The following is a 144,179-nucleotide window of genomic DNA, read 5'->3' on the forward strand; positions in this document are numbered from 1 at the left end:
GGGAAGTCTATAGTAATGGAGCACCACTGACTCACTAGCTTGAATTGATCCCTGCAATCCAGTTCTCAACTGCAATCTGTGTATATGTAAGTAGCACATATAAAGTGCCAGGGTATTTTAACAATACAACCCTATTAGAATGCCCATATAACCTTTGCCATGTCATGAAAACTCTGTTATCGTGAGATTCACTCCTGTATTTGGTGCAATGTGCAATTTGTAAAATTAAGCATATGAACCATAGGTCACGGTTATATTTGTACCTAATTTTCTCTGGTGCACCCTAGTGGATGGCTTGACATCTAGGAGGCTAATAATATATAAAAAATGTGAGATGGCTTTACAAAATAATACAAAACGGCACTAACCGAAAAGCATATCCTGTGCCATATGCAAGCAGCAAAATCACGAGGAGCATCTTTTTCTTTTGACAACACCCACAGGTATGGTGATTTTACACCAGCACATCGATCTTTGCGCTAGTGACATGAGCTTACTTATAATACCTAAAACAAAGGGGGGTCTGGGAATCTCTCTACCAGCACGAACACAGCCCAATGACCTGATCTTTGGTAAATAACCCCTGGGAGAGACTCTATCAAGTCTTTAGCTCACTGTCCCTTTCACAAAGAAGACATTTCCCTGCATATCAGTCTTTGTCCTGCCCAGGGGGAGTCCAGCACCGAAATGCTAAGCAATTCTCCTCTGAACAAGAGTACCAACAGCAACCCCATACACGTGTTTCAGCCTTCTTGGGCATCATCAGTGAGGTGAAGCTGTGCCTCTCTAAGAAAAGTGAGCAAGGGGTCCAGGTCTGGATCGCCCTGGTAAGTTAGGGTGAGACCCAAAGTTAATGTATGCAAAACAAAGGGGGGGTCTGGGAATCTCTCTACCAGCAAAACAACCTGTTCTTGGGTGAATAACCTCTGGGAGAGACTCTATCAAGTCTTTAGCTCACTGTCCCTTTCACAAAGAAGACATTTCCCTGCATATCAGTCTTTGTCCTGCCCAGGGGCAGTCCAGCACCGAAATGCTAAGCAATTCTCCTCTGAACAAGAGTACCAACAGCAACCCCATACATGTGTTTCAGCCTTGTTGGGCATCATCAGTGAGGTGAAGCTGTGCGTCTCTAAGAACAGTGAGCAAGGGGTCCACATCTGGATCGCCCTGTTAACTTAGGGTGAGACCCAAAGTTAATTTATGCAAAACAAAGGGGGGGTCTGGGAATCTCTCTACCAACACGAAGACAGCCCAATGACCTGTTCCTGGGTGAATAATCCCTGGGAGAGACTCTAGCAAGTCTTTAGCTCACTGTCCCTTTCACAGAGAAGAAATGTGCCTGCATATCAGTCTTTGTCCTGCCCAGGGGCAGTCCAGCACCGAAATGCTAGGCAATTCTCCGCTGAACAAGAGTACCAACAGCAACCCCATACACGTGTTTCAGCCTTCTTGGGCATCATCAGTGAGGTGAAGCTGTGCCTCTCTAAGAAAAGTGAGCAAGGGGTCTATGTCTGGATCGCCCTGGTAACTTAGGGTGACACCCAAAGTTAATGTATGCAAAACAAAGGGGGGTCTGGGAATCTCTCTACCAGCAAGAACACAGCCAAACAACCTGTTCTTGGGTGAATAACCTTTGGGAGAGACTCTACCAAGTCTTTAGCTCACTGTCCCTTTCACAGAGAAGACGTGTCCATGCATATCAGTCTTTGTCCTGCCCAGGGGCAGTCCAGCACCGAAATGCTAAGCAATTCTCCTCTGAACAAGAGTACGAACAGCAACCCCATAAATGTGTTTCAGCCTTGTTGGGCATCATCAGTGAGGTGAAGCTGTGCCTCTCTAAGAGCAGTGAGCAAGGGGTCCACATCTGGATTCCCCTGGTAACTTGTAATAATATTGTATTAATCATTGTTATGTCTGGTTATATGTATTGGGATTATCACAATTGCACACTAGGGTGGCAATGTACATTCATAGTCCAGTTCTGAAAAAGGCCAATGGCTGAAACATGTGTTGTGTACTGGATACTTTTTATGACTGAACATCAATGAACTAGACCAGTGAATAACACCATATATGCAAACTGGAAACTTTACCGGCGCAGACAGCATGGTTGCATCTTCTTACGCTAAATTGAATGAGGGTATAATGGGTTAACTCTCATGCTTGCAGCCGCTGTGACAGGTAGTTCTAACTAGACCACTTAATCTCACTCAAATTACAGATTGTGTCTCGCTAAGGTCCTCCTTAACCTTCCCTGAAACCTTTCTCAACTAATAATAATAATAATAATAATAATAATAATAATAATAATAATAATACATTATAGTTAGTAGAGTCATGCACTTTAATAACCTTCCCTTAAATATTACTGTTTTGCAAGATCGTGTAGTTATGTCCATGACATTTTACAACTCTGCAGTCTCCTTTGAAAACAAATCATGTGCTACTCGTTGTCACAGTGCATCAGGTGTTGTGCCTTATGGTCGCCTACAGACCACATTTGATTGATTTGTGTTGTGCCTTATGGTCTCCTACAGACCACATTTGACTGATTTGTGTTGTGCCTTATGGTCGCCTACAAACTACATTTGATTGATTAGTGTTGTGCCTTATGGTCGCCTACAGACCACATTTGATTGATTTGTGTTGTGCCTTATGGTCGCCTACAAGACCACATTTGATTGATTTGTGTTGTGCCTTATGGTCGCCTACAGACTACATTTGATTGATTAGTGTTGTGCCTTATGGTCGCCTACAGACCACATTTGATTGATTTGTGTTGTGCCTTATGGTCGCCTACAAGACCACATTTGATTGATTTGTGTTGTGCCTTATGGTCGCCTACAGACCACATTTGATTGATTTGTGTTGTGACTTATGGTCGCCTACAGACCACATTTGATTGATTTGTGTTGTGCCTATGGTCGCCTACAAGACCACATTTGATTGATTTGTGTTGTGCCTTATGGTCGCCTACAGACCACATTTGATTGATTTGTGTTGTGCCTTATGGTCGCCTACAGACCACATTTGATTGATTTGTGTTGTGCCTATGGTCGCCAATAGACCACATTTGCAACCCCTGCTTACTAGCAACACTGCCCACATCATGTATTGGTGCCTATCTACTCTCATCCACCTACTGTATATCTACACTAGACGTTGGACTAGTCAACCTAATCCATTTCCTAGTCAAGACACTTACACCTGCACACGCATGTTAACCACCACCCTCACCTCGTGGCCTAGCACCATGACACCTGCTAACCCGTATTTGGATGATCCAGCACTCTGGATACGCCACTTTGCTACCAGACCAACACCTAACCAACCTTGTACTACGGCTATTAGAAACACTAGATTGAATTCTAGAACAAGCCCACCTACCTTTCCATGCTCTTCCCACCCTAGCATCTTAACCAGAAACTTTAGATTAAGAGCCCGCAGCATGAAACATTTGCATACTGACCACAACCTTGCCAATTCGACCACTGACTCAGTCAAGTTAGCCCATACCCATTTGCACGACCTACCTATACCACCTGAAAAATCTTCCCAAAAAGACAAACTCATTAAAGCAGCCTTGGTGAATGCTAGGTCTCTTCCTGCCCATGCTCTCGACATCGCTGACTTTATATCTCACGAAAAGCTCGATCTCCTCGCAGTCAGGGAAACTTGGCTTAATGCTGCCTCCGGTCCATCTCTGGCCCTTGCTATACCTAATGATTATGCTATTTTTAGATGCGACAGAAACACCACTCAAACGAAGGGAGGTGGACTCGCCATCATATTCAGAAATACATTCGACATCAAAATCATCCAGGACGCTCAAATCCCCTCTGCTGAATCCTTGTCTATTAAGCTACCTCTATCACCTAACCACACGGCAACTTTACACCTTATTTACCGACCACCGGGTCCCATCTCCTCCTTTATAGAGGACATTGCATCACTCATAACCACAGATACCAAACCCAACTCTCAAACGATCTTATTTGGGGACTTTAATCTTGGTTTTAACAACCCTAAGAACACTAACGCCCATGACCTAGCTAACACCTTATCGGATTTGGGTCACACGCACATTATTCACGAGCCCACTCATATCAAAGGCAGAACACTGGACTGGATCACTCTCCTCAATTGCTCTATTGACCTTCTATCCAATGACCCATGCATTTGGTCGGATCATCACATAATAACCTTCTCTATCAAAGCCAATACACCTCACCTGGCGCCTATCATCGCCCCAGCCACCAGCACGAGAAATAAGAAAGATATTACACCTGACAAACTCTTACCCATACTACTCCCCATCCTGAACAATATCGACTCAGAGGCTGATCCCACAGTCTCAGTGGATATCTACAACCAGGCTATACTTAAAGCACTGAACACCATTGCCCCCCTAAAATTGCGGAAACCTAAACCACAGCGTCACCTTAACACTTGGTTCACGCCGCAGCTAAGAGAATTACGCAAAGCTAAGAGAACCGCAGAGTCACATTGGAAAAAACATCCCACAGCATCCAATAAGACTGAGCTAACCCTAGCCTCCTCTAGTTACAAAGAAGCCATCTTTATTGCTAAAAAGGACACATATAACAAAAGGATTACACAAGCGGAATCCAACACAAAGGAACTCTTTAAGATTTTGAAAGAACTAGAATCCCCCATTGCCCCCATAGATAAATGTGTTACAGATGCACTATGGTGTAGTAATATTCAGAAGGCTTTATTAGATAAAATAGCTCGCCTACAATCTAAAATCAACGCAAAAAAATCCCTGCTACTTGCTGACCCGGACTACAAACAATTACCTAACAAATCACCTACCTTTAAGTCAACTTGTAAACCTTTCAGCTTCTCACCCCTCTCAATCTGGGAAGTAGAAAACATCATCAGGAAACTTAAACCTTCAAATTGCCAAGGTGATGCCTGCCCTGCCCCGATCATCAAAGCTGCTGCGCACGACCTGGCACCATTCATAACCAACCTCATCAATGCCTCCTTCAAAACTGGAGTAGTGCCTGATAACCTAAAAGATGCGTGGGTCATCCCACTCCTTAAAAAACCTACTCTTGATCCAGCCAACCCGTCTAACTATAGACCGATAACAACTGTACCTTTCTTATTAAAAATACTGGATAGAGCAGCCTATTTACAAATACAGGCCTACTTAGAGTCAAACAACCTCCTAGGATTTAGGCAGTCAGGTTTCCGACCGAGACACGGTACGGAAACTGCATTAATAGATCTCACTACCCAGATCCAAATCCTGAAAGACAATGGTAAACTTGCACTCCTCTTATTGCTTGATCTGTCAGCAGCTTTTGACCTGGTCAACCATCAAACACTCTGTCACCACTTGAAAACTACAGCACACTTTTAAGACGCAGCCACGGCCTGGATCAGTTCCTTCTTGGCGAACAGAACCATGAGGGTCTTCTCTCCCACTGATTCTGCTGAACCTTCACCAGTACCCTGTGGAGTCCCGCAAGGCTCTTGCGTGTCCCCGACACTCTATAATATATTCACAAAGCCCCTCTTTGATATCCTTGACTATCTGGGTGTCACGTATACCAATTACGCGGACGACACCCAGATACTCATTCCTATCTCGGGGAACTATGAAACAGACAGCAAAACCCTTAATGAAATCTACTCAGTAATTCAAGCATGGATGGCACATCATGGACTCTGTCTGAATGACGAAAAAACCGAGTTGATCATCCTTGGCACTCACGCCAAACTCAAAAATCTCAATCCCGCATTTAAATCCTTCACCATAGATGGCAATCTCATCCCCGTGTCAAATAACACTAAAACCCTTGGGGTTTACATCGATGCCACCTTAGTATCATCATCAGCCGCTTACACCTGCAAGCTGATCACTGCATGTAGGCCGTTCATCTCCTCACCCAATTGCATTACTCTTGCTAGAGCATTAGTCCTATCCAAGATAGACTATTGTAATGCCCTTTACTTAGGCACTAGCTACAAAAATATCAACAAACTGCAAGTAATTTAAAATAATGCCATCAGAGCTGCCCTCAACATCCCCAAAAAGATGCACATCTCGGAGACCAGACGCAAACTACGTTGGCTTCCAGTCAAGCACAGAATATCCCTTAAAACTCTGGCCCTTACACATAAAGCCAGGGCCAACCTTGCACCAGCCTACCTCACCAACCAACTTACACCTCACACTTCTTCAAGACCTCTTAGAGCAGCACAAGCTAACACTATGTCCATACCGAGATTTAAACTTCATAACTCGGGTGGTGCTAGCTTCCCTGTACAAGCCTCCAAATTATGGAACACAATACCTGCGCTTTTGCGAGCAGAACCTTCATTTAACCTATTTAAACATAACACAAAGTGTTGGCTTCACAACATGGACTCTATGACAGCCTAACCGCCTGATCCCAGCATGATCGACTGTCACTGGCACACTTTTGTAATTAATGTACTTATACTAGACTATGTATATATGCATTTGCATGACTAAGTTTGTACCCACCTGTAACTGCAATGTAACGTAACCCTTATTGACTGCTTTCAATTGCAACTGTAACCAGATCTAACTTATGCGCCCGTATGCCCCTGGGCCTGGCTGCGCTTCATAAATAAAATAAATACAAATACAAATACAGTATTGCACTGATCTAGTTCTAAAAAAATACAAAAATTGTTTTGAACATCTTCATTTTCACAACACTGTCCATTCACTTCCAAAAACCCTTTGTAATTACTCTGCGCGGATATGACATGATTTACAATAAGGCAACAGTGTTGACTTCAAAGAAGATCGCTTCAAGATTATGCAAAGATACCTGGCTGAATTCGGAAGCATACATGAGAGGTGCTAATCAGAGAAATTAAAACACGAATAAGGCTCACTGCTAAGCGATCTTGTATGACGGTTACGCTTTAGGAACTCCCTTCAGCGGCACAGATATGATAGCAAGCATTGGCAAAGCTAATATGGTAGGCTTTGCAAATGTAGAACTTAAACTAATTTTATGCTTTGGGGGCTTTAGAACAGTATGAACCCTCTACATTCACAGGCCCGACCTATAAGCTTTGGCATTGCTTCTTTTATTTTGGTTTTGGTTGAATTATTTTACATAACTGTTGATGATTTACGAATTTCAATGATTTTTAAAGACTTTTACAAAATGTGAGTCCGAATTCATGCACATGTCATGTTTTTGGAAAGGACCACTTCTTCTGTGGCATTTCTAAATTAACAACAATAGACAATTCACAATACAATGTTTTGGTTTACATTATGTTCATGTTGTATGGAGATCACGAGGAAAGGGTCACATCAAGAGGATGTCTTACCTGCCCCCTCTTGGCCTAAATCTAAGAAGCAGGAGTTGTGAACCTGTTAGTCACCTCTCCTTAAGCACACACGTATCTGGTACCCCAGGAATTAATACAAGTGAACCAGTCTCAAAAACAAAGATGTAGAAAGCAATTTAAGTATTTGGTCGTTGTGATATAGGAAGGGACGCCGCGGGCCTAATTTCAGTATAGACTTCTTCTCTTCTAGGATTAATCAAATAGAAACCAATATGCCTGTCCATGTGGTAACAGTGACTATAAATAAACGTCCTTCTACAGTTCTCTTTGCTTTTATCATTATTCACGAGTGCAATGTTTCCCTGGTGTTAGTACTGTGCAAATTGCTCTTGTTGCATAACGTTTCAGAAACTAAGCTCCTGGTGTCTATTCTGTGTAAAAGTCGTGGTAGTGGCAATTTAAATCCAGATTGTCCTTGTTGTTTCTCCTATACAAGTTATGTTACCAGAGGCGTATACACGAGTGTCTAACAGATGGGGTCTGAATCTTGTGTGTTGGGCCCACAGCAGTGACATTAACATCTATAAATGCCCACACAGCGCCGCTAAGTGGGCATTTACAGATGTTGGGTATGCAGCTGTATGTTACATGGACATTTGAGAAGGTAGATTGAAAAGGTTTTCAACTATGTGTCCTGTGACTGTCATAACTTACTGCAGTTGTGCAACTATTTCTCAGTGTCAGAAGCTTACGAGTGATATGACCTTGAGTGGACTCCACAAGAGGTGAGGAGTATGAAAGACCAATGCGCCATAGGTATGTAGTTTACACATACATTTACCAAACTTTCTCTATACACCTGAAACATTTGACATCGGCATGCGCCAATATTTGTAGGTTATAGTAACTCACTATATAGACCACGCTGTCAGAGAGAGTTTTGGAGCCTAGACTGCCAGTAGAATCTGCAGCCATGGACTTTAGTTCTTCAGTATTTATTATGTATGTTTCGCATTTTATAACACAATTTAGATTTGATGGGGCAGAGGTGTAATAAATAAAATAATAATAATTTAGCATTTATATAATGCTACGAACCCTCAGGTATATGAGTGCTGCTTATTATTACCCACGGTGTGTAGGGTGGTCATTTATCGATCTCGGAAGGATGAGTTTGGCCCTGACGTCATTCGAACCTGCGTCGTCATTCGAACCTGCGTCGGAAGGTTCTGCACAGATGTCAAAGGGAGCGCTCTACTCGCTGTGCTATCGGACCGGCTACTGTACTTGAGCAAAGTTGGTATTACCCACGGTGTGTGGGGTGGTCATTTATCGATCTCGGAAGGATGAGTTTGGCCCTGACGTCATTCGAACCTGCGTCGTCATTCGAACCTGCGTCGGAAGGTTCTGCACAGATGTCAAAGGGAGCGCTCTACTCGCTGTGCTATCGGACCGGCTACTGTACTTGAGCAAAGTTGGTAAGCCAGTTGGTATTACCCACGGTGTGTGGGGTGGTCATTTATCGATCTCGGAAGGATGAGTTTGGCCCTGACGTCATTCGAACCTGCGTCGTCATTCGAACCTGCGTCGGAAGGTTCTGCACAGATGTCAAAGGGAGCGCTCTACTCGCTGTGCTATCGGACCGGCTACTGTACTTGAGCAAAGTTGGTAAGCCAGTTGGATATTCCCTGCTTCAAAGTTTGTGTTTATAGCATTGGCAAGCTGTGTTAGTATCACACAGAACCCAAAATGAAATGTTTTGTGTTTTTTAGTTCATTTAAACATTTCAGATGTTAGTATTTTTCTCTGTCACCTCATTATACGGATTTAAGTGATATACTGATTGGCCGGTGCAGTACCTTGATTAGCTTGTGCATATTTCTATGGATCAGGGACACCAGAGTGAAAAGGTAAGCTCTGGACATGACCCAGAGGAGGGCAAACAGCAAAACATTACAATTGTGGAATATCAAGTCATTCATGAAATGTGCATAGGAGCATTTGGAAGACAAAACTTTGCAGGCCGAAAATTCATTAGTAAATCATCCGCAGAACAAAACAATAGCACATTGATTTTCTGATTCTGATAAGGCCACTGTTGCTACAAAATAAGTAAAGATGAAGAGTAGGATTGGTAGAAACAATGTAGGATAACAAGATTATAAATGAAAATGGTGGAAATTTGAGGATTATTAAGGAACCTGCTGAATGGGGATGGGGTGACCTAGTTAAGGAAAGCAATTTTGACAGAACATTATGAGTATTCCTTACACAAAAGACACACCATTATGGAAAACATAATGTTTTACATCAGGAATACTTGGATGGATTGTAGTTCAGAATGAATGTTCTTTTGAGTGAACTGGGGAAAGTTTGCACTGAGGAGTGTAACATCTATGATGAATATAAAAGGTAATGGCCCTCATTACGACCCTGGCGGAAATCGTGGCGCAATATGCACCATGGAGCACGGCGGAAAGCTGCCGATAGCGCCATGGGGGTTGGCGGATTTACCGCCCCATTCCGACCTTGGCGGGGCGGTAAATCCCCATTCCCCATTTTACCCTTCCCCATTCCCATTTTTGCCCCATAGGGTATAATGGGAGTGGGGAAGGCGTTAATTGCGCCACCGTAAAATACGGTGGCGTAATTAACAACAAGGTCCCGTAGCGCCATGGATTTCTCCGCCCGGAAAAACCAGGCGGAAAACGCTCCATGGCGCTACGGGAACTCGTAGTAGGGCGGACGGGTCCGCCGCGAATAACGCTGGCGTAAACCCACTCCGCCAGGGTCGTAATGAGGCCCAATGACTTTTTGGGCTCTTAGGGGATAGGATCGCATTGGGGTGGAATCAATAAACACATTAGTCATGGTGCACAGAGTACATCAGCTAAAATGCAGTAGTGTGCTCACCTGCCTCAATTGAAGACCCAATTTTAAGTAAGGGGAAAGATCCACAGCAAGAGCAGTGTCATACCCTTAATGTGAAGGACGAAATTGCTTTAGCTGCCACCATAAGGAAAACCACTAACATTAGTCGTGGGTAAAGTTTCCCCATTAAATTAGTTGCAAAATGAAACAAACTACTATGGACACTAATGGCCAAACATATTTTAATTGCAAAACGCTGTAAATAGATTGGTAGGTGAATAAGATTGTGAGGGGAGTCACACTGCTTTACCATTTAGGATACAAGAGTTGCATGTACAATTCTCAATTGTAATTGGTTACTTATAACGTGCTTAATACCCAGAGCGACGTCTTGATTCCGAGGTGAGCGTGTTGCCCCTGAGCTATCCTCCCGAGACCTACCTCAATGAGGTAGGTAAAGGAAATTGACATACAATGATAGTAGCATTACCCGTTATTCTTATGAATCTGCTTCTGATTGTGCCCTTTAATTGCAGAGTGACAGGTTGGCCAGTTGTGGGTAAAATGAAATGAATGTCATGTGTTAATGTTAATAGTGATGAAGGAGATTAAAGGATGCTGTACTGCTAATACAATAATTCCTGGCATTCTTGACCTTTGTAATATATATTCTGTGTTTGGTGGATTAGAGGAAGCAGATTGACTAATTAAGATCTAGGTTAGCCTTTAAAGATTGCCCGAATTCAGTCCATCTTGTTACAAGTGATGAGTTTAAGCCTACCCTATTTGTGAATACTGCTGAGCACATTGTACATTGAATGGGTGTCAGTGTGGGTTTCTCTACTGACACATGATACATTCAATTTCTTTTGGGGAATATAGGAGATTTTGCCTCGAGGGTAGACGTTAAAGGGATTTTCTTGGTAGCTATGATATCCCGTTATTACAAGAGTAATGGTAGGTTAATCCGATTTATCTCTAGGGGTATACAACATATTGGGTACCGTTCTTAAAAAAAAAAGACAGGTGGAACCGATGCAGAGGTCTAAGTACATTTAATTTACTTTAATTATATTTACAAATGTTAAGTCAGATGTTAAGCTGATCATGTGAAGTTGATTCTTCTGTCATTCTGTCAGTGGTCTGCTACCTTTGGCTCGGCAGATATTTTGGACTACAACTTCCACCAGCCCAGCCAAGGATAATCAATGATGAGGGAGTAGTAGTCCAAAACATGTGGAAAGCAACAGGTTGCAGACCTCCTTTGCAGTTAAAAGACAAGTGCTTCCTTTTACCTTCCATAATATAGAAAGAAGGTGTGAATAACAGTAATGATATTGGCACTTAAAGGGGGCAATTAAGCTTTTAATAACTTTGGAGAAAAAGTAAATATTATATGAGTTGTTTCCAAATTTTTGGTGGTAGGCATTTGCCAGTCTGAATCAATATGCTTCATCTTTTGGGAATGTTTCTATGCATACTCAGGACATCTAATGTCATTTGGATGACTTGTCATTAATATTTGGCTGAATTATCCAATTAATTGATCAAATCCATTACACTCTTGATGAAATGCATGCCCTAAATCATTAATCGTTGTAGAGAATGGGCTGTGAATCTGGAAGAGGACTCACACACACTATTAAATGAGATTCAATAAACTGCACTGGTAGATTCTGTGCATTGTTATCAGGTCTGTAAGTAGTTTCAACCAAGCCTCCACCTAAGTCAATGCCTAGCATGTCATGCACAGTTGGAACCCTTAATTATATATTTGTATGCCTAAGTTCTTTTATTTCTGAACGATGTACCCTTATATCACGCCCCTCTCTTTGAATCCCCCTGTCTCACTGAACCAAGAAGTAGGTTGTTTTGCAAAGTTAAAAGATTTATTGGATGGATTTGAACAATATATATATCACACTTTTATGAATCTGCACAATATATATATATCACACTATTAATATTGATACAATGATCGGTATTGGGTGATATTACCATCAACAATCTCTTTAATCAGTAGGAGTATGGATGAGAAGAATAATGTATCATAGAATAAAACTTAGTGTGGGTTCAGTCAAATGCAGTGATCGGAATTTAATGCAGCTCAGAAATAATACTTTTGTGTGTTCAATCAAATGCAATGTAATCACTCTTTCCCCCTGATACTACTCAATCCCCCCTAATATGCAATATAGAGAGGAAAGGAGAGAAAACAGCTTTCAGGAATAAACACTCAACAAATGCAGTTTCAATCCCAATTGCCGCAGCAAGCAGAGAGAAACAGGAATGATTTTAAACAGGTCCTATTGCTTTTGAATGTGATTTTAAATGAATGGGAAAAACACTAAAAATGGATTTAATTCTCTAAATTGATTCAAAACTAGTGGGAGCCGCTTTGGATAGCTTCAGGTATACACTAGCAATGAGGTTGGATGAATAGCAGATGGGAAACTGAATTCAGTGGTCGAATGCAAGAAATAACTATTTTACATGTGTTGAAATTGAGCCAAATGCAGAATTGCGGCAAACTTTTCAGCGCGCGAGAAATGCGATTACAGAAAAACTATAAGGAATCTCATTTCTAGCACGCATGGTTCAAAAGTTACAGAGGTTTTAGGAAAGTTCGATTTTTCTCAAAAAGAGACAAGATTTTCAAATGAAAGATGTGCTTTTGAATTACAAACGAGAATTTTCTTTACACTAAGGGAGGCTATCAAGATGCAAGATACTCAACGGACAGCCACCAGAACAGCGGCGCCTCCACTCTGACTTTTGCCCGCCAAGACACTTGTCTTTCGTCAGCAAAAATATTAGCGCAAAGATGATATTATCACTACAATTAACAACGGACTGTATGGATGATGGAAAGATTCAGAAAAGACAAAAGAGATTCTACAATGCAGTCTGGATATGATAGAATGGTTTTGGATTGGATTACTTAAGGATAGGAGATTGGATATGGACAATTCTATGCTAGATAGTCAAAACTATGTTTTTGGAATAGACCCGTCAGAGATCTGGTAAATGGTTTTGGACTGGAATCTGCTAGCCACCGCACATGATTCAGGCGCTTGGTTCTGTACTCAGCACGACGCTCTAGTCTCTGCACGGAACTCTGGACTGGATCTGACGGGTTGGTTCTAGAGTTTACAGTTATCTGGTTTCAGCTCTGCTCTACTGGTTTGGATCTCTGGGTTCTGGCAAAAGTTCTTGGTAAGAAGCAGAAAACAGCGCAGCCAAGCTGTTCAATTTTTGATGTGCCCCTTGGAAGTCTGGGGTTAAAATCAGGTTGCAAGATTTTTAAAGGCCAGCTGAGAAGGATTCAGCTTTGAAATGGGCCTTCTGCTTTCAGAGTTCGGGAGTCTTAGATCTGGGTTCTCCTGCAGAGCGCTTCGCCATGGGTGAATGTCTGTCTAGGTCCTCAACACTCCCTATTTATCTATTTCCCAAAGGGGTGGGTAGGCTGATTATACTAAGCCCACCCTCTAGGGATCCGATTGGTCAGAGCATTTCTCCTATCCTGATTTGAGAAGGAGATCTAGTGTCATAGTGATGCTGCAATTTACAATCCTGGGAAATACCTCCCCTTTGTTTCTACACAGAAAACCTATTTTTTATAGAAAGCATATTTACAATATCACCAACTTGCTAATAATACATATCCACATCACATATTTAATAAAGCATGTCTCCGTCCGAGTCCCATCTTCTTGAGAGTTTTGGTTCAAAACTGACAGTTTTTCGCACTTATGGTTCGTTACCCAGTGTCAGATCTGTACACATTTTTCCACATACATGCGCAAGACATCTGGGCATAATCCTGTAAACTTTCATATTCCTAGCATGATCACAATTGCTACAATGTCAACATTTTAGTAGTCCGGTCTCTGAATATCGCACAGGGTTCAGAGTAGTTTCAAATTATGAGCGGCATTTTTATATTAACAACCTATAAAACACAGATTTTTCCAAATTTTACACAGTTTTCTATGAGTCTTTTTCCAAAAAGATATTTCCTTGAAATTTCAGATACACCTATCAGTCTAGCTCCGCCTCCAAGGTTTGGCTGGGCCAGAGCAACCTGAGCCTCTCTTCCTTAGCAGTTGGTTTCTATTGACGCCTGAATTTGCATTTCCTTTCAGTCAAGGGAGACTTTTCTCCCTACTCAGAGCAACAGGCCAAAATCTCCTCCCACTTCCCTTAACAACTAAATGCCAGTTCCTGAGCAGAGAGCAGGAGGAACATTCTTTTGTTTGGGGAGAAGCTGTGGAACGTCTTTGAAGTCCAGTGTAGCTGCCATTAATTCACTTTAAAACACTGTTTAAAAATGGGCTTTCTAAAATACTATTTACATTTTCTACAAATATCCACACAAATCTCTTCATTCCAGTCTTATCAAAACATAGAAAATGAATTGTAGCTACCCATATTGCTTTTTATGGCAGTCTCTTCTTTTCTACAATCTGATTTAAGACACAAGTTTTAAACTGACAGTATAAGTAATGAGAGCTTCTGACACAGGAGAGCGGTGGTTCTGCCATTTCTGACATATTTTTCCCATGCAAGCACCTTTTGAATGTGGATTTTTTTATGATGAGAGGTGTTTCTCCTGACATTGTGCTTATAGGGATTCCTTAAATAAGGTGATGGTGAACACCCCACAAGGATGTTGGATCCTCTCTGCTGTTTGGGAACCATGATTTTGCACTTTCAACAGCCAAGGAAAAACGGATTTTAGGCACTTCTGGGTTTTCCTTGGGATTTAGCACTGCCTTTTCAAGCAGTTCTATTGAACTCTGTGGGCAGCCCAATGATAGGTTTTGGCAGTGTGGTCTCCTGTTTTACCACTGACATAGGCAAAATGGATTGGCAGCCTATTTTTCAAGTTTCCTGCGCACTTCTCACAGATTATTAGTGCGCATAAGGCTTTCCGGCAGCCATTCTGTTGTTTTTGATGAAAACAGTGCACAGTGATGTTGCAGGGCATAGACTAGTGGGTCAGAACATCCCACAAGCCGCCCCCCTGGCGATTTGGCGTTGATCGTCCATGAATGGGAAGTCACAAGACTGGGATGATCTGTCTCTATTCCTTTGGTTCCAAAAATGACAAAGTTGATCATCTTTTCTTCCATCAGGGGTGGATCGACCAGTTCTCCTCGCCCAGTCCTGATGTGGGTATGGAGCGATACCCCGTCCCCTTGGATCTTTGCTTCCGGTCCCTGGGTAGTCCTCCTTGATTTGAGTCTCCATGGTTTCCAATTAACTAGGATGACAAAGCAAAAACATTTTTGTAGACATTCACCCACCACTATTAATGTAGTGGGGCAGACAAATATATTTTGACAAATCAGGACACATTTTACTATTGTAATTTATGGACTATATATGGAATATTTTATAGTTGGAATTCTATGGAGCTGAGTGACCCCCGCAGGGGTTCCAGAAGATTCCTCCAGTTGCTGCAGAGTGTGCCTAGGATGGCAACACTTTAGTTGGTTAATATGGACCCACTTATCTTCCCCCTCTGCCAAACTGCCTTTGGGGAGGCAGATTTTGTAGGCGACTGGTGAGATTTTGTCTACAATTTCAAAAGGTCCCCTCCAGCTAGGCAAAATTTTGCGCTGTTTGGCTGGGTTCCTTTGGAAATTGAATAAGTAGACCCGGTCTCCTACATTGTATTATTTTCTAGTAGTCTTTAAGTCATAGTGGGTCTCCATGCTGTCTGCAGATCTTTCTAGATTTCGCTGAGCATAGGCAAAAGCATGTTGAAGGTGTTTCCTTAGATTTTCAACATACTCATGAGTTGTGGAGGCATTGGTCAGTGTCTGCTCTTGGGTTCTGTAGAGCAGATGCTGGGGAAGTAACATCCTGTGTCCAGTCATCAGCTCAAACGGTGACATTTTAGTTGCAGATGAAGGGGTAGATCTGATGGCCATTAGGACAAGAGGTAATCTAATATCCCAACTTGGCCCAGAATCTGCCACAAACTTTTTTAATATGCTCACAATTGTCTAGTTGTATCTCCCCACTGCACCACTAGAGGCTGGCCGGTAGGCAATGTGTAGCTTCCTTTTGAACCCAAGCATCTCCCACATCTTTGTCATTACTTCGCTAGTGAAATGGCTACCTCGGTCTGACTCGATCCTTTGGGGTAGTCCGAAACGCGAAAAGATGTGGTTGATCATCAGGGAAGCTGCTGTTTCTGCCTTGCAGTTTAGGGCCATTGGGAGACATTCCACCCATTTAGTAAACAAGCATGTCACGGTCAACATGTACTTGTTCCCCCCAGAGGAGCGAATCACGGGCCCGATACAATCTACTTGTAAATCTGACCAAGGCAGTGTCATCCCCCTCTTTTGGAGAGGCACACGGTGTGATGGATGTTGGCTGAAATTGTGCACACACAAGACACCCCTTCAAGTATTGGTCGAGGTCGTGCCCCATGTGTGGCCAGTATGCAACCTCTCTTAAGATTTCAAGTGTTGTATGAAACCCCCTATGACCGGCTGTGGCCGCATCATGGGCATGAATTAACATCAGGCTTCGGAATGAGGTAGGGACCACCCACTGATCATGGCCAGGTAGGGATCTCCTTACTAACAAACAATCTTGGATCTGGAACATTTTTGGACATTTCATCAACACTCTGAGGTCCTCTTTCCCTATGTAATCGGTATCCGTCAGGGGAAAGTTCTCAGGGTCTTCGATGTGTTGATAAAACTTACCAATTATTGGATCCCCTTTTTGAGCTGTACTCAAATCAGCATCTGGGGTCTCCTTACTCCATTGTGCAGTTGAGAGTTCATTGTGAGCATTTGTCTCGGCCTAGTGATAGCAGTGACCTGGATTTCCCCCAACAGGGACTCAATCTCAAGTAAATCCCCTTGGATGGCTCTGGTTTTGGCCACCTGATCAGCTAGGTCATTTCCAGTTTTGTCTGGTCCCTCTACCTTAGAATGACCCTTGAACCTTTTCCAGTAGATGGTCATCCCATTCGAGGTGACGAGATCATCAATGTTTTGAATTAATTTCCCATTTTTCAATGGTTTGTTATTAGCACATAAAATGCCTCTGGTTTTCCAGTTAACCAGGTGCTCCACAAACCCGTTCCATACATAATCTGAATCTGTGATTATGACCAGTTTGTGGAGTTGATGTCGGACAGCAGTGAGGATGGCTTGATGCACAGCCACCCACTCTGCCACTTGACTACTTTGGGGACCAATCTTGTACCCAGCAGGGTTCTGGGGTCTCATTCACCCATGCATTCCCTACGCTGGCCACAAGTTCTTTTTCACCGTTGTTGTCAACATGGGAAGAACATCCATCCACATAGACAGTGAGCATTCCCTCACACTTGTCTTCTTCAAAGACTTTGTGTGGGGAATTGAGGTGTGCCTCCATGTCATCCTTGATTTTTAGACTTTCGTCCTCGAGACAGTTTTCTCTGGCACAATCATGCAAGTCAGCCAGACCTTGAGCTAGGGGACTCTTCTTGTTTTGGCCATATCTGATCTCCACAGGAAAGTCTTGCATTGACAGAATCCAGGAAGTAATTTGGGAATTACTCACATTTCCGGCCTGGATTCTGTCACTTTGGAGATATTGCAGAGGCTGGTGTGGAGTCTCCACTATGATTTATGCCCCTGGATAAAGGGGCGGTAATTCTTCAACGCCCACAGCGTTGCCAGGAGTGCCTTCTCACAATCGTTGAATTTTTTCTCCACAGAGGATAAAGTTTTACTCGCATGGGAGATTACTTTATTGGCCTTGTCATGCTTTTGGTGTAATACTGCAGTCAAGCATGTATTAGAGAACCCTATCTCCAAGAAGAACTCCTTGTTTTTGACAAGGTAAGCTAGGCAAGGTGCTTGTGAGAGGCTTCTTTTGAGTTGTCTTACTGCCTCAGCTTGTTCTGGACCCCACTCCCACTTGACCCCCCTTCAAAAGATGAATAAGGGGTCTTGTGATCTCTGCGTAGTCCTCAATGAACTTTCTACTATAATTAGTCAGTCCAAGGAGGCTCCTTAGATCCCGCAGAGTTGTGGGGTCTTTCAATTTCTGGAGTGCTTCCAATTTCTTTTCCTGGGGACAGAGACCCTGATGAGTTGTCTAATGCTCCAAGAAATTGACACGGGTTCTCTACCACTGTGCCTTTTGAAAGGAATGTTTTACTCCGACTGCCCTCAACTGTGTCAGAACATAACGGATCTCCGCTATGTGTTCCTCCACAGTTGAGCTTTTGATTAAAACATCATCTACATAAGCCAGGTTACCCCTTTCACTCAGGTTGGGCATGGCCTCATGTAGAAAAATGTTGAATTCATTGCCAGAGTTGACGTATCCGAAGGGAGTCCGGGTCCATGTATACTGCTGCCCCCTAAAGGTGAAGGCCCGCTTGTATTGGTCCTCCCTACTGACAGGTACGGCCAGTATCCATTGGTCAGGTCTATTGCAGTGAATACCTGTGACCCCTGGATCTGGGCCAGTCCTTGGTCAATGTAGGGAAGAGGCCATCGGGAAGTATGGACCCGTTTGTTGAGCTCCCTAAGGTCGGCGCAGAGTCTCCACTGGCCGTTTGGCTTCAATATCCCCAGCACCAGATTATTGAAGGTACTGTGGACTGGACGGATTATCCCACGGGACTCAAGGTTCTTAATTATTCCAGTAAGGGACTCCATTGATGTGAGAGGCTAGTGATATTGCTTCACAAACACTGGAGTCATGCCAGGGTCTGTGGGAATTGTTGCTGTGTGGATGTCGGTGCGACCACAGTCATATGAGTCCACCGCAAAGAGATCTTGAAAATCCAAGAAAACTTGTTTCAATTTTTGCTTCTGCTCCAGAGTCTCACAGGCATCAGCTAGGTTGACTCTCTCTTCAACCATCTGCCTGAAGCATGGAAAGACTTCTGGTTTTCCAATCTCAGTGGCCTCCTCCAGCTGGGTGGAGAAGTCCCTGGTCAAAGTGCTGATTTGGACTGGTGGCTTCAGGTGGGGAAGGCAGCCCTCATGGACCTGGAAAATCACCTCATCCCTCCTGAAGTCACAGGTCACATCTTCCTTACCATAAGGGCAGGAAGTGTACACCAGGAAGTTCCCCCCATGCCGGGTAAAGATCCTTTCTGGTGTTGTGTTATCATCACTATCACTGTCAAAACAGTCCTTGGGGATTAGTCCTAACAGTTCATTGCCTAAATCTATGGAAAAATGTTGGTCATCAACCGCCATTCCAATAATGGTGCCTGCTGCTAGAGTGATACTCTTTAAGTCGCTGTTATCCACCTCTATTGGAATGGTGTCATGTTCTATATTGACTAGTAGTGTTGGGTTTACCCCCAACCCTTGCTGTAGGAGAGAAGCATTTAGATGAATATAGGCATCAGGGGTTTTCAATTTCTGTCCTCTTTTAACTTTCACTTCCAGGGAGAATTGTCGGGTCCTTTCTGGGATGGTGACTTCCTCTCCAATCTGAATTTCAACTGCATAAGGCAGTAGTTGAGCTGACCTAAATGCTTTCTCTGGGTCATCAAAGCCCATGGGATTATCCGCTAATCGGGATCAAGCTTTGAAGTTTATTAGGTCCAAACTAATGGCAAAGCGATTGAGAATGTCACTGCCTAAGTAAAAGGTGGCAGTGATGTCTCGCCCCGACCCAACAATTATGGACTATGCTCTTGTTGCCTATGGAGATTTTGAGCATACACCTGCTTGGCAGGAGATGTTTGGAATTGGGTGTTTCCAGATCCATTTCCCATTTGTCTATGAGTCTAAATGTGGAAATGGCTGGATCTTTTGGGAGTTGGCGGAACATGGCTTCGCTGATGAAGCTCTTACCGTTGTTCACAAACACTTGGGCGAGAGCAGAGTCCTTCCCTTCATTTAACTGAACAGGGATGAACAACTGCTCTCCAATTTGCCGAATATCAGCCAGGCTCTGAGCTGATTTCTCATCTTTCTGTACTATAGAAGTGGGAATGTCTGATTGTGGATTGGTAAAGAATTTAAGAGTGTTTCCTTCCCATGTGGAATGGCACCTTACACTGGAATGAAGGTTGATTTTCAAAAATAGAGAGGACCCCCCATCACCAATTTGTTGTCCTACTGATATTACTGTCACGTCTGGAATTTGGTTGTTCTGGAAGTAAAATTCTACTTGGTCAGATTTTTGTTCAACCATGTGGCAGGTGCCGTTTAAACTAACATGGTTGACACTTTGTTTTAATTTTGATGGTCGGCTAGTCTGGGTCCAGAGGACCTAATTTACGCAATCTATTAGGGGTGACACCCTTCGCAGGAGGTCATTCCCTAGTAAACAAGGGGTGCCCTCTGGAGTTACAATGATGACCGGGTGCTTCACCTTGTGCGCCCAATTTTAATATCCAAATCCGCAGTCCCCTCGACGGGAATTTCCTTCCCGTCAAAGTTCTGAAGTTGTCCAGGAAGAAGGGTGAGAGGAATTTGGTAATTCTCCCCCCTTCCTGAGTTCAGTTTATCAAAGGCTTTTTTGGACAGAAGGGTAGCTTGTGATCCAGTGTCAACAAGTGCCAAAATTTTACCCAGCCCCTGTGTTTGGACCGGGGCATAGAATCTTCTCTCCTTCTCCGCAAGGGGGCACAGATAATGTACATTTTTGGACAACTGGTGGTTTTTTTTTCTAGTTTTGGACACTGATGAGAAGAGATTTTTGCAGAATTCTGTTTGGAGTCTAGGGAATCTGAAAAGAAAAGGTGGCAACTAGATATGGGAGATGTTTTGAGTTCCCCTAGTTCTGGTTCTGGGCCACCACCCCCTTTTGGAGGCAGTCACCAGGATGGGTTTGAACCAGGGGATTTTCATGCTGTTGGTTCTGGGGTTGGATGATGGGCGGCGCTAGCTCAGTACCCCCATCTCCCCAGTCTGGATTTGAATCCTTTGGGACCCATTTTTCTTTGGGAGGAGTTCCCCTATCTCTGAAGGAGACAATCCTTTTCCCAGGATCCTCTGAGGATCCCTCTCCTTCAAATTGGAAGATTTGTACCTCCTCCACAAAATGAGTCTGTTTGGGTTCTTTGTTTCTCCTACCTCCCCCCCCCTGCTCCTTGTGTGGCAGACTTTCAAGGGCAGGAGATTTTGGTTCCGGTTCCTTAGTTTCTAGGGGCTTTCTACAAGTGGGGAAAGAAGTTTCCTCCATGGATTTACACCCCTCCTTCCCCTTGTGCCTCCTCCCTGGGAACCGGTGGGTTGTCGAGGTTCTGCCCCCGCCATTGCTCTGGAGCACCAGGTCCAGAGTTTGGGGCATTCTGCACCGGCATGCTCATCAGAGGGTTCTGTTGAGCCCTCAGCATGCGACCCAGATCCTGTGCCATGTTTTGGACCTGGCGCTCTAGCTGTGACACCCGCTCAGGCTGATACAGGGTTCTGTTGTCTCCCCTGGGCTAATCCCGGGAAGGGTAGCTATCCCTTCTCTGAAAACACCTGGGGTTTGGAAAATGTGGGTACCCCTCCACCCTTGGCCTCCCCTCTCCCGGATTGGGTTGTCTGGGCTCAGGAAAGTGGGGAAAGAAGGGTGGATTGTTCTGGGGTTGCAGGTTTTGTGGGTACCTGGGGAAGACGTTCTGTCCAGGATTTGGGGAATTTCTGCCCTCCTGGGGGAAGTGAGGAGGGAAGTTCCTTGGGTTAGCTGGTGCCTGGTTGGATCCCCCCCTTGGGCTGGAGGAGTCCACACATAACCCAGGATGGGTCTGTTCCCCTTTTAGCGTGGACTTATTTAGTCAGGGGAGTGAGGGATCCCATTTGTGGGACTACCTCCTTGGCTCCCTGTCTGTGACTGGCCCGAGGGCCTTCTGAGCTTGGGATTATTCTGCTGTGCAGGCAGGTTTTTAGACCCCCATCTCCAAATCTAAAATGGGGGCAACTTTAACCTCTGCCACCTTAGCAGCAGAAGGGGTGTTGGTTGGTTTGGGGCTTTTTGCATCATTTTGGTTTTCTATGGGCTTTTGCACCTCATAAATTCGTGTGGCCTGTTCAATGACCCAGTCTAGTGATCTTTTTCATGAAAATCTCTCACTAGCTGAGTCATGATGTACTTTGGTAGAGCGTGGAAAAAAGTATTGACAAATTCTTTGCTGTCCGTGCACACCCTTTTAGTGGTCTGCGCAAAGGCATGCTTTAATTCCTGAACAAATTCTGGTGGGGCCTGATCCTCCCCACATTGCAAGTTGTAGGCTGCCTTGCGAGCCTCCTGAGGATTTCTGTGCACGGAAAAATGCTTCAAGATGGCTGCCCTATAGGTGGACCATCTAGAATAATTTTGGTCCTCCAGCCCCGCAAAGAAACTGGAGTATTCTGGGGAGAAGGTCAATTTCACATATTGAATACAGCTGTGGATGTCCTTCAAATGGAAAGTTTCCATCATCTGCTCAAAGAGCTCTAAGAGCTCCCAAACAGAACACTTAGCGTTCTTATGATAGGGCGTGATGACGCTCCTTATCGCCTTGATTTGTTTTAATGGGTCCTTAAGCAAGGCCCTTTTTGCCTAATTGGCCTTCTTGGTTCGGGTAACCCTGGTCCATTCCTCCTCTGACTCAGAGGCACTGCTCCCAGAGGTGCCCGTCTGGTCTTCTAGGTTTTCCTGGATTGTGCGAGCCTGAGAATAGCTGGCAGAATGTGGGGACCTAGTCTCCTGTGTCCTGGGGCGCTCAGAGGAGTCTTCTGATTCCTCCTTGCTCCCAGGATTTGATGGATACCCCCACTGTCCTAGCTGGGCAGAGGTTTTCAGGATGCCCTTAGTGGGCCTACTCTCATGGAGTTCCCCACAAAATTTCACAGTACTGTTGGGTGTCCTGACCCACGTTTGAGCTATCATGCTGCAACATTTGGTGCTGTGGGCTTAGAAAATCCAAGATGACCAAAAAGCCCACATGTGCGCCAGAATCCAGGAGAACCATGCAGTTTGTGCGCACACCAAAATGGTTACCTAACTTGCCACCCACCAGTGTAAAGAAAGATCTTTGTTAACAAAATCCACTGTTACTGATGTCAAAAAGTTGCTGAAATCGTGGCTCATCGGACCACTTTAAAGATTCAGCCATTTTGTGGGGTTCCACATAACCATTTTACTGTAAGGAGCCCCATCAAAACAATGTTAAGCAAGGATTATTTACTACCATGTAAGAACCATTCCTGTTTGGAATGCATTAATGCAAGAAAGATCCCAAAAATGGATGCAGTACCAACAAAATCCTCAAGGCGGCGCTAGCGGTCTAAACTCTGACAGGAGAACTGAGTGCAGTTGCTGACAAAGGAATTTGACTCAGCTGACTTCAAAGGCTGCATTTTAATCAAAAATTAGCCACCTGCTGTTCCCAGAGGCCAGAAGCCTGGGAAACCCTCTCACCTCAAGAGATTCACACCACAGCCCAGGATATCACATGGTCATAATAACCAAATGCAAAGTGACCCCCTGGTCTGCTGACCTAAACCTCCCAGAGACCACACAATAGGCTCTTGCACTTGAATAGAATATGTTGATTTTGACTGTTTCCTGTCAACAAAGGCCTGCCTGCCAGCAGAGGCATGGTTTCTGACCCACCCAAGTCTTGGAGGCGGACTCCAACACTCTGAGAACTGAATTGAAAGCAAAAAATACAGTTTATAAAAATACTGATAACTCTTTGTAATCAAATGACAGGAATGTATAACTTTGATAGCCTTAATTTAAAAAATGTACCTTCGATTCAAACCCAAACTCCAATTTGTGTGATGTTCTGGGGCAAAACCCTGCTATTTATTGACACCACAGACACTGTATTTAAGCTAGAGATATGGGAATTTACTGGAGTAGGTATGGACAGCCTCTGTATATGTGTATAACTTTTAGTGAAGAACCAAGGTTGAATAACCCACTAAAATCGAAAATAAGTTGCCATTTTTGAATGCAAGCCCTCAGGAAGAGCAGATTTGGGACAGAGACTACCTCATGTGATAGGTAATATGTACATGCAATGACAAACCACTATGTATTTGAGAAATGTGTATTTTGATCAAATATAGATTTGTGTGCAATTTGACAGGGGAGTGTCCTTTCTGCAGGCCATATAATGATATCGCTCTGACACTCCACTTCTTTCCCCCAATCAAGAGAGAAAGGAAAGCTTGACCAATGATAAATTGAGAGAGGGGCTGGCTTAGTGATGCTGCGCACACACCCACTTTCAAAACATATAAAAAGAGACTGCTGGGACAGGTAGAGACATTCAATTCCATTTGCTGCGGAGCATGCTGACCGACGACTTCACATCCAGAGATCCTACACTTAGACTTCCAAGCTAAATAGAGACTACAGAATTTTGAACCAAGAAGGCCCACTGCAAGCAAAAGTATTTGTCAGCAAGCCCAAAAATCATTTGCAGACTATTCACAGCCGGACCCAGCTGTTGATTCTGGCCTGAAACCCTGTGCCAGAAATATCCAAAAGCAGTGCTGTACCCAGAGAAAGCAGAGAAGTATCCAGAACCAGAGGCCAGAGATCCAGAGTGACCCAGACCGCTGTTAGCAGAACCAGAGAGCTGACCCAGATCACTGTGAAGTGCCGAGACCAGAACTGGAGTCCAGTCCAAAACCTGACCAGATCCGTGGCGAGGCCTATTTCAAAAATATATTGTGAGTACCTAGCAGAACTGTGCAGAACCAATCTCTTAGTTAAAATAATCTAATCCAAACTATTTTAATCTAACCAGAACTGCCTCCTAACTGTCACCTGTCATTTGTAAAGCTGCACCACTGTCATTTGTCAATTCTGCAGCTGCAAAGCTGTAACCTGTCGCTTTGAACTTTTAAAATTTCAAATCCGAAAAACAACCTTCACAAAATCGTTCATAACTCCGTAACCGATTGTGCTAGGAACTTGATTCAACTTTCCTCTGAAAGCTTAGAATCTCAGCTTTTCAAGCTTAGAAACGACTTGCTACTCGGTATACTTTTGCCGTAATCACGATTCACGCACTCGCGAATTTTGACGCGATTTGCGATTTGGTTAAAAATCCAGCCACGTGTAATCATCAGCAGTCATTTCTTTCCTTGCTAAAAATTCGTCTGCCTCTTAATCACCATTTCTGAATCATTGCTAAAGTGAGCCTGAACTCATCCCAAGTAGCTACTACTCACCCTGAACCTCCTAAAGGGAATTAAAAGCATTTTCAGCATATTTCTCACTTCATTGCCACCACATTCAAAGCACTTGGGTCTGTGTTTCAAAACTCCTATCTGTTGTATAAGCTGCTGGGGGGGGAATTGAACTGAATTCTATTTGATTGCATTCCTAAGAACTGAGTGCTCTCCTCTTCATCTCCTTACATTGCATAAAGGGGGGGGGGGGTGAATTGTCCAAGAAAGTGATTACATTGTCTTTTGCTGAAATCCTATCAAGTTATTTTCTGTACTGCATTTTCATTCCACATTGCATCTATTATGATGAGAGGTGTTTCTCCTGACATTGTGCTTATAGGGATTCCTTAAATAAGGTGATGGTGAACACCCCACAAGGATGTTGGATCCTCTCTGCTGTTTGGGAACCATGATTTTGCACTTTCAACAGCCAAGGAAAAACGGATTTTAGGCACTTCTGGGTTTTCCTTGGGATTTAGCACTGCCTTTTCAAGCAGTTCTATTGAACTCTGTGGGCAGCCCAATGATAGGTTTTGGCAGTGTGGTCTCCTGTTTTACCACTGACATAGGCAAAATGGATTGGCAGCCTATTTTTCAAGTTTCCTGCGCACTTCTCACAGATTATTAGTGCGCATAAGGCTTTCCGGCAGCCATTCTGTTGTTTTTGATGAAAACAGTGCACAGTGATGTTGCAGGGCATAGACTAGTGGGTCAGAACATCCCACAAGCCGCCCCCCTGGCGATTTGGCGTTGATCGTCCATGAATGGGAAGTCACAAGACTGGGATGATCTGTCTCTATTCCTTTGGTTCCAAAAATGGCAAAGTTGATCATCTTTTCTTCCATCAGGGGTGGATCGACCAGTTCTCCTCGCCCAGTCCTGATGTGGGTATGGAGCGATACCCCGTCCCCTTGGATCTTTGCTTCCGGTCCCTGGGTAGTCCTCCTTGATTTGAGTCTCCATGGTTTCCAATTAACTAGGATGACAAAGCAAAAACATTTTTGTAGACATTCACCCACCACTATTAATGTAGTGGGGCAGACAAATATATTTTGACAAATCAGGACACATTTTACTATTGTAATTTATGGACTATATATGGAATATTTTATAGTTGGAATTCTATGGAGCTGAGTGACCCCCTCAGGGGTTCCAGAAGATTCCTCCAGTTGCTGCAGAGTGTGCCTAGGATGGCAACACTTTAGTTGGTTAATATGGACCCACTTATCTTCCCCCTCTGCCAAACTGCCTTTGGGGATGCGGATTTTGTAGGCGACTGGTGAGATTTTGTCTACAATTTCAAAAGGTCCCCTCCAGCTAGGCAAAATTTTGCGCTGTTTGGCTGGGTTCCTTTGGAAATTGAATAAGTAGACCCGGTCTCCTACATTGTATTATTTTCTAGTAGTCTTTAAGTCATAGTGGGTCTCCATGCTGTCTGCAGATCTTTCTAGATTTCGCTGAGCATAGGCAAAAGCATGTTGAAGGTGTTTCCTTAGATTTTCAACATACTCATGAGTTGTGGAGGCATTGGTCAGTGTCTGCCCTTGGGTTCTGTAGAGCAGATGCTGGGGAAGTAACATCCTGTTTCCAGTCATCAGCTCAAACGGTGACATTTTAGTTGCAGATGAAGGGGTAGATCTGATGGCCATTAGGACAAGAGGTAATCTAATATCCCAACTTGGCCCAGAATCTGCCACAAACTTTTTTAATATGCTCACAATTGTCTAGTTGTATCTCCCCACTGCACCACTAGAGGCTGGCCGGTAAGCAATGTGTAGCTTCCTTTTGAACCCAAGCATCTCCCACATCTTTGTCATTACTTCGCTAGTGAAATGGCTACCTCGGTCTGACTCAATCCTTTGGGGTAGTCCGAAACGCGAAAAGATGTGGTTGATCATCAGGGAAGCTGCTGTTTCTGCCTTGCAGTTTAGGGCCATTGGGAGACATTCCACCCATTTAGTAAACAAGCATGTCACGGTCAACATGTACTTGTTCCCCCCAGAGGAGCGAATCACGGGCCCGATACAATCGACTTGTAAATCTGACCAAGGCAGTGTCATCCCCCTCTTTTGGAGAGGCACACGGTGTGATGGATGTTGGCTGAAATTGTGCACACACAAGACACCCCTTCAAGTATTGGTCGAGGTCGTGCCCCATGTGTGGCCAGTATGCAACCTCTCTTAAGATTTCAAGTGTTGTATGAAACCCCCTATGACCGGCTGTGGCCGCATCATGGGCATGAATTAACATCAGGCTTCGGAATGAGGTAGGGACCACCCACTGATCATGGCCAGGTAGGGATCTCCTTACCAACAAACAATCTTGGATCTGGAACATTTTTGGACATTTCATCAACACTCTGAGGTCCTCTTTCCCTATGTAATCGGTATCCGTCAGGGGAAAGTTCTCAGGGTCTTCGATGTGTTGATAAAACTTACCAATTATTGGATCCCCTTTTTGAGCTGTACTCAAATCAGCATCTGGGGTCTCCTTACTCCATTGTGCAGTTGAGAGTTCATTGTGAGCATTTGTCTCGGCCTAGTGATAGCAGTGACCTGGATTTCCCCCAACAGGGACTCAATCTCAAGTAAATCCCCTTGGATGGCTCTGGTTTTGGCCACCTGATCAGCTAGGTCATTTCCAGTTTTGTCTGGTCCCTCTACCTTAGAATGACCCTTGAACCTTTTCCAGTAGATGGTCATCCCATTCGAGGTGACGAGATCATCAATGTTTTGAATTAATTTCCCATTTTTCAATGGTTTGTTATTAGCACATAAAATGCCTCTGGTTTTCCAGTTAACCAGGTGCTCCACAAACCCGTTCCATACATAATCTGAATCTGTGATTATGACCAGTTTGTGGAGTTGATGTCGGACAGCAGTGAGGATGGCTTGATGCACAGCCACCCACTCTGCCACTTGACTACTTTGGGGACCAATCTTGTACCCAGCAGGGTTCTGGGGTCTCATTCACCCATGCATTCCCTACGCTGGCCACAAGTTCTTTTTCACCGTTGTTGTCAACATGGGAAGAACATCCATCCACATAGACAGTGAGCATTCCCTCACACTTGTCTTCTTCAAAGACTTTGTGTGGGGAATTGAGGTGTGCCTCCATGTCATCCTTGATTTTTAGACTTTCGTCCTCGAGACAGTTTTCTCTGGCACAATCATGCAAGTCAGCCAGACCTTGAGCTAGGGGACTCTTCTTGTTTTGGCCATATCTGATCTCCACAGGAAAGTCTTGCATTGACAGAATCCAGGAAGTAATTTGGGAATTACTCACATTTCCGGCCTGGATTCTGTCACTTTGGAGATATTGCAGAGGCTGGTGTGGAGTCTCCACTATGATTTATGCCCCTGGATAAAGGGGCGGTAATTCTTCAACGCCCACAGCGTTGCCAGGAGTGCCTTCTCACAATCGTTGAATTTTTTCTCCACAGAGGATAAAGTTTTACTCGCATGGGAGATTACTTTATTGGCCTTGTCATGCTTTTGGTGTAATACTGCAGTCAAGCATGTATTAGAGAACCCTATCTCCAAGAAGAACTCCTTGTTTTTGACAAGGTAAGCTAGGCAAGGTGCTTGTGAGAGGCTTCTTTTGAGTTGTCTTACTGCCTCAGCTTGTTCTGGACCCCACTCCCACTTGACCCCCCTTCAAAAGATGAATAAGGGGTCTTGTGATCTCTGCGTAGTCCTCAATGAACTTTCTACTATAATTAGTCAGTCCAAGGAGGCTCCTTAGATCCCGCAGAGTTGTGGGGTCTTTCAATTTCTGGAGTGCTTCCAATTTCTTTTCCTGGGGACAGAGACCCTGATGAGTTGTCTAATGCTCCAAGAAATTGACACGGGTTCTCTACCACTGTGCCTTTTGAAAGGAATGTTTTACTCCGACTGCCCTCAACTGTGTCAGAACATAACGGATCTCCGCTATGTGTTCCTCCACAGTTGAGCTTTTGATTAAAACATCATCTACATAAGCCAGGTTACCCCTTTCACTCAGGTTGGGCATGGCCTCATGTAGAAAAATGTTGAATTCATTGCCAGAGTTGACGTATCCGAAGGGAGTCCGGGTCCATGTATACTGCTGCCCCCTAAAGGTGAAGGCCCGCTTGTATTGGTCCTCCCTACTGACAGGTACGGCCAGTATCCATTGGTCAGGTCTATTGCAGTGAATACCTGTGACCCCTGGATCTGGGCCAGTCCTTGGTCAATGTAGGGAAGAGGCCATCGGGAAGTATGGACCCGTTTGTTGAGCTCCCTAAGGTCGGCGCAGAGTCTCCACTGGCCGTTTGGCTTCAATATCCCCAGCACCAGATTATTGAAGGTACTGTGGACTGGACGGATTATCCCACGGGACTCAAGGTTCTTAATTATTCCAGTAAGGGACTCCATTGATGTGAGAGGCTAGTGATATTGCTTCACAAACACTGGAGTCATGCCAGGGTCTGTGGGAATTGTTGCTGTGTGGATGTCGGTGCGACCACAGTCATATGAGTCCACCGCAAAGAGATCTTGAAAATCCAAGAAAACTTGTTTCAATTTTTGCTTCTGCTCCAGAGTCTCACAGGCATCAGCTAGGTTGACTCTCTCTTCAACCATCTGCCTGAAGCATGGAAAGACTTCTGGTTTTCCAATCTCAGTGGCCTCCTCCAGCTGGGTGGAGAAGTCCCTGGTCAAAGTGCTGATTTGGACTGGTGGCTTCAGGTGGGGAAGGCAGCCCTCATGGACCTGGAAAATCACCTCATCCCTCCTGAAGTCACAGGTCACATCTTCCTTACCATAAGGGCAGGAAGTGTACACCAGGAAGTTCCCCCCATGCCGGGTAAAGATCCTTTCTGGTGTTGTGTTATCATCACTATCACTGTCAAAACAGTCCTTGGGGATTAGTCCTAACAGTTCATTGCCTAAATCTATGGAAAAATGTTGGTCATCAACCGCCATTCCAATAATGGTGCCTGCTGCTAGAGTGATACTCTTTAAGTCGCTGTTATCCACCTCTATTGGAATGGTGTCATGTTCTATATTGACTAGTAGTGTTGGGTTTACCCCCAACCCTTGCTGTAGGAGAGAAGCATTTAGATGAATATAGGCATCAGGGCTTTTCAATTTCTGTCCTCTTTTAACTTTCACTTCCAGGGAGAATTGTCGGGTCCTTTCTGGGATGGTGACTTCCTCTCCAATCTGAATTTCAACTGCATAAGGCAGTAGTTGAGCTGACCTAAATGCTTTCTCTGGGTCATCAAAGCCCATGGGATTATCCGCTAATCGGGATCAAGCTTTGAAGTTTATTAGGTCCAAACTAATGGCAAAGCGATTGAGAATGTCACTGCCTAAGTAAAAGGTGGCAGTGATGTCTCGCCCCGACCCAACAATTATGGACTATGCTCTTGTTGCCTATGGAGATTTTGAGCATACACCTGCTTGGCAGGAGATGTTTGGAATTGGGTGTTTCCAGATCCATTTCCCATTTGTCTATGAGTCTAAATGTGGAAATGGCTGGATCTTTTGGGAGTTGGCGGAACATGGCTTCGCTGATGAAGCTCTTACCGTTGTTCACAAACACTTGGGCGAGAGCAGAGTCCTTCCCTTCATTTAACTGAACAGGGATGAACAACTGCTCTCCAATTTGCCGAATATCAGCCAGGCTCTGAGCTGATTTCTCATCTTTCTGTACTATAGAAGTGGGAATGTCTGATTGTGGATTGGTAAAGAATTTAAGAGTGTTTCCTTCCCATGTGGAATGGCACCTTACACTGGAATGAAGGTTGATTTTCAAAAATAGAGAGGACCCCCCATCACCAATTTGTTGTCCTACTGATATTACTGTCACGTCTGGAATGTGGTTGTTCTGGAAGTGAAATTCTACTTGGTCAGATTTTTGTTCAACCATGTGGCAGGTGCCGTTTAAACTAACATGGTTGACACTTTGTTTTAATTTTGATGGTCGGCTAGTCTGGGTCCAGAGGACCTAATTTACGCAATCTATTGGGGGTGACACCCTTCGCAGGAGGTCATTCCCTAGTAAACAAGGGGTGCCCTCTGGAGTTACAATGATGACCGGGTGCTTCACCTTGTGCGCCCAATTTTAATATCCAAATCTGCAGTCCCCTCGACGGGAATTTCCTTCCCGTCAAAGTTCTGAAGTTGTCCAGGAAGAAGGGTGAGAGGAATTTGGTAATTCTCCCCCCTTCCTGAGTTCAGTTTATCAAAGGCTTTTTTGGACAGAAGGGTAGCTTGTGATCCAGTGTCAACAAGTGCCAAAATTTTACCCAGCCCCTGTGTTTGGACCGGGGCATAGAATCTTCTCTCCTTCTCCGCAAGGGGGCACAGATAATGTACATTTTTGGACAACTGGTGGTTTTTTTTTCTAGTTTTGGACACTGATGAGAAGAGATTTTTGCAGAATTCTGTTTGGAGTCTAGGGAATCTGAAAAGAAAAGGTGGCAACTAGATATGGGAGATGTTTTGAGTTCCCCTAGTTCTGGTTCTGGGCCACCACCCCCTTTTGGAGGCAGTCACCAGGATGGGTTTGAACCAGGGGATTTTCATGCTGTTGGTTCTGGGGTTGGATGATGGGCGGCGCTAGCTCAGTACCCCCATCTCCCCAGTCTGGATTTGAATCCTTTGGGACCCATTTTTCTTTGGGAGGAGTTCCCCTATCTCTGAAGGAGACAATCCTTTTCCCAGGATCCTCTGAGGATCCCTCTCCTTCAAATTGGAAGATTTGTACCTCCTCCACAAAATGAGTCTGTTTGGGTTCTTTGTTTCTCCTACCTCCCCCCCCCTGCTCCTTGTGTGGCAGACTTTCAAAGGCAGGAGATTTTGGTTCCGGTTCCTTAGTTTCTAGGGGCTTTCTACAAGTGGGGAAAGAAGTTTCCTCCATGGATTTACACCCCTCCTTCCCCTTGTGCCTCCTCCCTGGGAACCGGTGGGTTGTCGAGGTTCTGCCCCCGCCATTGCTCTGGAGCACCAGGTCCAGAGTTTGGGGCATTCTGCACCGGCATGCTCATCAGAGGGTTCTGTTGAGCCCTCAGCATGCGACCCAGATCCTGTGCCATGTTTTGGACCTGGCGCTCTAGCTGTGACACCCGCTCAGGCTGATACAGGGTTCTGTTGTCTCCCCATGGCTAATCCCGGGAAGGGTAGCTATCCCTTCTCTGAAAACACCTGGGGTTTGGAAAATGTGGGTACCCCTCCACCCTTGGCCTCCCCTCTCCTGGATTGGGTTGTCTGGGCTCAGGAAAGTGGGGAAAGAAGGGTGGATTGTTCTGGGGTTGCAGGTTTTGTGGGTACCTGGGGAAGACGTTCTGTCCAGGATTTGGGGAATTTCTGCCCTCCTGGGGGAAGTGAGGAGGGAAGTTCCTTGGGTTAGCTGGTGCCTGGTTGGATCCCCCCCTTGGGCTGGAGGAGTCCACACATAACCCAGGATGGGTCTGTTCCCCTTTTAGCGTGGACTTATTTAGTCAGGGGAGTGAGGGATCCCATTTGTGGGACTACCTCCTTGGCTCCCTGTCTGTGACTGGCCCGAGGGCCTTCTGAGCTTGGGATTATTCTGCTGTGCAGGCAGGTTTTTAGACCCCCATCTCCAAATCTAAAATGGGGGCAACTTTCACCTCTGCCACCTTAGCAGCAGAAGGGGTGTTGGTTGGTTTGGGGCTTTTTGCATCATTTTGGTTTTCTATGGGCTTTTGCACCTCATAAATTCGTGTGGCCTGTTCAATGACCCAGTCTAGTGATCTTTTTCATGAAAATCTCTCACTAGCTGAGTCATGATGTACTTTGGTAGAGCGTGGAAAAAAGTATTGACAAATTCTTTGCTGTCCGTGCACACCCTTTTAGTGGTCTGCGCAAAGGCATGCTTTAATTCCTGAACAAATTCTGGTGGGGCCTGATCCTCCCCACATTGCAAGTTGTAGGCTGCCTTGCGAGCCTCCTGAGGATTTCTGTGCACGGAACAATGCTTCAAGATGGCTGCCCTATAGGTGGACCATCTAGAATGATTTTGGTCCTCCAGCCCCGCAAAGAAACTGGAGTATTCTGGGGAGAAGGTCAATTTCACATATTGAATACAGCTGTGGATGTCCTTCAAATGGAAAGTTTCCATCATCTGCTCAAAGAGCTCTAAGAGCTCCCAAACAGAACACTTAGCGTTCTTATGATAGGGCGTGATGACGCTCCTTATCGCCTTGATTTGTTTTAATGGGTCCTTAAGCAAGGCCCTTTTTGCCTAATTGGCCTTCTTGGTTCGGGTAACCCTGGTCCATTCCTCCTCTGACTCAGAGGCACTGCTCCCAGAGGTGCCCGTCTGGTCTTCTAGGTTTTCCTGGATTGTGCGAGCCTGAGAATAGCTGGCAGAATGTGGGGACCTAGTCTCCTGTGTCCTGGGGCGCTCAGAGGAGTCTTCTGATTCCTCCTTGCTCCCAGGATTTGATGGATACCCCCACTGTCCTAGCTGGGCAGAGGTTTTCAGGATGCCCTTAGTGGGCCTACTCTCATGGAGTTCCCCACAAAATTTCACAGTACTGTTGGGTGTCCTGACCCACGTTTGAGCTATCATGCTGCAACATTTGGTGCTGTGGGCTTAGAAAATCCAAGATGACCAAAAAGCCCACATGTGCGCCAGAATCCAGGAGAACCATGCAGTTTGTGCGCACACCAAAATGGTTACCTAACTTGCCACCCACCAGTGTAAAGAAAGATCTTTGTTAACAAAATCCACTGTTACTGATGTCAAAAAGTTGCTGAAATCGTGGCTCATCGGACCACTTTAAAGATTCAGCCATTTTGTGGGGTTCCACATAACCATTTTACTGTAAGGAGCCCCATCAAAACAATGTTAAGCAAGGATTATTTACTACCATGTAAGAACCATTCCTGTTTGGAATGCATTAATGCAAGAAAGATCCCAAAAATGGATGCAGTACCAACAAAATCCTCAAGGCGGCGCTAGCGGTCTAAACTCTGACAGGAGAATTGAGTGCAGTTGCTGACAAAGGAATTTGACTCAGCTGACTTCAAAGGCTGCATTTTAATCAAAAATTAGCCACCTGCTGTTCCCAGAGGCCAGAAGCCTGGGAAACCCTCTCACCTCAAGAGATTCACACCACAGCCCAGGATATCACATGGTCATAATAACCAAATGCAAAGTGACCCCCTGGTCTGCTGACCTAAACCTCCCAGAGACCACACAATAGGCTCTTGCACTTGAATAGAATATGTTGATTTTGACTGTTTCCTGTCAACAAAGGCCTGCCTGCCAGCAGAGGCATGGTTTCTGACCCACCCAAGTCTTGGAGGCGGACTCCAACACTCTGAGAACTGAATTGAAAGCAAAAAATACAGTTTATAAAAATACTGATAACTCTTTGTAATCAAATGACAGGAATGTATAACTTTGAGAGCCTTAATTTAAAAAATGTACCTTCGATTCAAGCCCAAACTCCAATTTGTGTGATGTTCTGGGGCAAAACCCTGCTATTTATTGACACCACAGACACTGTATTTAAGCTAGAGATATGGGAATTTACTGGAGTAGGTATGGACAGCCTCTGTATATGTGTATAACTTTTAGTGAAGAACCAAGGTTGAATAACCCACTAAAATCGAAAATAAGTTGCCATTTTTGAATGCAAGCCCTCAGGAAGAGCAGATTTGGGACAGAGACTACCTCATGTGATAGGTAATATGTACATGCAATGACAAACCACTATGTATTTGAGAAATGTGTATTTTGATCAAATATAGATTTGTGTGCAATTTGACAGGGGAGTGTCCTTTCTGCAGGCCATATAATGATATCGCTCTGACACTCCACTTCTTTCCCCCAATCAAGAGAGAAAGGAAAGCTTGACCAATGATAAATTGAGAGAGGGGCTGGCTTAGTGATGCTGCGCACACACCCACTTTCAAAACATATAAAAAGAGACTGCTGGGACAGGTAGAGACATTCAATTCCATTTGCTGCGGAGCATGCTGACCGACGACTTCACATCCAGAGATCCTACACTTAGACTTCCAAGCTAAATAGAGACTACAGAATTTTGAACCAAGAAGGCCCACTGCAAGCAAAAGTATTTGTCAGCAAGCCCAAAAATCATTTGCAGACTATTCACAGCCGGACCCAGCTGTTGATTCTGGCCTGAAACCCTGTGCCAGAAATATCCAAAAGCAGTGCTGTACCCAGAGAAAGCAGAGAAGTATCCAGAACCAGAGGCCAGAGATCCAGAGTGACCCAGACCGCTGTTAGCAGAACCAGAGAGCTGACCCAGATCACTGTGAAGTGCCGAGACCAGAACTGGAGTCCAGTCCAAAACCTGACCAGATCCGTGGCGAGGCCTATTTCAAAAATATATTGTGAGTACCTAGCAGAACTGTGCAGAACCAATCTCTTAGTTAAAATAATCTAATCCAAACTATTTTAATCTAACCAGAACTGCCTCCTAACTGTCACCTGTCATTTGTAAAGCTGCACCACTGTCATTTGTCAATTCTGCAGCTGCAAAGCTGTAACCTGTCGCTTTGAACTTTTAAAATTTCAAATCCGAAAAACAACCTTCACAAAATCGTTCATAACTCCGTAACCGATTGTGCTAGGAACTTGATTCAACTTTCCTCTGAAAGCTTAGAATCTCAGCTTTTCAAGCTTAGAAACGACTTGCTACTCGGTATACTTTTGCCGTAATCACGATTCACGCACTCGCGAATTTTGCCGCGATTTGCGATTTGGTTAAAAATCCAGCCACGTGTAATCATCAGCAGTCATTTCTTTCCTTGCTAAAAATTCGTCTGCCTCTTAATCACCATTTCTGAATCATTGCTAAAGTGAGCCTGAACTCATCCCAAGTAGCTACTACTCACCCTGAACCTCCTAAAGGGAATTAAAAGCATTTTCAGCATATTTCTCACTTCATTGCCACCACATTCAAAGCACTTGGGTCTGTGTTTCAAAACTCCTATCTGTTGTATAAGCTGCTGGGGGGGGAATTGAACTGAATTCTATTTGATTGCATTCCTAAGAACTGAGTGCTCTCCTCTTCATCTCCTTACATTGCATAAAGGGGGGGGGTGAATTGTCCAAGAAAGTGATTACATTGTCTTTTGCAGAAATCCTATCAAGTTATTTTCTGTACTGCATTTTCATTCCACATTGCATCTATTTGAAACCATAAAAGTATTGTTGCTATCTTATCCATCCTATAACCACTCATCATTGATTATAAAGAAGTGTGCTAGTGCCAGACTTTCCATTATTGATTACTGCTCAGATTTAGTGTGATATTCAATTATTAATTTATTATAAAGTGTGATATATATATATATATATATATATATATATATATATATATATATATATATATATATATATATATATATATAGTTTAAATTCTCAAATAAACCTTTTAAACTTGCAAAACAGAACTACTTCTTGGCTCAGTGGGGTCAGGGGGATTCCAAGAGAGGGGTGTTATATAGGGGTAGTCATCCAGAACTCATGAACTGGACACACAAAGATATATCAATAAGGGTTTCCATTCAGTATCCCAGACTAGGCATTGACTTAGCTGTAGTGTTGAATTGAATCCTCTTACAGTACTTGGGTACCCATACCCAGATGCCCACCCATCCATTCCTGGGAGGTGCTGGTCTATGAGCCCCATATTTCTGATTGGATTGAAATCTGCCATCGCCGTTGCTCTTGGCTCATGTGCACCTGTGGCAGAGACCAGGGATTGTAAGAGGTGAAGGTCTCTGTTACTAGGGTTCCTGAGGTTATGCTCAGGTGTTTCCCTTTCCCAGCGAACCTCATCTCTATCAGCCCCTGCTCCCTGTTGCCATGCAAGGACCTGAGTTTTCTGTTTCTCAATCAAGGCCTTTCTAGGCTCTATCAATCTCTCTTGCATGTCTACCTGTCTGTGGAGCCCGTCATTGTTCTCACAGAGAGCCTCATTTTCTCTCTGTGCTTCCTGGGTTGTTTTCGAGAACTGGGCCAGTCTTTGCTGCAGGAGGGTTACCTCCTGTGTCCTGGCCATACTGGCCTGGTCCTTCCTTGCCAGAGCCTCTTCCACCCTCCTGGTGTGCTCTAACAATCTTTCATTCTCTTTTTGAAGGTCACCCAGTCCCTGAAGGGCCAGGTGGTTTTCTTCTACTTTCTCTTTTAGGTGACAGACTTCCTGGCCTAAGGTGTCCCTTTCCTGAGTAAGAGCCTGCCTCTGTGCCGCCAGGTCGTCCCTTTGTCTTTGAAGCACACCAGCTTTATGGCGCTCTTCATCAAATTCTGCCTGGGTGTCCAGGTCTTTCAGGAAGGCCAGAATTCTGGTATCCTGTTCTGCCTTTTCCTGCTGCAGGATACCCATGTCCTCTTTTATTTTGACTATATACTGCCTACTTTCAGTTTCTGACTCCTGGCTCCTCTGCAGCCTCTGCTCAGAGGAGTCCAGGTCAGTCTGGGCCTTTCCTAATGCCTGCAGTTGCTTACTTGCTAGATCTTGGCCTTCAGCATATTTATCCTGTATGGCTCCAATATATAGGTATAGATATGCCGCTATTTTGGCAATCTTGTTTTGTTCTTCCTTTGCCTTAGGGCCATATATAGTTCACTCAGGGCCATGTGTAATGGACCCTGATCATGCCATATTTCTAAACGTGTTGCAGTGATCTGTTCTGTGATTGCCTGCAACCACACATTCTGATCCTGCTCTGTCCATTCACCTCTCACAAATAACTTATGCAAAAGGTGTTTTCTAGCCATATTGATCTCTACCAATGTCGCCATTCTGGAAATATAGATTTCCTTGCTGATTTACAGAATTTTTCTTTTCTTTTTGCAAAACAGACCGTTTCCTTAGAGCGTTCCCTTTTTAGGGATGCTTTTCACAGTGTAACACAGCATGGTAGCCCAACAGGATTTATGTACCCTGTCAGTTATCACACTGTGTTAGACTGTCACAAGTAGTATATCTAATTCAGAAATCCCGGACAAGCCCCAATCTGTAAGTGGTTTCAACCCAGCCTCCACCTAAGTCAATGCCTAGCGTGTGATGCACAGTTGGAACCCTTAATTATATATTTTTATGTCTAAGTTCTTTTATTTCTTAACGATGTACCCTTATATCACGCCCCTCTCTTTGAATCCCCCCCGGTCTCACTGAACCAAGAAGTAGGTTGTTTTGCAAAGTTAAAAGATTTATTGGATGGATTTGAACAAAATATTGTTCAGACTTGATGGTCGTGCAGATTATGGAACCTCCGTCCCCAAGTACCACACAGGAAGGTAACAAACAACTGCCCATGCAGTCTTTGGGGCCACAGGTGTAGAGTGCCGTCAGACTGGAACCAGGAATGCCGGAAGGATCCTCCGCGACCACTGCAAGGCAAGCAATGAGTTTAGACAATGGCAAGGCAGTCCAATCAGGGCAGTAGAGAAGACACAAAAACAGCTTACCCAATCGGGGTGGTCAGGAACCCTAGGTGGAATACTGAGGGCAGGGATCAGCAGGTAACCGGCGGCAGCAGAAGAAAGGCAGGATTTAAGGAGCACTCTGGATGAAAAGCACACACCTGAACCAGCAGAGAACAAAGTCATAAGCAGGAATATCCACAGGCAATCCAATAAACAGTCCGGGTCAGGAATCAGAGGATAGCGTCAGTTCCAGGGAAATCCGTATCAATAATCCGTTGACAAAGCCAGGGGTCGAGTGTTCCAAGAAAGACAGAGTCAAGCGACAATCCAGGGAGAAGCAAAGGAATCCGTGAAACAGTCCGAGGTCAGTTTGTACAGGAGTCAAAGGTAACACAACGCCAAACAGGAAATGCAGAAAGCAGCTGTGAAGCGTTGTTTGCGTGTCTGTGTGGTCCTTTTGAATGTATGGACTGAACACATGACTTGAGTCACGTGATGTGTACTCCGTGTCACGTGTCTGCATTGGTAAAGGGAGTAAATTCCTGGTCACATGATGCGGAAACCTCCGCGCAACCAAACGATGCCGGTGTCCATTGTACAGCGTCGGGGACCGCCACGGCAACTGCCAATGGAGGAAGGGACGCAATGATCCCGGACGGTCACCCAAGCCCCTCCTTTGGGTGTGTCGGGTCCAGACATTCGACTGCTGCCTTCGGGTAAGCAAGGATGCTGGGGGTCTGAGTGGGAGGAGACGGGCACCTGAGGGGGAACCGGGTTTCTGGGAACAAGGAAATGTAGCAGGAAGCGTGACAGAGCCCCCCCAAAGGCCCATGACCCCGTGGGCTGGAAGGGTGATCCCAATGGAAATGGGCAACTAACCGGGGGGCATGGACATCCTGAGAGGGAACCCTGGAGCGATCCTCAGGACCGTAGCCCGGCCAGTCCACAAGGTACTGCAACCGCCCCCTACAAAGGCGTGAACCCAGAATGGCACTGACCTCAAACAAGTCGGGGGACCCCACAGAAACCAGAGCAGGAGAGGAAATGATACGGGTAGGATCAGGGCATGGTTTGAGGAGTTAGGTGCGGAACACCGGGTGGTTGTGCCAGGTAGAAAGGGATAGCAAGGCGATAAGCTACAGGATTCAGGATCTTGGACACCCGATAGGTACCAACAAATCGCGGGAGGAGTTTACGGCATCCAGGGTTGTGTAAATGGCGAGAGGACAATCAAACCCGCTCCCCCAAGTGGTATGCAGGAGCATCCACCCTCTTCCTGTCAGCAGCCGCCTTCATAGATGACTGGGCCTCCCTCAGATGGATCAGGGTCTGTGCATGGACCGAAACAAGGTCGCGGGCACAAGCATTGGCGGCCGGCGTACTGGAAGGGGTAAAATCAGGAAACGGAAGAGTACGAGTGTGCTGACCATAAAGGGAATAAAACAGGGAAAAACCAGTGGAAGAATGTAGGGCATTGTTGTACGCAAACTCCGCAAGTTGTAGCAAACTAAGCCAGGTGTTTTGGTACTGTTTGGTTAGGGCCTGCCAAAAGCGGGACGTGAACTGAGATCCACGGTCTGACATTATAACCTGTGGCAACCCAAATAGGCAAAAGACTGACTTGAAGAACATCTGAGCCAGTGCGGGAGCGGAAGGGATTCCTGTACAGGGCACAAAACGTGCCATTTTGGTGTATGAGACTACCACTACCCAAATTGTGTCAAAACCCTGCGTACGAGGCAAGTCCTTAATCAGATCCATCGAAACCGTATGCCAGGGTCTCGGGGGTATTGGTAGGGGTTGAAGCAGTCCTAGTGTGTGACCCCTGCATGACTAACACTGAGCAAAAACTGAACAGGTGTTCACATAGTTCTCTACATCGCGTCTCATCGACGGCCACCAGCACCAACGCTTGAGTAGATCCGATGTACGTCGCTGCCCTGGGTGACCGTTGATGGCAGCGTTGTGAGACCAATCTAATACCTGGTTATGGGTGTCGCTAGTAGGCAAAAATAGTTTCCCTTGTACGAAAGGTAACCCATCCTGGAAGACAGGATCCCACTCCGTCAATGCGTGGGGATGATGTGAGACCCATTGGCGTATAGCGGACAACATAGGTTGTGATGGGGTGCAAGCACAAACTACATGCCCCTGTTCTAACAATGTGTCTGGGAAAGATGGGAGAGATACCCCCCCTGGGGAACGGGACAGAGCGTCCGCCTTACCATGGACCACCCCTGGCCTATGTTTGATCAAAAAGTCATAGGCTGCGAAAAACAGATGCCAACGTACTTGCCGGCTGTTCACGCATTTGAGAGAAGCTAGATCTTGCAAGTTTTTATGATCTGAATATACGATGGTCTGGTGTTTTGCCCTCAAAAGGTGATGCCTCCAGACCTGAAAAGCATCCTTGATGGCAAGGAGCTCTTTCTCGGTGACCGTGTAAGGTGATTCAGTCGTCGTAAATTTAGGTGAGTGGTAAGCCACTGGATGTAGATGGCCCGTCGTCGGGCAAGATTGAGAAAGGACTGCACCTAATGCAAATGACGACGCGCCAGCTTCTACGATGAAAGGGCGCTCTGGGTCTGGGTGCTGGAGGACTGGAGTCGTGGTGAAGGTGGTTTTGAGGAAATCAAAGGCTGCCTGATGGTCATGAGACCAGCGGAAGGGAACAAGAGGACTGGTCAGGGCTGTCAAAGGGGCAACAATAGATGAGTAATTGGCGATAAAACGCCGATAAAAATTAGCAAACCCAAGGAACGACTGTAATTGTTTAAGGTTCCCCGGAACAGGCCATTCCAAGATTGCACGGATTTTAGACTGATTCATGGACAGTCCTCCTGGAGATATATGGAACCCCAGGAATTCTACTTTCTTTGTATGGAATTGACATTTTTCGGGTTTGGCAAACAATGCGTTCTTACTGCGTCGGGACAGTACTTCTCTGACGTGGATGATATGTTCCTCCAAGGAGGGGGAAAACACAAGAAAATGATCCAGATATACAACTACATAGATGTCCAGGATATCGCTGAATACATTGTTTATGAAACGCTGGAAGGTGGCCAGGGCTTTACATAAACTGAAAAGCATCACAGTGTATTCAAACAAACCATGGCGTGTGCAGAACGCAGTCTTCCATTTGTCCCCTCTACGCATACGAATCAGGTTGTAAGCCCCCCGGAGGTCCAGTTTGGTGTAAATGGATGAATGCGTTAGTTTGTCTAAGAGAGTGGAGATGAGTGGAATGGGGTAGCGGTTTTTGATTGTAACAGATTTTAGCCGCCTGTAATCTACACAGGGGCGCAGATCCCCTTCCTTTTTTGGGACAAAAAATATGGGGCTTGCTGCAGGTGATGAAGAGGGTCGGATATGGCCCAGGCGGAGGGCTTGCTGGATGTACTCCTTCAGGGCCAGCTCTTCAGGAGGTGACAGAGAATAGATCCGGCCTTTTAGTATCAAAGCATCAGGGACCAAGTCGATGGGGCAGTCGTATGTCCTGTGTGGTGGCAGGCCCTCTGCCGAGGCCTTATCAAACACAGCATGAAAATCATGACATACTGAGGGTTTACCGGTATGGACTGCTCCTATAGTATGTGGAGCCACAAGAGGTGCGTTATCCACCCCGATGGATATAGAGGCCACCGCCCCAAGGGCTCTAGCAGGGTTAGGCATACCTTTGAGTTCCACTAGACAGTAGTGTTGACATGTTTCTGATTCGAAAAGTACCTGTCCTGTACCCCAGTTGATCAGTGGGTTGTGTTGTCTTAACCAAGGGATACCTCAGATGACCCCAAATTGGAGTGTGGAAATGAGATTGAAGGACAGTGTCTCCTTTTGGACACCTTGAATGACCACTTCCATAGGGGCGGTTTGTTGTTTGATTGGGCCGGACGCAAGGGAAGTCCCTTCGACGGCCTGTACTGGTTCAGGGTGTTTCTTGGTAACCAGTGGTAGATTGAGTGTGTTGGCCAACATGATGTCTATGAAGCAACCCGTAGCCCCTGAGTCAATGACTATGTTCAGGGAATGTGTGCAATCCCTGGTAGGATGTAGGAGGGCCTGGACTATGACTGGTCTTACAGGACCGAAAGCGGGAATGATCTCGGAGGGGGTCTGTGAGGTGCTCGCCCTTACCCCCAATCTCAGGGGCGAGCCTTCTGAAAACCCTGATTCTTGTTCTTTGGGTGACAAAGGCATTCCTTAACGTAGTGCCCATGGAGACTGCAGTAAAAACAGGCATTGTCTGTTCTTCTGCGTTCTCGTTCAGCATGGGTTATGGGACTATGTATCCCTCCTATTTGCATGGGTTCACTGGTCGTATCTGACGGAGATAGAGACTGCCTGTTAGAAAGGCCGGCTTCTGCCCGACATTCCGTTCTCCGGGCGTCTACTTGTAGCGCCAGATCGACCAACTCCGTGTAGGCAGCTGGAAGTGAGGGTACCACTGAGAGGGCGTCTTTCATGGCAAAGCACAAACCCCTATAAAACACCACAGCCTTTTTGTTTTCAGACCAGGGAGGTTTCTGCAGACAATTGGTTGAACCGCGTTATGTATTCAATGAGGGTTTGCCTGCCCTGAGTGAGATCCAACAATTCCAAGTCTCGGGATTGGGCCTTATACCTAGTGTCAAAGACCTTGGCCATCTGCTCACTAAAAGGTCAAAGTCATAGAGGGCCGGGTGGTCACTTTCTAGTAAACAGTTCGCCCAGGTCGCTGCCACTCAATCCCCCCTAATATGCAATATAGAGATGGAAGAAGAGAAAACAGGTTTCAGGAATAAACACTCAACAAATGCAGTTTCAATCCCAATTCCCCCAGCAAGCAGAGAGAAACAGGAATGATTTTAAACAGGTCGATTGCTTTTGAATGTGATTTTAAATGAATGGGAAAAACACTAAAAATTGATTTAATTCTCTAAATTGATTCAAAACTAGTGCGAGCCGCTTTGGATAGCTTCAGGTACACACTAGCAATGAGGTTATGACTAGCAGAGTAGTTTCAAATTATGAGCGGCATTTTTATATTAACAACGTATAAAACACAGATTTTTCCAAATTTTACCCAGTTTTCTTTGAGCCTTTTTCCAAAAAGATATTTCTTTGAAATTTCAGATACACCTATCAGTCTAGCTCCGCCTCCAAGGTTTGGCTGGGCCAGAGCAACCTGAGCCTCTCTTCCTTAGCAATTGGTTTCTATTGACGCCTGAATTTGCATTTCCTTTCAGCAAAGGGAGCCTTTTGTCCCTACTCAGAGCAACAGGCCAAAATCTCCTCCCACTTCCCTTAACAACTCAATTCCAGTTCCTGAGCAGAGAGCAGGAGGAACATTCCTTTATTTGGGGAGAAGCTGTGGAATGTCTTTGAAGTCCAGTGTAGCTGCTATTAATTCACTTTAAAACACTGTTTAAAATGAGCTTTCTAAAATACAAATTTACATTTTCTACAAATATCCACACAAATCTCTTCATTCCAGTCTTTTTAAAACATAGAAATTGAATTGTAGCAACCCATATTGCTTTTGATAGCAATCTCTTCTTTTCTACACTTTGATTTAAGACACAAGTTTTAAACTGACAGTATAAGTAATGAGAGCTTCTGCCACAGGCGAGCCGCGGTACAGCGCCAATTTCTGACATATTTTTCCCATGCAAGCACCCTTTGAATGTTAATTTTTTTATGATGAAAGTTGTTTTTCCTGACATTGTGCTTATGGGGATTCCTTAAATAAGGTGATGGTGAACACCCCGCAGGATGTTGGATCCTCTCTGCTGTTTGGGAACCATGATTTTGCACTTTCAACAGCCAAGGAAAAATGGATTTTAGGCACTTCTGGGTTTTCCTTGGGATTTAGCACTGCCTTTTCAAGCAGTTCTATTGAACTCTGTGGGCAGCCCAATGATAGGTTTTGTCAGTGTGGTCTCCTGTTTTACCACTGACATAGGCAAAATGGATTTTCGGCCTAATTTTTCAGGTTTCCCTGCTCACTTCTGACAGATTTTTAGTGCAAATAAGGCTTTCTGGCAGCCATTCTGTTGTTTTTGATGAAAGCAGCGCACAGTGATGTTGCAGGGCATAGACTAGTGGTTCAAAACATCTCACAGGTCAACAATAAGGGATTGGAGTAACTGCATGTTTAAAAATCGAATTTGTCCTGTATCTACTCATGTATTTTATTATTCATTGCCCATATTTAGTAATGGAATGCATACTTTCACATTCTTGTTTATATTGTGCTTTGTCCATAACGATGGTGACTCTGTCTTTATCTGCATTCTTACAGTTGATCATCTTCTTGTTAATACTGTAGGCTTCCTATTTCTTTTTTAAGATGTTCTGCATGGATAGTTTTTAAACTTCTAGCTCAATTGAATAATAGAAAGTACCACATTCTCTGTTGGTTTCTTGTGGCATTAGTCTACTTTTAGGCTAAAATTCCTTATTGTGGTTCTTCAATTGCTGTTAACTCTTGCCTCAAAAATAAAGTTTCACCTTTAGTTTCCAGAACATGCAATTGCAGGTCAATGATTATTTGGAATTTATCTTTGTTAGTTTTAGGTAAAAATGACACACCTGTGATTGTCAAATTCACTTCTGTATTTGATAGAGCCTATTGTGACATATTGATTACAGGATCTTTCTGAAACCCTGAAATTCCATTTTTTCTGATTGTTGTCGACTGTCTGTATAATTTACTCTTTTCTAAAAAAAATGTTTTTTGAATGTACATGTTTTCCTTGTCGAAGTTGATGGTTGTAGACTCGATGGGTTTGTTATTCTTTTTTTTTAATATACTTTCTCTAGTCTCTGTTTCTGTGAGCAGTTCACTTAAGACCTTCATGGTTTACTTACCCATGATTGTCTGGGGAAATATTTTTCTCTCCTGTTTTCAGGTATATCATTCCTCTAACTATTCACTCTTCCATATTGGTGGTCCAAGCTGTCACAGCAGAACTTTCTTAATTTTGTTTATAAGGCGTGTTTATGATTCTTCTGAATGATTTCATTAATTTCATCCCTTACCTGTTTGCCGTCTTTTTCAAATTGTGCATTTTTCAATTCCGATTTGATTTCAGCTATTTACCATTCCCATGTTGCTATTTTCTGTGTGAAATTCTTGGATAATCAACAAAAAAAGGCCCAACAAGCACTTGTTTCTGCATAACATGTCTCAGTAAAAATAGAGTCCTCTGGGGAGCGGGGGGCGCGTTGAAATTTTCGAAGGTGTATTTACATGTAGTGTTAGTGATACGTGTTTATTTTATTAATGGACCCAATTGTTTAATAGAAGACGTTTTTTGTTTGACTTTAAACTTTGATGAATGCCCTTTGACCTTTTGTAGAATCATTGGTGCTGGTTGCATAAAATGAAGACATGCAGCCTGTTTCGTGATTATCTGTGCAGTATCCACAAACAAGATATGTTAAGTTGAAAATGCACACGCTATTTTTAAACAATGTGGCATGCATTTCTGCTTTTCACAATCAATTGTGGGAACTACCTCTTTGTGTGCTCCTTGAATCACTTGTTTGAAAGTGAGGAGTGCATATCGGTTCAAAATAGTCTAGTGTGTTGGGGTTTAGCTCTGTATTAGTGTAGGTTTGTGCATGTGCAATGTTGGTATGCAAATGCTATTTCACAATGTGCAATTGCACAACACCCCGTGAAACATAAGTGCACGTTATTTGCAATTAGGCAAACATGATTGAGAACAAAAGTGTTTGCGCATGCACAAAGGTTCCATAGTACAACCCGAGTTTATCTCACATAAAATAGTGACTAGTTATGGATACTAACAATAGACGATTGAAACACACACTAAAGACACAATTACATTTAAAAGATCAGTAATACATGTTATGTCATCAGAAGAGTTACAAAGTGGTCCCCAAGGGGTTTCATGCAGTAGAATAGTAGTAGTAATGACTACAACTACCTACCCACAAGGAAGCATATGCATATACAGAGGAGAAATACTTTATTATTTTTTAAACATAACTTAAGAATGATAAAAGCGTGCAGGATTCGTTTGAAGCTAGCGGCTACATATTTCCTTAACAATGCCTTGTAGACATCACCAAGACGTTGCTTTAGTTACACATCATTTTAAAGCAGCATTTGGAAACAAACATGGCTATATTTAGGCTCCATACTAAATCAAAAGCAGTGACCTCGGGTGCTTCGCATGGGCGAACGATTGTGGGGAAATAAGCATAGCTCTCTTTTGTTGCTTTGTACCTGTGACATGCTGTACCGAGTTAGTGTGTGTAAAGCCATAATTACAGGTCTGTGGTAAGGCAAGCTTTTCATAAGATCATTTCCTATAAGAACTGTCAAGGCATTTCCACCACCCAGAAGGGGGTTCTTTCACCGCACAACTAACGACATTCCTTTGGCTTGTTTTGGGAGAAATGGTTGAAGAAAAAAGAAATCCCTTATGCAAAAGGGAAGTCCCAAACCACACACCATGAACCAAGTCTTGCATTGTAATTTGCGTGTGCCCTTTATATGCCTTCCTGCAATATTAACGATGCATGCAAGGTGTGAAAACATGTCTTTGACGTGGTTGCATTTTTTTAAACCTGTGTGCTACTCTGCATTTGGAATCCAAAAGAGGTGGGCACATTTTGACAAAATTGTGGGATGCCATGTTTTGTCAGAACTGTGCTCCAGGGACTCCTTCATTTGCCTACAGAGTACTAGAACACATATAATTCAGTATATTGTTTAATTCTGTGGATCTCAACACTCAATAAATACTATTGCTTTTCATTCTCAGTTCAGTACGTTTGGCCCTGAACAGTAAGAAATAAATGCATTCAGGAGAGGGGTTAATTATGAAGATGCTGTGATTTATTAGATGAAGAAATGAATGACATGCTGCCAAGCACGAGTCACAACCTCCTTTAAGTGTAGTAGTACCCACAGCCCCAGTCTCCAGATTATTTGACAAACTGAGAATGCTTGTAATGTGATGCTTCTAAGGACGTTTTTCTGTTCAGCAGACAAAAAAACATTGTAATAATTCCAGTAACAACTTCCAGTGTTATGCAGATGATACACAACTCTTCTTCAGACTCCCTGCTGACACTCTTGCACCCTCCATCATCCCAGACTGCCTATCTGTCATCCAGTTCTGGTGCACCTCCAAAGATCTCAGCCTCAACACTGAATCCGGCGCCTGACTTCCCGGTGCCACCGGGACATTACAAGTGCCATTGGCATGGGAAGTCAGGCATATATCGTAAGTCCCAATTCCCATAGAGTCACATAGGAATCTCTGGGAGTACGCAGACAGAGTGGGCAGATGGAAACAAAGCCGGTGCTTCCGGGACGACTCTGCCTATCGGGGCAGATGTGCCCGGTAGGGTCAGACCTGTTGGGTGCAGCAGCCCCGGCAGGCAAACTCGTAGTGTGGTGGCCCAGAAACATGGGTGCCGTTAAGCTTACCAGCACCTTTGTTTCCTGAGCACCACACTTGTAATGAGGCCCATGTGTCTCTGCGAGTGACCTCCTGTGAAGGTATATATTTTTTGTCATCAGCAATAGGTTACTACAAAATAAACAGCAACTCACCACTCTCCTTACAGTTTGGCACTAGATGGATAACGCACCATCCTTGCACAAGGTTTCGACCGAGCCCTGCTCATTGTGATACATGATCACGTGCTTAGCTGTTTTATAGCTCATGTACAATTTCTCAGACTTAACAGAGTGCTAGTTGTGAAGCAGTTAAGACACTTGCCTGCATGATTTGAGCTGCGTTATAAGCTGCGTTTGAATCTCACCGTCTCCAATACCGTTTGAAGTGGCCATTTCCAAAAATGTTATTTTGTTTGTTTTATTGCTTTTCTTTTTGCCGGTTGACAAGTATAGTAGTATAAAATCATTGATAGTAAATATGGCATCAACATTTATGAACACATGGCACATGATTTAGAATGAGAGTTTGGAAGTGGAGGGGTTCTTCCACAGACTGCACACTCACTTGAGAGCTGGTGGCAGCCCTTTGATGAATCAGAGTGCCCAGTTTCTGAGTCTATTGACAACCAGTGCCATTTTTGATTTTACAAACAAAATACTAGTAATTAGCTGATTACTTTTTTCATCATGCTATCATGCATGTAAGAGAAAAAAACAGGACTGGGCCAGTCCCAGGAATACCCAATGTGTACAACAGTTATTATTAATCCCATGTTGGGGACATGCATGATAGATTACTGCGTTTATTTTCTTACTAATCAGTCTGACTGATGTGATGTGTTTCTTGCAGGGTATTTAATACTGCCTGAGGCACCCACCTAAACTGAAGTCTTGTGTTAACGTCCTGAAAAGTGTCACTTCTGTTTCCCGCTCGCCTTTTCTCTATTGTCAATGTGCAATTTCTATCTGTTCTCTATGCAATGCAAGTTTGACTCTGAAGTTTACTGTGTGGGCCCAATTCAGAAAAGTCTGCATTGATCCCGCAAAGTCATTGTGCTGAAAACCACTCTGTGCGGCCCTATGGTACACACAAAGTTTCCAATGTGTGGTCCACGTATTCATGGAATCCAAATTGCAAAGCAACCTGACTTGCAAACAAAGCTGAGTTGTGTGAGAAACGCCCAAAACACTCCCCCCGCAAACCAAAACGATAGTCACAGATCAACCTTTTTGCAAATCTCTGTGTCCACCTCTGACCCAACATCCAGAACCCCGGAGACACCACGCAATGTACCCTGTAAGTAATGGCTGCACACCTGCGATTATGCGTGAGGTCCCCTGTAAGTAATGGCTGCACCCCTGAGATTCTGCGTGAGGTCCCACATAAGTAATGGCTCCACCCCTGCGATTGATTCTGTGCAAGGTCCCACATAAGTAATGGCTGCACCCATGCCACTCTGTGAGTGGTCCGACTTAAGTAAAAGCTGCACCCCTGTGTCATACTGAGCAAGGTCCCCCGTAAGCAATGGCTGCACCCCTGCCAAACTGTGTGAGGTTTCCACATAAGTAACGGCTGCACCCCTGCAAAACTGCGAAGCATCCACCTTACTCCCAATGCACCCAAACTGCTGCCATACACCCCTACTGCACATCATCCCCCTCAAGTCCAGACACCACCCACAAACTCCCCTAACATCTGACACCAACATCAGGCTGCTCTCAGGTCCTGGAACTACTCCCAGCAGCACCCCTCGCCTATCACACCACCACCAGGCAGCCTCTCAGGTCCTGACACCACCCAGAATCCCCTCTCACCTCTGACACAACGTCCTGGCAGCCCCACAGGTGCTGACACCACCCACCAGCCCCTCTCACATCTGACACAACCCCCAGGCAGCCTCTCAGGTCCTAACACCACTTACCAGCCCCCCTCAGATCTGACACCACCCCCAGGCAGCCCTGACACCAACCGCCAGCCCCCCCTCACCCTGACACCATTCCAGGAAGCCATGACAACATCCACCAGCCCCCTCACCTCTGACACCACACCCAGGCAGTCCTGAAAGCACCCACCAGCCCCTCTCACATCTGACACCACCCCCAGGCAGCCTCTCAGGTCCTGACACCACCCACCAGCCCCCCTCAGATCTGACACCACCCCAGGCTGCCCTGACACCACCCACCAGCCCCCCTCACCCGACACCATTCCAGGAAGCCATGACACCATCCACCAGCCCCCTCACCTCTGACACCACACGCAGGCAGTCCTGAAAGCACCCACCAGCCCCTCTCACATCTGGCACCACCCCCAGGCAGCCTCTCAGGTCCTGACACCACCCACCAGCCCCCCTCAGATCTGACACCACCCCCAGGCAGCCCTGACACCACCCACCAGCCCCCCTCACCCGACACCATTCCAGGAAGCCATGACACCATCCACCAGCCCCCCCTCACCTCTGACACCATAGCCAGGCAGTCCTGAAAGCACCCACCAGCCCCTCCTCACCACCAACACCATTACAGGCAGCATTGACACCTTCCACCAGCCCCCTCACCTCTGACACCACCCCCAGGCAGTCCCTCACGTCCTGACACCACTCACCAGCACCCTCACCTATGACACCACCCCAGGCAGCCCTGACACCACCCACCAGCCCCCCTCACAACTGACACCACCCCCAGTGAGCCCTGATACCAACCACCGGCTACCCTCACCTCAGACACCACCCCAGCTTGGCCCTGCTACATTACACCCCTACCAGTTCCAAGTTGATCAACAATTTACTGGAACTCCACTGGCCTGCCTCCACCATGAAGCACACCGGTCACATATCCACTGCTAGCCTGAACAATGAGAGCCACTGCTGCAGAATCCATGTCCATAGCTCATCACAGGACTCCCTGGTACATCACAACCAGTTACACAGCAACAGGACAACAGAATGTAGCATCACCTAGACTGTGAATGCACCATGTACATGTGACATAGTAAAGCAATGTAATGCAATGGGATGTATCATTGTGGCCATGTGCCATTGCAAATGCCTCAACATGCTGTAGGTGAATGACCGAGGAGGAAACAAGTCCAATACATCACTGATATGACAGAGTCACATGTAATGTGTGTGTGTGTGCATAGTGGCATGTAAAAATCAATGAATGAAGGCAGTCAGGTAAGAAGGCATAGCAGTCAAAGGCCTTGCAACTAACACACATTGAAAAGGCATGTGTTTAGGTGATGTGAAGGATGTATGAGAGTGTATGAGCCAAGGAGATGGATGATGTGTACAGCCAACTCACATGTGAGGCATTTGAGTGGCAGATGTGCAGCCTGACATGAGAGCATCCACTGGGTGATAGCTGATGTGTGCAGGTGGGTGGCCATGCATTGGTAGGGACACGCCTACCAAATCACCACTGCACACGCAATGAGTGTATTACACATATCCACAGTAAGGCCCCCCCACCCACGTGACAGTCACAGAACAGATGCATACCAAAACCATAGTAAACCAAATGCAGTACCTGAACAAAGAGACAGCAATAACTGTGATCAATAAACTTAAATGTGCATTCAAAATATGTACACTATAAAAAACTAAAATGTGGAAGGCAGAAATGTCCAAGGATAAAAATGAACAAAAGTAAAAAAAGAAAATCCACAAAAATAACTATGTAAATAGGCAGCAGGCTCAATTGTCTCTGATGGCGTCCTCCAGGGCAGAGTCGCATTCCTTGTCCCCCAAAGGGAGGTGGATCACTGACCTTTCCTGGATTGCTTTCAGGCCCCCAACATCCTCCTCTCCTCCTCCTCTGCATCCCTATAAGCCTGCTTCAGGATGGCAGTCTGCCTTAGAGTCCATCTCTTCACCACCTCTACCCTGGCCCTACAAATCCTTGCCTTCCTATATGCTGCCTCTCTGCCATCAGCTGCCTTTTGAATTCCATTCTGATGCAAACCATTTTGTGGAGTCCCATTCATTCCTCCTGCCAGGAGACCAAACTTTCTCAGTTGACTTGCCTCCTCGATGTTGAATGACCCTGCGAGGATGGCTTCTGGGCACACATTATCTGCTGCTGCCTATGGGAGCGTAAACTGCACAGGTACAGCTGCCGTATGGATTTTAGATGTGGTGTCAGCTGTACATCTGATCCCTGTCCCTGTGTTGGTGTATGGGCAGATTCAGTGACCACCCCTTCTGTAGTATCTGCGACTTCCACTGGAGGCAGGGACGTGCTTGCCACCGGACTGGTCAATGTGGATGGGATTGGTGTAGAGGGGGGCCTTGATGTTACCTTGCAAGGAAGGATCCCCAGAGGATGACTGGGGCACAGAGGAGTCAGTGGAGGTTCAAGTGAATGTGCCAGCACACAGAGACCACCCAAGAGTATTGTATGTGCCAGCTGGCCCAGGTAGAGGTATATAAAATGGTGAGGCAGTGACAGCTCCTCGCGAGGAGCTGTCACAACATCATGAATCATGCCCATCTGCCTTGACAGACCCGCTAGCAGGGTGCACACCAACTCAGAGCTGGTCTCCTCAGGCACAAGTGGATCCTGGTCTGGGTGGAGGCCTACATTTGGCATTCATTGCTGTTTCAATTACAGGCATGAACATAGATGTCATTATCATAGCAGTTTGCTGAACAACTTGTGCTCATTAGGAATGTCTTCATAAGTCTTTAGTGATTTTGTGAGAAATAATTCTCTCTCTTCATCGGCCAGAGTTCAAGTGACCTTCTTTTTCTCAGGTGCTTGACCACTTTTGGAAATCCTTCAAATTTCAGATCAATCTGGGGAACCACCAATGCTGGAACATGGGCGTATACCAAAGAACACACTCCACCCCAATTCCTGGGCAGTTTCATATATGCTCTAGATTTGCAGGCCCAATATCGATCCATTAAAACAGCCATCCCTCTCCTCATTCCTGGAACGTCAATTATGTTTTTGGACCCTTTATTCTCTTCCAACTCGATTTTTTCCCTTGCTCCGTAAACACAGCGTTGCATTAACCAATGGGACTACTGCCAGTGGGCCAGATTCTTCTTACACCCATGTCAGCAGTTTAGAGTACTTGGCCCATGACTTTAGACACTCATCATTCAGCTTCTGCACCTCGTGCACTGCTTCCTTCCTCAGCAGATGAGCAGCACAGGACATCATTCCATCCTCCCATCCTTTCGAAGTAGTCACTCATCAATAGATCAGCTACTCTAAACGCTCCCAGCATCCGGGCATTCCAGCTCTTTCCGTCATGTCAGAGCAATTCATCCTCTATCACTTCGTCTTGCCCTGCAGAAGTATACACGAGCATCGTATCTGTCCTTCATTGCGCCTTTTCCATTTGTGTTGTCTTGATATAATCATCATGGTATGGAAATGTCTGTCTAGATCTCCATCGCAAGGTTGCCCAGTTCCCTTGAAACTTCCCTCTAGTAGTACAGGCTGCTAGATGACTAAGGTACTTCGCATCTTGCGCCGACATCTCTATTAAAATGAAGGTTCTTATTGTGCTCATGGCATAGGGGATGAGAGAGCAGACGTAGCAGCTATCATCAGCTGCTTTCTCCTCCACCTTTCTCATATGTTGGTACCACATAATACTCCCCAGGTGAGCTGAATTATCAAGATGGGCATTTATCCTCTGGTAATCTTCTTCTACATTCCTCTTATGTCGACTGACATGCCCAAAGAGGTCAAAGAAATTATCATCATTTGAACTCATGCTAGGGGAAATCACAGGTGTTGTTTTTTCAATTGGACCATTATGTTAATAAAGACTTCAAAATGTAAGATACAGAAAGAAAAAGAAAAAACACATGCATATATATATATATTAGGCATAAAAGTCTTGAAAAACATTTGATGTGCCATACCAGTACTCGTTGAACTCGCGCTCTATAACCACATTATCTTCTTTCCGAATCATTTAATACAAGTGCTCAATTTACATTTGTAGTTGCACAATATGCTTAATTATCGTAATTAGAAGTCGACTTCTAACTGGACCATTTTTTGGGTCATGAAGAACGGTGTGAATATTAACATCTCTCCTAACGAGAGTTGGGTATGATTGCAGTATAAACACAAAAGTTGTAACTATAAGCCAATGTGTGTCACTGTCAACGGGTATCATGTATAATCCTTAAAACAGATATGCTCCTAAAAACGAATCTGGGTATTGATCTCTCTTCCAATTTCTAATCCAGAACTGACATTTTGGCATAGTACCGATGACATTTTTCTTTTCAAAGAATTTCAAGAAAGCATGTTTAGCCTCTGGAATTTTATGCAAGTCCATGCACTTCCGGCTATGAATTTTTAAGGAGTGTGCACTTAATTCAAGTCCCAAAGGAATGTGTACTAACCACACACTGTTTTGTCATCCTTTTTCTTGGACATCGATTGAGTCTGCACACAAGGAAATTCTTCTTCTTTTCTTGCTTCTTGGTCAACAGGTGCTGGAGGGAAGGTCTCACCTTTGTAGATATTTACATACCCTACATGTAACCAATCTTTTTTCCAACCACTCCAACTGCAGTAGGGGAAACTTCTTCTACAAAAAAGGACCATTAAATCTCAGTGGATGCCATCTGTAAAAATCTTAATAAGCACTTGAGCTCCAACATACAACTTTGGTTGTGACATTAATTCACTCGGATTTGTTACTAAACCATCTTCTTCTGTGTTCCTTGATCCCTCCATCCAATGTTTGAATTGATCTGCAATGAAAGAAATACTGATAGTCATACATGTCAAATAATCATGCATGCTACACTCTGGGCATCATTCCTGACTGTAGATGGGGGCGTAAGAGGTGTCCTCATACGACTCCCTGTTACTAACTCATGGGGCGTAAGATGATGGTCTTAACCTGGTTGATTTCGAAGGGCATACAAGGATAGAGGTAGGCAGGATAGCCATCCCTTTTTCAAGGTTAATCTGATCTTGGCTATCCTCTCTTTCAGGAGGCCGTTGAGTCTTTGAAATATCACGTTTGCTTGTGGATGCTCAATAGAAACCCCATTTGTTCAAACAGCCCATTAAAAAAATGGGGACCATTATCAGACTTCAATATTTTATTTAATAGTTTTTTTTATAATGTGCCTAATACTGTACCTGTGTTCAGTTTCTAAGCGTGGATCCGGGATTGAAACCTCTGTTGCTCTGTGTGATCTTGCTTACAAGACAAGCATTTTGCCCCTGTGCTATCCTCCGTTCACTTCACACACCCCATCTTGGAAATACTTTGCGCATTAGAAACTTCACTGCACAAGTGGCATCAAGATGTGTACAGGGACCAGATTTTATCCATCAGGAAAGGGGCACACCACCACTACTAGATACCCGTATCATTACATGTCTGCAGTATATAAGCATTGTTTATATGCAAATGCTGAAATGGGACATTTGGACAGGGTATTACACCTCTGAGTGTTCTCAGTGTGTGCCCAGCTGTAAACTTCTGACACACAATGCAATTCACAATGAACTGTGCAACGTGTTCCAATAGATTGGGAACAAACCAGTCTTCTGTAATGGTCGCAGCAAGACTTTCTCAGGTTATATGCGCAGGGTAATTCAATTGTTCAAGTGCGACTTTCAACAATGCCGCTGGCATAACTGGCTTTCCAGTGCTTTCCTGTCTCCAAAATGCTTCAGTGAGGGATAAAGAACACCCCCTACGTTTCAATAGCTCCTGCTCCTCTTGTGTATCTCTACCCTGTATCTCTATTAGCTGAGTAGTTGACAGCATATAAAACCCTTCTTGTACTAGCATATTTTAATTCAATACCTCTTTAACATTCTTAGTATCAAAACTCAAAATTGCAGAAAAATATGTAACCCTTTTTGATTCCAAATCTGCAGCTACGTTTCAGCGAGAGATAAAGTCTGTTCATTAAGTGTGTGCGGCTCATTTTATGACCGCTATGACTATTGGGAGTTGTAGTGCCTTACTGAGCCTATTCAATAAAGACGCATGTTAGACTTGAGTGCCGTCTGCACAGAGATAACCCCCCCTTTTCCAGCATGACAGCCCTGCGTGCATTGTTGACATCACATAGGAAGAGTCACTGTACACCTTCACTTCCAGACCATTGTGTTTTTCAAACGCAACAATGAGCACTACTAATTCTGCTTCATGTGCTGAAAAATGAGACAGTAGCCTTGCACTTGCAACTATCTCAAATTCACCATTTAATCTATGTCTTACAGCTGCCGATTCTGAATGACTCTCCCCACTAGTTTGGTTAATTTTCAAAGAACCATCAATAAAGAGAATCTCTCCTTCCGGAATAGCACTTTCTTTCACCCGGGGTATATCATCCTAAATTCCAACATAATTAGAGCAGTCATGCACATGATCACCTTCTTCTACAGGTTCAGCTACACACGTGGCTGGGTTCACTATTTTACACTGTACAATCTTAACTACAGGGTTAGAGATCATTACTTCGTAAGCTGAAGCTCTTTGTGTTGTCAATGTACTTTTTGGTTTCTCTAAAATAGCAAATAAGGCGTGCTCCACATAGAGCATAATAGCCAGCCCATGGTAATACTTGTGGACTTCTCAATTTCAAATGCAGCAATTGGTGTGTGAAAACAATTGGTATGCGAAAACAAATAAAAATCTTCGCTATCATTTGGAATTCCTAAAACTGGAGCTGTACAGATTGCTCTTTTTAATTCCTCAAATGATTCCTCCATTTCTTCAGTCCATTCTATCTTTTCCTTACCAACTTGTGCTTTCTTAAGTGCTTGCAAAAGCGGTTTTGTATACGTGCTGTAATCAAACACCCAGTCCCTGCAATAATTGCATAAGCCCAGAAATTGCTGCATTTGCCTTACTGTATTTGGGTCTAGTGTTTTCATAATAGCCTCAGCTCTTTGAGGTGTCACTTTGTTTCCTTCATGTGAAATGAACTAGCCTATGTACAACACCTTTCCTGGCAATAATGTAATTTCTCCTTATCTACCATGTATCCCTTGTCTGCCAATAGAGTCATTAACTGGAAAGAGTATTGTCTATATTCATCCTCTGTTTCACTGCAGATAAATATGTCATCTACGTACTGAATTACTGCACTCTCAAGTTCAATGTTGCCTAAATCCATCTGTGGGACTCGACGGGATCTCACAATATCCTTGAGGTAAACGAGTATGTTTTAGTCTCTTTTGTCTAAATGTAAAGGAAGTAAGGTCATGTGAGTCTTTGTGCAACAGGATTGAGAAAAACACATTTTTCAAATCGATCACCATGAAATACTTAGCTTCAAATGGGATGCTACATAATATTGGTGTAGGATTCGGAACTAATGGAAACTCTGCTTCTACAAATTGCTTAAGAGGGCACAAGTACTGGATACATCTCCATGACCCTTCTTTTGAGTTTTAGATATATCACAATATTGCACAGGGATTCCGATGACACTATGATTCCCTGATTCATCAATACTGAAATTGTTTTAAATATGCGTTCATCAGCTTCTCGAGAAATAGGATACTGTTTTGCTTGGGATTAAATAGCTCCTGGCTTTATTTTAACCTCTCCTATTCCCTTCAATCACATGGGCCCATAGTCCAAAGGACACTTGCCACCTTTTCTAGGCCTTCCCGAAAGAACTCTGGTCATTGCCACATTAGTGCCATTCGCTGTGGGACTTTCCTTTTCACAGTTTTTATCCAATATTTAATGCTTATAAAAAACACTACCTCATCATCTATACGTTCATCTCTGAAACATATTTTCATCTGTTATGTCAGTCAATCTGTACCCCTCCTCAAGAGCTATCACTGTCCTTCATGCTCTTCCTTCGACATCTACTCCTTCAAACATTTGACAGCTGTAAATTGGGAACCGGACTTCAGATTGGTCACATTTGATGTTACATCACTTTACACTAGCATTTTACACACCAAAGGTATCGACACCATATATAATTTTCTAAAAACAAGATCAATCTCCTACCATCAACAGAACCTCATGTTATTAGAAATGCTCAATTTCATGCTCAACAATAACATCTTTATGCTCAATGATGTAATTTATAGACACAAGCATGGAACCGCCATGGGTGCTAAATTCGTTAGCTGAAATCCCTCCAAACATCTGCCCTGAAATTATTAAATTTTGCTCCATCATGCGCTGTGTTGTGTGCTGTCATGCTGCATATCCTGCTTGTCTCCAAATGTCGCCAGCTCTTTCTGCAAGAATAGCTGCCAACATACCTTTTATGTCTCCTATGGCCAGCGTATTTCCCCCTGTCATATTCTCTAGATCGTATATCCATTTTCCAGCCCCTAAAGTCAAACTAGGTAACTCACATTTTAAGTTATCCTTATCCATCTAGGGCCACTGACTATATTACGGTATTGCTTCCCCTTCTCTAGCAAGAGGAACCGTGAGAGCCCCATCCCACAATTGGACCCTATTTTTCATTTACCTAATGCAGGGGTAATCGTCCTTATTCGTCTTCGTGCTGGTAACAACCTTAACCTATTCACATAAGGTGGAGATTCTCCTCTCTCACTACATGATTGTCTTCGGGGAAGTTTGGGATATGGTATAGGATCTGGTGTTCTTTCCTTAGGGTGTTCCATATCTGACCACCTTACCTCCTTATCCAAAATTAGACTTCCCAAGGGGATGCATGTATCTTCCTCTTTTATCCCATTACCTGACTCTCTTTCCTCGTCTGACATTGCCCTTCCACAACTGGTGTGACTATCATCCCCATCTTCTCAGTCTAAAATTAATTTGCACAAAAACAGTGCTCTGCGTCATCACTGAACTTGTTTTACTCCTCATCCCGTGGTTTTGGTATTAGGGATCATTTGCCACTCCCTTGAGTCCCATACTCACTATTCTGCCTTATTTGCTGATATATCTTATTGATTCTCCAATACTTTCAGCACCATATTTTTCCTGTTCTTGTGCTACTTTGAGTATTTCTTGATTCTTTTCTCTCATTGGGAGAACTTCACTTATCGTGTCCCATTGTCCCTGTGTTTCATCGCTCTGTCTTGCTGATTCCTTAAGAACGAGACTGGTATCAAGACCTTGCTGGCCTCTATTCTGTTCTATTCCTTCTTCCACATCCATTTGCTTTCTCATGTCTTTCCTTGCCCTGTCTTCTACTTGCCTTTATTCTTCCCTTCTTACTTCTAGCCTTCGTTCTTCTTCTTCTCTCCTTCTCTGTAATCTTTTTTACTTCACTTGTTGTGCCTTTTCTTCTTCTCTCTTCCTTTCCTTCCTATCCCTAATTTCTTTCCTGTGTATGCAGCGTGCACATGTGTGGTCAGGTGTTGTAATACCGCCTTTGACAATGATCCCGCTTGCAGCCAAGGCATGAACATGTTATCAGCTGTGCCCTTTACCCACTCTGCATTGTACTGTTTAAGCTTGGACGCATGTTGCGGTAATGTTTTACAAAGGTGCTTAAGAGGAGTGTTCTCCATAATCTCTCTCTCTCTCTCTCTCTCTCTCTCTCTCTCCCTCTCACCACACACATACAGTCCTCACAGAATCATGCTTTGCATTGCCAAATGGAAATATCAGAATCTGGGTTTACCACCAGGGGAGGACTGGCAACATTTGGCCTGGGAGGCAATTTTGCTTTTCTGCCCCATAGTGCATTGGCCCAAGCCCACATTATTTTTTTGACCCGGACCCCTGGAAATTCTCCTACTTACAAAACAGTCAATATATTTCACCAGGATAATATAATTGGTGGTATTGGAATGCTGGGATTTGAGCCCAGCGTTCATTGTGTTGCAGTTTATAATCTGACAGTGGACTACATCTCCTCCCATCCCAACCCACCGTTAGTTTTAGAACCACAGTTTATTCAAAGAAGAAAGGCTTAGAGCCCCCGCTGCAGCCGTCAAATTCCATTCCTGATTCCCGCCCACCGCCCCTGATTGGTTCCCCGCCAAGATTATCACTGACCACTCCAGGGAAGCCCTCTGCCTGTGCAGCCCCTGCGGCTAAGGACCTGAGGCAAAGGACGAATCCTACTGAGGTGGCTCCAGATCGTGTCTGCAGGTGTCCGCAGGGGAAGCCAAGGAAGCCAGCAGAAAGCGGACACTAACAAAAACTGTGAGTGTGGCATGGGTGGGGTGTAGAGAAATTACTCTACTCTAGAAAGCCCCTGCCACTCTACCTTACCTTTCCATAGTCTGGACTGCCATACATATACACAATGCATTCTTAGAGAGACTTGTGACCACTGTAAATGAACTGTAAATATTGCCTTGCAATACATACTAACTTACCTGCCACACCTTGAGGGAACTATGAAGATTAGCCTGTGTCGCATCTAGATGGGATCATGATTGTTAGCATGCACCACACTTAGATGGAATTCTTAAGTTTAGCACATGCCGCATCTAGATAGAAATGTGAATGTTAGCATGTGCCACACTTAGATGGAATTCTTAATTTTAGCACATGCTGCATCTAGATAGAAATTTGAATGTTAGCATGTGCCACACTTAGATGGAATTCTTAACATTGGCTTGCGTCACATCTGGACAGGATTATGAATTTTAGCATGCGCCACACTTAAATGCAACTGTCAATGATGACAGGCGACACACTTGGAGGGAATCTTGATCACTATCCTGGCTGACATCTAGACAGAATATTGAAAACTAGTAAGTACCACACTCAGATGAAATAGTGAATGATAGTAAGCATCACACCTAGACATAATTGCAAGGACTTCAATTGCCAACTAACTAATCCACTAACAATTTCATCCCTCTGCATACACCTCTCAAACTCTAACCAAACACAACCACAAGCCTAAAAAACAGCAATCCACACAAACTTCACTACACTGCAACAACAAAACAAACCACACATATACTTGCACAACAGCACACGACGACTACCGACCGTTAAACACCCCAAACCCAGCCAACGGACCCACCGGGCTGATGCTGCCAACAGCACATCACTGCTCTCTTGCACTTTTCCAGCTTATTCCCACTAACTCACCCCCCCGACCCCCTCTTTTTCAGAGCCGCCAGAGCGCCAGTGGACCACTCCGGTGGTGATAGTGCACGGTACAATTATCCTTTAACATTAACATTAACATAATGACCAGTCCCAATTAACTGTCGCTACTTACCAGGTCGTTAATAACTCTCTACCTATCTTAAAGCTTAGTGCTCAACACTTTTAATCTCAAAACAATAAATATGAGCAAGCACCATCAGTCAACGCTCAATCCTCTTTTGTTTCAACAACCTATCTGTCTTCTAAAAGGTCAGTCTGTATTTTGATTGGTGTATTCTCTCTCTTAATATTCCGACTGGAATTTGAGATGTCTTTTTCTATCTCCCTCGAAATAGGTTTACCTAGGTGTTCCTTTATCTATCCAAAATTTCCTGTTGTTTAAAAATTTCACAATTCGGCCCCTTTATATTGCCGTAGTCTACTTACATTCGTTTAATCAACTCAAGGCCTTCGGTATCGACTCCTCCTTCAATCCGACCACTTCGCCTTCCATCCGGGGAGCTATCATGGGAACCAAGCAGGGATTTCTTCAAAGAGGGACGGGCCCACCGTCTCGCTTCTTGCAAGTTTGTTTCTATCAACTGATCTCCACAGGAAACTCCACAATCTTCCAGCTAAAGGCGGAGGATGCCCAATTGCCTGAAACTCTAAAGTCAAACTAGTTTAGATCTGAAACCATCTGCACTGCTACCACATGAGTTTATGGCCCTTGGAACATGCATCTGTTATGAGATGGGATTATACCAGAAAAAAATCTTTTTTTTTAATCATCTTTATGTAACCATTTTCCAAAATCACAAAAATAACAATCAAGTGAGAGAATTACAAAGAAAACAATAACTATATACATAAGTAATAATTTTGCAGGTAAAATAAAATACCGAGCAATTACCCAATAATCTTCCACCCCCACGTCCCAAGTAAACACAAGACACATCAAACATATAACACCAAAACACATCAACCGCCCACCCCTGTGCACTCTCTACCTTATTGTATGTAAGTATACCAATCCACACCTTATCTGAATAGATCATTAAAGGACTCCCACCTCTCACTATATCCTGCCTCTTTATGAATCCTAGATGCTCGGGTCTTCTCATAGCATGAAAGCCTACGCATGTCTGCCAACCAATTATCAAGGTGCCTTTTTTCCCTAGATTTCTACACTTTCATGATATGTTTTATTGCCATCAACAATGCCTTATCGATCCAATCTGAAGAATCACAAAGTTTCTCACATCTATATGCAGTTGAGAGGAAGACAACAGATATTAAATCATGAGGGAATTAAGTGCCCACCACCAGATCAATTTGATTCAAACATCCTTCCAGAAGCCTAACACTCTCTCACACTCCCATAGCATATGCAGATAGGACCCCTGTGAATGATTACAACCCTAACACAAGTCAGAATCTGCCAACTCCCTTACATTAATTCTAACTGGTGTCCAATAAATACGACCAAGAATTTGCTGGTGGATATACCTCAGGTACAAATCCATTTTGGCTTGCACCAACACTTTCCATACATCATCCCATACTCTCTAACACAAGTCTCTGTTGAGTTCCAACACCCACTCCATTCTCAATCCCTCCCATGAGCCCTGCATACATTCTTGCAGAAGCATCAACCTAATGTATGTAGTGACTGCTCTCTGAGGAAAACAAAACAACTCGCAACTTTGAGGTCTACTATGCATTGGCCCACTCAGCATTCGTTGCCTCTCAGCCATCAACTGTGCGAAAGATCTATACCTCTCAAGCTCTCTGTAACGCAACCCAAATTGATCAGCTAATGTGTCAAACAGACCTGTCCCCCCTCCTCCCACACATCCCCGATCTTCAAGATGCCCCTGTTAGCCCATCCCCTCCAGTTGAGCATTTTGTTCTCAATCTGCAAGCCAGGATTCAATCAAGTGGAAGCCAAATCACGAAAGAAAAAACTTTGCCCACAACCCTGAATCCATGAGCTTAAATCAGATTTTGTAACTATCAGAGTTTCCAATGTAGCCCTTGGATTTGGAAGCATCTTGTAAGAGTATAAACAATTCAACGAAAAGGGGGCCAGTTTATTTCTTTCCATCAAAAGCCAGAAAGGATCTGGATCCCCCTCTTCCTTAAAATAATAGGTAGCCTTTTTAAATAAAAAACCCTTATAATAGTTCTCCAAAACCGGATAGCCAAAACCCCCTTCTTTAACTTTACGAATCATGATAAACCGTGGAATTTTCGGCTTGTTGCCTACTCCCCATAAAAAATCCTAAAAGATCCTATCAATACGCTTGAATACCTTCTTGGTAAACTTAAGAGGAAGCGACTGAATATAATACAATACTTTTGGTAACAAAACCATATTTATGGCATTGACCTTGGCCCAAAGACTTAAAGGTAACCTGTCCTACCTACATATATCCTTTAATATCCTTTAACAATATTTCCATCAGCTTATCCATATTGAACTCCACTGTCCGTTTAATATCATGTACCAAATAAATACCTAAATATTTTACCAAAACAGCCCATTGACATTCCCAATGTATTAACCTTCTACATATTGGTCCCACATTAAGCAGGAAAATCACTGTTTTCCCACAATTTACCCTATAGCCTGACAATTCCCCCATTTCCTGTAACATATTCTTAAGTAGAGGCCCTCCGTCAACTGGATTTGTTAACACTACCATCAGATCATCAGCATAAGCCAAAACTTTCACCTCATCCCTCCCTACCATCCAGCCACGAAGATTCCGCTCCTGCCAAATGAATGCCAGCAAAGGTTCAAGAACCCAATTGAACAAAATAGGGGAGAGCATGCAGCCCTGTCTGGTACCTCTAAACAGCCTGAATGTCAATGACAAAACATCATTGACCCACAACCTAGCAGAAATATTGTATTCTAAAGCACCAATCACATTTAAAAATTGTGGACCAAAAACCCAATCGGAGTAAAGTATAATTAAAAAATGACGAATTAACACAGTCAAACGCCTTCACAGACTCAAACAAAAATGAGTAGTATTTCTTCTGTCGTAGTTTTAGAAAGACCTATTATGTTTAGCAAAGTCTGAATATTGGAATAGCCATACCTATTACTCATAAACCCTGCATGTGAAGAACCAATTAGCTCTCCTATATATATATTCAATATAATAGTCATGATTTTTGCAAAAATGTTTACATCAACGTTCAACAGAGAAATAGTCTGTAATTACCACAGCTAGAAGGGTCCTTCCCTGGCTTAGGAATCAGTGTAATGATTGCTTCGCACATCGAGTGACATAATACCCCATCCGAAAGAAACCAATTATATAAATCACACAATATAGGCACCAGAGCCCCACTAAAAGATTTGTAAACTTCTACAGCCAAACCATCCAAACCTGGAGATTTACTCGTACTAAGTTGACAAATAGCCTCCCCAACTTCAACCTCAGAAATCTGTGCATCTAATGCATCCCTCCCTTCATCAGACAAACTCAAATTCTGAGTCCATATAACCGGACACAATCAAGAAGATGGCAAGATACTGTTTTATTATCAATTATCTAAAACAAGGAGGTTACAATGAACATCAACAGACGTATGCTCAGTCGCTCAATGATTTCCACCAAAAAATACAATGTATATACTTCATTATGCATCAGAGTGACATCATACTATGTGGCAATAATGAAAAACCTATCAAGGGTATGGATTGGTTAAGGGAGATATCTAGATATATGATCATATAAGAGCTAGCTTTGTTATTGGCTGTGCAATATCAGGTGGACAACTTATGCCTACGTCTTCATACGTGTCATTTAAGAAAAACTAGTTACTCCGCTTTTCATTGGTGTCTCAAGCTATAAGGTCCTTCGTTATACAGACTAATATAACTGCTTAGCACGCTTGTGCCATGTCTGTAACATTCGGTTAAATTTGCAGTACGTAAGCCAAGACCCACATGCAGGGAGATAAGACATGAAGCTACATCACCACCCAATTAGCCCAACATATCTTATCACCCATGCCTTCTGCCATGAAATTGTCTTTGTACTTGCAGAGTATTCTCGTCCTGGGTGTGATTCTTCGCAGTGCACAGTGGTGGTGCGAGTTATGGTTGTTTAACTGGCCATAACTGGCACATTTCAGAGGTTTTTATGTTGTACTTGTAAACATAACGTCCCTTTAAGAAAGTTTTTTTCACTCAACGGTATAGGTTTGTATTAGTGCAACTTAACCATAACATCCCTTTAACAATGTTACAATGTTTTTCACTGAATATATATATATATATATGTATATATATATATATATATATAGTTTTTTTTACCAAACCGGTGTTGTCTGATTTTTGTTTTTCATGACCCCTTTATGGGGAAGGACCCATTTTTCTTGTTTTTTAATACCCCTGTCCAGGATGGAGGCATGTGTCATTTTTCCCCATTCCAAGATGGACATTTATTTACATTTTTGTTTTTTGTTCATTGAGAGATATGCTATTGCCCTCTCAATGGATTGATGAGTGCAGTACTGCAGATGCCGCCATGCACAGGGGTGTCAACTGCCATGGTTACCTTGTTACCTTGAGGACAACAGGAGGACATGTACAGGTAACAATGGATTGATGGACTTTTTACACATATGTGCTGTATGCATAATTTGGTATTATGGCTGGTGACATACCATGTCCCATGTTGTTGCAGTGATACTGATTCATCCAATGACAGCACTCCATGGGAGTCTGCCCTGTCCCCGTTCATCTCCCTAGCCCCCATGTCCTCTGCCAGGCACTGGCCCTTCTTTCACAAATGTGGAGGTATAGTTTCCAGTTGAGGTGATGAGGGAATCACAACAATGACGCTCTGTCAGCAGGTAGGTATGAGCACAGTCTCTCGTGTTATATCTGTATTAGTCGTCACCACGATATTTGCATGGATTCTCATAACTTTTCTTCCTGGGGGTGTTATGTTTGAGTCACAGTGAATGTCAGTGCGGATATGTGTTCATCCACATGCATGAGGTACATCGTCCGCTCCACACACCTTCTGTTCATCTGTTCTCCCTGAAGGTGTGTCATGAACCACCAAATTTGCCCTTTTGGACTTCATGGTCCATGATGCACCGCAGCATGAATTCAGTGATCCTTCCAACATGGTTGATGGGCCTGAAACGCTGTGCTCTAGCATTCGCGCGCAATGCTCGACTTCCTAGAAAACAGACACGCCCCCGAGGCTTTGCACGTCTCAACACAACTCCTTGGAGTTGCTAGACGTGTATTTCGAGTTTGCTTCCCGTGCTTTCTTCAGTTCCTTACCTTTCCCTTTTTTCTTTCCCTTGTTTCCTGGAATACCGTCCGATTCTCCCCTTACCGCTAGGAACCTCCTTCCGGGTTCGTCTTGTGCTCGGTCCTGAGGGGTCCCGGACACTCTCCGAGTGTGGGACTCTTACCTCCTTCCTGGATTCACGACTACATTTCCTGGATACTGAACACCATCCGGCTAAGGACAGCCAGCAACCTCACGCTGGAACCAGAAGGCTCGCGCTTCAGCCTGTACAAGTCTCAGACAGTAAGAAAAAGGAAGTCGCACTCAAGAAGGTCACAAGCAAGGAAAAACAGGTGAGAAAGAGAGAAACTTGTGACAGATTGAGATGCCTCAAACCTGATACAGAAACAGACATGGAAGCCGCAGTTCAAGACCTCATGAGAGGTATGCAAGAACTAACCACAGAGGTTCAAAACCTCAAGGCCGAGAATGCAGCATTAAAGCAGCTTGTTTTGTCCCGAGATTCCACCGTCCAAGAAAGCGCCCTGGTAGGGGGGGTTGTGGACAAGTATGATGGATCTTCCAAGTCCCTGCGTCCCTTCCTTGATTCCTGCCTAGCACATTTCACCTTCAAACCTTACTATTTTTCCACGCCATGAGCAAAAGTCGGATTCATGTTATCCCACCTCACGGGTAATGCCTTAACCTGGGCGACTCCCTTAGTCAATTCAGGAGACCCGTTCTTGGATAATTACGATGTGTTTGTAGAAGACCTTAAGGCCATGTTTGATCGACCAGAACTTGTCTATAGTGCACAAGAAAGACTTCTCGAATTCCAGTATGGGAGTCAGGATATGCTCACTTATGTGACTCGCTTCAAACAGCTAGCTAAAGAAGCTGATTGTTCTCAAGAAGCCAGTTTCACTCTCTTCCGAAGAGGTTTAACTGATGAGATAAAGGACGAACTAGCCAGAGTAGCTCGTCCGAGTTCCTTCCAGACTCGCATAGACCTTTCCCTACAGATAGATTTCCGGATCCAGGAGAGAAAGGCAGAGAAAAGGAAGAATAAACAACATCCCCAAAAACAACCGCAGATTACCCTTGTCCAAAAGAAGCATGCGCTCCACGTGCCTCAGATCCAGAACCTATGAAATTGGGTGCCTGCCATGGACCAATTTCTCCACAAAAAAGGATCCGTCGGATTAATACCGGACTTTGCATGTACTGTGCCACTGATATACATCTTGTGAGAGAATGCCCTATAGCTCCACCCTGGCGTCCGGGAAATGCCAGCTCCCGGTCCTAAGCGGAGCACAGCTTTGGGAGAAAGATGCCTGCTCCGCATCCATTCCTTCCTTGAACGCTCCAGGACAGAACACTTTAGTGATTCTACAGACATTTTTATCACCTACCAAAAAAGAATCGTACCCCATCCTGGCCCTAGTAGACTGTGGTACCATGGGTATTTTCATAGATCACGACTGGGCTGTCAGTCACCACATTCATTGATAAACCAAGGAGGTAATTCAACCCGTCGAGGGTATTGATGGTAGACCATTGTCTTAAGGACCCATTACTCACCAAACCAAGGAATTAATACTATCGATAAACAATCATCAGGAAATGCACCGATTTGACATCATAAAGGCCGCTCACTACCCCATGGTTTTAGGCATGCCCTGGCTTCAGAAGCACAATCCTTACATCAACTGGGCAGCAGGATCCCTGTTTCTAGGTTCTGAATTTTGCATGTCCCACTGTTTGTCTCAAGATGTGTTACAAGACCCTCCAGTGACCTTCCAGAACCACAAGCAATCATCTTTAGGTGTATCCAACATTATCCAAGTAACTGAGATCTACCAAACGTACTCAGATGTTTTTTCAACATCCATTGTTCAAGCTCTTCTACCCCATAGACCAGAGGATTGTGCCATTGACACAGATGCTTCAGCAGTGATTCCATTCAGGAGGATGTTCATGTTGTCCGAACCCAAAAAGAAGGCTCTACGAGAATATCTGGATAGCAACCTGGCAAATGGTACTATCCGGCCTTCAAAATCTCCATCCGGTGCTTCCCTATTCTTCGTTCCTAAGAAAGACACTAAAGAACTTCGGCCTTGTTTGGATTACAGTGGTCTCAACAAATGTACCCTCAAAGACCGTTATCCACTACCACTTATTTCTGACATCCTGGAGGCAGTACGTAGTGCTGTCATCTTCACTAAACTCGATCTTAGGGGTGCTTACCATCTCATCCGAATAAGGGAAGGCGATGAATGGAAGACGGCCTTCAGAACTCCCTTCGGCCACTTTGAGTATCTGGTAATGCCCTTTGGTCTCGCCAACGCCCCCGCGGTTTTTCAACACTTCATGGATAGAGTTTTCTCTGATATGCTGTTCCTTTTTGTCATTGTGTACCTGGATGATATACTGATTTACTCCAATGACCCCCAGATCCATCAAAAACATGTAAAGGCAGTCTTACAACATTTACAAGAACACAAACTCCTGGCCAAGCCAGAAAAATGTCTCTTTCATGTTCCAACTATCATTATCTTGGATTTGGGCTAAGCTCCAAAGGAATCGGAATGGATCCTTCCAAGGTCGACTCCATACTTTCTTGGTCAGCACCCACCACTGTGAAACAGATTCAATCCTTCCTGGGACATGCACATTTTTACAGAAAAATGTATTCCCGCATTTTCTGACATAGTGCATCCCATTGTAACACGCTTAAAGTAGGATACTCCATTTAAATGGTCTACTGCTCATGAGACGGCTTTTCAGCAGCTGAAACAAGAATTTACTCAAGCTCCAATCCTGGCTCAGCCTGACATAGACCGACCTTATTTGGTGGAAACAGACGCTTCAGATTACGCCATTGTATGGTCTAGAAACAAGAATTCGAAGACAAGATGGACATCCTATTGCATATCTATCCTGCACTTTGACTCCTAGTGAGAGCCACTATTCCGTCCTGGAGAAGGAGTTACTGGCCATCCAACAAGCCTTCACCGACTGGCACCACCTGCTCTTAGGTGCTAAACACCCAGTGCAGGTACGAACAGATCATCAAAACTTGCAAATCCTACAGTCCCTGGAATGCAGAAACAGCCATTATGCCCGTTGGGCCTTCTTTTTTGCTCAGTACAAATTCCAAATGAATCACTTTCCTGGAACGAATAACATTATCGCAGACGCCTTATCTAGGTGTCCTGATTACGAGTCCATCGAAGCCCGGACCTTCCCGAAGATGTTCCCTGAAACCGTGTTTGTGGCACAAGCCATTTCTCTCCTGGAAGACATTCGTGCAAGAACACCTTCTTCCGATATATGGAAGGAATACATCAGGAATAATCAACAGAACTTGGTAACAAAAGATGGCTATCTCTTCAAGGAAAAACAGCTGGCAATACCCACAAAAAATCTGAGGGACAAAATCATGAATCTTTGCCATGACACCTTCCATTCGGGACATCGAGGCATCACTACCACCCTCCGTCTAATACAGAGGCAATTCTGGTGGCCAAAGATGGTAGCTGACATAAGAACCTATATCCAATCCTGTGCAGTGTGAAATCAGAATAAACAGGATAACAGAAAACCTGCAGGTCTCCTACATCAACCCGCACTACCAACACGACCTTGGGAAATCATCGCCACAGATTCTATCATGGAATTACCCCTGTCCAGAGGATATACAACCATATTGGTTACCATTGATCTGTTTACTCATATGGCTCACTTCACACCCTTGTTCAAACAACCATCTTCATTTGAATTGGCTGGAATATTCTTAAAACACATCTTTAGACTTCATGGATTGCCTTCCAAGATCATCTCAGACAGAGGACCCCAGTACATATCCCAGTTCTGGAAACAACTATGCCAAATATTAGGCATCCAGCGTGCATTATCTTCGGGTTATCATCCACAGACTAATGGGGCAACTGAGCGAGTCAATCAGACCCCAGAAAAATATCTCCACTGTTTCACAACCAAGGTCCAGGATGACTGGTCGCTTTTGATTCCTGTAGCTGAATTTGCTTACAACAATTCTGATCATTCGGCTATCAAGACAAGTCCATTCTTTTGCAGTCAGGGATTTCATCCTTCAGTTCTTCCATCTGTCCTACCACATTCTACCCCGGTCCCTGCAGTGGATTCCTGGATTGAAACACTGGTAAACGTACACAGAGATGCTAAAGAACGACTGGAAAAGGCCAGGATAGAAGTAAAATGATAAGCAGATACCAAGTGGAGACCAAGCCCTTCATATGCAGTCGGGGATAAGGTTTGGCTATCCTCAAAGCTTCTTCCCCGACATCTGCGGCCAAATAAACTTGCTCCCAGGTATTATGGACCCTTCTCCATTAAGGAAATCATTAATCCAGTGGCCTTCCAGCTCCAGCTTCCAGAATCCTGGAAAAGGATTAATCCGGTCTTCCACAGTTCCTTATTGAAACCATATGTACAGTCCACCAGAACCACTCCTAGACCTAACCCTGTAATCATCAATGACCAGCTTGAATTCAAAGTGTCCAGGATATGTGATTCCAGATACAGACGGGGTCAGCTTCAATATTTGGTAGCATGGAAAGGATACCACCCCAGCAAACGCACGTGGGAACCTGTCTCAAACATGAATGCCCCCTGTCTAATACAAAGATTTCATCGAACCCACCCAGGCAAACCCGGTGGCGCCAGCTTTAGGAGGAGGCATACTGTCATGAACCACTGGATTTGCCCCTTTTGGACTTCATGGTCCATGATACACCGCGGCATGAATTCAGTGATCCTTCCAACATGGCCGACGTGCCTGAAACGCTGCGCTCTAACATTGGCGCAAAATGCTCGACTTCCTGGAAAACAGACACGCCCCTGCGGCTTTGCATGTCTCAACGCAACTGCTTGCAGTTGCTAGACGTGTGTTTTGAGTATGCTTCCCATGCTTTCTTCAGTTCCTTACCTTTCCCTTTTTTCTTTCCCTTGTTTCCTGGAATCCCGTTCGATTCTCTCCTTAAAGCTAGGAACCTCCTTCCGGGTTCGTCTTGTGCTCGGTCCTGCGGGGTCCCGGACACTCTCCGAGTGTAGGACTCTTACCTCCTTCGTGAATTCACGACTACATTTCCTGGATACTGAACGCCATCCTGCTAAAGACAGCCTGCAACCTCACGCTGGAACCAGAAGACTTGCGCTCCGGCCTGTACAAGTCTCGGACAGTAAGAAAAAAGGAAGTTGCACCCAAGAAGGTCACAAGCAAGGAAAAGCAGGTGAGAAATAGAGAAACTTGTGACAATGTGTTGCCAGCATACTCTGTGATCCATGCACACCTACTGGGACAGTCATGTCCAGATTTTGTGGTCTGCTTGAGGGTCATTGAACAGCTGTTTATTGTCCTCATGTCCATTCACAGTGGTGTCCAAAACATGTGGGGTTTGTTGCAGGTTATGCGCACGTGGTGGAGGCACTTATTTGTGGGGATGTTGCAGACATGGGTCTGTTTTAGGTTTAAATGATATAATTGTTTGCATTCTTGTGTTATTTTACAAAGTTTTAACTTGATTTATTTGTATGTGTGTGTAGGTGCGTGTTCCCGGCCTTTCCTGGGGTTTTTGTTTTGAAAGTCAAGCAAGAGAAGAGGCATTATTTTTCTGTGTTTTAACCACAGACTGTGAAGATTAAGGCCTACTGTCAGATACAGTGCTAGTTCATGTTCTGTATATTATCTGCATGCAATGTATTGTACATGAAACTTCTGCATAGCAAGAGGTTCTTTTCACATAAATATGTATGTGTTTCTACAATCCACATGTCTCCTGCCAGTCTCCTCTACCCACTTGATTCCCCCTCGCCCCTATTCCCACCCATATGCATTCCCCATGCGTTAGTGTTTATTCCACAATGTGATTCATTTGGGTGGGGCTGGGATTTTAGCGTGCATCCCAACAACAACATTGATTCTGTTGTTCTCATTTCCTATGTCTGTGTTGGTGTTTGGTGCATGTTATACTATGGGCCTCATCACATGTTTGCTGGTAACCCTTAAATCCGGCGGTCGCGCTATTACCGTTGGATTTAAGGGTCCTCCAAATCAGGGCTTTAGCGGATTTCTCCCCAGCTCTGAGCTGGGGAGAAATCCGCTGAAAATTTGCGCTATTACCACCGGCAGGAAATCCGCCGGTGGTAAGAGCGTGAAAATTCCCCATTGAGCCCAATGGGGAATGGTGCATTCCCGAATGGGCTCAGTGGGGAATGGGGAATTCCATTACCGCCAAACCCGTGATCCGGCGCTAATAGCGCTGGGGGGTTTGGCGGTAGGGCTAATGCCGCCAGCGGTAATACCGCCGGCATTACAGCCCAACTTGTGATGAGGCCCTATGTCTAGTAGACACACACATTTTGCCTCTCGCAGACACTCTGTGCCCTGTGCGTCATGCACATTGTTTTGAGCTTGATTCTCTGTTTTATTGGTAGCCAGTGTAATGTTTTCCGCACTGGTGTGATGTTTTCTCTTTGGGGTATTTTGTGGAGCAATCTGGTTGCTGCATTTTGTATGCGTTGTAGTTTTTTAGAAGTCGTTCTGGCATGGCCAGATATAGGCTATTGGCGTAGTCTACTCTGGACATGACGAGAGCGATGCTGGTGAGTGTTTTGTTGGCGAATGACAGGAACGGTAGGATCCTTTTTGCTGCTCACAGGAGAAAGAAGCATTTCTTGATTAGAGAGTTTACTTGTGGATCTAGAGTAAGTTTGTTGTCCATCAGGATGTCCAGGTTTTTTACCGTCAACGATGGAGCTGGAGTTGTACCAAGTTCCCTTGGCCTGGGGATGTAGTGGTTGTCTCCTCTGTTTTTTGTCATGATCATTATTTTGGGTTTGTCTGGGTTGAGCTTGAGGTAATACGAATTCATCCAATTGTATATTTCTCGAAGGCAGTTCTCTAATGTTGTGTTTTCTGCTTGAATGCCTAATATCTTGTAAATATCTGAAGCTCCAGAAAGGCTGTCCCCTTATAAATAATGTCAATGTAAACTGTGTAAAACTGTGTAACTGTGTATATTATAATTTGCAGACAGGAACATTCCTTTGAAAGGGATACGACCCAATAAGGAAGGCAGAAAAGACATCAACGATTTGAGGAACAACAAAATCAGAAGATACCATTGCAGGTGTAAGGAGAAGTACTAGTGTAGTTGACCAAAATGAAAATGTACCTTCTTATCATTTACCAGGTTTTCAAGATGAAATCCTCTAAAGGAGTGAAGTGCATTTTCAAGCTGTACTGTAAAAATGTAGAAAGGAGACAGAGGTGTGTGGCTCATCATGAAAGTTGGGTCCGGATCCATCCTTTATGAGGGGGGATAGCACAGTGGCAACACGTTTGTCTTTGAAGCAAGACAATGCAGCACAGGATTGAATCTCGATCCCGCATTTACAAACCAATCTTTGGTATTAAGCTAGTTATAAAAGAACAATTATAATAATTACTAGCTTTTTCATTGTACATTCTTGAAGAAGGGCCAAAGTTCTGAACAAAGCAATATTTGTGGAGAAAAGCATGATGTAGGAAGCAATGTTTGTACGACAATGAGTTCCTCCAAGAGACATGTGTTGATTGTAATTATTACCCTCCCAACCTAGATGGTGACAAAACATTGGCTATGCCCACTCCCTGTCTTACTCAACCCACTAGATGTTCTCATACATGGCAAAAATGTGATTGCAGTGAAAAAGCAACACAAAATACAACTAAAAATACTAAATGTAAGGAAAAATTAGATATGGTGCATAAAGTCATACACACCCTTGCAATAAGAACTATTACAAGTCAAACGTCCCAGAAAAGATGTACTCAATCAATAAAACATGAGTGTGGAAGATAATGTGGGTTGAATTATCCCAACCCACCAGCTCCTACTAATCCTATCTAAGTATGGGTAAAAAGAGTATAAAGTGAAATACTTATTTTAGTTACTGTGGAATACGTACAGTATAAGGCACAGTCACCCTCGTTTTACTTGTACAGCTGTTTATGAGACACACATTACCCTCACGATAAACTGATTCTGATAGCAATGGTTTTACTTTACAGCTGTGACCAGACAGTAGGACAGTAGACAAAACAGCACTCTACATGTAGCCTTTCCCTACGCTACACTTCTGTTTTCATGGTGAGAGGTGCACACAGTGAACTCGTGTGCCACACTCATGCTGATGAGCAATGCCCTTATATTACAATAGTTTGCCAATGTATTTGTATTTTGATTCAAATCAACTAAAACCGGCATTGGAAATGAGGAGGGATGATGAAAGGTATAGTCCCAAACAATACCAGATTTGCATGTTGCAGAGCCTGCATTAACTTCTCTTGGTGTACATATGCCAGCATAGCAATGCACCCCTCTGATGTTTAGTAATGTTTAGTAGTCCATTTTGATGTGACATGTTTAGATTTCCCATTTGCCTAAAAGCTGAGCTCATTCTGAAATGCAATACCACAATTCTGCACCCGTGAATACAACCATAGAAGACAATTCTGATTGGTGGCCAGGAGTTCAGTATCTTGAGTGCCATGCCTTTGTCAAATGTTTTTCACTATCATTCCTATCAGCTCTGCACATCATAGTCAATGGGGAGTAAGGATTGTGAATTGTAGTTTTTCTTTATATTACATGTACGCCACCATAGTCATGAACTTCCTAGTGTTTAGTAATGTTTGGCATTGCCAATATATTTGACATTGTTTTGGTTTCCCACACATCTGCTCCCCACTTGCTACTCTCTGAAATAACTCTAAAGTACAGTTGGATTTCTTCTCCTTTGTTCACCGATATTCTATAGACAAAAATGCTTAAGCAAATAAATAGATGCCTGTTTAATTAATTCCACCGTCATTGGGACACTACCTGGGTGGGGGATGTGTGTCTGGGAGAGTCATGATATGTTGGCCCAAGGTGGATGAGGGAGATACTTGTCTGACTAGGGGGAGGGAGGCGGATGTGGCAGAAGAGTGGGGCGGGGGGCAACAGTGGACATGTATGTTGGTGCATGATCGGAAAGAATGTGATGATCTTGTCCGCAATTTGCTGGCTGTGATTCCCTGTGAATCTTGCTTGGAAGAAAGAAAACATATTGTTCTTAAGAAAAGGGGGTTGGATAGCATGTTGTCCGACCCAACACAGTTGACTTTTTTTTTATTATTCTTGATACTGTTAAACGGTGAGCAGGCGTTTGAACCGAATGCAGAACCACTTGCCCTGGGAATGTTTGCAGCTGCTAACAATGCTAACAAACACCTGCGTATCCTCTGTGATGATGGCTCACAATGGGTCTAATGCCTGTAACCTGTTTGTAATAAATGGCACTGCAGCCGCTGCCCCCCCACCCCCCATGTGTAAGACTTTTATTGTTGCTTTGGTGAAGGACACAGTATGTGGGGGGACACTGGATTAACCAATACGAGGTTTAGAGATACAGTGTAAACTGGAAGCACAACAATTTAAATGAGCAAGACTGCTATGAGAAGCATAAAACAGAGTCAGCCAGCTCAGAAAATAACTCTCCCCAAAGGGACACAGCGCCAAATGAAGAGAACAACAATGCTACAAGGCAAGGCGACTTTTAGTAAGCTAAAATCTCTGGAGCATCAGAAATAACCTCCCCTATAACTGATGTGCATGTAAACAGTATGTGAAACATAGAAAGTGATATTTCTTTGAACGGGATAAAGAGCAAATAAAGTGGGCAGAAAAGATATCAAATATTGAGGGAGGAAAGATCAGAAAGATACCATTACAGGTGCAAGACGCAGCAATGGTGCTGATTACCACCATGAAAAAATGACCGTACAATCATGTACTAAGCTTTATAGATGACATTATCAAGAGTAGTGAAGTACATTTTTAACTTCTATTAGATCAAAGTAGGAGGGGGCAGAGGTGTGCCACTCATCGAGAAACTGGTGGCAGGGTGCATTTACTAATTACATCTACTAATTACTCAAATTAAATCTTCTCGGTGAAGGAACAGTTTTCTGAACAAAAAAAGTCCATGGACAAAGGCAGGACATAGAGGAAGATGTGAAAGTAAGTCCTACCAAGAAACCATTATTTCCTTTAATTTCTGCCATCCCAAGGAAGAAACAGATATGGAAAATAAAGTTAGAAATATACTTCTGATAAGACCTACTACAAGACGTAATGCTAGACAGTACTTAATAAATGAAACAAATGGTGGGAAACAAAGCAGGACTAATGTTCCAACCCTCCAGCACCTAGTATTGTAGCTATTAATGGGGAAAAATGGAGGGGGGGTGGGCAGATCCACCTGATGCAAATGGAAAATACCAAATAGAATATCAAGTAAAATCATTTGCTTGCCAAATATAGCAATCCATATTGAGTAGTTCATTACAAAGACCTACCCTAAGAAGTTGCTGTACCCTCACTCCGAAAAACACAGACATGTGTTACTTAATAAAGGAACAGAGACCCATCATCTCACTAATGAGCCTATAAAACATGACCTCTTGGAAAAAGGATTTTTAATTGGATGAATGATGCAATGAAACCCAGCGTAGCATAGTCGCAAGATCCAAGAAGCTAAAGAGAGTAAACGTCACTAAATGGACGCCTCTCACTGACAGTTCCGTCATAGGTTCTGACAAGGGGAATCCTAGTGAACTGCAAAAGAAAAACTCAAACTGAAAAATAATCCTGTAATTTCCCAAACATTTTTTAGGAAATTAAAATGTGAATTAGCTTATCCAAGATGTTCCTGCTCTTCTATAATATTCACAATCAACTCCTTAATAGACCTTTGCTGTTTTTTCTTACTTGTATGAATCATCATCATAATAATCATATTCTTTATTCGAAGATGAAACATTTTTATAATATCACACACCATCATATAGCATACAATAATATTAAATTAAATGGAATTATACAAATACAAACAAATAAATCATTTAAAATCAGTAAAAACACATCAAAATCAATCATTGATTTGCATTTCTTGAAGGGTTAATGAATTATTCAGCAATCCGAAAATGTAGCTGATTCATAGGAATGTTTGCAATCCTATTCGGGAGGGACCATGCACTATACAAATAGTTGGCTGTACTCAGTATAAGATTAATTGAAATAGCAGTTTTTAAACAGCTTGTGGCCACTAATATATGTCTAAAATGTTCACGGTTAAGGTGAGAAACTATCCACTTGCTTCTGAGATTGTTTGAATGCTTGATTGCTCACTATGCACGGCTGTGATTTGCATGAACTGTAGAATTAGTTTAGTGAATTTAGGTTGATTTGATTTGATTTGAAGGTGACTGTGCCTACTTAGAATTGAGTTTCAATTAGAACTGAGGGCTAAGACTGAAATACGTGGCACTTTTTCTAGCTTTGGCTTTCAATGGTGTTGTCTTCCCTGTAGTCTTTCCATTTAATTACTGGCACCCAAACGGAACCCACCACGACGCACACCGATTTCTTCACATTACAGGTGTGTCAGCGCCAGAGTGTTATAAGCAGGTTAATGCCAGTTTGTGTTTGGGTGGCCAGCATCTGGTGACTTGGTTTTCAGATCCAGAGATATAATTGTAAGGTACCTTTCAGTATATTGTTTCCCCTTTTGCATGTCGCTTGGATTAACCATGGCAGTAGCTCTGACATATCATCTTCCGGGGCACCAGTGGTTCAGGGATGAATATCGGTTTCTAAACCATCAATCAACCCGACACCTTTAGTACACCAGAAGGGATCTGAACAGATTTGAATACAAGTGAATTATATGACCTTTTTGTCCAATTTTAGTAACGTAGACGTAACGGCAGGCTTATCTCTGCAAGGTCGTGGATCGTTGGTTAGTTGAAAGACAGCGAAAATACAATTATTACCCAATGATTAAAGGGACTGTCCAGTCAAGGGTGTATAAAAATATCTACTTTATTATTGCTACAACAGACGGTTCTAGCACACTACAATTACAACCCATACTGTAAAGGAACACAGAGGACAGGCAGTTTCACAAAGGAAAGGGAATCACTCAGGATACAGACAGGAGGGTAGTTGGTAAAGTAATCACTCTTATAGTTCAAGATTATTTGGTTCCAGAACCAAAGGGGCAAAGGGTTGTAACTGTCTCTAGGGGCCTTTGCAGAAGGACCAGGGGGGCAGAACCAAGATGTACATGGTGTTGAAGAAGTTCTTGGTGCTTGGCAGCATCAAGGCGGATCCAGGGTGCTTTGAAGTTGGTGAGACAGAGTTAGTGGCGGAAGACAGGTGTAGGTACCAGGCAGCAGGCAGTTCAGCAAGCGAGGATAGAGGAACATCTGTATGCTATCCAACGCGGAGGCTTGGGGCCAAGAATCATTGTCTCTGTGCTTCTTGGTGGATCTGGAATGCTGGTTGAGGTGTCTTGTACGGCTCTGGCGTCTGCAGTGTGACAACAGTCAGCCGTGCAGCCGGATGCTGTTTGAGGACTCGACTGTCTCAAAATTGTCCTTAAAAAGATGGACGCTGGATGATGCTTGTGTGGCATTCCTCCTAACCTCTTTGCAGGGCCTGTGTGCTTTCAAGGCGGATGGCCCAAACCTCAGGAGAGTGATTGCAGGCAACAGCCTTGTCTGTTGTCCAGAGACTCTCTGGCACTTCCCACCTAGGAAGCTTGATGTCAGAACCTACCAGGGCACACTGTGTGGTAACTGGTTACCGGTTCTGGAGCTGCTGGACAGGTCCTCTGAGTTGAGTATCTCCCTCTGTTGCCTGGGAGATGTTTAGGGGAGGGATCTTGCTTCCCTCGTGGAACTCCTGGCCTTCCTTCACTGGCAGAAGATGTAAGGTAGACTGTACCTTTAGCTTGCGTCCAAATGAGTCCTTCTTCTTACTACTTGCAAAGTCTTCAGATGATTTGATCAGTGAGGGGCTCAGCTCTCTTTTAAAGCAAAACAGGCCCTAGTTATTGGTGCAGGTTAAGCTCACCATAATGAACCAATCCTGGGTCCCTACCAACAATTTTTAGTGATGCTTCAGGTCAGAATCGGAGTGCTTGGCAACAGACAGGGGAAGGATGACAACATATACTTCAAAGTCCCACCATTCTTCCTGTCTGCTGTACATCAAAGTGTCTGCCTAATTAACTGAGCCCTATGCAGCGCCTGGTCAGAACATGGGCCTCCTTTGAAGTAGGGGGTTGCCATCAGAATTTCATCTCCTACAATTCACATACTTCCCTGCTCTGAAAGGAATGGTTCCAGACAGGACATTCAATGCCCTTTTATACCAAGGAGGTTTGTTAGTTCCAATTTGACACATTGCATTACAAAGAGGTGTTGGTCTCTGGTCTCCATTGTCACTTCCTGCACCTAGGCCTTCCATGAGGCCTTCTAATTAGCAATCTTCAGTGTTTGCCGCGACCAGCAAGGTATAACAATGGAGCTGCATATCCCTGGGGCCTTGAAATGCTAGTCAGGGTGCCCGTGGCCAGAGGCTATTGATGTACCCACAGTGTCAGGTGCCAGCTACACATGACAGGGGAGGGCGGCAATGGTAAACTGTGTATTCCAAGAGTACATGACTATTTTTCTGCTGTGCAGTAAGCATGGAAAATGTGTGCGGAAATGGCTCCACATATTTTTCAGAGGTTGATCTCCCATCATTAATTCCTTTTAAATAAGCAAAAATCAAAAAAGCCCAGGCGAGCACACTCTACCTGTGAGGATGGCCGAATTCATCACAGTAGCATCTAAAGCAGACCCATTAGTGGCACCAAGCAGCATGCTGGCAAGGCTAGGATGGAATTATGTTACATCTGTGATGAGCCTCATCTGGAGCTAGTCCATCAGCAGACATTTTACATCGCTACATATCCATGGCGTTCAATCCTGCTGTTACCGCTTACCATGACTTGGTCTCCTCTGCTGGGCATCCACCTATAATTGTGAATAGAAATACCACCAGTTCTGGGATGAGAGAGGCCTCAATGAATGTGCATGTGAATAATGTGAGACTAATTCTACAGCTCAAATGGACTGTACTTTTGTTGTTAACAATGTTGATTATCAGAATTAACCTATTATTGTGATCGTACATCCTGTTAGGCCTGACACACCTGACTTGTTGGCACATATGTAAGGTAGAAATAGCTTGGATAATATTGGCTTAAGGGTCATCCCCACGGAAAGGCCAAATCCACGGTTGTCGAACTATTGGACTCTTGTTCCTTTTCTCTCCACCAGTTCAAATTTGTTTCTTCATCTAATAATGACGATTGGAATGATCACAATATGCCTCTTACCTAATTGTGCAGGCAGATGTTAGTTTTGAAGCATTTGCTCAGTCGGGCTGTATGCTATATGTAAATAATCCTGACTACAGCAAACTATGTACCAACTCAAGATTCTTGAATCGGGTCAGAATGAATACTCCTGCTCTTCCTGCCCCTATGTATAGTAGTCCCTATATGGATCCCTCCACTCAAAATGCTCCTTCTATCATTAAGCATAAACTGGGTAATGATACTGATGGATTTATGTTATCTTCTCAGTCCATTCAGAAACAACCTCTTGTCCCATTGTCTTCTCGGTGCATTAAGACAGAGCAGGCCCTCACTAAGTATATATTAGTATTATATTCCTGTCCATTACATCAATATTTTGCCATTTCTGAGACCGGGCTCCGCAGTGCTGCCAGGCCATCTCTTGCATTGGCTGTCCCTGTGGGGTTTAATGTTATTAGAGCAGATAGGAATAGTAGTAAAGGGGGTCCGAGGCCTGATCTTTAGGTCTGTACTCGACATTCATGAGGTTAGTGTGCAGGGTCCTATAAGATGTGATATCACTCATGTTAAACTACTGTTGGATCCCACCACAATGGTCAACTTGCTGCTACTCTAAAGACCTCCCATCCCTATGACTGATTCCATGAACAACTTTTAGTAATGTTGCTTTCCTTGCTTAAACCCACATATTCATGTATTTTATATGGTGACAATAATCACTGGTTGTCTAATACAGCAGACCCAATAGAATTATCAACTGAATCATCTCTTACAGATTTGCGGTGTATTCACCACACCAGGAAACCTACTCATACAAAGGGAAATACTCTTGATTGTCTACCCAGTTGTAATACAGATAATGAGGGAGTGTCCAACCATAGCATTATTCATTTTGAGATTAGTTCGCTCATGCAGATAAAAAAGAAGCCATTGAAGGCCATTATTGTCTCCCAGAATGGGTCTCTGACTCTGCTTATTGCCCTGCTGCAACATAATCTTGATGCTTGTGCTACTTCATCCGATCTGTCATTGGCATGCCAGAACTCTCTGTCTAGGGCTAAAGACCACGTTTCCCCATTAAAATTGCGTACCCTAACTGTTAAAAAACCTATCAAACTCTGGTATTCATCAGAGGTACATGATTTGAAATTGCTTAGAGCCTAAGGCACATACTGCGTGGGTCAAATCTCAAACCACTGAAAACAGGGAAGCATATGCTATGGTAGCAAAAAAAGTACAAGCATGCCATCATCAAAGCCAAGAAACTGGAATATGATGTGTGCATTGTTAATGCTCAATATGACACCAGCAAACTTTTTAAAATCTTAAAGGAACTAGAAAATCCATTATCAGTTGAAGCAACATTGGCTACGGACAGACTTTGGTGTATGTCCATCCAGGAGGCTATGGACAATGAAGTGCCGAACATGAAAGGAGAAGCATAAGGTGGCCGCAGATCAAGCGTCTATTTTCGGGTCCCTGGTAGGGAGCAAGGACCCAGTACATCTTCTGTTACACCACTTGGTGATATGCCACAGTCCTTAGGGCTCCGTTCAGGGACATAACTGAGATTTCAGACATTATTAATCAGTTTAAACCCACCACCTGCAAGAGCAATTATTACCCATCTACCCTGGTTAAAGCCTATGCTCTGTCCCTGGTCCCTCTTATTATGAAGTTCATCAATCGCTCTTTTTTCAGAGGGAAATCTGCCGGATCTCATAAAGCAAGTATGGATTATGCCGCTACTTAAAAAGCCTACCTTAGATCCTAACATCACAGCTAATTATCGACTTATCACTAACGTACCCTTTCTACTGAAGATTTTCGATTGAGCTGCATATCTCCAAGTCCAGGAACATCTCATTAAACATAACATCTTAGGGAAACATCTGTCTTGTTTTAGGCAGGCACATTGCACTGAGGCTGCCATGCTGGATTTGAAGGCCAATATCTTGCAAGCAATGGGCAAGGGTGGTATTGTCTTATTGATGCTTTTTGATGTATTGTATGCATTTGACGTAGTTGATCACACAATCCCGATCAAAAAACTATGCCACTCTGCAAATTTTTCCCCCTTGCCGGTTAAATGGGTAAAATCCTTCCTGTACAATCGTTCGGTCAGAATTTTCAGTGGAGCGGAAGCAGCTGATGCAAATAACGTGGCATGCAGGGTGGCACAGGCTTCATGCTTATCACCAATGCATACAACATATTTACCAAGCAGCTGTTTGACGTGCTGGATGCTAAGGGCATCACCTACACTAATTATGCAGATAATACTCAGTGCCTCATCCCCATTCATGGGGATTATAAAAAGGACTCTGAAGTCATCAATAAGGTTTACTCCCTCATTCAACATTGGATGTCTCACAATGGGCTGGCCTTAAAAGACTTGAAGATTAAGTTAATGTTAGCTGGCACAGCCATTAGAATTAAGAAGCTAGGCCCTGAGTGTAAAAGCTTTGTCATCGCAGGTTGTACAATCGCCACTGCAGAGAAAGTAAAAACTTTAGGTGTGCACTGTGATGGGGCGGCCATCACAAAGAACCACACTGGCTCCTAAAGTCACGTTTCATAGGTGTTTATTAAACTTAATTATCAGAATGGCTGGTTTCTTTTTCTCTTTGGATTTCTCAGGCCCTAATGAGCTAGGAATGGTAGTGCTAAGGCTGGCCCTTTCCTCTCACAACTTCCCAGGCCGGGGTCCCACATCCCAACCCCAGATGTCCCTACCAGGCTGTTAGTCACTACCGATCGGTAACACCTATCTGTTCTTCTAACTATGACTTTAGGTGTTTTCCCTAAAATGTTGGCTATCTGTCTCTGTAGGGAATGTCTAACTTTCCCTCTCCTATCGTTTGTTAGTCCCTTCAGGAATAGGAAATGGTGCCTTCTTTCACCCAGACTCATGCTCACACCTGTCACAGCTTCTCGCTCCTGTCCTTCTCTATGCTGAATTTTATAAGTATTCTCCTCCCACCACATCACTATCCCTCCAATTTCACACTCTGCATGTCGCCCCTTCACCCTTCCATGTTACTTCCATTTCCACCTTTTCCAACACCTATTCTTACCACTTATATTTCCAACTATTCCTCTACCTCTGTTCCCTGTTCTCCCTCTTCTACTCTACTTCTCTGGAGTGCCGGGATGCTGGATTCCTTAAGGCTCGCCGTGCCTTTAAAAAAAACAATATTAATATAATCCCCAGTGGGCTGGGTGTAAAGGCCTCTGTGGGTCCTTTATTTATTTATAAAAATCCCTGGTGGGTTAGTAGAATTCCAAGGCCTTCCCTGTGGTCTTTTTATATGTAATATTCCCTGGAGGGTTAGTGGTGACTTGTTTCTGCGCAGTCTTCAGCTGACAATTATCAGCTGGCCAGTGTTGCAAATGACGCGGCATCACTTGGTTCCGTGTCTCCCTTAGCTGTGTGCTGCAGCAGGTATTAGCGCATTTGCGGTATCCCATGACAGGGCTGCCGCAGCGACCTCTGGATTCCTGCTGCCAGCATCCTCCTCATCTTGGGGCAGCTTCCCCTCTTGATCCAAGGCCCAGAGGTCGTCATCTTTGCCGGTAAAAAGGGGTGTGGAGGGCGCCTGCCTGCATACAGACGCTGGTATTGGGCTGGGGTTCGGCCCTGTCACAGTACCTAGAATCAGAGTTGTCCTTGAAAGTTCATGTTAATAACATTGTTTCAACATCAGCATACTATCTTAAACTGCCTAGTCAAATCGGTCCCTTTCTATCCAAGGAAAACTGAGCTATTGTAGAAAGAACAATTATCAGTTCTAAACTTGAATATTGTGGTAATTTGTAGGGAATTAGCCAGATTAGCACTGCTAAACTACAAGTAATACACAATAAGGCTGTGCAAGCGGTCAAACGATCTAGAAGAAGAGATCACATCCCTCAGGCGCGCTCTCCATTGGTTGCCAGTGGAAGCAGAGATACTTTCCGACTCCTCACTATCACGCAGAAATGCCTATTTGGGAATAGTCCAAGCAATTTATTGGAAATAATATTATGGCTACCTGCACAGAGAACACTAAGATTCAACGTTACTAATTTGCTGGCCCTACCAAGAAGAATCTTGGTAACATGTGGACAATGTGCCTTTGACTCTGCAGCCCCCAAGCTTTGGAATGCCTTGCCGCCTGAATTGTGGGGTTGTTGCTACGTGGAGCCTTTTAAGCAAGCTCTGAAAACGTACCTCTTTGTCTGATAAATTCCTGGTAATTAGTACTGTTTCCATAGGCCACCCTGATCTAAAGTAGGTATGTGTTTTGTTTTTCTTTGTTCATGTTGTACATATGTATTTATGCTTGTAAGCACCCCCCCCCCCCATGCCTCTGAGCTTGCCATTTGGTGCTATACAAATAATAAATAAATATGTTAGATGCTTATATAGGGGACATAATAGAAGGAAATGTGCTAAAGTCTCAGAAATGGTTAGGCAATTATGATAATACACCTGCTCAGTTTTAGACCATTGTAGCATAAATGAAGCCAGTTGAATTAGATTTAAGAGGAACTTTACATATAGCCTCCTTTCGTGACTATCAGTGATTACATTGAGGTAAGATTCTGGTCCAAAACTGGTCGTATATGACAAATAGTCAATAGCCAAGGTACCCAGAGTCTATTCCGTTAAACAAAAAAAAAAAAACACATCTTGCCCACTCTCCAAAAGCACGTTTGGCTTTTCTGGTCACAGAGGATGGTAAATAGCTGCCATTGCCCCACACATCTCCAAAACCTATTTTAGCTAGGCAGGATTTGACATGAGAACGCCATGCTTGTAACGTCCCCGCATTTGGGATAGACAGTTCTAGCACAATGCTTGTTTACATGTGTAACTCCTTATTTATATTAATTCAGAGTCATAACAAAATTGGTCTTATCTGGGCTTCATGGCTAAAGGGTAACAATACTAGCTCCATATAAATAGGTACAGAATGAGCATTATTGTATAAGGACAGAAGCTGCTTTAAAAAACTTCTTTCCTCCATCTCAATCGAGTTGTTGATCTTATAACCCCAGAGTTCTGCACCATATACACTTGATGTTCTTGCTTGGGACTTATAGACCCCTACTGCTTCAGGGTCCTTCTAACTCCATAGTTTTCAAAAATTCTATTGGTGGCACCATTCTGCTGAACCTTTACCGAGTGCCTATTGGCCCTGTGGCTTTGGAAATTCCCATTCTTAGTGAATCTAATCCCTAAATAGTCAAAATATTCAACCTTTTTTTATACCTACACCTAAATCTCACATTTTATAGTTCCTGCTTGTGACAAGCCAACGATACCGTTGCTGAATGAAACTTGAGTAACAAGCATCAAAGACACTGTACTCCATATGGGGCACCTACAGTGCATTGTATACGGCCTCTTTCTTCATTGCTTTTAATGGTTTCATATGCATTTCTCAACAGCTAAATTGACTTTAGGTTTATAATGTTGCATGTTACTCTATAGGTCTGACGCACCATGGAGTATACAACCAAAGTGTGTTAAATAAACATGAAAACTACTGTTCTTTGTTGGGGCACAGCCGCGTTTGGATCGGATCGAAATTTGACAAACATCATGTTCAAACTTGACCTAACAATAAAGGTGCACTTCCAAGGCTCTGACTCGCTTTTCATTGCTGCACAGAAAATTGTCACATCTTCTGAAGATCTATCATTTAAATGCCTTACATTTAAGAAACAATAGAATAAGGAGGGCCAACTTGGACCCATCCATTGTGCCTCTTGGAACACCAGAGGCTTCCAACATTTGTTCACAAACAATAGTAGCTTCCTGGCCAAATATGACCTTATTTCCATACAGGAATCTTGGCTTCGTGAGCCACCTGTATGTGAAGGTTATGAAGTCTACATTAATCCGGCCAAAAAGGGTCCAAAAGGAAGACCATATGCGGGCCTCATGATAATGAAGAGATTGGATAGCCCCTTGCAAATCCTCGAACACTCCATCCCAAATCCCTATGTGCAAATACTAAAAATAGCATATAAAATAGATGAAAAGGTGGAGCCGGCAAAAATGCTCCTGATAAACACCTACTGGAGCGAAAAAATGCAGAGTCAGGCAACCTACTTAAAATCCATCATGAATGAAATTGACAAATCTATGATCGAGGAAAAAGATCAATTGATATTGCTAAATGGGGATCTAAATATCAAATTGTTGGACAAAGAGGGAAAAATTAAAGAAATAGAAAATCTACTGGGAAAAGAAAAAATATGGATGAAGGAAATGCAAATTAGAGATATGAGGATGTTAAATAGCCAAACAAGAGGAGACCTAACGGGCGCTAATACATGGCACAGCGGAAAATCTGGAGCATGCCTCGACTACTGCTTCGTGGGTGGCAACACACTCGCCTGGATAAACTCGTTTACAATAATCAAACAAGCAAATAGTGATCATAGCTTGCTTGCAACAGAACTTGCTTGGGAAAAACGAGTGATCACAGGGAACAAAAGAATGATGGAAACTGAAGTATCGTGGGGAAGAAACCGACTAAGGCTGAAAAATCAGATCATACCAAAATTGGTACAGGAATATAAGGAAGCTACAGAGCTACGAGACGAGAGGGTTGAATACAAATGGCTATTGGAAGCCTTTGTGGTGAAGCACGATCCAACTAAAGTAAAACAAATTGAAAAAAAGCATGCCTTTGATGAACTTGTAGTTGCCAGGCGAAAATAATATAGAGCACACCTCAGACTCATACACCAGACCAGCAGCATTGAGAAATATGAACTTCTGAGAAAATGCCGGCAAAGATATAAAAACTGGCTGCGCTCAAATAGACATCTGAGACTACAAAGAGATGCAGAGAAGATGCTAGCTGCACTATCGACTAATAACACAAGAAGTACGTGGGACCTAATTAACAACAGGGACCTGAATCAATCGGCTATAGGTGTGAACCAAGTCTCGGAAGAAAAGTGGTTTCAGCACTATACCTCATTATATGAAGGGAAAACCCAAGGAAAAACCATAGAGAAGATCCCGGCTGCTACCCCATGGGCCTTGATATTCGATAGAGATGACATCGTTATGCTAATTAAAAAACTTAGCACTTCTCGGGCGGCAGGCCCAGATGGCATTCCGAATAAAATGCTGAAAGACAACTGTGAAGACTGGTCCGATTTAATACATGCGCTCTTCGAACAAATAATAAAAGCAAGGCAAATTCCAACCACGTGGACTGAGGCTTATATTGTGCCTATCTACAAAAAGGGGGATCGAGGGAATCCCAGGAATTACAGACCGATAGCGTTGTTAGATTCAATCGGCAAGCTATTCGCGTCTATCCTCTTAAGGGATCTAGAAAAATGGGCTACCCAGATTAACATCCTGGATGAGAGACAAACAGCTTTCGTAAGCAGTGTTGGCACCGCCCTCAACTTATTTCTGATCAATTTACTGAAGGCAAAGGCTTTGGAAGGGAAAAAAACGACCTACCTGGCCTTCATTGACCTCGAACAGGCGTTTGACGGTATAAATAGAGAGCCCCTGTGGTCAAAATTGAGGAATTGGGGGTGCCCAAAGGATCTGCTGGAAGCTATCCAAGCCCTATACACCGACACCTCGATACAGATCCAAATTACTGCTAATGGAGGACTTTCCAGGAAGATAAAAACTTTTTGAGGCATAAAACAAGGATGTGCTCTAGCCCCCTTCCTCTTTGTCCTATATATGGCAGACATGAAGACCACCCAGGATTAGATCCGGGCTTTCCCTCCGAAGATCAACGGAACTGAGGTACCATGGATGATGTATGCGGATGACGCGGTATTCGCAGATCAAACGCCGATAGGACTGCAGCGATGGATTGTGGCCTTTAATAAGTATCTAAAAAACAACGACATGAAGATCAATGTAAAAAAATCGATGATTCTAGCAATGAGGACCTGCCGTGGAAAAAAATCATCAGGAAAAATCCAGACGTTGTCCTTAAACAATGAAAAACTGGAGGAGGTGGATACCACAATATACCTTGGGATAAGGATTAATAAAAACAGCAATAAACAGGCACATTACATGCTGATCCGAGAAAAATTATCAACCTTGACCAACCAAGGAATACTTCTACACCGCAGATATGGCAAATTCTCACTGGCTCCGGTAACAACTTTTTATAAACAAAAGGTGGTGGCAGTATTCACGTATGGAGCAAAGGCACTTCTAGCCCTAAGATGGGAAGTTTGGAATTTATGCGAAGCCTACTTTTGGCGAAATATCTTACGCCTCCCGAACTCTCTCCCGATAGAGATCATAAGGACAGAATTAAGGCTCCAATCTATGGCTTCAATCGCAATATGGAAAACCTTGTCCCTCTAGAGAAAGTGCATCCTTGACAGACCAGCCCAGCCGTTTAAAATCTTAATACAGACCGAGACGCAAAATGGAGATAAGATCTTACACGAATGGAAGATAAGGTGTGAAGTGACTTTGGAAAAGCTAGACATCTCGGAAGAGACCTTAAAGTGTAATCCAGATAAGGCCAAAAGTTCTGTTTGGGAAAAGGATTGGGAAGAAACACAGGAGAAAAGCCTGTCAAGGAATCTGTGCCACAACATCATCTGGGAAAGAAAGGGTTTAAATATGCTCCCACCATACTTGCTGAAATTTCCATCTGCCCATTACAGAGACTTGCTCATGCGTTGCAGGCTTAATGTATGGTATTCCCGTGAGGTAAAATGGAGAAGACGACTTATTGACAAATCGATGGCATACTGCAGGTTCTGTAAAAACAGGACCCAAATAGAATCTATCAGACATGTGATGCTAGTTTGTCCGACGCTCGCACTGAAACGACAAGTATACATGGGAAGCTATACCATTAATATTACTGAGGAGACGGAAGAGGAGTACTGGGAGCGGCTAATGACAGTCGAAAAGGTCGGTAAAACCTTAGATGCATTGAAATTTGTCGAAGCACTAAGGAGGAGGTTGACGATCCTGAAGTGTGAGCTAAATTGACTAAACTGGACAGACCAAGAGAATTGGTTTTGGGAAAAGTCACTGCATCTACGTAACTTTGGACATGCACTCATCTAATATTGGTGAACTGACATGAAGGAGTGTTAAAGGTTTAAATTTGATTAACCAATAAAAAAGAAAACAAAAAAAAAAATCTTTATGTCAGGATACATAATCCATGTTGGCAATAGAATTTCAAAAGCTCATTGGAAGATTGCCCTCATCATTCCTGCCTACCTCTTTACTCCCAGGATCCTTACCAAACTTACGTCTTCTTTTAAAGGTGTGCATTGTAAATGCACAATCAACCACAATACCTGCTTGGTGGCTGTGGTCAATTAGAGATGCCTGTGCATTCCTCTCCTTTCTCAAAAGAATTGGATGGCAACCCACAGGCCACCTCACACAATATACTGATTATTGGAGACTTTAACATGTGGCTTGACATACTTGGGAATAATCATACAGCTCTTTCCTTGAACTTCTTTTACAACCCGTGTTTTCGTCTACGGACATCAATTCCCACCCATCTTGGTGGCCACACATTAGATGCTTTCTTCTGTTCTAACTTGATGCTCTTGGACATCAAAGTTCGACCCATACCATGGTCTGATCACACGCGCCTCTCTTCATGACTGCAACAGCAAGAAATGTTTCATGCTACCAAAGTCACTCAGTATATAGGCTTTTATCGGCTCTGACCAATTCAAAGAGGCTATCCTGCCAACTTTGCAGGATCTTTATACCGCGGACTGACCACAACGTTCTGCCAGAAGACTCTCTCACAAACGTTCAGGGTGAACTCACTACAAGCCTGGACTCCTTCAGTATGCAAAACAAAGAACCCCCACCACAAGCAGCAATGAATAGTTGAACATTGAACTTTCCTTGCTGAAGTGAAAAAAGTGTGCTTGAATGACACCGAAATGAAAGGTCCGATTTCATAGATGAAATTAAATGCCTTTAATATAACATCTACCTCTATATTATGAGACCATAAAAAGAACAAAGAAACCATAGCTGCCAACTGTATTACTCAGCCTACTAATACGTCTGCTCAGGTTTTATGCTCAGAAATGCCTCTGGAAATGCCATCAGCACCACTGCAATATAGGAATTGCGCAAACACTGTCTTTACTCTTGCAGGATAGATGACTAACATCCAATGTAGCACCAGCAAACAGACCAGATCTTCCAACAAAGCACGGTAAGCATCTTAACCAATGCCTGTTTTATCTTCTTTCTAACCTGCCATCTCTATCAGCATAATCAAAGTTGTCAGGAAACTGAATGAATTGTGTGAACAATCTGTTACCTCCCAAGAAACAAACTACATTATAAGTGAATATTACCTCCCTTACACTTGCAAATATGTCTGTAATCTTTTGAACACGAGAGCTTCCATCTGTCTGTGAAAATTGAATATATTTTCTTGCTCCCGAAAAAAGTACTGATGACCCTGAGACCAAGTCCACCTATATCCCCTTCAACAATATCCAATTTATCCGCAAGGTCCTGGAGAAAAATACTTTTCTACTATTACTGAAACAGTGTGAATCCTTCACCTTGCTGCACAACCATCAATCAGTCCTCAGATCCTCCAAATGCATGCATGGAGTCTGTGCTTCTTGAGGGAGATGGAATTCCTGCAATCCCTGAACACACATCCATGTTAGCCCCACATTGTTAGTAATGGCAACTCCTTTGGATACATTGAAACATGATCCGCTACTCAAACATCTGATAGCCTACCCTGGTATCAAAGGTTGTGCCCTTATATGGATATCCTTATTCTTTGACAACAAAGAGTCTAAAATCAAATCAGGGACCTTTCTATCTAAAGCATATGTCCCCAAATTTGGGGTGCCTCAATGGTTATTGTTGCCCCCATGGCTGCTCAATGACAATATGAATCTCTTAGCTTGTCTCATTGCCTCATTCTCTCAGGCATTTCCATTTTATGCAGATGAAAACCAGTATGCCTTTAGATATGAAGACTTACCCTTCATGTACACTGCCACCTCATCTTGTTGCTGGAATGACTAGAGTCATGCTCCTCTATGCTCCTGTATTGCCTGGACTACTACAACAGTCACTGCATTAGCCACCCAACAAACTTGATCCATAAAGTGTAACTATTAAATCCAAAGTAGCAAGACTTCTTCTAGAATTTAAAGCCATAAGCCATATTACCTCTGCTTCAAAATCTCACCAGTGGTTACCCAACAGAGCACCAATCAAGTTCAAAACATCGGCTTTATCCATCATGCTTACCGGGGTGCATGATCTTCAAGTTGGTTTAAAGCCAAGGAAAAGAGGTTTGGAGACAGAACCTCCATGGTAGCTGCCTTGTACACTATGGAATAACCTCCCCATGTCCCTTCAGAAACAAAAAGTCTTGCATGAAATTAAAAACACACCTACAATCCTTCCTCTTGAAAAAGGCTTTGAGACTTGATTGTATCTGTGTGCCCAGTTGATGTCACACACCAGGGTACATTTCCAAAATGACACATCTGATGTGTTACTTCAGATGGAGATCTTAGCCCTTTTTCTGGCACATATAAAATACCACACTGATGAACATTTTGAACTCTCTGGGTGTTTTCTACTCCCACTTATTTTCCGTCAGTGGTGTGCCAAATCCTGGATGATCTGCCTTTACTTCACTGTGGTTCCTACACTATTCTGTACCAGCTTTGTTTCTTAGCACTGCCACTTTCTCCTTCCCTGTTTACACGTATGGATTTGAATTGGGCATGGTTGTGAAGGATCAGTTTCCTCACCTCTCTGTCAACTAGTCCCCTGCCATCCAAAATGCCACATGTGGCACATTAAAGTTCATGTATTGAAGCAGACCGATTATACATGAACAGTAAGTAAATAACATAAATAAATACAAGGCATCTGTCCCATCTACCTAGAAATCACCTGAATTGATGCAGGTTTATACACAGCTAAAGTCAGGCTTAGTGGCAATGAAGCTCAAGGTGGATAATATGGAGTTGAGGGGGGGGGGGCGCTTTACACTGTTGGCTGGACAAGGAGAATGAAATAATCAGGGTGGCTGATAATGGGATCAATGGGATCATTACAATGATGGACAGAAACAGGGCACCACATGCTCAATTGTAGAAGCTTGAGTATGCACAGAATGAGGACCTCACAGCTATGTCCTGTAGAAACAACATATACCTTATAGGTCTGCTCAGTAGCCCTTAATTTCTGTCAACAACAACTTCATAAAGAAATTCTTCAGGATCCTTGCTTCTCATCACAGTTTATCTTTGATTAAGCCAATAGGTTTCTTACACCCCCTCCTAGTCTTGGTCAGCCTGCTCAGCCTGCTGTAGCTGGGTTGCTAAATTGCAGAGATTGAGATCTGATAAAGTGCAAAGCAAAGGAACGAGGAAATCTACAACACCAACAGTCCAAGATCAGTAGTTACCCCAATTTCACCTCATCCAACGAGAATGTCAACAGATCTTCAACTCTGTCAAACTGAAGTTGTGTTAGTCAGGACTCAAGTCAGCTATGCTTTATATTATCCACAAAGAACAACATCACTTTTTTTCCAAACTTGAGACTAGGCCACCAACTCCCTTGCACCACTTCCTAAGACTCTGGGATCCAGCCTTGCTCACTGGGACACCGTCCAAGCATTTTTTTCAGTTCCCAGTGGAGCATTCATTGTACATGTTTGGTATATGCTTGTTGTTATTAGTTTGTGCTCTCTGCTTGTGAGCATTGGGGTAAGCTGTGTAATAATAGTTTTTTGGTATTGTGTTTATAGTGACGAGACAGCAAAGGCCCATTTCCATAACTAGTGCAAGCCTTGTGAAATTCATGTGGCCACATGCAACATTTTAGGAGGGTACAGTCCAATTTCTATTGAATTCAACCCAGCGGGTGTCCGTCAAATCTCAGATCTTTGTGCTAAAGTCATCACCCAGCATTAGAAGTCAAAGCAACAGAAAGAAAAGGCCTTACAAGCTAAAACAACCTGGTGCCCTCGCTACAATCCTACCACTTGCTTATTTGGTATTGGTTCCATTTCACTTTCTAGCTTTGCCTCTGTCAAACTCTCTCTTGAGTTCTCACTTTCTTGCTCTCTCTTTTTCTCTATTTCTTTCTTTGACTCTCTCTCCATCGCTTTCTTGCTCTGAGATGCATTGCACTAGATGTACAGTAACAATCTGAAAATTGGCAAATAAGGGAATTAACAGTATGAAGACTCTACTCATAGTATGGTAATGGTATGGTAATGTTTATTTATAAAGGACTTATACACAAGGCAAGTGTTTCAAAGCTCTAAAGAAGAGTGGGAACATGGGGAAAGACAACAGTCGAATCAGAGCCCTTGAAATTCTGAGACGATAATAGTGCATATAATACAAATACAATTCAGAGACCGCAAATAGGCCTGGTGGCCACTCTGCAGTTTTACGAAGTGCAATTGAGGGGTGAAGACAGGGGAGAGCAGACAGATGATCTTCCGGCACAGTACATTCAGATCGTGCAAGTGCACGGACGGATAAAGGGAGTGGGAGGTCCAAGTGCACCCAGTCAGTGGAAACTGGGGTAAGGGCAGAGAGAGCCACTCTCTTGGGTCATTTCTCAAGTGCAGTGAGGGTGGGGCGAGTGCAGGGCCCTGAGACAAGTGCGAGAGAGGACTGGCAGGGGTGCCCGGGTCCTGTGAGACTCTGAGGTACACCAGGCGGCCAGTCAACCAGCTGTGAGGAAAAGGAGGGGAGAGGGAATGAGCAAAGAAGTAGGTCAGAAGGGTAACGGTAGAGAGAAGGAAGAGGAGAAGAGGAAGGTTTTGAGAAGTTTCTGGAACTTAAGAAAATCAGGCTCAAGACGGAGGGGGCAGGGAGGCTATTTCAGAGGGAGGAACCTGCTGAGAATAAGGATCTTCCTCCAAATCCCAGCTTGGAGAACCGGCTCACTCGCAGAAGGTTGGAGGTAGATGAGCGGAGGGCTTGGGAGGGATAGTATTTAGGTAGGCAGTGCTGCAGATAGGAAGGTATTAGGCTGCAAAAATCCTTGTGGACAATGTGGAGGGTTTTGAACTTGGCCACAGGGGCCAGTGAAGGGATTTCAGCACCGGAGAGATGCGGTCCCTGGGCTTGAGTCCAAAGATAAGCCTTGCGCCTCTGTTCTGGGTCTGTTGCAGAGGGTGCAAGGCAGAAGCAGGGAGGCTGAGGAAGAGGCTGTTGCAGTAGTCTAAACTAGAGAGAACCAGGGCTCTGGAGACAATGAGAAAAGTTACAGTACCTCTGAGAAGGTGTAGCTGATAGTTAGACTTTTTAGAGATGTCCAAAATGTGAGAGGAGAAGGAGAGAGTAGAGTCAAAGATGACCCCGAGGTTTTTTGCCTTTCAGGTGGCTGCAGGTGCAGGGCGAAGGGAGGCCGGCCAGAGGGAAAGTGGGAAGGCTGGAGCAGCAGTCCCAATGCAAACGATCTCAGTCTTAATGGTGTTAAGGCAAAGGTCATTTGCCGCACACCATGACTGAGGAGCACACAAACAGTCACATATGAGCGAGGAGGAGGAGGTGGCTGAGGGTAGCCAGAAAGATAGTTGTGTGTCATCTGCGTAACACTGGAAGTTAGAGGTGAATGTTGCAATCACATGTGCCAAAGCAGCCATGTAGATGTTGACAAACCAGGGGGATAGATTAGATCCATGGGGAACACCACAGGCAGAGAGAACAATAGTCAAGTGAAAGGCTCAGAGTTCCACCTGGGATGGGCAGTCAGAGAGAAAGGAGGTTAACCACACCAGAGCCTGACCTGTGATTCCCAGGGTGTCACCAGGGACGTCATTTAGGGGTTGCCAGAGGTCGCAACTGCAACCTCGGAGGTCTCCCTTGCGACTTCTGTGGTCACCCTTGCGACCTCTAGAAAAAAAAAATATTTTTTTTTTTCTTTTTAGTGCAAGCTCATGGGCTGTGGCCAGCATGAGGCTCTTTACTTCCGGGGTGGCTGAAGAAAAATAAGAAAAGTAGTGCCACAAGTCTAACACATTCAGCACTGACCCTAAAGAAGAAAGATTAGGAATACCAAATAATGTATCTTTCTGGAATTCTTTACAATAATTGCTAGGCTAATTAAAGGTTTATTTCAGGCACACTTCAGGGGGTGAGTCATTGATTTAGTCTGTTCTTAAACGCCTCAACTCAGCCTTTCATCTTTCTGAGGTCGATAAATGAGTACCAACACAGGTTGGGTGATATTGGGTGTATATTTTTTCTATATAAAGCGCTTAAGCGTGAGTGCTATATAATAACACATCATTATCATTTGGTAATGGACGTCTGCTTGCATTCACAGTAGTTTGGAAATATGGGCCTATAGACACTGATCTTAACAATACATATGGCGATCCATTCTTGTATAAAATATACATCAGATTATAGTGATATCCTAACTATACTTTTTGTTGTGTACAATGCTATGTGATAGCACTTCCTGTTTTGTCAACGGGTGAAAGGTTGTGTTCCATCGCATCCGGCGATATCACTTCGGGTGGGGTCAAATTACATCACTTCCTGTGATGTCACCATGGGCCAAGGGTCGTGTGATGTCACTTCCGCTACCCCTGGCATTTTGGTGAAATGACGTCCCTGGGTGTCACAGAGATGTGGTTAACCGTGTTGAAGGCAGAGGAGAGGTCAAAGAGATTGAGGACAGTGGGAGTGTTAGTGTCGAGGTTTGAGAGCAGGCCATGACAATAGGATTCATGGAAAGGGTTATGGGAGGTACCATTCGACTAATTGATGCGATGCTTAGTTGGCACCCTGAAAGCCATCTCAAACCTTTCTCTAACTTGCTCAGATGCTCTGCTCATTGGCCACTGGGACCTTTGACTATCAAAGGAACACCTGTCAGGGCAGTGTGAGGCCTTAGTCATTCATCAGATGATTGAAGCAAGGCCAAGCAACCCTAGGTGTTTATCCAAGAAGCCATTCACTGTACTGCCTAAACCTCCTGTCATACAGAGCACAGACCCAAAGGCCAAAATTCAATGTTACAACCCCCCCCAACGCCAGCCGACCACACTCCTTAGGCACTGAGACAGCTCCATAGATGTAGTTTCAAATCAATGCTGACACCCTGCAGGGGGTTTCTCACAATGAATTGAGGAGCAGGTGAGACATTAAGTGTTGAATGCCATAAAGGAGTGCTTACTGACACCTGTACGTAGTTAGGTCAAAAAAGGTATCCCTATGGCCTCAACAGGTTGTGTTACAATAAAGTTCATAAATTACACAGTCAGATTGCGAAAATACACCACATCAGAGCTCCAATGTCCACACTGCAGCTTGTTGGATGAAGATCTTGTTGTAGCATTGATAATAAGGAAAAGAAAATTCTCTAAGAGCGTGGCAGGTTTGGTGGAACTAACTCTGCTGTTAGGAAGCAACGCATTGCAATGGGTCTGAAAAATAAACATGTTTTCCATAAAGCACTTGTTTATTGGCCTTCTTAACACTGGGCTCTGAGCGGGCAGTGCCAGAAGCTTAGGATGGGCCCTCGGCAGTGAGACCAGATGTAGCCCAGGGGATGAAGGCTAACTGCAAACAGCCTCCGGCAGCAGTCTATCTACCACCCAGGGGACTCTTAGTAAGTTATAGGGTGACAAAATCTGCCCCCTAGCCTCGGAGCTGAATAGCTAAAGCAGTGGCCGCTCTGGGATTATTGTGAGGAGTGAGAATGCAGCGCACAGGCTAGCTGAGCTTCCAGTGGAAGTACTGTACCATAAAAAGAGTGTATAGCAATCCGAAGACAGGCTGCTTTATTGTACATGCCCAAAAGACAGATCATTAGTGAGGCCCCAGGGCGGAGATATGGCTGCAATACAGTGCAGTGCCTGTACATATGTATGCAGTGTTACTCGTTTTATTCGATTTTTGCATCGAATTCCAGCCAACTTTATTATTTTGGCTACCAACTATCACATAGTGTTCATGTTCTTTATTAATTAAAAAGGAACCCACATTATAATTCCATCCTGCACCAGTTATCCTAACCTTACCTCAAATCCTAACTTCAGGCCTGATTCTATCTCTAACTGGAATTTAGGAGCTATTGCCCACTCTTAGACTACCCATTGACCAAATGCTCTTTACCCGTTAGATAAGCCTCTTCTAATGGTCCTTCCATGGGGGATTTTTTACTCTCTGCAGTTGGTATCCCCACTGACAATGCTGGTTATAGTGCTACATTCAGTTAAATAGTATGCATTCGAGTTCATGAGTCAGGTGCATCTCTCTTAGGTCAAGAAACTAACCACATTATTGAACCTGGGTGGCAGGAAACATTTTTAAAGGCCTGCTGCTCAACAAACTGCAGTGTTAGACCCATGATACACTAGTGAAGAGTTAAGATTTAACAAGGGGGGGTCCTGGGAGTCCCTCTGCCAGACATTAGTCCTGGTTACGAGAGACTTACCCAGAGTCTTTAGCTCACTATCTTTCACAGAGAAGAAATATCCCAAACATATCAGTCTTTGTCCTGCCCTGGGGCAGTCCAGCACCGAAATGCGAGGCAATTCTCCTCTGAACAAGAGTACCAACAGAAACCCCAGACACGTGTTTCGGTCTGGTTGGACCTCATCAGTAGGGTGGATCTGTGCCTCTCTAAGAATAGTGAGCAAGGGGTCCACGTCTGGATTCCCCTAGTAACTTAGGGTGAGACCCAAAGTTACTTAAATATGCAGATTTAACAAGGGGGGGTCCTGGGAGTCCCTCTGCCAGACATTAGTCCTGGTTACGAGAGACTTACCCAGAGTCTTTAGCTCACTATCTTTCACAGAGAAGAAATATCCCAAACATATCAGTCTTTGTCCTGCCCTGGGGCAGTCCAGCACCGAAATGCGAGGCAATTCTCCTCTGAACAAGAGTACCAACAGAAACCCCAGACACGTGTTTCGGTCTGGTTGGACCTCATCAGTAGGGTGGATCTGTGCCTCTCTAAGAATAGTGAGCAAGGGGTCCACGTCTGGATTCCCCTAGTAACTTAGGGTGAGACCCAAAGTTACTTAAATATGCAGATTTAACAAGGGGGGGTCCTGGGAGTCCCTCTGCCAGACATTAGTCCTGGTTACGAGAGACTTACCCAGAGTCTTTAGCTCACTATCTTTCACAGAGAAGAAATATCCCAAACATATCAGTCTTTGTCCTGCCCTGGGGCAGTCCAGCACCGAAATGCGAGGCAATTCTCCTCTGAACAAGAGTACCAACAGAAACCCCAGACACGTGTTTCGGTCTGGTTGGACCTCATCAGTAGGGTGGATCTGTGCCTCTCTAAGAATAGTGAGCAAGGGGTCCACGTCTGGATTCCCCTAGTAACTTAGGGTGAGACCCAAAGTTACTTAAATATGCAGATTTAACAAGGGGGGGTCCTGGGAGTCCCTCTGCCAGACATTAGTCCTGGTTACGAGAGACTTACCCAGAGTCTTTAGCTCACTATCTTTCACAGAGAAGAAATATCCCAAACATATCAGTCTTTGTCCTGCCCTGGGGCAGTCCAGCACCGAAATGCGAGGCAATTCTCCTCTGAACAAGAGTACCAACAGAAACCCCAGACACGTGTTTCGGTCTGGTTGGACCTCATCAGTAGGGTGGATCTGTGCCTCTCTAAGAATAGTGAGCAAGGGGTCCACGTCTGGATTCCCCTAGTAACTTAGGGTGAGACCCAAAGTTACTTAAATATGCAGATTTAACAAGGGGGGGTCCTGGGAGTCCCTCTGCCAGACATTAGTCCTGGTTACGAGAGACTTACCCAGAGTCTTTAGCTCACTATCTTTCACAGAGAAGAAATATCCCAAACATATCAGTCTTTGTCCTGCCCTGGGGCAGTCCAGCACCGAAATGCGAGGCAATTCTCCTCTGAACAAGAGTACCAACAGAAACCCCAGACACGTGTTTCGGTCTGGTTGGACCTCATCAGTAGGGTGGATCTGTGCCTCTCTAAGAATAGTGAGCAAGGGGTCCACGTCTGGATTCCCCTAGTAACTTAGGGTGAGACCCAAAGTTACTTAAATATGCAGATTTAACAAGGGGGGGTCCTGGGAGTCCCTCTGCCAGACATTAGTCCTGGTTACGAGAGACTTACCCAGAGTCTTTAGCTCACTATCTTTCACAGAGAAGAAATATCCCAAACATATCAGTCTTTGTCCTGCCCTGGGGCAGTCCAGCACCGAAATGCGAGGCAATTCTCCTCTGAACAAGAGTACCAACAGAAACCCCAGACACGTGTTTCGGTCTGGTTGGACCTCATCAGTAGGGTGGATCTGTGCCTCTCTAAGAATAGTGAGCAAGGGGTCCACGTCTGGATTCCCCTAGTAACTTAGGGTGAGACCCAAAGTTACTTAAATATGCAGATTTAACAAGGGGGGGTCCTGGGAGTCCCTCTGCCAGACATTAGTCCTGGTTACGAGAGAAGAGTAGCCCTCTGTTACCGTTGTTCTTGGGACTAGAGTTTTGCTATTAAAGGTTAGACAGTGTCCTGACTGGCTATAATGGCCAGTGAAGTAGTATTGTGTGCTAAAAGGAAGTGTATATCCGATTGGAAGGCCAATTTGTGGAGATGTGTTTTCTTGTTAGCTGCCTGGCCTTGAAGGAGAGAGGATCTCGGATATACACTAGCTCCCTGAAGCCAAGTTATGTGTGACCTCCATTCTGACCAGAGAGTAGGGTAGGAAGAGTTTTAATCCTGCCTGCACACCTCTGCACACGTGACACAGATGCTGGGCCTAAGTCAACGGATTTCCGTTACTGCAATAACGAAATTCCATTTGGGAAGTGCTGCCGCTACCACGCAAGTCAATTGCAAATGAGAATTTTTTTTCGAAATTTGACAGCTATATGAGAACTGCGATGAACCGCCAAAACCTGTCTGGGAAAGGCACAGTTTAGTATTCCTGAAGAATGTCCTTGCTTTGCACTAAGAGCATTTCGTCCAACAAACCCTTGAGCGTGAGCTTCTGAAACCATTCTTCAGCATGGAGAGCTCTATCAGCTTTTCTCTGCCAGCATCGCTGGTTGGCTATCGTTGAAGTCTAGGGTCTGGATTGGTGCCAAGCCAATCCTGCCTTATCAAATTGATCAGTGCCCTGTAGGGTGCAACATTTTGAATTCCCATCAAATAATCCCATCCCGCTCCCGCAAAGGTATTTGAAAGCTTCACCCAGGCAGTAGCAGATGGATCTTTGCTACTTGTGAAAGACCGACTTCAAAAATAAAGTTCTTGAGTGGGCCAAACTTCTACCTCAAGCCACCTGCAACAACTTGCAGTTAAGTGGTTCTTAGACTCTTGGATCCACCATAAGCTCCACATTGGGACCGTTCTTCCGTTTGAATTGTTTCTGATTTTCACACTCCAGAATTGTTTTCAGCTGCAGAATTGTTCTCAGCATACTTGTTGAGAATGGGCTGTGATACTTAATGGTGAGCCAAAGATAATTTTAGGAGTTCTTGGTAAGTTACCTGCCTTCTTGTTGTTGAAGCTTTTTTGGCATAGCATGCCTTAGTGTATTCGTAAACTATCCTCATCAGTAAGCTAGTTGGATTTCTTACAATCTGCATGCATATGTAGGAATGCACCGCTGTCGACATTTCCTCTAAATCTAACTTGAAAAAGGCAAGTTGATGCTAATTGAACCGACCGCAAGAAAAATATGCAGAAAAGGTTGTGATGCGTGCGCAGTACCATTTGGTGACTGTGGAATTCAAACCTCAGGTTCAACAGGAACAACATTAACTGGGCGGCAGCATGATTCGTTGTTTTCATGCTCATCAGCCGTTTTCTAATTTTTGGATGTGCTTCTATTTGTTGAAACCAGAAAAAAGTACAAGGACCTAAGCCGTGTACTACCGAAGCCCTGGAAATCTCCTCTACACAAAAGCAGATGTTTTCCACTGCTGTATATGTCAAACCACAAGATGATCGTCCTTCCCCCGTACAATTGGAAAGAAATGTCTGATCCGATGTCTGAAGGTTTTGGGTGGGGGCAGGCCAAGGAAGGGGTGACTTCCCAGTGGAGTTACCACTGCCAAGATTTACCAAAAGGAGACGTTGATTTTCAACTATGCATACATTAGAGAAAACAATCTTCTCACAGACACGTCCAAATAGCCGACCAACCACAAGGAATCCATCTTGTCTCAGAGCACAGAACATGGTCTCGTTGTGTCTGTCATCACTGGCGGTGTGGCAATTCTCATTCTTGAGATGGCTGCCTGTCTCAACCGATTAATATGTTTGCCAGTTGTTCACAGTGCACCCAGCCTTCTAACTCTGCCTGTCATTAGACAGCAGGAACCCAGATTTCTGTTTGCGTCATGAAAATGATAAGTGCTTATTTCTCAGTGACAATGAACGACGCCACTTACTTTCCTTCCCGGGAATTGATTGCCGTGTGTGAATCTAATCAGGGTGCTTTCTGCAGCAAAGATCTATGACCTGGCATACAGTACGGCAGACAGAAAAGCCATGATTATGCGGCTCCATGGATGGACGTGCCTTATCAGTGACATGTTTTTGATTGATAGCGGCAGGGAATTCTTACCTGCTACCGACCTACGATCACTCACTGTAAACAGGATTTGGAAGCTGTGAAGTGGGTACATTTCGTAATATAAATAAATACACTCACATTTCAACGAGGTTTAGACTTTTTTTGGCGGGTTGTCTAACAGTTCAGAAAAAAGGATTTCGCGTTTACGAAACCAGAACTACCTCATGCCCACTCTCTGGTATTACAACAAATGATTCAACTAACATGACATAAGTATTTACAAGATCGTCTCAGCCTTTCATCCTGCCGAGGTTGAGAAAGTGAGTATCAATTTCGATTGGGTAATAATAATAAAGTATGCAAATATGTGCTATGTAAAGTGCAGTAGGTCAAAGTGCTATATAAATATCAACGTATTATTATGTGTACTGGCTGCTTAGATGGAAACTGCTTCTATTTCAGAAACGGCACTTTCACCAGCTCTTTCTTAGCCACAACGTTTGCACATGGCACACGTGGACCTGCCCACACGCAAGCAACAGAACACATGGTGACATCCAGGAAGTGTCACCACATCATTAAAAGGCACAGGCGGTGGCACATGAGCCAGAGATCCCCACGCGGATTGAAAGCAACCTGTAATTTGGTTATCAGTGGCAGAGCCACTTGGGTTAATCATTTAATCAGGTGTTGCTGTAATTCCTCCTGATCCTGTGCCCCCCTGCAGCCCTGAAACCTCCTTGTCAGAGTTTGTGGGTGCAGCCCCACACCCAGGGACTCCAGAAGCTAAGAAAGTCTCAGATCCTCAAGTAGGAAGCAACAAGCTGCAACTCATGAATTGTTTTTTTTTGCCAATGGCAAAAACAAGGCCACACAAACCTGTACGCCTCATGCCGTTGAATGGAAAGACCAGACTGGAAGAAATACTTTTAATTTATTTGTTTTGTGACTTTGTTTTGTGACGCTTACATTCTTCGGCTGATGGTTTCAAGGTGATTTGGGTGGGGAGGGTGAGCGTGGAAACAGGAGAATCTGAAGTAGATGCTCCACTGGGAGGTTGCTCTCACCTGGGCTGAGAGCAACACAGAGCTCATAACAACAGCACTGATGCCTGAACCTGCCTGCAGACGTCAGGGGACCTACAAGTATCATCCAGGATCAATCTACAGACTGCTTACATGACCTCCGACCCCAAAACTGCCATCTTTTAAAGGTCTTGCCACCTCCAAAAGGGGCTTCATCTGGGCAGAGAGCGATACAGGGTCCACAACAACAGCAGCACGAGAGGCACTCATTGCATCTGCCTGAGGCTGCCTGCAAATGTGGCCTGACTCCTGCTGCTAATCTGAGCATGGCAACGTACATCCAGCCCACTCTCCTCAGCATCCTGCACCACCACCATCAAGCAACAAACATCGTGGCTTGGCCAGGACTCCATCTCCCAGCCTGCTCTTTTGTGTAGCCGCAGGCTGCTGCTCCAGAATACCCTGCATCCCACTGGATGCTCCTCACCACTTTCAGTTCTTGAATCTTTGCTTTGGAGTGACTCAGCCGCTGTTCAATCAGCAGAGGGCAACAAACTAAGAGTCAACCTCCAGTCTTTCATCCAGCTTTTTTCCTCTGCTTTTGAGTTATATCTTTGCTGTGTCCTTTTACGTGAGTACCAATTATGTCTTTGGTCAGCTTCATCCTCACTGTGCACTGCTCTCCCTATCGCTTCCTTTCGCTTATACTTCTTTCTTCATTCTCCTTTGCTCAAAATCAACACTCTTCCTATCGATATCATCTCTTTTGCTCAACACCACCCCATTTCTCTCTCACCTACTCTCTTTATTCACACAACCTCCAAGCCTAACTTTCATTACACTTACTCTTCTTGCATCTACCCCCAGGACCTGTCTACTTTTGCAGAATCAACATCAGCATGCTTCTACATCTTACTCCCTTTATATTGCTCTTTGGAATGCACAATCGGTCTGTAACAAGACTTCCTTTGCCTCAGACCACCTTCTTTCCCATTCACCCTCTCTTGATTCCATTACCCTTAGAGAAACCTGGTTTTCTCCTTCAGACTCTGCAACCCTTGCTGCCCTTCACGACCCTGCCTACACCTTCACCCGCTCTCCCCACCCAACTGGTAGGGGTGGTGGGGTAGGACTGTTCGCATCTTCCACACTGCCTAGCTCTCCTACTGCCCTATTTCGAATACACTATCTACAATGTCACTGCATGCTATTGTCACGCTGTCCCCTCATTCTGTCCCTATTGCACAAGCAACACTCACAATGCACCAGTTACCCCAGCCAGGTTTCCATTCCCTGTCACTCACAGTGGACGGGTGTCACGTGAGTGGGTTTACCCCACGGGCCACATATGCAGACTCAAGGGTTCCCCATTCCTTCACTGGCGTCTACCATGGCGTCTGCAGGAGGGAGCTCGCAGGCGCCGGCTACAGGATGCTGCATGCAGACAGTAATTTCCGCGATCATGGAGACCATTAAGATCAAAACAACGCTCACGTGTCGCGTATGCGGGTCACGTGACACGTTCATCCGTCTCACTCGCAGATCAGGTGACACGGAAGCCTCCACTACTTAAGCGCTGAACTTCCGCACATCTGCACTTCACAGCTGTTCTTTGGAGGACTCTGTACGACGTTTGTGTACTTTGTGTTTCACAGCTCTTGACTCTTGGACTGTTTTCGGATTTGCTTTGCTCACGTCTTTTGGCTCTGTTTGCTGGATCATCTTGAACTCAGAACGCCTTTTGGACTGTCTTGGATTACCCTGAATTGGACTTGGCATTTTTCCTCTTCACTGCATTACGTTATCAAGTACTTTGGATTTTGGTCCTTTCGTTTCATCAAGTTACAGGAGGGCAAGTTGGGTTTTTACCCAGCCTAGAGTTCTTCTCCCTATTGTCATCGGGGAAACCAGCTCACGTGCCCCTCCATGGAATTAGGAACCATCATAGGATTCTGGGCTTCCTCACCCATCAGCTTAGGTAAGCCCTGCTCTTTATTCTGCTTGTTTTTGTTTACTTGTACTGTGCTCATTTGATTGCTAATAAAGGTTTTCCTTCACAGCTGCCTTGGGTTTCAACATTTCCATGGTTCCGGGCTTCAAGAATTACCCACCTGTGGCCTCAATGATCGCATAGGGAGTAATCTTGTATTCTCTCTCTGTGGTACTTGGGGACGGAGGTTTCAATACTCTTCACGACAATCAAGCAACCTGACAGCTATGGCATTCATATTATATCTCTGTATCGGTCACCTGGTCCTGCTGGTCAATTTACTGCCTTCCTCCGCATCATCACCTCATTGTCACTGGTAAATTTAGCCTCTCTCTCCACTCCTCTACCCGTTAACATTAGCTCTTCTTTTTAACCACTCACTCTCTTCTGTCCACCCATTCAAATCGCAACTCCCTTGACCTTATTCTCATCTGCTTTCAACTATTTTCCTCTAATATCTCCACCTCTCCTTCTACCTCTGATCATTCCATCGTCTTTAGCTCAATATCCACTCCTACGTTCACCCCACTCTCTCCATCTATCACTTGCATTACCAAGCACAAGTGCCCCTACAATTTCCCTATCTACCTCTCTGCCCTACACCACTCTCTCGCTGCCAATACAAAATGCACAGTTCCATCCACTGATTAAGCCTCAACTAAATTTAACGCTGCTTTTAACCCTTGCTTCTGCTCTCACATCCCTTTTGCTACATTCACACCTAAACCCTCCCCGCCATATCCTTGTATTACACTTACAATTTGTACCCTGAAAACAACAGTGATGAAAAACCTTTGTACTAGGCAAAAATCTAGACACTCCTTGGATCTTCAACTCTACTGGACTGCTCTTCAAGACTACTCCTCTGCTCTCGACTGTCAAATGTGACTTCTATTTCTCTCTCATTTCATCTCTATCCTCTCAATCTAGGCACTTCCAAAAATCTCTCAACTCAATTCTTGCACCTCCTAAACCATCCTCCATCTCCTCTACTCTTTCTGCTAATGATCTAGCTCTTTACTTTGCTTGAAAAATGCCCAACATTCCTCAACATGCTTTTTATTTTTTTTCTCTTACCATGATTTGTGTAATATTGTAGAGAATTGCAATGGATGTATTCCACTGTTTATTACTTGTTCTTGAAAATGTAAATAACGCTTAAAAAAACTTTGAACATTCAAAAAACCCTTGCAAAGTACCTTCTATCCCTTCACCTGCTCAATTGTCTCCACCTCCTGCACCCTCCTCTACTGTGACAATGTCTTCTTTTTCCCGCACTAACCCTGATGAGATTCTGGACCTTCCCCTCATGGCTAACCCTTCATGTTCCCCCATCGGCCCTTTATCCCAACACATAGTGAAACTCATAGCTCCCATTGTTGCTCCATATCTTACTTCCCTCTTTGACTCCTCTCAACAGTGTCTCTTTCGATCATCCTAAAAGTCTTTTGCTTTCATCACCATCCTTAAGAAACCTGGCCTAGATCCCAACTGTACTGCCAATTTTCCTTCTTTCTATCCTTTACCACAATATTCCAAAATCCAAGAACATGTACTTTTCAACCAACTCACTGCGTCCCTTGACACACAAAAATTCTGGGATTCTCTTCAATCTGGCTCAGTCAGCTCTCCTCAAGTCAGCAAGTGCATCTCTTCCCCCCATCATACTTCTCGACCTCTCTGTTGCCTTCAATACGGTCAACCATTCTGACCTTCTCTCAACACTATCCGATTTATCAGGGACAAGTCCCAACTTGGTTTGCTTCACATCAAGCCTGCAGATTTCCAAGAACAGCCTTACCTACACACAGACCCCTTACTGTTGGTGTTGCCCAAGGGTCGGTCCTGGTTCCAGTTCTTTTCACTCTCTACACTTCTGCTCTTGCACCTTGATCTCCTGCTATGACTTATCTCATTAACTCTTTACTGATGATACTCAAATCTTATTTTCCTTTCCATCATTATCTAAGGAGCTACGGTCAGAAATGTCTAACTTCCTCGCTGCCATCACATGCTGTATGGCACCTCACTCACTCATACTCAACTCCGCTAAGACTGATGTTCTTTACTTCCCATCCAAACAAGCCATATCATCCTCTACCCATCTTCTAATCTTCCCTTCTGATGACCTTCCCTACTGTGCTTGAGGAGCTGGCAACCTTGATGTTGTCTTGTAACCATCTCACAACTTCTCACTGTTCATCTCCAGTTCTGCCACTGTGGCCTGACTTAATCCCTTCAACATCAGAAAAATAAGACATCTTCTTCACTTCAAAACTGCTAAGCACCAAATCTCCTCTTTAGTGCACTCTCAATATTACTACTGTGCCAGTCTACTCCATGCCCTTCCAACTATGCTTTTTGACTTCTCAACAAAGTCCTCAACTTTGCTGTCAGTACTCTCTTCAATCATCCCTGTGTCACCTCCATCTCCCCAGCCTGTCATCAGTTAGGGTGGTTATCTAGGAGACAGAGGGCAAAGTATAAACTAATTCTCATTAACTTCAAAACTATACATGGATTTGACCTAAAATGCCTATTTTCCGATCTCACTTTCTACTCTCCACCTCACTCCTTGCGATCATCCACAGCTCACCTCCTTGACACCTCTTGTGCCCCTTGAGCTCCCACTTGTTTCCACTCTCTTCCTCTCCTCGATCCATTACTTTGGAATGTTTTTCACCCCCTTTTCCGCCACTACTCCCACTCTATCTGTATTTAAATTCAACCTACTAGCTCTCCTACTTTCTGTAGAACCACTCACATAGCATTTGTAATGCTTACCTGGTTTCTTTCAGGGGTGGACGAAGACCTACCTGACTGGTGGGAGCTGAGAGGAATGTAGAAATGCAGAACTGAGGAGTCGCACCCAACCTCTTAATGGAGCAAACACGTGTGGTGTCCCGTTAGCACACCCGTCCTTGCGTCCAAAGAGATCAGATTCTTGTTAGTGTAGTGGGGCTGCTGAAAGCAGTGTGAATGGTGTTGCCGCGATGCAATTTGGTTTTGGAGACTCTACAGTAGGGAACAACATTTGCCCTCCTCTAATGATGCTCTCCCACGGACTGTCCAGAAGCTTACCAGAACCTTTTCTGTAAATTCGCAACCTTTGGGTGATGGGTATGGTGGTGAGCCCCTTGTAGGTGCACTGGATGATCTGCAATGAACAATGATCATAAATGTTCTGTTCACATGTGAATCTCGCCCTTTACATTTGGAATATTGTTTTTAGATCCTTACTGCTTTGAATCCTTGTCTCCATTTTGATTGGTAATGCAATCTCCTTTTGTTGCAAGGGAAGAATGCAGTGAGTTCTGAAGAGCCGGAGGATCCCACTGACTTAAAAGGTACGTTTTTTATCCTGCACAAATTGCCTGTAATCCGTGCTAGTCAGCGCTGCGTGTTACTCAGTGTCCTTAACAAGAGCTTCTACATGTAACTGGCAGGAGCAGCAGTGAATACGAGCAGGGCATTGCACAGGCTCTCCATGTATCTGCCAGAGGTTTCCTACAGTTCACAGTTCCTTGTAGGCAGCAGTGCAGTGCACAATCCATGAACTTCACTGATCGATGCTGCACTGTTCAGTTAGGAGAGCGGTGAGCTCTGTTAGCTCGCCGGTTCTTGTGATGTGCAGGTGGGCAATCCGTTATGTCACAGATTGCCTCCCTTTATGGTCTTGAAGGTGGCACCTTAACGTACAATTACAAACAATGTTTCCTCTTAATCACTCCTTAGGAACAGAGCACTTACTGTGTCTTTTCTTCAAAAGGTGGATCCGGAGACTGGCGAGGAGAATAATGGCAAGGCTGGAAGGAGGGACCACAGTAAGCGCTGTGGCAAGCCAAAGGACTTTCAGATAACGCTATGCACATGGTACGAGTTGGGTGGGGTTTATTTAGTCACTGAAAGGCTGCAATGTTCCTATTGACTCCTCTTGGAAGGCTCACTGAGGTTCCATCTTCATAGTCTTCCTGTAGAAAACGTGGCGGCCATTTTGGTGTGGTACGTGTGTTCTAACTCTGTCCATGTTTTTGATGCTAGGCTTCCTCTAGATGGGTGCAAATGGAGTATTGGTAATGGGTTCATGACAGCATTCTATGCCACCACATCTCCCTGTTCTCCTCACCCCCTGCCTCTTGATAACAACCCTACACCACTTATCCATTCACCTTAAACGTAGCACTTCCTCCACTATCCTGTCCTAATATCATCCTCTACTGTCCTGGTCATGTTTCTACCCCCATGCATCATCTGGATTTATATCCACATCCTCTCACCCATTGTTAAGGACACTTGTCCTCTACTATGTTAACCAATGTTAAAATGTTTTGTACACATTTTTGTGCCAAAACTGCATTATTTCTCCAGTCATTTCCATTAAATAAATAAATAAATAAACAAACAAATAAATAAATACATAAATAAATAAATAAAATAAACACGCATCAGCACAGTATTTAGGAAGCCCTTGGTGAAATATTTCATGGAAATGAAAGGATTTCAAACATTTACAGAATTTGTGACAATGTGTTTAGAGTAGGGCCTTCCCTAAGATTGCAACTAGTCTTGTTTTATAATGGGTATATTTTTAAAACGAAGTGCAAGTGGAAAAATCACACTCAAGGCATCAAATAGCAATGCGTAGAAACAGCTGAACGGCAGCACAGACCTACATGGCAACAGTGGCCCACTGCTTACAAAACACTAAACCGATCGATACTGGCTCCCTCAAACAACATGCTTTGTTTCCACACCTCTCAATGCCATGCTGCACCCAACACTCAAGGTTGTAATGAAGAAACATCTGAATAATACCCCTAGATGAATTAAATGCATATGTGCCACCAAGATAATCCTGGTGACTTCGGGAATCCATGCTGGGCTCAATTCATTACAGAACTTTAGCACCAGCGGCGGCCTGGTGCTAAAAGTGGGATGGTGTCGCCCCCTTTCCTGAGTAACAGGCAGCACAGTCCACCCATATGCTTTTTTTGCATGGGTAACTGTGCTGCCTGCTTCTGAGCAAGGGCACTTCTCCTCGATACGCAGTTTTTATTTTCATTTCTATGCAGAGCCCTTCAGGCTGTGCAACAAAAGTAGCACAAAATAATGAGAGGTGGCATGGTGTCAGAAGCCTGGACCTGCTGACACTCATAATTGCCATAACACCATAGATCCACTGACTTACCAGAAAGAAGTAATCTCCTGTCAGTCAGCATCTTCACACTGTGGAGAGGAAGGCCATCCAATCCTCCTTGGTGGTGTGGCACCTGCAGAGCTTGAAAGCAGGTAAGCTACATGTTTTTGTGTATGTATATGCATATGTATGTTGGGGTGTTTGTTTTCATGAATGCATGCATGCAAGAAGTTGTTTGAATGAGGTGCGAATGCATATTGAAAGTGTTGTGTATGTGTGTGTCTGTGCATGTTCTTGTGTCAGTCCTCCACCCCTACATTTAGTGGCTTGCTCAGCGGGGCCCCTAAATTTAGAGCTGAGGTCTACTCCTTGATTAAATATCTGTTTACTGATGACTTGATAACTATTCAACCCGCGGACAAAGGCGGAGCAATTGTGATACAGGACACAGAACAGTATCAACAAGAATGCCTACGACAATTGATGGATCAAGATTATTCATATTTTCAACTGACCCAATATCCGACTATGACAATCAAGAAAGATTTGGAAGAAATATTGGAATTGGCATTAGAAAATGGATGGATTACAAGTAAAACCAAAACCTACTTATTAACCCCATATCCCAAAATGCCTCACCTATATACATTGCCTAAAATTCATAAACAGCTAGAGAATCCGGCTGGCAGACTGATAGTGGCCGCAACAGAGAGTATGTTACAACCTCTAGACATGTATATTGATTATTTCTTACAAGCGATCATCCAAAAAACATCAACCTACATTAAGGATACAACACATTTTCTTCAGATTTTAGAACCAATTGAGCTGACAACGAGTGATATATTGTTTACCATCGATGTAGCGAGCCTATATACCAGCATCCCCCACAATCTAGGCCAGGATGCAGTTGAGAGATTATTGTTGCAAGCAGGACCCATATGAGCCAGTAAGGAATTTCTAATGATATTAGTGAAATTCATCTAAAAAAACTCTTGTTTTGAGTACAATGGAACCTATTATGCACAAAAAACAGGCACGGCCACGGGTGCTACAATGGCGCCCACATATGCAAATGCCTTTATGTACGATTCTAAAATTACCCACATCATTGAGAATGCACGATGGTAGAAACATCTAAAGATATGGGTGCGGTACATAGATGACATTTTCGGAGTATAGTCAGGAACAAAAGAAGAATTAAATGAATTCCTCGTATATCGAAACAACATAGATACATACACACATTCAATTCACTATGGAAATAGGGGATCCAAATACACATTACCTGGATGTACAGACTATCATTGAAGGTTCCAAAATGCTACAACATTGTACACCAAACAAACAGATCGAAATAATTTGCTCCACCATATGAGCTTTCATCCTCCAAGTATCTTGCACAATTTATCATATGGGCAAAGGCTAAGAGTTAAAGGCATTGTAAGCAATCCCACAGAATGTGAGATACAACTAGAAAAACGACATGAGAAACTACAAGACAGAGGCTACACTGAAGAAGAATTGTCTGCAGCACAGACAAAAACGAATTTGCAAAATCGGGCACAAATACTACAGAAAAGACCACAAAGAGCAAGTCCAGATTTGGTGTTTGTAACCAAATATTCCATACAGAGTCGACAAATAAGAATGGTATCCTTAACAGATGGAACATTCTCACGAGTAACGACAGAACCAAAGAGCTTTTTACTAATCCACCAGTTTTCTAATATCAAAAAAGCAGCAATTTGCAAAACATGTTATCAATACACGGAGCCAAGCTACAGGGAAAATACCTGATAAACATCCAGGAACATACTCATGCATGAGTTGCGGCAATAGCAATAATGTTATGAAAGGGTCAACCATATCTCACCCCAAGACAGGTGAAAAAACAAAACTTAAACAACATGTCACTTATCTATGTGAAAATGTATTTACACCATTAAATGCCCATGTACAAAATATTACGTTGGAGAAACATCACGCAAGATACGAGTGCGCATGAACAAACATAAATCATGTATTAGAACCAACAATCAAACATCAGCAGTGGCAAGACAATTTCAAGAAAAGGGACACTTTATCACACATTTACGGTTGGTAGTACTTGAAGTTATACAAACAAGAGGACGCAATGTTGATATCAAGAAACAGAGAGCCCAACAAGAGGTGTACTGGATAGAAAGACTAGATTCCTTAGCACCTGATGGAAATAACGAAGAATTTCATTTAAGTTGTTTCTTATGAATGCACAATCTTTACTATATGTTTTTTTTGTCGCTTATCTACACTGTTTTCTAACATGTTTTGAATTTTGGATTTGACACATTAAGTAAGTATTATTTGTTTGATCTTTATAGCTTATTTTTTACTTTGGAATTAGTCTTTAATGTTGTTATATATGTTTGACTAGTCAGAAAATGTTTTTTCTTGAATGTTATTTTTTTAAAAATTGCTACTACATATTCTCTATTCAACATAAGAGTTGTTATTATCAATCGGAAACAATGGATGAAGATGAATCGCAAAATACGTATGAAGTGACATCTGGAAGGTGTAATACATACATTACAATTGATTATTATGGGAAGTATATCCATGTATGTTAGTTAATTAGGATAATTCAACGGTCCCAAATCATTGGCTTAAGGCACAGTGGTACAAGATGTACATTCCTACCCGTACTAATATTACTGTTGTTGAAACAGAATTAGTATCAAACCACACATTAAAGATGTCCACAACGTAATCGCAAGCTCGTGTCAATGAGGGTATTAATTCAGATCACCTTCTTCAACTCATTTCTGAGTTTGAATGAGGTCGACTTTTACTTTGCAATATGAGTTTTTATTGACTAACATTACATTTTGACCATTTTAAAATGGCAGACTTCCGGATTCCATTCAGATCACGTTACCAAGGTAATGATAAACATAAAAGTAAAGAGGAAGCCGTGCACACACTCATATGGCGTTCAGTAAGCACCGGATGCAGACACAGACTAGGTAAGTCTCTGCAGAAATGATTATCTACACAATGTGACATTACCACTCTCCTTCACGTTTATAAGCGTTCTGTCTCTATTGAGAGACACGCCCGCACATGCCAGATGTTAATACGTGGAAGCACGATCCGCGTTTGCCTAGGTAAGATATTAACGATTTGCGTCCACATTAGCGTGGATAGCTATGTAAGTGAATGTCACATGTACTAATGGAATTACAACTATTCCTTTTCTAGATCGAACTGCGCTCATTTCTACAGCAGGTCAGTGATTCGCATATGATCTATCGCAATTAGTATAAACTGACTGCTCATATTACTATTTTCATAGCGATGTCTTTCTTTTTTCCATGTTGCTTTACTGGGTGTTAATAACTTTGTGATCTCTACACGTATGGATTACTTGATTAGTAATGTATGATGATGATGACATAATGATGCTGAATTTGATTATATTGTTTTGAAATGTCTTTTTTATTTTATGTTGTAACAAATACCATTGTTTTAAGATGATGGTACCATCGTGATGGTAAACTATTATTATTTTGACACATTGATGTTTGTGGTTGAACCATTTATCTGCACACATGTTTATTGTTCTTGTTACATATTGCAATTATTCAATTTGGTTGTTGATGATACATATGCTTAAGAATTGTATTATCTTAACCATATCTATTGACACTGATACTTTTGTGACACTAAAACGTGGGAAAAACATATAAATATATTCTTTTGAGAACAGATATTTGTATAAAGATATACTAATCACCGACCCTAAGGAAGGACAACAATGTCCAAAATGCATAGGCCATCAATGTGATGCATCTGCAATTAGTAGAAAGAATTTCTGAATGTTGATTCAAAGAATAAACGTGCACATGATATAACGTTTTGGACAAGTTTAAGATATAATTGGTTAAATATCTAAATTCATAAATAAATGCCACTCATCAGTGGTACTTGGGTGTTCAGCCCACACCGATGGCTTCACTGCCAAGGTCTCATTCCAGTCTACTCAGGAAATGCCATTGTTTTCGCTTTGTTCTAAATGCACAGTACCATGCATGAAGGGTAAAACAAATGTACGTGTTATTGTGTGGCTAGAGTGGCCTACATTCAATGTAAGCCAGTCTAGCCATGTACGAACACTGATGATGCTTGATTTACCCTTGATGCTAATAAAATTATGCCCTGCCATATTAAGAAAGTATATTCATACTGGCACTACAAATACATATCTAGATTTTCATACATTAGTAGTGCCAATCTTAATTTCATTTCTTAATGTGGCATGACATTTTTACTCGGTATCAAGGGTAAAGCACACTTTTCACTTGTTATCACGTGGTTGGTCTGACCTATGGTGTCAGTGTGCATTTACATTCTTACTGTGGCATGGTATGGTTTACTTTTTACTTGGCATCAATGATAAAGCAAACATCATGAGTGTTATAACATGGCTAAACTGGCTAACATTGGTGGCTCCCCATATATTATTTGCGTGTCATGTCACTTGTGTACTCTGCAACAAGGGTAAAACAAACATAAGTGTGATTATGTGGCACACTGATCTGTCTTGGTATAGCTAGTCCGGATACACTTTCTTTCTTGGGTGACACCATTTTTTACTTCTGGGAGATCTTACAGGGTAATACTGGTATATATTGGTGCAGCCTGACTAGGCATTTATGGGCACAGCCAGCATCAACAAATTCTATATACTGCCATATTTTGTGGGTAAAGGACTGTGGCTTGCATCTATTGCATTTTTTCATGTGCTACCATAGAAAAGTGATTGAAAGCTGTGTGATTTTTTTAATCCAATTTCACACAGAGAGGGCTGTAAAATTCATAATTTGAACCCATTATTTTAAAAAATATTCACAGGGGGAGAACCCACACAAACCATTCTTGTTTGATTCAGGCTATTCTTTAAGCTCAGGCCCTCCTGCATAGTAGGAGCATACTTTAATGCCTATCATCTTCAAAAATTCACCAGCTGCCATTGTTCAGCACATTTCACTTTAGGCATGCCAGTAAACTGTGGAAAAACAATTAAGCAATATGACCCGAGGGGCGGGGGCATTACCGACTCAGGTAATGCCCCGGGTCCCATAGTTATTGGCCCGAGCGAACTCATAGTTATGAGGGTTATATTGCTATTAGTACCCCGGCCTGCATTATGTGCGTGACCAGGGCAATAAAAAAACGACCAAGAAAATGGCCGCCATGCAAAGGGAAAACAGAGTCCATTTTCCCTTTCCATGGTGGCCATCTGGAGCGGACGCGCTGGGAACACAAGTGTTCACAGCGCGTCCGCTCCCGAAAAAGAAAAAGAAGCAGAAGGTAAGTGGGATTGGGAGGGAGGGGAAGAAAAAAAAAAATACGTACCTGCATCCCCAGCGGGGGACGATTGAAGCTTCCAGCCGCGTGGAGGCGCGGAGCGGGGATGGCCCCGCTCCCAGTCTCCACACTGCTGGAGGCTGCTATCATCCCCCACCGGGGACGCAGGAGCAAGCAGGTAAGTGGGGTGGGAAGGGCAGGGAGGAGGGAAGGAAGGGAAGAAAAACAAAAGAAGCTTACTTGAGTCCCCCGCGGGGGACGAAGGCAGCCTCTCAGCCGTGTGGAGGCTCGGTGCGGGGATGGCCCCGATTCGAGCCTCCTCATTGGCTGAGGGGCTGCCATGCCCCCCGCCGAGGACAAGGCAGCTGGAATCCCAGCCGAGAATCGAAGGATTCTCAGCTGGGTAAGGACCTGGCGAGAGCCAATCAGAATGTGTGTTGCATTCTGCTTGACTCTCGCTGGATACTAATATGCATTAACCAAGACTTGCAAACAAACTAACATAACATCCATCCATGGAAGATCTCCTGTACCTCTAATTCCTCACAGTCATCCAGCAAAGCTCATGTCTGTCGGACCTTGAAAAATTCAACAAATGTTTTGAGCTGTGACAATTCCAGGGTGGTCTCAGCATATCCAGCAGCACCAGTATTGTGACAAAACCACAAAACATTCATTTGTAAAGTTTGATTGGGAATATACAAGGCACCCAGATGTACATTATATGATTCTTAGGTGATTAAATCGAAGGTAGGATGGCTGTCAAAACCTCGTCAACAAGACGAATAGCCTCCTTACCTGCAAAAAGCAGCAATGTGATCACGATTAACCAATACAGGCTGAAGTGATCTACCCGATTCCAGTAGTCCAGACAGTGGCTCAATTCTAATATCGTATTGCAAATATAATAGTGAAGCCCTAGCTGGTGACTTCAGAAGAATGATTAATCCAATAGAGAATGTCTCATATTGCTAAGCCTTCATGTCAATGGTCCAGTCATATTCCCTGTGTATAGGGTGAGGATGATTGTCAGGTTTCTGAAAAATGTCCTGGCACTCATGATGCTAAGACTGAGCAGCGATTATCAATAGTCAATTGCCATCCAGATCTCTAGCAAGGATGTCTGATATATCCTTGCTTTATTTCAGGATTCCAATACCCTTTCACAGGGTACAAGCTCTCTTTACAGCAAAGTCCTTATTCAAGTGTCTTTTATGTCACATTACAAAATGAATCTTCAATGTTAGTGTTGGTTGTTACCAGCCTATTTCATTTATGTCATCTCTACTGACCAATTTCATGTATGTGGTCTCTACCAACCTAATTAAATTGTCTGTAAATTGTTACTCGCCTAGTTATCTACATTGCTGTTCATTAGCACCCTATTCATTTCTATGGTTGCCTCAGCCTATTTACATTGTATTTTTTGGTTGCTACTGATTTAATTGTTCATTGCTGATAACAACTGCCCTCTGCAGCACATTGCTAGTTAAGAAAAGCCAGGGGAACTGCTCCCTTTTCACTTCCAGCATCAACATGAAACGGTCCCTCCTGTCTGTTTCCTGTTAACCAGCACTCATCATGCCACGGCCAATCAACCTCCTCCTATTCGCTTTATCCCAATCCTTCATGATGAGGTTTCAATTACAAACATAACAGACCCACCCACATCTGTCCTCTACTACAGAACCCTATTATTATCTTTCCCTGTCTTCTAAACCACCCTTTGGCTGATTCTTCACTATTTAATGTCATTTACCCCTCTTACTGCGATCTTTGAATTTCCACTTCACCCATAAACCCGACCCATGCATCCATCAACCTTTCCCTAGGACTTTGGAATGCTGAACCCTCTGGAACAAAATGTAATTCTTCATCAATCACTTTCAATATCACAACCCATTTCACAAAGGTGGCCATCATAAAAATCTCAATCAACCTCAGGACATAGCAACTAGCAGCTCTCCACACTCACTACACTGCATATGTTCACTCCACTCACCTATTTAAAAGGGGCATTAAGAACGGTTTACAAATCAACAAAGGCATCCAACCCTCTTTCCCCACGCACCTTCACCCCGTCTTCATTTGAAAACATTGCTGTTGAAATGCTAACTCCAACTCCTTTCACCATGAATCTTATCAATCATTCCACTGATACACTCAAACTCTTTCTCCAATGATATGGACCCCCTAAATGAAGTTCTGCCCTCAGAGGAACCCTCCCTCTCTGACCACTCTCTAGTTACTTTCCACAATCATCTTACTCAAATTAATGTTTACCCTCTCGCCAATCCTTAACCACTACTTTGACCCCTACCAAATGACCACTCCCTCATGCACTTCACTGTATGTATTTCCCTATCTACTTTGCTCATTCCCCCACCTCAATTGAAATTGCAAATGTGTCTCTTACTCACGTCTCACTATCTTGATCAAATGAAATTCTGCTTCCAAGTGCTGTCTCCATCCCTTGAAAATTCCATAAAATGGCCTGCCAAGTCTTCAGCCAAGCATTTGCTGCATCCTTAAAACAATCATCTCCTGACCACACCTTCACTGCCTGTCACCAACATCCTCAGATTTGATCCTCTTGGGACATCATGATATTCTTCAATTGTGAAACCTGGTTCCTGGCACCCCTTGCAGCATACAAAGAATTCCTCCTCACACTATCCTCTGCCCATTGTTCTGCCAATTAATTCTACTACACAACCCTCATCTACTAACTTCCCTCTCACTCTTGCAAGTTATCCATGACTCTGCACCCCATGCTTACCCTCTTTGTCCACTCTCCATTCATTACTCTCTCTCTCTCTGCTGATAGCTTTACCCACTACTTCTCTACTAAACTCCATACATTCATGACAATGGCCCTCATTACGAGTTCGGCGGTAACCATGCCGCTATTGGCGGCATGGCTGCCGCTGAAATCGCGTCGGGGTCTGGGTCCTCGGAATGAGGACACACCAGGCCATTCCGAGTTCAGAAGGCCCGGTGATTCCTCCCTCCAAGGACCCAGACATGGTCCTTCCCCATTCCCATTGGGAATGGGAGAGGGAGCAAACAACGGGCCATTACGAGATGGCCCGTTGTTTGCTCCCTCTTCCCCTCACGGCACCCGGTAAGCACGCCTGGTTTTCCCAGGCATTGCTTCCTGGGTCCCGCGAGGGGACCTCGTAATGCAGCGGTACGGAGTGAACGGCGCCGGCACCTTTTACGGCGCCGTTCACTCTGTACCGCCAGGGTCGTAATGAGGCCCAATATCACTAATCTCATTTCCCTCCCTTTCCTTTCCTCCTTCCCTCCTACACTAACCGACTTCCCATCTGAACTCTACTATTTTGTTTTATCCCCCTCAACCCCAGCTGAACTGACCCGTATCCCCCAGTCTGCAAACCATGCCTTCGCTCGTATTGATTAATGTGCACCCAAGACCATTAAAATACTGCGACCTAGGTACATCCATGTCACCCATCTTTTCCACCTCTTCATGTCCACTTTTATTCTTAAAAAATCCTACAAATGATCCCTAAAACTCTGCCAACTATGGCCCTGTCTTCCTTTTATCTATCCTTTCTAGATTTCATCAAAATGTGATGTTCAACTTCATCAACACTTACGTGGAGACACATGACTAAGGGATCATCTGCAATCCAGTTGATTGTTGCTGGTGCTCCACAGACAAAGTGCTCATCCCTGCCTATAGGTTCCTCACTATTGCTCACAACACCCACCTTTTCTCTATCTTCATCATCCTTCATCTCCCAGCTGCCTAAGTAGGGTGCTTAGAATCTGGGCATTGAATAGTTTGCCTAAATTATTAGGTTGGAGGGAGAATATTGTTGAAGGTAGATTGAAAACATCACTTAAAATCTAAAATAAAATATTTGTTCAGAGGTCTCTGTGGAATGTTAACAGGGGAAATATCTGATGTATTTGCACTTTAGAGCAAATAGTGATCAGATCACAATTGTGGTGCCACCAGGATTTAGGGGATTTGGATATTCCAGGTGAGAATCACATCTAATCTGTGTCCTCAACTGTGGTTTGGACATAGTGGAAGGTAGTGGATGTTAAGGATGCTCTTGTTGATGAGGAAGTCGTGGGTATATTTGTTGCTATGGCAATACATCCACAGGATCAGGTTTTCATTGATGACTACTTTTATAAATGATCTAGCTGTTCCCGTTGTAACATATGCCACTCTAGCATATCTTAAAGGCCAATATCGGTCAGTAATTTATAGGGTCACTTCTGTCCCCCGTCTCAAATATCAGAATTACCACTTATTGCTTCCAGGAAGGGGGTGTAGGTCCTTGTGACTTATTGGCTAAAGGTATCAGATGGAATGAGAGGTATGCACGTTATAAGAACAGTTTCTAAGTTCCATCAATCAAATGGGCCTCTATGATGTTTCTTGGTAGATGCGCAATTGTCAACCTTGTTCATTGTAGAGTCCCTGTGAAGGCATAAGATTGCGTAGTAGCACCTAATTTCAGTTTTAGCTCATGAGGAGGCATATGTCCTACAGCATTTTGGTCTTTAGAGACAGAAACGTTGAGCCAACAATTAACTCTTCATTGACACTGGAACCGCCGTGCGCTGTCTGAAGAGAAGTGGGGTGGAAAGAAGTAACTGTCTAATGTTTTCTATAGTGGAGCTGACGGTGACTGTGTAGAACCATGCTCATTCTGTTTGCTGAAATGGTAGCTGTTGTTGAAGTGGGTGCACTTTGCCATTTAGACAGCAGAGGGCAACCTAACACTGATAAATTGCATCTGCTGATACAGAAACATACCTAAGTACCTTATATATATAGATTTTGTAAATTATGGACTGGATTGGATCATTCTTCAGGGGATGTGGTGCATGGTCCAGATGATAATTGGTTAAATGCACATATCTGTTTGTAATGTGAGTAGGTGTTGAAGTGCATTTGATGTAGTCCGGGTCGATAAATGCTTTCTCAGTGTAGTGTTTGGCTATTTTTGTATCTTCCAGAAGGAGCATATAAAGCATGGCATTAACGTCCTCAATGAGCCATGTTTCTATGATGGCTGCTGTGTGAAGGATTTGTTTGAGTATCACATTTAGTGGATTTAAATTATTTTTGTTGGTGGAGACAATCTTGAGAGATGTATTTGTAGATTGATTGCCTTTGCACATTTTTCTCAGTGGGCACTGGGTAGTTATTATAGGTGTAAAGCCCTAGCACATTTTACTGTTATGAGTGTCTCTAGAATTAGTGGACATGTAGTGGGTCTTTTCCATTACAGAGGGAATTTAGAGGGACTTCAGTTGAGCAGGGCAGGTTGAGTGTGTTATTGGAGTAGTAACTGTGGAGTGTGAGAATAACAGTAGAGCATATCATGTTAGTAGTTCCTACATGCATGACCAGGGCCATTGGATTACAGTTGCCCAATCTGTCCTGTAACTTGAAATGGGGGACTGAGCCCCGAGAAGTTGGTCCATTAAGTTGTGTGGGAGGGTGTTTTGACATGCTAACAGTGCATACATTCTTGTTCAAGTTTAGGTAATGCAAGGAAGATCTGGCTGCAGTTTCATCAGAGGTAGGCTGTATCCATTATATAGGATATCATGAAGGGAGGGTATAGTAATTATTGCATCATATCAGATAGCAAAGAAAAATGTGTTAGGCAAATATAGTCCGTTAGAGGATATCATTGGAGAATATAAAAAGGTCGGTGACTGTAGTGCCTAATTTAGGAAATCAGTTAGTATCATCTATGGCTGTTTTGTGATGGGTTTCCAGGACACATTTTTATAAACAGGGTATAAAGATGCTGACTCTTTAAAAAAACATTAGGAAAGTTAAAGGGTATTTATAAATGTAGGATTTTGTTGAGGTATAAAAACTGCCTTACTTGGCCAGTGTAAAGAAGCTAGATAATGATTAGGTTGAAACAATGTCGAAAAAGAGTGTGTATTTCCTCAAGAATACTGTTTCTTGTTGAAGCAGTCTAAATAGATATAACAATAAAATACATCCACATTCTAGAACAGTGTGTCTACATTAGATAGTGCCCTCAGTATTAAATAAATCTAAATCTGCGTTACATTGGAAGATGTCCGGACATAGTCACTGATTCCCTGAAAGGACCGCTTTTCAACATCTTCCATTTCATTTTCCACAGTCGATATTTGATCTTTAAGACCAACTCAATCAGGCACTGAGAAGTAGCAGGACTGCCACTTTGCAGTATGTCTTTATTGATCTACTTAATTCCACATTGAACGTCTTAAATATGTTGTTCTTTCAACTCACTTGGTTTCAGCAATCATTTGTTTTAAGCAGATTATATAGAAACTAACCTCAGACCAATCTTGAATATGTTGATGGACCTTAATTGGACATTCACCCAAACTGGCATTAAGGAACTGTGAGGAAAGGACTTCTGCTTTGTAGGGGTTTAAATATGAGTAGTGGCTAAACCGCCTACTCAGTCCCCATACTTCCACAAATCAACAATGGTCTCAATCATAAAGGTTAAACAGCCACAGCCAAGAGATATACAAACATCACCTCTTGCGGTAACATGGGCTGAGGGAAGGCTATACTCTCAGAAGGGGTGTGAATGTGATCCAGTAGTGACCCAAACAGCAAAGTATGACAGCCCAAAATCAAGCTATGCCCAATCAAGGTTATATACAAATAATACATAATTTAATTAAACACACCAATGAACAAGTAATTATTAAACACACTTTAGCAATCCACCTATATAAGGGAGAACACAGAATGTGCACAGATAGAAAGATGTAGCACTTTGGGTAATGAAAAGAGTGGTGAAAAGGCCATAGGCAGCCACCATAGATTCACACAGTATATGTCTTTCATTAGAACTGTGCATAAGTTACTTAACCAGTTCTAGGGCCCAAAGATGGGCCATCTGGCAGTTATGAGTCAATCAATCGTACTGTTCCACTGTTCTTAGGCTGTTCCACACTGTCAAGCAAGGTTCAAGCTCTGCTTAGGTGGTGGTCACACCAGATGTCAAAAGTCTTTCAGGGTCAAGCAGTGAGCTTGCATCTAGTAGGTTTGAAATGGTAACTCAATACAGTTTGAATGCAGCAGTCGGTTGTGCTGTCTGGAGAGACAAGATGGTATGAGACATTGGTAACTTGGGTTTGAGACATGGTATGTCAGTTTGATGAAGTGACCGTGGTCTTCTGATGCAGGCTTCAAAAAGGCAGTGGTTCAAGTTTGTTCTGCAGCGACAAGCAGGTTTTTCAAGCCAAACAGGTGATGGGCTCCCCTTGGCGGGATCTGGCAGTCAGCTGGTTTGACCAGTGCAATACAGCGATAGTTAGAGTTCAATTAACTGCCAAAGCAGCACCGGGGGATCCTTCTGGTTTGAGTGTGGGAAACACAGTTCAAAAGCAGTTGAGATGATTTTAAGAGGCAGAACAGGGAGCCTTAGCTGATCCGGTCCTCCAGATGCTGTAAGATCCACTTTAGAGGCTCTAGGACAGGATGAGTCAGTTTCTGCTCTCCCCGCCTAGGAAGGGTTTGTGAAGAGGGGCGGTTTCTGGTCCTTCGCAAGAGTCGCCCACAAAGTGCCCTGAGATTGGATAGGGAGAAGCTCTTTAGTCTGCCTTGGACTGCTCCTTCCTCACCTGAGTGATTAAGGGCTTTGGAAAAACCAACTTTTACAAAAGAGGTCCAAATTAATTCTTCTTCAGGTGTTTGTCCAAGGGTGAATTTAAAGAGTTGGAGACCCCTTATTTTAAAGGCAAAGGTCTACTGGTGATTGGACTAAAACCAGATTGTATTTAAGGGTCCAACTAGTTCTTGAGGCAAGTTGCTTTCTGACATCAAGCCCAGAGTGTTTTGTGTTAAAGGAAGCAAAGGGGACAGAAAGGAATAGAGAATATAGAGAGAAAAAAGAGGATGGAATTCTCCTCCAGCTATGCTGAGCTCCCTCTAGCTCCACCCCATTCCTTGTTAACAGCGTCATGGCCCTTTGGTATTGTAAGGAAAATGAGGCTCCGAATTTTTTCCAGGTCAGAATTTCATCAAAATGAAAACTGATCCCATAACCTAGGGATGTGTATCTCAGCTAGTTCAGTGTAAATACATACTTGGAGCTCCCTAAAAGGGAAAGCTAGAGCCTTAGCAAATCAGGCACTGATAATAAAGCACAGATACTGTCAATTCTCCATCGTGGCCATCTTAGAAATGTACAAACTGAAGGTGGTCCCGATCCTAAAATATGGAGCGGAGGCCTTGCTACGGTTTCTTTCAAAGCAATGGGATGCTTTTGAAGGGATCTTTTGGAAAAGGTAATTGGGCCACTCTAAATCTACTCCTATTCAACTCAAAAGGTGAGAGCTGGGTCTATGCTCCCTTCAGGCTAATGTTGAATGGAAAAATCTAAACTTTTTGGTAAATGCACCAACCCAGATGCTTCCCAATGTTGGCAAATATCAGATCAGCACGGCTTAAAAATGATGGGAATGTACTGACCACCTAGGGAATAAAGTGCAAAACAAAACTAGATGACCTTGGAGCTTCATTCGAAGACCCATGGCACACACCAGTGACAGTAAAGAAGAAGCTATGTACATCGGGTTGGATCACAACTGGTGAAAAGAAATAAACATGTATAAGCTCTACTACGATTCAGCTATGGAGCCTAGGTGCAGAGTAATCCTGCCGGATTACCTACAAAGGTTTCCAGACTCCCAGTTTAGGACAGATTTGATGAGAAGCCGGATAAACCTCATGAAAATCAATGAATGTGCTTTCAACTTTGGCAACAAGGAGGCTAATGAACGCAGACTGCAGATTCTATTAAACTACCAGATAGAAAATCCACTGCATTTATTCACAGAATGTAAGTCTCTAAGAATGCTGAGAACTAAACACTTTGGCCGATGGCAGACTTTGTTAACATGGCTTCAGAGGAGTGGTGGCCGCTGCCGAGAAGAGGGAAGAAGATTGGCCTATCGCTATTTGCCTATCGCTAGCAGCTGTAAAATGTATAAGGAAAACCCTAAATCTAATAGCTGAGGACTCCTAATCAAACCGATTAAAAATACTGTCTCTCTCATGTAATCTAGGAAACAAAAGAATCAGCCCTGTATTTCGTGATGAATTTTGCAAACGTTTTAAAGTAAAACTGCTACTCAAATGAAACATTTTTTTTTAAAAGAGGTGGGCTGAACCTGGTATGAGTCAGTACTGTGAATGCATGGAAAACATACAAGATAAAAGGGGGTTTTAATTTGACATTACATAAAGGCTGATGTTGTCATTTGCACGACACCATGGTTCACTATTGACTGACTCGCAATGAAACGTAAGACTAACAATTTACTTTCAACACACACCAAATACCACTAATCTATCCCCACACTAATGTTCAAGGCAGCTCAGTCCATAGCTCTTTGGTGCAAAATATTGATGCAGAACTATGGCACAAGCCAGCTCATTTTATGAAATGGTACCAGTAAAGGCTGTGCAATGTGTTTGGAAAAATGGAGTAAACATGAAGAATTAAACGTATTCTTCGTTGAATACCTGACAACATGTGAGCTGTGGAATGTGCAATCTGTTTTGCTCAAAGTAACTCCATTGTTCAGTTTCTGCTGCAGGAACCAGCACAGAGAAATGTAGCTCTTTTGCTTCTGTTTCTTTTACCTGAATCTCTGTGCAAAGGTGCAGGCTGAGCACATGCTCTCTGTAACTTTAAAGAGGGTTGGCCAGCTGGGGGGGAGGGGGGGTATTTGATTGACACATGACATCATTGTCAGAGGCAGCCATTTTCTTTGGGAAACTATACATTTCATGGGCAGGTCTCAGAGGTTGGTTTAAAAGGGATGTGCAGTGAAGTGAAAGTGGGTTGTCTTTCTTCCTGGGCTCTCGGAGTGTGCTGCATTTGCTGAGTGTGCTTGTGCAGGCTGGCTTGGAAGACTTTGGTTACTTCATTCATGCTGAGAGGGGAGAGAAGTAGACAAGGAAACTTTCCACTGAGGGCTGTCCAGGCAGACGGGGAAGAGAGAATTCCTGCATTGCAGCCTGAGGGCACACAGAACAAAGTGTGTTTTTGGTGAGTTCACAGGTACAAGTGAGGTGTGTGATCTGGTTATTTGTGGGTGAGTTTTACAGGTAGTTACAGGCTGGAAAATGGTGCTACATTCACAAATGTAGACAGCTATTTCTCATGTCTTTTTATTCACTGTTCAAGCAGCAAGCTTCAGATATAACAGAAGGCTTATAAACTACCAAGAGTAGTGTTTGATGCCCATTGGGAGAAAAAGCTATTCGCCGAGGGGGAAATCTTACAAATGAAATGTGTTAGTGGCTATTTTCATTTTCATTTTTTAATCACAGGGAATGTCATTTGAACACTCAGTACAATGTACATGTCGTTTGTGTTTCTCATAAGTTCTAATTGCTTATAAAGTATATACAAAAGAAGTAGGTCAGCCTTGGTCTATTTGTTATGTGTTCTAGTTACTTGTGATAGCAAGTATTTTCGTTTTATCATATGTGGTATTTTCATTTTACTTCATATGGTAAAATGCAAAGTAAGACAGGTAATTGTTAATGGGCTCATATCCTAAGGGGCTGGTTAAATGGATGACAGTATTCAAGTGACCTGGTAAGTGTATTCAGAGATACCGCCAGACAGACCCCAATTACCACATGATAAGGAAATTGTGCTTTAGTGCGCACCAGGTCCAGTTATTGGCTTATTGCTTATGATCCGACATAAGAATAATATCTGGTAGTCCTATGTACTTGGGGATCACCAAAATACCACAAAATGCCCCAAGAGGCTCACCAACATACTACAAAATACCCTAACAGTATGCAGCATCCTGGTGCAATGCTACTGCATTTGGAATGGCTGTGCCCTTTGATTTCTGTTTCGCAGGCTCAGCTCCTTCTGGGAGGCTGGCTTGCTGGAGTGAGGTGTTAACCGACCTCAAAGGATCATAGGAGAGACATAGACATCCAGTCTCCTGCATTGTCAGTTGGCAGGGCCAGGCTGTCTGACCAGAATGCAAAAAACACTTCCAGAGTTGAGCTGGACTCAAAGTGTTGACACCTGTCTGATATCCAAATTGATGTGACTGTATTAAGTATGAGAGATGCTAGCCACCGTAACCTAAACTTGAGTATGACTTATATTGAACATTTACAACTGACGCAAGGATATTAACTCTGGCACTTATTTAGTTTGGAAACAGAGTTGTGTATCTTAAAAGCATCCCCTGTGCTGCATTGACATACTTATCACTTTTCCATCTGCAGCCGATTGCGGAGACCCATAGGTGCCCGACCCTGTCCCCTGCTGTTTAATGTTTATATTACAGCTACTTTCAATCTGTTGGCTAAATACATGCTGATACATCATTCATGTTCAGAATTTGTAGGGCATCCTGTGGAAAACGTCAACCACATAAAGCATTATTCAACTTTATTAGGACCTGGTTGCAGACAAGCAGAGCCACGTGTAACCAGACAAAGACAGAGTTTCTACCCATTGCCTAAAACACCTGCAGGAAAAAGCAAATATAACATATGTACATGTCTCAACTGTAGAGAACCCCATCTGTACTCAAAAGCCAATGAAATCTCTTGATGATATGGCATTGATTCTCCATAAAATCTGGGATCTCCTTAAAGGCCCTTGCCTTAGTGCACAGGGCCCTTCATAGCCCTGTCCCCTTACAGAGCGAAACAAAGTCAAAGGATACCAGTCCGGACAGAGACAGACGCTGTTTTGAATGTTGCATTCATGATTGTGGGGTTGACGTTACGTGATTCTCTATTGGAAGTGGTTCAATGGATGGAAGAGACTAGTTGAATTTTAGCCACTGAATGATGGAAAGATCTGGAGATAGACCTGAGCACAGATATTTCGCATGGTCTTTAGTGCGTTCAACCTAAATCTTTTTAACGTATCATATTAATTTGTTTTCTGCTACTCCTCAGGATCTTGTCAGTCAGTCTGCTGTCTAGCTACTGCCTATGATGTTACAAAATAGAGACAAACTTAAGCCCAGTGTGAATTGATTGCTTTACATATTTGAGCAAAAGTACAACTTTTAAGGCAAGCATAAGCAGGAAATTTCAAGCTTTATTGTCGGATGAATATCTTCTGAATTAAAGCCATCTCTCCAGAAGCATAACTCAAGGCAGACGTTTTAGTGCACAACACCATGATGAACTAGATTTGTTTTAAAAACTTTATTTAATACTGGCATGTTAACATTGCGGAAAGATCATGTTTCAGGTAAGGCAATACAGCATAAGTGCATGGCATAGGTATATAGTGCAACAAATTATACGACATTTGGGGTGTGGAGGGAGAGGGGGGAGGGGAAGGAAACAGAACATAATGGGTCATGCAGAGGGGGGTTCCAGTTCTCATGGTCCTTGTCTTGTCTTCCTCCGACATTAAGTATGTTCTAAGGGAAGCCCGTATGTCTTTGGGCCTCGAAGTGGACTGGACCCCTCGAACGTAAGATTCTTCACATTCTTGTGAGTGAATCAAATCTCGTATCCAGCTTTGGTGTGTTGGGGGATCTTTTGACTTCAATTTCCTGAGGATGTTCCGTTTGGCCACTGCTCCATCCACAGCAAACAGTCTGTCGGTTTTGACCGATGCCTTCCCTATGTCTCCCAGTAGGTATTACAACGGTGTAGCCGTAATGTTTGTGTTTAAAATCGAGTTCATAGTCTTTGCCACTTCGTTCCAGAATTGTTTGATTGGTGGGCATTCCCAAAACATATGTATGTTGCATTAAGTGTGCCAAATTTGGGGCATGGGTGTGGTTTGGAGGGGTCAAACTTGGAGATTTGCTTGGGAGTAATATGCAGGTGGTTCAAAATTTTGAATTGGATAAGTCTAAAGTTTGCGCAGAGGGAGATGGTTTTTGTATTTCTGCAATAGTTTATCCATTGTTACTCTTCTATCTGGATGTTCAAGTCTTGTTCCCATTTGGTTTTATTGTCATTCTTGGATGGTCAGTTGGACTGTGCTATCCTGTATAGCGTGGAAACGCTACCCATGAAGCCGTCTTCTGTAAGGATCTCATTTAGGAACTTGTGGGTTGGAGGAGCATTCGGGAAGGTTGGCCATTTCTTCTTGCAGGCAGCCTTTAGCCGTTAGTAGTGTAGAGTTGTGGATAGACCTTTTCCTACTCTCTTTTGGATCTCTGATGCTGTGAGGAACTGGCCTTCCGGGAAAAGGTCTCCAACTTTGGCTTGCTTTTCAGAGTCCCATGATGTTAGTATAGTGCAGTCCATTGTGGGTTCCAGACCTGGGTAAGGCCATAATGGTAAGTGTGGCCACTATGCTGTTTCACATGCCACTCTCTTGAGGATCTGCGACCACGCTCGCATTGTCGATTCCATCGGGTCAGCCAATGTTTTTTCTCTTGGTACCTTGGCGAACATCATGCTTTTGAGTTCCAGGGGGGATGCTGCAAATTTTTCTGCATGTATGTGTGCAAATTGTTCTACAGTATTGGACCAGTATTTTGCAAAGTGTGCCTCTGCCGAGTAGTAGTATAATTGAAAGTCCGAGGCGGCCAGGCCATCTGTGTCATAGTTCTCGCATAGTTTGGACCAGCTTAGTCTGGGCATCTGCCCTCCCCAGATGAAACGTCTGGCGAGTTTTTGTAGTGTGTCGAAAAATGTCCAGCCCGGCCAGATCGGGATACCGTTGAATAGGTGTGATGCTGGAAATGCATGGAGGGACAGGGCCTCCCTATCATTTTCCTTTACTGCTTTTATCGTGTGTTCTGTCATGTTTTCTGCACAGGAGTTCATGTGGACTCCTGGTGTTGCAGCTCTCTCTTTTTGTTTGGTGTGCAGACCCATGGGATACCCTTCTGGCACCCATGGGTGGGGGTACAACCCTGTTCCCCTAGTGTATGTTTTTGGGCACCTGTGTGTGGCCCACAGAGCAGGGTACAGGCTGGTGGCAGCTGCATGCTGAATTTGACAGGTGCTCTGAGTATCCTCGATTTTGGGATGCCCAGGCCCTGTCATTGGAATCAGTAGATTCCTGATGGAAACAAGATGGCCCTGTGGCCTCTTGCCTTCCATTGCCTGTTACCTTGTTTTCCCAAAGTCCTGGGAAGCCCTGACTCTATCCCTTCCCCCTGACTGGTTGTTAGGTGGAAGTTCCATACATGGTGCTGTTGTAAAGTCCAGGCCAGACTGGCTGGAGCCTTCCCAGTGACTGTATTCGCAGTGATTGGATGCTTGAGTATGACCGAGCAGAATGAATGGGAGATCAACAGTATATCATGGGACCTCTCACTGCTAGGAAGTGTGTTCAAAGAAGCTGAAGTCCACACTATGAAGAGTAACTGGAGTGAAACTGAAGCTTGACCTTGAAGCCCCGCTGGAAGAGAAGAATTGCTGTTGCCCTTCTTCGTCAATCTGAAAGCTGCTGTGTCTCCAACGACTGACCCAGAGAGGACCTGGTAGGGCGCCCTCTTCCCGACCTATGAGGGACCATCGTGCACCAGCTGATCTTTGCCAAAGCTCCCTTGTAGACAGACCTATGAAAGGCTCTCGACCGGAGACGGGGACCGCTGCAGAATCCCAAAGAGAATCACCCGGACTGTTGTCTGCCACCGTTGTCGACCGCCATCACCGACTGGAGCTGCCGTGTTCCCGTTGCCTAAGAACTTTCAATTCACGGACACACTTGTTGGCACTGCGGCCCGCCTTATCCCGCCAGAGAAGGCCAGGCCGTCGACATGTGGAGCATCCGCTAGTGGGTTTCCCGCCAACCAAAGACCACAGAGACGCCGACGACTCGACGCCCTTGCTGGACCACAGTTCTTCAAACTCTTTGTGGACCTGAACTATCGACATCAAGGTGCCCCGCACGCCTCATCCTTGCAGGACGTCTATGCTCCATAATCGACGAGCACTGCTAAGACCGAAGCTGCCACTTCACCACCGTAGTTCACCCTGTTCATCGCCGGATGTTCGACGACCGTGGCTCCTGCCTTAAAGGGAGTGCACTCAAGAAGGGCCGTCGATTCCCCAAAGAGGAACGCTACAACGCCAGGTCCTTTAGGGTTGCAGTGCTGTTGGAAAATCTCTTGTGAACAATATATGGACTGGGCTTGTGATATATCTTTATTCTACAGGTTTTCCAAGGTTCTCCACACAGAACTGTGTCTAGGTATCAGGGCCAGTATTCTGCCAATTGTTCTAACCAACTGCTTTCTTCTTATATCTATTGTTGGTTTCCTTTACAAACTGATTTGTGTGACATTTAACCGTACAGTTGATGCACTTTAAAGAGATCTAATAGTAATTGTGGTACCACGTAGAACTGTATATTTGCCATTATAGATAACTGAGTGCAAAGTGAGTTATCGTGATATTGTACATAACCTTGAATATTAATATATAAAGACTGTGTTTTAACGAATACAGTGTGCAGACATTCCTTTGTGGGTGCTTGGGGACTACACTGTACTTAAGAACCAGCCCACATCACCTCCTGAGAAGCTAGGCCTTGATTGCTCGTCCATTGCTACCACAATAGAGAATCTTGGTTGGGGTCCTCTGTGCCTCTCCTCTCCCATATAGAGAGCAGAAGTACAGATACACAAGATACACAAGATAACTGCATTACAAGCAAAGGAGTCTATTGCAATGGTAAATTGACTAGGATGAGCTTAGAGGCTCTCCAGTGTGCTTGTGAACCAGGGAGTTAGACTTTGTGGATAAGTCTAGGGCTGAGCTGATAGCGGCCCTGGTAGACTACCAGACTGATGGTAAAACTCTTGATGGGGGGGAATGCAACCAATGAGGTCCCCACCCCTGGGGTTGTCACTGAATCTGATTCTGGGAATGCCACCATTCCTGCTGCCTCTGTTCCAAACCCCAGCACTGCCCTTCAGGGGGAAACCCTGAAGATTGAACTTTTAAAATTGGAGCTACAATGGGAACAGTTAGCCTTTCAATACAAAAAGTTGGAAACAGAAGCTGAGTTGAAGAAAGAGGAGTTGGCACATCAAGATAGGGACACTGAGCACCAAAGAATCCAGCTAGAGAAAGCTAGAGTGGAGACTAAAGCTAAACCAGTTGAGAGTGGCAGGTCCCCAGCCACCAAGTTTTTGAAATATTTGGTTGGTGTGTTTGTGGAGGGTTCAGATATCCTCCAATGGATTGAAGCATTTGAAATGGCTTGTGCAATTCATGATGTTGATAAGAGAGATTTGTTAAGCAGAGTTCCTCAGACTGGATACGACTGTATTCTGAAACTGAGTGTGGAAGAAAGGGGTCAGTATGAGTGCATGAAGTCTGCTTTGATGGGCAAGTTTGGCGAGACACCTACCCAATACCTTAAAAGGTTCGGGGATTTTAAGAAAAGAGAGAATGTGCCTTGGGTTTAGTGGGTGAGTGCTGCGCACATGAACATGATGATGATGGGGTGGATTGTTGGTTACAAAGTGAAAACGTTTTTGAATTGTCCCACCTTTAGTTTTTTTAGCATTTTTCTGAAGCCTGTTCACCAGAGCTGCGTTCGTATGTTGCTGACCAGAACATTCTGGATCCCTTTAAGCTGGCTAGGTTGGCTGACAAGTGGGTCTCTCACCGAGTGTCCCCTAAGGACTCCAGTGGGAAGGACAAGGACAAAGAAAAGGGGACCTCTCAGAAAGCTGAGGAGTCCCAGAAGCAATCACAGTCGAATAAACCAAATCCTTCCTCTCCTAAAACTCAAAAATCTAGTGGGGATAAGTCATCTGTGGGTGGGAATAAGAGAAGTGGTCCACCTGTTGCAAAGTAGGCTCCCAGTGGTTCGAGTATCATACCCCGCATTCCTGGAACTTGTTGGGAATGTGGGACTCTGGATCACAAGAAGGGTGACTCCAAGTGTAAAGGTAAGGCACTTGAAGTACAGGCTGTCAGCCTGAGCTACCCTTACCCCATGTCTAAGGTGGAGGCCACCGTCCTCCCCTCCTCTACAGGAATCACCTTTGGTGCTCCTGTAGAGATTTCCTTAGTGTCCCTTGGGGCCTAGGACCAGTACATGGAAGTACTGGCGACTATCCCACAGAACACCCATAGGTTTTTGAGAAGTGTCCTCTTCAATGGCCAGCCTTCTACTGGCTTGAGAGACACTGGGGCAAGCATGACAGTGGTGGACAGTGGTGGACATGATCCTACTCAAGCCAGAGGACTTTGTAGCTGCTCCTCTGAGAACCACCAGGTTAGTCGGTGGGCCTCCTAAATTATTGTCTGTAGCCTTAGTCACCCTCATGATTGGAGACAAGCCAGCAAAGCTTCCTGTCCTGGTTCAGGACAATGTCCCTGCTAACATTTTGTTGGGTAATGATCTAGTAGAGTTGGGGTTGATCTCTGATGGTCTCCCCATAACTGCTGCTGCAGGCACTAGGTCACAGGTGACACAGGGTCTGGCTGTGAGTCAGGTACCCGAGCCAAAGGCGAGGCCTAAGGCAAGAAAACGGAAGAACAAGAAGGACGCCTCTGTGAAGGGGGATCCTTCTCTTCCTGCTGTTCCTACAGCACCCATTGGGATCCATGCTCCAGACGGGCTGGGTCCAATGGAAAACCCAAACTCAACTCCTGAGGGAGAAGAGACAGAAGACTCTCCTGTGGAAGAGGTTCACAACCCGGAGGACCACACCGACCTTCAATGCCTGTTGGCTGAAGGGGACCCTCCCGGGTAGACTTCTGTAAGGGACAGAGAGAGTGCCACTCTCTCGAGGGCCTGAGGAAACGGGCCCTGTCCGAGGCACAGGGAGAAGTGCCTAAGACATTCTGGATCTATTGGGAGGGTGAGCTCCTTGTTAGTGAGCCCACTAAGCCTGAACCTGGTGCCCTCAAGAGGGTGGTGGTACCCCAGGTTTACAGACCCTTCCTGCTGCAGTTGGCGCATGAGGTGCCCTTAGCTGGTCATCTTGGTACCACGAAGACTAAGCAGAGGCTCTCTGCCCATTTCTACTGGCCTTGGATGGGAGTAGAAGTGGAGTCCCACTGTAGGACGTGCCCAACGTGTCAGTTGTCGGGCAAGACTGGAGGCAGTGTTATTGCCCCACTTCAGCCATTGCCAGTGGTTGGCACCCTATTTGAGAGGGTGGGAATCGACATTGTTGGTCCCCTTCACCCTCCCACTTCAGGTGGACATTGGTTCATCCTAGTCTTGGTTAATCATGCCACCAGGTACCCTGAGGCTATACCCCTTCGGACTGTTACTGCCAAGGTGGTTGCCAGTGCTCTCCTGTGCATTTTACCTGGGATGGATTCCCTAAGGAGGTTGTCTCTGACAGAGGATCCAACTTCATGTCTAGTTACATGAAAACCATGTGGAAAGAGTGCGGGATAACCTACAAGTTCTCCACCTCTTACCATCCCCAGACCAATGGTCTGGTTGAGAGATTTAACAAAACTCCCAAGGGCATGCTAGGTGCTTTGGAAGAGGCCCTAAGGAGGAAATGGGATCTCCTCCTGCCATGCCTGCTGTTCGCTTACAGAGAGGCACCTCAAGAGTGTGTTGGTTTCAGCCCCTTTGAATTACTCTTTGGACATCCCGTGAGGGGGCCCTTTGCCTTGATCAGAGAAGGTTTGGAGGCCACCCCTCCAGGTCCCGCCAAGCAAGTGGGGGACTATGTGTTAGGCCTCAGACGGAGGATTCCACAGATGATGGGTCAGGCAACAGCAAATCTCAAGGCCAGCCAGGAATTGAATAAGTACTGGCATGACCTTAAAGCCTTGCAAGTGGATTGGACTCCGGGACAGGAAACCCTTGTGATGGAGCCTACCAAGCCTAGAGCTGTGGCAAACAAGTAGACTGGACCCTTCAGGATCATCTCCAAGATGGGCGAAGTCAATTATCTGGTTGACATGGGAGTACCGGGGGTAGCCCCTCAGGTATTCCATGTTGACAGGCTCAATCCTTTCCACAGGCGAGCAGAAGTCTCATGTCTCTTGCTAGCTTCAGAGCAAGAAGAGGATGAGAGCAAGTCCCTTCCTGATTTTCTGCATAGCTACCCTCAGGATGGCTCAGCGGAGGGAATACATCTCTTTCCAGATCTGATGGCAAAGCAGCAGAAGGCCTGCTAGGCTTTGCTCCGGCAGTATGCTATGCCTCTCTGTTTTCACTGACACCAGGCCTTACACCGTGGTGTAGGCACAAAATTGACACTGGTTACAGTGTGCCTGTCAAAAGCAGGTGCTACCGTATGTCAGATACCGTTAAGAACCCCATCCAGGCTGAGGTCGCCAAGATGTTGGATCTGGGTGAACCCTCAACCAGTCCCTGGTCCAGTCAGCAAGTTCCCAGGCAGGTACCAAGGATTGGAGGTTCTGTGTGGACTACCAAGGAGTCTATGCTGTCACCAAAACGGATGCACACCCATTGCCCAGAGCTGATGAGCTTGTGGACACCATAGGTGCTGCCAAATTTGTAAGCACCTTTGACCTTACCTCAGGCTATTGGCAAATAGCTCTGACGGACCATGCCAAGGAAAATACAGCATTTTCCACATATGAAGGACTCTATCAGTTTAGGGTCATGCTTTTTGGGTTGAAGAATGCCCCTGCCACCTTCCAGAGATTGGTCAAACATGTACTCAGTGGGCTGGAGGCCTTTTGTGTGGCCTACTTGGACGACATTGCCGTTTACAGTTCCACCTGGGAAGAGAATTTGACACATCTGGATAAGGTGTTGCAGGCCTTGAAAAGGGCTAACCTCAGTATCAAGGTCACCAAGTGACAGATAGCTCAGGGGAACGTCACGCATTTTGGTCATGAGGTAGGAGGGGGTCAAATCCAACCTCTACCCAGTAAAGCACAGGATGTACATGACTGGGAGACTCCCACTACTCAAACTCAGGTAAGAGTCTTTTTGGGCCTCACTGGGTACTGTAGGATTATTTAGCGTGTTTTGGGAGCACAGCACCATTGCATGGGATTAATGTATTGCTATAATGTGATACAGCAATCCATGTGTTGCCAATGTGACATGGACATGTAAATGAAGATAGGCTACTCAGTCAAAAACACAGCAATTTTTATCACATTTAAAAACACATTTTTCTTTCTTCTCTCTCACCTGAAATGCCTCTGTTGCAGGAGACACATTAGAGGATTAATGAACTAATATAATTAACAGTACTAACATGATTCTAATCAAATAACATCATAATGTGTTCTCCAGTGCAAAATGAGGTGGAAAAGACAGGCTCTGAAAGTCATTTTAAACGTGGACTTGGATTCATTTCTTTTTCTTCTCTGTTCACTGTGTTAGCTGGATGCGAAATCTGCATGCCAGGAAATGAGTAGATACAGTTTCTAAACCGTATAAGCCAAGCCATTGTTGAAAGAGGAGGATAGATTATTGTGTATTTTGATTGGTGACACGTCACCTTAAGGGCTGTAACAAAGGTTTCCTGAAGAATCTCGGGGAGAGAGAAAGGCAGTGGATATTTTTACACAGCTTGGGTGAGAAGCCTGAGGGCAGCTGCTGTGGGGCTGCCTGATTGAGGGGCGTCATTCCAGTGTATTGCTGACCTTCACAGGCTGGAGATTCCAGTCAATTGGCACCGGTTTGAGGACCAAAGAGTGCAGATTGGAACTGCATGTCCTCGCCTGGTGTTACAAAGGGAAGCCCCGAGCCATTTCAAGAAGGCGACCTATCCAGAGAGTTCGCGTGCTGATCTGCTACAATTTTGCTGGTAATTATCTTACACAAAGCGAGAATGCGGTGTGTGAATGAAAGCTATTTCAGTCAGACAGCGTAGCGATAGCTGCGTTCTAATGTTGCTATTCAGAAATGCAAGTCAACTGATCCACTGTTCTTTTTATTGTTGCGAAGAATCTAATGAAATGCCATGTATTTTGCAATTGCTTCTCTTATGTTTATTCTAGAAAAGACACCTCACAAAACTGGTAATATATGATTTTGAAATGAAATTGATGTAAAAAACAATCCGTGTAAAGGCTTCTATTTGCTTCTGTTTTTCTCAGGTACAGTTAGCCCATATCCCCTGATAAAAGGGGAGGTTATTAGGTAATATATGTCAAGCATCCCATGTGGAAAAAGTTATGTTATGAGTAATTATAAATAGCTGTGTGCGTGGTTCCACTCAGTGTATATGTGTATGACTTCTGAGTGGGACACAATCTGATAGTCTGTTGGACGTACATGAGTCAACAGAGAAAGATGCATCTGGAAATAGTTTCACTAATGTAAATAAATTAGTGGTTATACCACATGTTATTGTGAATACTTTATGGAAGCATAGCTCACTGGTGTAGATAAATCAGTGATAACAGCCATATGTGGCACTCCATATGAAAATGTGGTGTTCTTGAATAATGTAGAAGCCTGAGGCCTATAGAGATCACAAGAACAGTCTAAACAAAAGAAAGGGGTTTTGTATGTTGGGGCCACCAATAAAACAAAGAAATTATGCTCATCACTATACCACAATGAAATGCATACCAACTAAATGTATCTGTGTACTGAAATAATGCATAGCCACAATACCACCATAATACCAAACCCAATCTGAATGTAAGGGGTGATTGTTGCTAAATTACTTTCATTCTTGGTGGTAAGAAAATACCGCTATGCCACAAATCTACACAAAATACCCTACAGTACTACCGCAATTTCATGGTAGACTATGTGACCAGAGCTGCCCCACTGACAGTTCTGACTTCACCCAAACAGCCTAGGAAGGTTAATTGGACTGAAGACTGTTGGAGGGCCTTTGGTGGCTTGAAAAAAAGTCTGTTTAGGGCACCTGGGTTGTGTGTGCCGAATGAAAGCAAGCCCTTTATCGTTCAAACTGATGCCTGCAACACCGGAATTGGAGCTGTCTTGTCCCAGATAGATGACAAAGGGAGGGAACATCCTATCATATTCATCAGTAGACAACTCAAGGGTAGAGAACTTAGGTGGGCTACTGTTGAAAAGGAATGTTTCAGCATAGTTTGGAGCCTTAGGCATTTTAGGCCCTACCTTATGGGGTTTACCTTCAAGGTCCAAACAGATCATAAGCCCCTGAACTGGCCTATGCAGATGAAGGGTGAGAACCCGAAACTGCTCAGGTGGCCCATTAGCCTGCAAGGGCTAGACTTCACCATAGAGCATAGACCAGGGAAGAGTCACGATAATGCGGATGGCCTTTCCAGAAGGTATGTTGACTGTCTGGATGAGGGTGTCTATCTCGTGGGAGATTAGGCACCCTAACCTCAGTCTGTGGGGGCCAACTGTGATGCTGGAAATGCATCTAAGGGACAGGGCCTCCGTATCCTTGTCCTTTACTGATTTTATTGTGTGTTCTGTCGTGTTTTCCACACAGGAGTTCATGTGGGACTCCTGGCGGTGCAGCTCTCTCTTTTGGTTTGGTGTGCATTGCCATGGGATACCCTTCTGGCACCCATGGGTGGGGGTACAACCCTGTGCCCGTAGTGTATGTTTTTGTGCACCTGTGTGTGGCCCACAGAGCAGGGTATGGGTGGTGGCAGCTCCATGCTGAATTTGACAGGTGCTCTGAGTATCCTCCATTTTAGGATGCCCAGGCCCTGTCATTGGAATCAGTAGATTCCTGATGGAAAGAAGATGGCCCCCATGGCCTCTTGCCTTCCATCTCCTGTTACCTTGGTTTCCCAAAGTCCTGGGAAGCCCTGACTGGCTGTTGGGTGGAAGCTCCATATATGGTTTTGTTGTGAAGTCCAGGCCAGACTGGCTGGAGCCTTCGCAGTGACTGTATGTTGTGGGTACACCGTGTGGGTGTTACCTGGGTGAATGGAGTGTGTTACCAATATGCACTTCTTGTTGTGGATATCTGGTTTCTGGTGTTTGACACAATAACTGAGACAGCCCTGCCCGAAAATGGTATGAATGCAGTGTGGAGTTTTGAATGGATGGGGACTTGTCCCAATACACATAACTTGTTGTGAGTGTCTGGAGAGAAGTGAATGGCCAGAATGCACTATGCACCTGATTGGCTGCCGGCCTGCATGAATGCCCTTTGCAGTGATCAGATGCTTGAGTACGACCCAGCGGAATGAATGGGAAATCAACAGTATATCTGGGGACCTCGCACTGCTAGGAAGTGGGTTCAGAAGCTGAAGTCCAAACTATGAAGAGTAACTGGAGTGAAACTGAAGCTTGACCTTGAAGCCCTGCCAGAAGAGAAGAATTGCTGTTGCCCTTCTTCATCAATCTGAAAGCTGCTGTGTCTCCAAGGACTGACCCAGAGAGGACCTGGTAAGGCACCCCCTTCCCGAGCTGTGAGGGGCCATCGTGCACCAGCTATCTTTGCCAAAGCTCCCTTGTAGAAAGACCTGTGACAGGCTGCGAACCGGAGGTGGAGACCGTTGCGGAATCCCAAAGAGAAGCACCCGGACTATTGTCCGCCACCATCAATGACCGCCATCGCTGATTGGAGGCGCTGTGCTCCCGTTGCCTAAGATCTTTCGATTCACAGACGCGCTTGTCAGCACCGCCGCCCGCCTTATCCCGCCAGAGAAGGCCAGGCCATCAACGCTCCGAAGAGCATCCACCGGTGGGTTTTCCGCCACCCAGAGACCACAGAGACGTCGACGACTCGACGCCCTTGCTTGTCCAGAGTTCTTCAAACTCTTTGCTGTCCTGAACTGTCGAGGTGCCCCGCATGCCTCATCCTTGCAGGACGTCTACGCTCCGTCGCAAACGAGCACCGTTAGGAACGAAGCTGCCACTTCACCGACGTAGTTCACCCTGTTCATCGCTGGACTTTCGATGACCTGTGGCTCCTGACTTAAAGCGAGTGCACTCAAGAAGGGCCATCGATTCCCTGATGAGGAACTCTTCAATGCCAGGTACTTTGGGGTTGCAGAACTATTGGAAAGTCTCTTGTGAACAATATATGGACTGGGCTTGTGATATATCTTTATTCTACAGGTTGCCCTGGTGGGGGGAACTCCACACAGAACTGTGTCTAGGTATCGGAGCCAGTATTCTGCCAATTTTTCTAACCAACTGCTTTCCTCTTATATCTATTGTTGGTTTCCTTTACAAACTGATTTGTGTGACATTTAACTGTACAGTTGATGCACTTTAAAGAGATCTAATAGTAATTGTGGTACCACATAGAACTGTATATTTGCCATTATAGATAACTGAGTATAAAGTGAGTTATCGCGATATTGTACATAACCTTGAATATTAATTATATAAAGACTGTGTTTTAATGAATATAGTGTGCGGACATTCCTTTGTGGGTGCTTGGGGACTACACTGTACTTAAGAACGAGCCCGCATCACCTCCTGAGAAGCTAGGCCTTGATTGCTCGTCCATTGCTACCACAATAGAGAATCTTGGCTGGGGTCCTGTGTGCCTCTCCTCTACCATATAGAGAGCAGAAGTACAGACACCCCCCTCCGGTCTTTACAATAGGTATAGTAGATTTTGCACTACCAACAAATGGCAGCCTGATCCATGCGCTGAGTTTGCATTCCAGTAGTGTCAGATATGGATCGTAGTTATTGGCAAACAAGGTTCATCTGTCTGGCACCATTATAATGCTCAAGTATCTTGCAGTGGTGGGGGACCAGCCTAAGCCATCCATAGCTGCGGTCTGGATTGTGGACTCGGTCAGTGGGATTATTTCAGACTTGGCACGGTTGATTTCATAACTGGAATGTTTGGTGAATTCCGCTATATCTCGTAGTACCAGTGCAAGATGAATGTCAGGGTTCCTGATGTATAGCATCATGTCGTCTGCATAGAGGGAGATTAATCGTGGGGATCCCATTATGCCGATCACTCTCCAGGAATGGTTATGACGCAGACATGCAGCCATTCCCTCTATTGTTAATGCAAATATTAACGCAGAGAGTGGGCGACCTTGTCTGGTACCCCTTTGTAGTGTAAACGTGGATGATAGCGTTTTGTTGTTTCGTACTCTGGCCGTAGGGTCGTGGTACAGTGTACTTTTGATTCATAGAAATCCTGCGCCGAACCCCATTTTACCCAGGATTCCATACAGAAATTTCCATGAGATGGGGTCAAATGCGTTTTCTGCGTCTAGTGTGACTGCCACCGTCTGTGCCCGGTGGTCTGATTGGGAGGTAATGGCGAAGAAGCGCCTGAGGTTCTGGGCAGTGGAGCGTCCAGGAATAAACCCTGATTGGTCCGGGTGGACCCGTTTAGTCATATACAGGTTCAGTTTGCTGGTTATGCCCTTGGCAAAAATGTGTGTATCGACATTGATGAGGGACAGCGGTCTCTATGAGGAAGGAGAATGTGCAGGCTTATGCGGTTTTAGCATAACGGTGATGATGGCTTCTCTCATTGTCGGGGGGAGCGTTCTGGATTCAAGTGATTCTTCCCATACTTCTAGGAGCCGTGGGGTCAGTTTGTCTCCATTGATTTTGTAGAGGTCTGCCGGTAGGCCATCCGACCTTGGTGCTCTGCCCGCCTTAAGGTCTTTGATTGCTTGCTGTAGATCTTCTAGGGTTAGTGGTAGATCAATAGTGGCACTTTCTTCTCGAGTGAGCTTGGGGAGTGGGAAGGAGTCCAGATATTCTTGCAGTTCTTCTGTTGCTACTTGGTCCACATTCATGTAGAGCTTGCTGTAAAAATCTCTGAACACCTCATTCACCTTCTGGTGGTCTACATGCATCACGCCTTGTTCATCTGTAATGCTGGTGATTTGTCTGTGTCCCTGTTCTGTCTTGACAAGGTTAGACAGCAGTTTGCCAGATTTATTGCCCTCTCCATATTTCCTGGCTTTGATTTATTGTGTTGTGTACCACACCTCTTGTTCTGCTAGTGTCGTGAATTTAGCAAGGGCTTCATTTAGCCCGACAAGTGTTGCGGGTTCTGGGACTCTTGTATATATTGTCTCTGAGTCTTTAATGTGGTCTTCTGTTAGGGCTAGCTGGGTGCAAATGTCTTTCAGCGTGCCGGGAACCTTAGAGATCAGGTGTCCTCTTAGCCATGCTTTAAAGGATTCCCAGACTGTGGGGTGTGATTTCACCAAGCTTTGGATCTGTTCGAAGAGGTCATGCACTTCGATACAGAGTATTTCGTGGAGTGAGACATCTCGTAGGAGGTCAGAGTGCATTTTTCATAGGTGGCATTCTGGTGTGGGTGACCCGATCTGGATTTCAAGTACCACTGGTGAGTGATCCGAGAGTGTTCCAGGTAGTATAGTGCATTCTTTCAGTCCCGAGGTACAGCTCGTGGAGCAGAGCCAATAATCGATTCTGGTGCTCGACCCGTGGACATATGAATGAAATGTGTAGTCTCTGGTGTTGGGATGCATTTCTCTCCAGGTGTCTGCAAGCGGTAGAGAGGACATGGCCTGTTTTATGGTAAGTGCTGCTTTTGAATTCGGCTGCGGTGCCGTAGATGTCCTGTCTAGTAAGGGGTCCAGTATAGTATTGAAGTCTCCTCCCCATATCACTCTTGTTTCTTCTGTTGGGGATATCAGGGTTAAATCTGCTGGTAGAACTCTGGTGTGTCGACATTGGGGCCATAAGTGTTTACGATAATTAGTTCCTGGCCATGTATTGAGCCCCATATTATTACAAATCTTCCGTTTGTGTCTAGTTTAGTTTTTTGCACTTGGAATCCCAGTCTGCGGTGAATCAGTGTCAAGACTCCCCGTGACTGCGATTAGTAATTTGTCATGAACACTTGTGAGCCCCAGGCATGGTCAAGTGAGTTGGTCATTTGCTCCGTGGTATGCGTTTCTTGTAGCAGGAGAATGTTGATTCTGTGTCTATTGGCATATGCAGCTATTTTTCTGTCCTTGATTGGGTTCAAAAGACCTCTCACATTCCAGGATAAAAGTCTGGTGCTTCCATTTGTTGATGTGTCATTCATGAAGTATCTGTAATGTGCTCATTATTACTTCAGTTTTGTGGTGGTCTTCTTCCCTTTGCAACCATGCCAGGTTTTTCTCGTTATTGTAACAACAGTTATTAACTTTACAAACATTTTGACAACAAAACGTTGTCCTGTGCTGGCAACTGGCCAGTTTCCTTCCCTTCACCCAACCCTCATCTTTCCCCCAATCGGGTGGTGTATCCCACAAAACCATATGCAACTTTGCAAGAGAGAACTTTAACTGGAGTGGAGGAGGGGGACCGTGTGGAACCGACCTATTGCGGAGCCGCAGCTTCAATTGACTTGTAGAGTGGCGTGTTTCTATTTTGTGATTTTTAAACACTCTGGGCCTTGCTTCACTTTCTGTGTCTTTAGTTAGGGTCGTATGTTTCAGGTTTCGTTGGGTGCTTCTGGAATGTGGCGCTCGATGAATGTCATGGCGTCTTCTGGTGACTCAAGAAACTGTGTTTTGCCTGCATGATGGATGCGTAGCCTGGCGGGGAACATCATTGCATATATTACTTTCCGTTCTCTAAGTGCTCTTTTCACGGGGTCAAAGGATCTTCGGACAGTTTGTACTCAGATTGAAAAATCTGGGTATATGTGGACGCGGTTAGACTCAAAGGTTAGAGGGCCCTGTTCTCTTGCCAGGCGGAGGACAAGTCCCGGTCTCTATAGCTGAGTAGTCTGGCTACAATCGTTCTTGGTGGTGCTCTGGGCTTGTGTGGGGGGACTGGTGCCAAGTGCGCTCTTTCAACCAGGAATTGCCTTGAGAATTGTGCGTCTGGGAATAGTGAATGGAGTAAGTCTTCCACAAATTGTTCCATGGACACGTTGGTCTTGCGTTCTGCCACCCCGACCACTCTAATACTATTCCGTCTAGATCTGGATTCTAAATCTTCGCATTTATTCTGGAGGGCCTTGATTTATTTTTGGGTCCTGTCTGGGATTTTATTTTGGGTGCTTGCTGTGTCTTCTAGGGTAGAGACCATGTCCTCCACTTCAGAGACCCTGGTATTAAGTTTTTTGATGCCTGTGCGGATAGAGACGATGTTGTCACTGATATCGTCTAGTTTGGCGTTAATGGCTGCAAATCCTTTTTCAATAGCTGCCATGTATGGCGCCATACTTTTTGTTGAGGGGTCAGTGGGAGGGTTGCCGGATGGTTCAGTGGTTTCAGTATTGTGGACTTGGTTGGGGAGTTTGCAAATGCGTCCATGGGACCCTTCTTCTTTTCTTTGTTTTTGGCGCCATCTGCCATATTCATGTGATAGACACGGGTTATTTTTTTTTTTTTCACCCAGACCTAGGGGCCTGTAGTTGAAAGCGGGGAGAGTTGGTTCCCTGCCTGTGGTGTTCAGTGGTGGTATCTGGTGCCAGGTAGTCAGACTTAGTGTTAGCCCCTCGATGATTCGGTGGGTGTAGTTGAGAGATGTAGGGGGGTTTATTTTCCGGCTCCTTGTTCTGGATTTTGGTGCTTCGGTCTGGAGTCTGTGGGGCACTTGACAGGAGGAGATGAGGGCTGCTTTACACCCTTACTGGTGATGTTTTAGTTGTGGTACACC

This window comes from Ambystoma mexicanum, chromosome 7q (genome assembly GCF_040938575.1).
Source record: "Ambystoma mexicanum isolate Mex_15411 chromosome 7q, UKY_AmexF1_1, whole genome shotgun sequence".
In the NCBI taxonomy this organism is placed as follows: Eukaryota; Metazoa; Chordata; class Amphibia; order Caudata; family Ambystomatidae; genus Ambystoma; species Ambystoma mexicanum.